The 144,179-nt window shown below is 38.9% G+C and overlaps 2 protein-coding genes across 5 annotated transcripts; both read left to right on the top strand.

Annotated features, from left to right (window-relative positions):
* Positions 1 to 24,634: 24,634 nt before the first annotated feature.
* Positions 24,635 to 63,737, top strand: CD84 (CD84 molecule). 2 transcript variants are annotated; one of them, XM_007171754.2, is made up of 8 exons: positions 24,635 to 24,718; positions 43,388 to 43,735; positions 55,800 to 56,051; positions 56,444 to 56,563; positions 57,227 to 57,259; positions 58,624 to 58,721; positions 59,649 to 59,711; positions 61,422 to 63,737. In XM_007171754.2, the coding sequence occupies exons 1-8, from the start codon at positions 24,673 to 24,675 to the stop codon at positions 61,485 to 61,487; spliced, it is 1,026 nt and encodes a 341-aa protein (XP_007171816.2). In that variant the 5' UTR covers positions 24,635 to 24,672; the 3' UTR covers positions 61,488 to 63,737. The 2 variants fall into 2 exon arrangements, with proteins under 2 accessions (XP_007171816.2, XP_007171817.2); XM_007171755.2 differs by lacking the exon at positions 56,444 to 56,563.
* A 23,723-nt stretch (positions 63,738 to 87,460) lies between these two features.
* On the top strand, positions 87,461 to 118,274 carry SLAMF6 (SLAM family member 6). 3 transcript variants are annotated; one of them, XR_009009954.1, is made up of 7 exons: positions 87,483 to 87,566; positions 107,308 to 107,631; positions 112,623 to 112,886; positions 113,819 to 113,857; positions 114,911 to 114,990; positions 116,757 to 116,949; positions 117,506 to 117,580. XR_009009954.1 is itself a non-coding variant. In XM_007171757.2 (7 exons), the coding sequence occupies exons 1-7, from the start codon at positions 87,518 to 87,520 to the stop codon at positions 117,981 to 117,983; spliced, it is 885 nt and encodes a 294-aa protein (XP_007171819.2). In that variant the 5' UTR covers positions 87,483 to 87,517; the 3' UTR covers positions 117,984 to 118,274. The 3 variants fall into 3 exon arrangements, 2 of the variants coding, with proteins under 2 accessions (XP_007171818.2, XP_007171819.2); XM_007171757.2 differs by lacking the exon at positions 116,757 to 116,949 and adding an exon at positions 117,930 to 118,274; XM_007171756.2 differs by lacking the exons at positions 114,911 to 114,990; positions 116,757 to 116,949; positions 117,506 to 117,580 and having other exon boundaries at positions 87,461 to 87,566; positions 113,357 to 113,851.
* The last annotated feature ends 25,905 nt before the right edge of the window (positions 118,275 to 144,179 follow it).

Below are 144,179 nucleotides of genomic sequence, written 5' to 3'. Positions count from 1 at the left end.
TGACATGATACTATACATAGAGAATCCTAATGATGCTACTAGAAAACTACTAGAGCTAATGAACGAATTTGGTAAAGGAGCAGGATACAAAATTAATGCACAGAAATCTCTTGCATTCCTATACACTAACGATGAAAATCTGAAAGAGAAATTAAGGAAAAACTCCCATTTACCATTGCAACAAAAAGAATAAAATACCTAGGAATAAACCTACCTAAGGAGACAAAAGACTCTTATGCAGAAAACTATAAGACACTGATGAAAGAAATTAAAGATGATACAAACAGATGGAGAGATATACCATGTTCTTGGATTGGAAGAAGCAACTTTGTGAAAATGACTATGCTACCCAAAGCAATCTACAGATTCAATGCAATCCCTATCAAACTACCAATGGCATTTTCACAGAACTCGAACAAAAAATTTCACATTTTTTATGGAAACACAAAAGACCCCGAATAGCCAAAGCAATCTTGAGAAAGAAAAAGGGAGCTGGAGGAATCAGGCCCTTGGATTTCAGACTTTACTACAAAGCTACAGTAGTCAAGACAGCATGGTACTGGCACAAAAATAGAAATATAGATCAATGGAACAGGATAGAAGGCCCAGAGGTAAACACACACACATATGGTTACCTTATTTTTGATAAAGGAGGCAAGAATATAGAATGAAGCAAGACAGCCTCTTCAATAAGTGGTGCTGGGAAAACTGGACAGCTACATGTAAAAGAATGAAGTTAGAACAGTCCCTAACACCATACAGAAAAATAAACTCAAAATGGATTAAAGACCTAAATGTAAGGCCAGACAGTATAAAGCCCTTAGAGGAAAATACAGGCAGAACACTCTATGACATAAATCGCAGTAAGATCCTTTTGACCCACCCCCTAGAAAAATGGAAATAAAACCAAAAATAAACAATTGGGACCTAATCAATCTTAAAAGCTTTTGCACAGCAAAGGAAACCATAAAGAAGACGAAAAGACAACCCTCAGAATGGGAGAAAATATTTGCAAATGAAGCAAATGACAAAGGATTAACCTCCAATATTTCCAATCAGCTCATGCAACTCAATATCAAAAAAACAAACAACCCAATCCAAAAATGGGCAGAAGACCTAAATAGACATTGATCCACAGAAGATATACAGATGGCCCACAACAACACATGAAAGAAGGCTCAACATCACTAATCATTAGAGAAATGCAAATCAAAACTACAATGAGGTATCACCTCACACCAGTCAGAACGGCCATCATCGAAAAATTTACAAACAGTAAATGCTGGAGAGGGTGTGGAGAAAAGGGAACCCTCTTGCACTGTTGGTGTGAATGTTAATTGATTCAGCCACTATGGAGAACAGTATGAAGGTTCCTTAAAAAACTAAAAATAGAATTACCATACGACCCAGCAATCCCACTACTGGGCATATACCCTGAGAAAACCATAATTCAAAAAGAGTCATGGACCACAATGTTCATTGCATCTCTATTTACAATAGCCAGGACATGGAAGCAACCTAAGTGTCCATCAACAGATTAATGGATAAAGAAGATGTGCATATATATACAATGGAATATTACTCAGCCATAAAAGGAAACGAAATTGAGTTATTTGTAGTGAGGTGGATGGACCTAGAGTCTGTCATACAGAGTGAAGTAAGTCAGAAAGAGAAAAACAAATATCGTATGCTAACACACATATATGGAATCTAAAAAAAAAAAAAATTGTTCTGAAGAACCTACAGGCGGGACAGGAATAAAGACGCAGACGTAGAGAATGGACTTGAGGACACAGGGGTGGGAAGGGTAAGCTGGGACCATGTGAGAGAGTGGCATGGACATATATACACTACCAAATGTAAAATAGATAGCTAGTGAGAAGCAGCCACATAGCACAGGGAGATCAGCTCAGTGCTTTGTGACCACCTAGAGGTTTGGGATAGGGAAGTTGGGAGAGAGACACAAGAAGGAGGACTTATGGGGATATATGTATATGTATAGCTGATTCACTTTGTTATAAAGCAGAAATTAACACACCATTGTAAAGCAATGACACCCCAATAAAGAAGTTAAAAAAAATTTTTTTAAATAAATAAAATACAACAGAAAATAATCCAAATGACTTTCAGCTTCACGTGATCTGGGAAATATTCAGTATTAAACTAATATGTGGTATTAAATTTTGATTAAGTTTATTAATTAATACAGACATGTCTTTAGAGTCATCAACATTAAGTATAATAGTTTTTTACTGTACCTAGGTATCCTGAAAGTCAATAAGTTCATATTATATTTATTACAAAATTTGTCAGCAAGAAAATTATCTTGATATGATGATATTGTCATAACTAATGAAAAAGAGATAAATGGTAAAGATGTCTTATGTGAAATCTTTAGAAATAATTATGTTTTAGTTTTTCTAGATTCTTAGTAACTTAAAACTTTAAGGTTTTGCTAAGTTAACTTAAAAGATAAAAATTCATTGAAAGTCTAGGTCATTTTAATTAAGATAAAATGCTAGAACATTGTTTGCCAGACAAGTCTTTTTATTAAGAGAAAAAAACTAAAGATATTTGGGTTTATTAGGTACATGTCTTGTACCACATTAAAAATTATGCTATAGAAATGTGTGTTTTTAGAGGTTATGGTATATGTTGTTAAGTTCTTTGCTATTCAGGAAATACTGGTATGACATACAGTTCACAATTGCTTGTTTCTTGATTTTCATTTGAGATTAAGGTTTTTAAGGGTTAAAAATGGTAATATATGTAATTCAAGCTACTAAAAATGACAAAGGAAGCATTTCAGTGTGCAAAGAATGTAGGATATAGGTTGTCAGTGATAGAAAATATGAAGACTAGAAATACATTTGTTGGAGAAAAAAGGAGAATAATTTTTTCTTAGAGTTGGTTATTTCTGGGTGGAAAAACGGGACAATATGGATTCAGAAAACTATGAAAAATTTGTAGAAAAGAACATTGAAAAAAGAGTTTTGTACATGGTCAGGATTGATTAAGATTTTAGTGAATTTAATTAGTTAAATGAATTTTGTTATTAACAGCAAACTAATTTAAGGCTGGAATCTGGTTCTCTCTCTCTGTTAAGAACAAAGTTTTCTTAGAATGCTGCTTTTGATAACAGGCTAAATCTCTTTCTCTAGCTAACTTTAGGATGCTTTACAGGGCCCCTGAAACATCTCAGAAAAATATTAAACTAACTAGGATTATTTGGTAGATTGGATTACAGGGGAAGCATTGTCAAATAAAAGGTAACGTTAAGCCTTCTTATGTTATGTCTATATAAGTATATATTATAGGTGTTCCAGAAGTTATATGAAGTTCCTGGAAATCACATATGTCCTAGCATAAAATGTAATCTGTCCTCAAAACTGAGGCTCACTCTAAAGGGACTGAACCCGAGTATTAAGGAAATGCCCTAGCTGACTTTCATGTAAAGGCAACAACAACAGAATCTGTAAAGATTATGGCCCATATAGATAAAGTCCATTCTACTTCTACAAAAAATTAACCCCTCATGTCAGACTTTTGCCATCCTGATATCCTTGTGTCATGGCAACAGTCTGCTCCTAAATCATCGAAATTAAGATAGGTAAACAATAGTTGTGAATTAAATAATCAGGGCTATGGGAAACCTAATACAGCCAATTGGCTCTTCCCGGCTCCCTGGAAAACCCCATTTTTCTATTTGGTGGGTTAAAGCCTTCCCTTGATGCAATGCTGATGCTCTCACAGTAAAAAAAAGAAATGGTTAAAAATGTATTTTCTACTTGGGGTATACTTTCTACAGTCTCCAGTGATCAAGGCACCCAATTCACTGGACAAAACATACAAGCCTTAAAAAAATCCCACAAACTTGTTGAAATTATCACTGTCACTATCATTCTCAATCATCAGGCAAGGTCAACAAAACTAATGGAAAAAGTGGACTCAGAACAAAAATTAATTACATGGGACTGAATGAACTGAAAAATATATTATAATTTTTATGATTTTTTGTCTGACATATTACTGGCTTTCAATCTTTGTTTTTCAGATGTAAGGGAACCTTTCGCCTTAAGCTGATTATGATTTATAACAATTTGGTAAATTATACCTTATAAATTGAAATATTTATCTTTTCTCTCTACCTGATCCCTCCAGAAATTAGAAACTCTCCGGTTCCCAGAAGACTTATCAGATGAATAAGGAAGGCCACCTCTTAACAAGTTCAAGAATCTCAAGGGAGTTCCCTGGTGACCTAGTGTTTAAGATTCAGTGTTGTCACTGCTGTGGCATATGTATGTGTGTGTGTGTGTGCATGTAAAATCTCAAGCTATTTTGGGGACCTTGAGAAGAGAAGAATTCACCCAAGTCTATAGATATCACAGGCAGAATCTGTGACAACCCTTGGTGTGGCTTTACTGGCCTTGAGATTCTTTTTAAAAGTTCAGTCTGAGTTTCCTTATGAAAAGTTTAAGCACAGCCAATTTTTTAAAAGTCTATGTGATCAATTAATCAGACTTATTTTACAAACAAATTAATCTTAATTTGGTTATATTTGGTAAAAATGACGGTAAATTTGGAGAGAAAAAGATTGTGTTTTGTTATATATTAAATTCCAGGTTTGTTCATTGACATAGTATTTACTGTCTAAAACTCATTTCCCAAATAGCTCTTTGTTGCTATGTTACATTATTGTAAAACTTAATTGAGTTATTAAGAAGATATTCTAAGCTTGTTTCTGATCACTGTAATCTATTTTTGGATGAAGATCAGATGCCCCATGATCTATAACCAGGGGATTATGCATACCGGAAAAAAGCATCATTTAAAGGACTATCTCCAACCTAGATGAAAGACTACTTATCAGGTATTCTTAAGTACATGATGAACAAAGAAACTGAAGTGGATTAACTCAAATTCATATTTCTTACTTAAGAAAGGCCTCTGCATTGGACTGGTCTATAGAAAGGACTGCTGACCCCAAACAATATTAATACCAGAATGAGAAAAAGACAGCAGCAGTGGTAGGCAGTTGAACCAGACTGGACCTGTAAGACCTATCATACAAATCTAATGGAACTATTTACCAAATGTTTGTCTCCCTATCAACATTGAAAGTTACTGTTTTACTTTTAACCACACTGCTGCCCTCAGTGTTTAGGATAGGAACACAATTCTCTAATGGAGCTTTCACAGAGTATAACTACTCATGATGTGTAAAACTGCTGGCTTAAACCTATTGCTGAAAGTACATGTACAATGCTTATGTGACAATTGATTTTTGTGACAATTATTGATAAAATGTATAGCCTATAAAATGTTTCCCCATTAACATACCTCTGAACCTGTTCACAATATCTGATTAGTTTTCCCCAACGTGGATACCTAGGCAAATATAAAGGAGGCTTAGCACCTAGGGACATGATCTAACCCTGGGGCAGGCAGCTGAACCACCCCAGCATCAAGAGACAGATATTCTGATTATCGATACTTTCTATTGAAAGATTTGCAATCAAAAGTTGAAAATAATGAAATAAATTTTTACATATTGAGGTACGTGGAGGTCATTCTGGCTTTAGGCTAACCAAAACAGCCTGTTTGTGGGCTATTAAACATGCATTGTATATCTGCTTTAGCCATTAAGGAAAAATACATTTAAAAAATCAGAATGGAATAACTGTGGTTCAGACATCCAAAATGGAGATAGGTGGCCATTGTGGACCTGGGTTCAGACACATTCCTATATTACTGAGAACTTGTTTTCTAAACTTTATTAGACTTAAGGACATCACCAGCTGTTCTCAAAACAATACCTGCTAACAGCTGCCAACTGCAACCTTATGGTTTCAAGGTCTTGTAACTATGAAACATTTTCCCACTTTAGAAATAGTATTGGCAAATTAGACAGCTCAAACTATAGCCTCCCAGCAAAAGGCACTTGTTTCTTTAGTCAGAATAATATTAGCTAATAAAATTGCTTTAAATTATATTTTGGCCAAAAAAAAGGGAGACATGTATAGTGGCCAATAGTTACTGTTATGTATAATTAGTACCCCTGGAAAAGTTAAAACCCAAATAAAGAACAATTCAAAAATCTACTTGATTACTGAATGTATGTAAAGAGTAAACACTCTAAAACTTATTTTCCTGGTTACCATCTAAAGTAGGAGGACTCTTTTGAAAAATACTATAAGGGTGTAGTTTGATCATTATCCTCATTGTAATATGTCTATTAATATTCAAATGTTTGTCCAGGTGCTATAACAAAACAATCAAAGATGGAAGTACTGTTTTCATAATACAAAATATTGATGCTGAGTTTGGAACTAGAGACTATTTCCAATTCTGTGTCCATTTCCCAAATTAGGCAGGACTATGCCCCATTTCAGCAGGAAGTAGCCAGTGTGGTCATCACCCCATTCCCTCAAAGAGTTGGGGAAAATTGAAACAGAAATGGAAACTAAAACTGAGTTCCTCTGCCAAGTTTATGATTAACCTCTCAATCCAAAACTTTATTCCCTTTCTTGTTCTGCATCTGTTCTCTCTCAAGACTGAGGAGTATCCAAGGAAATGGGGGAATTGTAACTGAGTAGGTCTCTATGGGGTCTTTCCTGAACATACCACCCACCATGTCCTCTGCCTGCCTTTTGTCTGTAGAAAAACTTTAGTCAAAGAATAAATTTAATCAGAGAAGTGAGAAAATGAAGAAAGAAAGGAAAACAGTTTGGTTTAGTAACCTAGGATAAAGAGAAAGTCCAAAATATTTCCAGACAGAGAAATTAAAGAACAAGAATAAAAATAGCATACTTTTGTATGCAAGTCTAAATGCTACTCACACATAAAAAAGAATAAAATTTTGCCATTTGCAACAACATGGACGAACCTGGAGGATACTGTGCTAAGTGAAATAAGACAGACAGAGAAAGATAAATACTGGATGTTATCATTTATATGTGGAATCTAAAAAATAAAACAAATGAATGAATATAACAAAACAAAAAAATTCACAGGCATAGAGAACAGACTGGTGTTTACCAGAGGGGAGAGGGAGGTGGGGAGAGGTGGGATGGGATGCAGATTGAGAAATACAAATGTGTAAAACAGATAGGCTACAGGGATGTATTGTACAGCACGGGGAAATATAGTCATCATTTTATGGTGACTTTCAATGGAGTATAATCTATAAAAATGTTGAGTTGCTATGATGTACGCCTGATATTAGTATGATGTTGTAAATCAACTATACTTCAACTTAAAAAATAGATTAAAATAAATATTTCCAAAAAGAGGGGCAAGTTATGGAACTCAAGATATACTGGTGAGCAAAGAAAACAGTAATAGTAAATTCTCAAACTGCTGAGAATAAAATTTCTAACATAAGTATTACTAGGAGAGGATTCATAAAACAGGAAATGATTTTTTAAAGTAATAAAGGAATACAATTTCAGCTTATTTCAATGAAATGAAGAGATTGAGAGAAATAAATGCTAATATTTCATCTTGCTGGGAGTTAGGGATATCAACACTAATTAATTCTCATTACTGATAGAAAAATATAGATTTGTATGTTTCTTAAAATGTTATGTGTAACCACTAACAGAACAGATTAGTTTCAAAAGTTAGCCCAGTCTGTTAAGGCATTATGACACATTGGTAAAAGAACTTGGCAGTAGAAAAACTGACTTCTGGCTAACCAGTTTGTGGATCTGAGGCTAGGTAGCTCCACCAGATAGAAATTAGAAGAAAACACTGCAGTGAGCAGGACAAGAGACACCGTCATGAGATTGTTAACTGGTCAAGTTAATTAGAATGAAAAGAAACATAACCATCCTTCTGACAAATTTTACTTGTATTCTAAGCAATTTTTTAATATAGGAATGTAAATGCTATGTTGTTAGGTGCCTAAAGTTTTATGATCACTATATCTTTTAAGTATATTGCATATACTTTTTATCATCATGCATTTTCTCATTCAAACAATATACTACAATGTGCTTATTGCACAAAGCTCATATTAAAAAGGAAATTTAGAAATTATGTTGGAGGCTTGGTGACACCCAGAGTCTTGACAATTTAATGTAAATTTGAGGACTTGGAACTAGATGATGCACAAGATGATGCACAATCTACCATTTTCCAAGGAGAGGTGAAACTAATTATTTAAAATGTCTAATAGTAATATTGAGAGTATGACATTTGGGGGTATTCAGTCAAATCTGCACACTTAAGACAAAAATTGAAAATAGTGTAAATTGAGTTTCAGGTACCCAAGTTGCTCTCTCCTCAAGGGAACAGATGTAGGAGACTCCAAAAGTTCTTTGCTTAAGTGTGTGAATACATTAAATGTGATCATTAATTTCTAAATAATTAATAAATGTGATCATTAATTTCTAAATAATTTCTCCAACATAATTTCTAAATTTCCTTTTTAATATGAGCTTTGTGCAATAAGCACATTGTAGTATGTTGTTTGAATGAGAAAATGCATGATGATAAAAAGTATATGCAATATACTTAAAAGATAGAGTGATCATTAAATGTATGAATACATTAAATGTGTGTATACATTTCATGTATACACAATGAAACATTACTACATTCAAGATAATGAACAGATCCATTACTGCCAAAAGTTTTTTTGTAACCACTAATCTGCTTTGTATCCCTATAGATAAGTTTCATTTTCTAAAAATTTTTTATAACTGGAATTTAGAGTATGTTTTATGTTTGACTTCTTTCACTTGGCATAATTATGCTGATTCATCTATGTAGTCATGTTTCATGTGTATTAATGGTTCATTCCTTTATACTGCGAGTAGTATTGTATTCAATGACTATAACACAATTTATTTATTCTTTCACTTGTTGAGAGACATTGGGGTTGTTTCCAGTTTTTGGCTATTACAAATAAAGTTGTACTGAACATTCATCTACGAGACTTTGTACAGTCATATGCTTTCATTTTCTTTAATAAATACCCAGAAGTGGAATAGCTGAATTTTATGGTAGGTGTAGCTTAACTTTTTAAGAAATTGTCACTGTTTTCTAAGTGGTTGTCCATTGTCTTAAGTCCATTCAGGCTGCTATAAAAAAATACGATAAACTAGGCAGCTTATAAACACCAAAAACTTACTTCTCACAGTCTTGGAGGCTGGGAAGTCCAAGATCAAAGAGCCAAGAGATTCGGTGTCTGGTGGGGGCAAAATTCCTGGTTCATAGATGGCTGTCTTTTTGCTGTGTTCTCACATAGTAGAAGGGTGGAGGAAGCTCTCTGGGACCTCTTTTTTTTTTTCTTTTAGATTTTATTTATTTTTTAATTGAGATATAATTGACATATGACATTATATTAGTTTTTTAAATAAATCTTTATTGGAGTATAATTGCTTCACAGTACTGTGTTAGTTTCTGTTGCACAACAAAGCGAATCAGCCATATGCATATGAATGTCCCCATATCTCCTCCCTCTTGAGCCTCCCTCCCATCCTCCCTATCCCACCCTCTCTAGGTCATGACAAAGCACCAAGCCGATTTCCCTGTGCTATGCTGCTGCTTCCCACCAGCCAACTATTTTACATTCCGTAGTATATATATGTCGATGCTACTCTCACTTTGCCCCAGCTTCACCTTCCCACCCCATGTCCTCAAGTCCATTTCCTATGTCTACCTCTTTATTCCTGCCCTGCAACTAGGTTCATCAGTACCTTTTTTTTTTTTTTTTAGATTCCATATATATGCATTAGTATACGGTATTTGTTTTTCTCTTTCTGACTTACTTCACTCTGTGAAGTACAAATAACTCACTACAAATAACTCAATTTCATTTCTTTTTATGGTTGAGTAATATTCCATTGTATATATGTGCCACATCTTCTTTATGCATTCATCTGTCGATGGACATTTTGGTTGTTTCCATGTCCTGGCTATTGTAAATAGTGCTGCAATGAACATTGTGGTACATGACTCTTTATGAATTATGGTTTTCTCAGGGTATATGCTCAGTAGTGGGATTGCTGGGTCATATGGTAGTTCTATTTTTAGTTTTTTTAAGGAACATTGATACTGTTTTCCATAGTGGTGGTATCAACTTACATTCCCACAAAGAGTACAAGAGGGTTCCCTTTTCACCACACCTTTTTCAGCATTTATTGTTTCTAGATTTTTTGATAGTGGTCATTATGACCAGTGTGAGGTGATACCTCATTATAATTTTGATTTGCATTTCTCTAATAATAGTGATGTTGAGCATCTTTTATGTGCCTCTTGGCCATCTGTATGTCTTCCTTGGACATCTATTTAGGTCTTCTGCTCATTTTTTAACTGGATTGTTTGTTTTTTTGATATTGACCTCCATGAGCTGTTTGTATATTTTGGAGATTAATCCTTTGTCTGTTGTTTGATTTGCAAATATTTTCTCGGATTCTGAGAGCTGTCTTTTTGTCTTGTTTATGGTTTCCTTTGCTGTGCAAAAGCTTTTAAGTTTAATTAAGTTCCATTTGTTTATTTTTATGTTTATTTCTGTTACTCTAGGAGGTGGGTCAAAAAAGATCTTGCTGTGGTTTATGTCAAAGACTGTTTTCCCTATGTTTTCCTCTAAGAGTTTTATAGTGTTTGGTCTTACATTTAAGTCTTTAATCCATTTGGAGTTTATTTTTGTGTATGGTGTTCGGTAGTGTTCTAATTTCATTCTTTTACATGTAGCTGTCCAGTTTTCCCAGCACCACTTATTGAACAAGCTGTCTTTTCTCCATTGTATGTTCTTGCCTCCTTTGTCATAAATTAGGTACCCATATGTGGATGTGTTTATCTCTGGGCATTCTATCTTGTACCATTGATCTATATTTCTGTTTTTGTACCAGTACCATACTGTCTTGATTACTGTACCTTTGTGGTATAGTTCGAAGTCAGGGAGCCTGATTCCTCCAACTCCGCTTCTCTTTCTCAAGATTGCTTTGACTGTTCAAGGGTCTTTTCTGTCTCCATACGAATTGCAAAAATTTTTGTTCTAATTCTGTGAAGAATGCCATTGGTAGCTTGATAGGGATTGCATTGAATCTGTAGATTGCTTTGGGTAGTATAGTCATTTTCACAATATTGATTCTTCCAATCCAAGAACATGGTTTATTTCTCCATCTGTTTATGTCATCTTTGATTTCTTTCATCAGTGTTTTATAGTTTTCTGAGTACAAGTGTTTTGTCTCCTTAGGCAGGTTCATTCCTAGGTATTTTACTCTTTTTGTTGCAATGGTGAATGGGACTGTTTCATTAATTTCTATTTCTGATTTTTTGTTGGTGGTGTATAGGAATGCCAGAGATTTCTGTGCATTAATTTTGTATCCTGCAACCTTACCAAATTCATTGATTAGTTCTAGAGGTTTTCTGGTGGCATCTTTAGGATTTTCTATGTATAGTATCATGTCATTGGCAAACAGTGGCAGTTTTACTTCTTCTTTTCTGATTTGTATTCTTTTTATTTCATTTTCTTCTCTGATTGCTGTGTCTAGGACTTCCAAAACTATGTTGAATAAGAGTGGTGAGAGTGGACATACTTGTCTTGTTCCTAATCTTAGCGGAAATGCTTTCAGTTTTTCACCTTTGAGTATGATGCTTCCTGTGGGTTTGTCATATATGGCCTATATTATGTTGAGGTAGGTTCCCTCTATGCCCATTTTCTGGAGAGTTTTTATCATAAATGGGTGTTGAATTTTTTCAAAAGCTTTTTCTGCATCTATTGTGATGATCATATGGTTTTTATTCCTTAACTTGTTAATGTGGTATATCACATTGATTGATTTGTGTTTATTGAAGAATCCTTGCATCCCTGGGATAAATCCCACCTGATCATGGTGTATGATCCTTTTAATGTGCTGTTGGATTCTGTTTGTTAGTATTTCGTTCATCAGTGCATCTATGTTCATCAGTGATATTGGTCTATAATTTTCTTTTTTGTGTGATATCTCTTTCTGGTTTTGGTATCAGGGTGATGGTGGCTTCATAGGATGAATTTGGGAGTGTTTGTCCCTCTGCAATTTTTTGGAAGACTTTGAGAAAGATCGGTGTTAGGACTTCTCTAAATGTTTGATAGAATTCAGCTGTAAAGTCATCTGGTCCTGGACTTTTGTTTGTTGGAAGATTTTTAATTACAGTTTCAATTTCATTACTTGTGATAGGTCTGTTCATATTTTCTAATTCTTCCTGGTTCAGTCTTGGAAAGTTTTACCTTTCCAAGAATTTGCCCATTTCTCCATGGTTGTCCATTTTATTGGCATAAAGTTGTTTTGTAGTAGTCTCTTATAATCCTTTATATTTCTGAAATGTCAGTTGTGATTTTCCCTTTTCATTTCTAATTTTATTGATTTGTGTCCTCTCCCTCTTTTTCTTGATGAGTCTGGCTAATGGTTTATCAATTTTGTTTATCTTCTCAAAGAACCAGCTTTTAGTTTTATTGATTTTTGCTATTGTTTTCTTTGTTTCTATTTCATTTATTTCTGCTCCAATCTTTATGATTTCTTTCCTTCTATTGACTATGGGTTTTCTTTGTTCTTCATTCTCTAGTTGTTTTAAGTGTAGGGTTAGATTGTTTATTTGAGATTTTTCTCATTTCTTGAGGTGAGATTGTATTGCTATAAACTTCTAGAACTGCTTTTGCTGTGTCCCATAGGTTTTGGATCGTCATGTTTTCATTGTCATTTGTTTCTATGCATTTTTTAATTTCTTCTTTGATTTCTTCAGTGATCTCTTGGTTATTTAGTAGTGCACTGTTTAGTCTCCATGTATTTGTGTTTTTTATGGCTTTTTTTCCCATAATTGATTTCCAATCTCATAGCATTGTGGTCAGAAAAGATCCTTGATACAATTTCAATTTTCTTAAATTTACTGAGCCTTGATTTGTGACCCAAGATCTGATCTATCCTGGAGAATGTTCCATGTGCACTTGAGAAGAAAGTGTATTCTGCCACTTTTGGGTGGAATGTTGTATAAATATCAATTAGATTTATCTGGTGTATTGTGTCATTTAAAGCTTGTGGCTCCTTATTTATTTTCTGTTTGGATGATCTGTCCATTGCTGTAAGTGGGGTGTTAAAGTCCCCTACTATTATTGTCTTATTGTCAATTTCTCCTTTCATGGTTGTTAGCATTTGCCTTATGTTTTGAGGTGCTCCTATGTTGGAAACATAAACATTTATTATTGTTATAACTTCTTCTTGGATTGATCCCTTGATTATTATGTAGCGTCCCTTCTTATCTCTTGTAAGAGTCTTTACTTTAAAGTCTATTTTGTCTGATATGAGTATTGCTACTCCAGCTTTCTTTTGATTTACATTTGCATGGCATATCTTTTTCCATCCCTTCACTTTTAGTCTGTATGTGTCCCTAGGTTTAAAGTGGATCTCTTGTAGAAAGCATATATATGGGCCTTGTTTTTGTATCTATTCAGCCAGGCTGTGTCTTTTGGTTGGGGCATTTAAACCACTTACATTCAAGGTTATTATTGATATGTATATTACTATTATCATTTTCTTAATTGTTTTGGGTTTGTTTTTGTGGGTCTTTTTCTTTTCTTGTGTTTCCCACTTAGAGAAGTTTCTTTAGCATTTGTTTTAAAGCTGGTTTGGTGGTGCTGAATTCTCTTAGCTTTTGTTTGTCTGAAAAGCTTTTGACTTCTCCATCGAATCTGAATGAGATCCTTGCTGGGTAGAGTCATCTTGGTTGTACGTTTTTTTCTCTTTCATCACTTTAAATATATCCTGCCACTCCCTTCTTGCTTGCAGAGTTTCTGCTGAAAAATCAGCTGATAACCTTATGAGGATACCTTTGCAGTTATTTTTTTGTTTTTCCTTTGCTGCTATTAATATTTTTTCTTTGAATTTAATTTTTGCTACTTGATTAATATGTGTCTTGGTGTGTTTTTCCTAGGGTTTATCCTGTATGGGACTCTCTGTGCTTCCTGGGCTTGATTAACTATTTCCTTTCCCAAGTTAGGGAAGTTTTCAACTATAATCTCTGCAAATATTTTCTTAGACCCTTTCTTTTTCTCTTCTTCTTCTGGGACCCCTACAATTAGAATGTTGGTGTGTTTAGTGTTGTCCCAGAGGTCTCTGAGATTGTCTTCAATTCTTTTCATTCTTTTTTCTTTATTCTGTCCCTTGGCAGTTATTTCCACCATTTTGTCTTTCAGCTCACTTATTCGTTTTTCTGCATCAGTTATTCTGTTATTGATTCCTTATAGTGTATTTTTCATTTCAGTTGTTGTGTTGTTCATCTCTGTTTGTTTGTTCTTTAGTTCTTCTAGATCTTTGTTAAACATTTCTTGTATTTTCTCAATCCATGCCTCCATTCTATTTCCGAGATTCTGGATCATCTTTACTATCATTACTCTGAATTCTTTTTCAGGTAGATTGCCTAGTTCCTCTTCATTTATTTGGTCTTGTAGGTTTTTACCTTGCTTCTTCATCTGTGATATATTTTTTGCTGTCTCTCTCTTTTTTTTTTAATGAGTGGGATTGTTTTCCTGTCTTACTGGTTGTTTGGCCTGAGGCTTCCAAAACTGGGGTTTGTAAGCTATTGGGTAGAGCTGGGTCTTGGTGCAGAGATGAGGAACTCCGTGAGACCTCACTCCGATGAATATTCCCTGGAGTCTGAGGTTCTCTGTTAGTCTAGTGGTTTGGACTCAGAACTCCCACCGCAGGAGCTTTGGCTGGACCCTGGGCTCATGAACCAAGATCCTGCAAGCTTCCTGAGGTGGCAAAAAAAAAAAAAGCAATAACAAAGTAAAAAATAAAATTAGACTAGGAAACTAACAGACATGTTAAGAAGAATATAAAAATAAAAATATAGATGAATCGACAACTGGATGGTACATCAGTACCACAATAGTTAAAAAGAGGAGGAGGGGGACTTCCATGGTGGCACAGTGGTTGAGAGTCTGCCTGCCAATGCAGGGGACACGGGTTTGGGCCCTGGTCTGGGAAGATCCCACATGCCGTGGAGCAACTAGGCCCGTGAGCCACAATTGCTGAGCCTGCGCGTCTGGAGCCTGTGCTCCGCAACAAGAGACCGCGATGGTGACAGGCCCGCGCACCGCGATGAAGAGTGGCCCCCGCTTGCCGCAGCTGGGGAGGGCCCTCGTGCAGACACGAAGACCCAACACAGCCATAAATAAAATAAATAAAAATTAAAAAAAAAAAACTTAATTAGCAACTTTCACGTTGTGCATTTAAAAAAAAAAAGAGGAGGAGGGAAAGAAAGAAAAAAAAAGGGGGGGAGGGACGGAAAGGCCTTGGCTGTGTGGGGCGGGGCCAATGCTCAGGACCCACAGGGCTGGAAAAGGCCCTGGGGACTGTGGGGGATGGGGCTTAGGCTCAAGGAACAGAAGAGACCCTGGTGTGTCCCCCACCCCTGGTCTCAGAGGGCAGGGGACCTCACCTGGGAGCTCAGCAGGTTTCCTGTGCTCTAGTGGGTGGGACAAATACCCTCCTCTCCTCTCCTGCTCCTCTAGTCTGGGAGGGCCCCTCCCACCTGCCTCTCCTGATCTCCCTGGCCTCCCTCCTATGCCCCCAAGGACCCACGCAGTCCGGAGGGTACTTTGGAGGGCAGGGGGCTGGCCTGGGGACTCAGCAGGCTCCCCAGCCCAAGTGGGCCAGGCAATCGCCCTCCACTCCTCTCCCACTCTTCTCGGAGAGTCCCTCCCACCTGCCTCTCCTGATCTCCCTGGCCTCAAGGACACCAATCCTGTCTGGCCTCCACTTCTCCTCCCCCCTCAGTCACCCTACATCCTACCAGTTCACTTTGGGGTTCCTTCCATCTCTTTGGGCATCAGAGTCTCCCACCAGTGGCTGGCAGGTGCCCTAGTTGTAGGGAGATGCTAACTCCACATCTTCCCACACCATCATCTTGACTCTGCCTCTCTGAGACCTCTTTTATAAGGGCACTAATTCCTTTTATGAGGGCTCCAGCCTCATGATCAAATCATTTTCCATGGCCCCCACCTCCTAATACTGTCACATTGGGGGTTAGGTTTCAATATATGAATTTTAGGGGGCACAAACATTCAGTTTATAGCAACCATTTAACATACATACACACCAGAAGTGTATAAAAGTTCTAGTTCCTCCATATCCTTGCCAACATTTGGTATGGTGAGTGTATTAGTCAAGGTTCTCCAGAGAAACAGAATCAATAGAATATATACATATATAACTAGAATGAGACTTATTATAATGAATTGATTCATATGATTATGGAAGCTGTAAAGTCCCACAGTCTGCTGTCTGCAAGCTGGAGAACCAGGAAAGCTGGTGGTGTAAATTCCGGTCTGAGCCTGAAGGCCTGAGAACCAAGAACACTGATGGTGTAAATCCCAGTCCGAGGGCAAAAGACCAATGTCTTAGCTCAAGCAGTCAAGCAGAGAGAGCCAGTTCAACCTTCCTCTACCTTTTTGTTCTATTCAGGCCCTCAACAGATTGGTTCATGCCCACTGACAATGGGGAGAGCAATCTACGTTACTCAGTCCACCAATTCAAATGTTAATATCTTCCAGAAACACCCTCACAATACACTCAGAAATAATGTGTAACCAGATATCTAGGCATCCCATGGTGCAGTCAAGTTGACACATAAAATTAAACATCACAGTGAGTCTTTTTAATTTTAAAGGATGTTTAAACGTATCTCATTGTAGTTTTAACTCAATTTCCCTAATTAATGAAGTTGAGCATCTTTTCATTTGCTTAGTTGCCAGCCTTATATCTTCTTCGATGAAGTGTCTATATAAACTTTTGTCCATTTATTTTATTGGGTTGTTTGTTTTCTTATTATTTAGTTTTGAGATCGCTATATTTTCTGGATATAAGTCCTTTGACAGATACATAGTTTGCAAAAAATTTCTTTCTGTTTGTGGCTTTTCTTTTCATTCTCTTAACAATGTCTTTTGAAAAGCAGAAGTTCTTAATTTTGGTGAGGTTGGATTTGTCAATTTATTCTTCTGTGGATCGTGATTTTGGTGGTGTGTCTAAGAAATCTTCATCTGCCACAAAATTACAAATATTTGACAAATATTTTCTCTTATGTTTTCTTCTAGAAGTTTTATAATTTTAAGTTTTACCTTTAGGTCATGGTCTATTTTGAATGAATTTTAAAAATATGGTACAATGTATGAATCAAAGTTATTTTTCTATTTTTTCCTTTCCTTTCTCTCTCTCTCTCTTTTTTTATTTTTATTTTTTGGCTGCATTGGGTCTTCATTGCTGCACGCAGGCTTTCTCTAATTGCTGCGAGTGGGAGCTACTTTTCATTGCAGTGCACAGGCTTCTCACTGCAGTAGCTTCTCTTGCATTAGAGCATGGGCTCTAGGTGCACGGGTTTCAGTAGTTGCAGCACATGGGCCCTAGAGCATGCGGGCTTCAGTAGTTGTGGTGCATGGGCTCAGAAGTTGTGGCACACGGGCTCAGTAGTTGTGGTTCGTGAGCTCTAGAGCGCAGGCTCGGTAGTTGTGGTGCACAGGCTTAGTTGATCCATAGCATGTGAAATCTCCCTGGACCAGGGATTGAACCCATTTCCCCTGCACTGGCTGGCAGATTCTTAACCACTGCACCACCAGGGAAGTCCATCTTTTCTTTTCTTTCTTTCTATTTCTTTTTCTTCCTTCCTTTCTTTATCTTCTTTTTCATATGGATATTCAATTATTCTAAAATCATTTGTGGGAAAGACTGTCCTATATGCACTTCATTTCTTCTGTGCTTTCATCAAAATCCATTTGTCCATATATGTGTGAGTCTGTTTCTGGACTCTCTATTCTATTCCATTAATCTGTTTGTCTATCTTTAAAACAATACTACACTATTCAACTCTAAATTCATAATTATTATTGGTAGCTCTCCAATTTTGATTTTCTTTTTCATAGTTGTTTTGCCTATTTAGGTTTTTTGCATTTCCATTTTAGAATCAGCTTGTAAATTTCTGTTAAAAATCCTGCTGGTTATGAATAATTATACAACTACAAATTAGACAACTTAGAAGAAAAGAATAAATTCCTAGAAACATACAACATACAATGTATATACATACATACACATTCTTTCTTCATCATGAAGAAATAGAAAGTCTGAACAGACAAATAGTGAATAAGGAGATTGAATTAGTAATCAACAATCTCCCAACACATAAAACCCCAGGACCAGATGACTTCACTGGTGAACTCTTCCAAGCATTAAAAGAAGAATTAATATCAATCCTCAATCTCTTCCAAAAAATAGAAGAAGAGAGAATACTTCCAAACTCATTTTACAAAGTCAGTATTACCCTGATACCAAAACCAGACAAGGACACTACAAGAAAAGAAAATTACAGACCAATATCCCTGATGAACATAGATGCAAATTTCCTCAACAAAATTTTAGAAAATGAATTCAGCAATACATTAAAAAGATCATACACCATGACCAGGTGGGATTTATCCCTGGAATTCAAGGATGGCTTAACATCTGCAAATCAGTCAGTGTGATACATCACATTAATAGAGTGAAAAGTAAAAATAATATGATCATTTCAATAGATGAAAAAAAATTTGGAAAAATTATCATTAATTCATGATAAAAATTCTCTAAAAAATGGGTATAGAGGGAATGTACCTTAACATTATAGAGGCCATATATGACAAGCCCACAGCTAGTGTCATACTCAACAGTAAAAACATAAGTTCCTCTAAAATCAGGAACAAGACAAGAATGTCCACTCTCGCCACTTTTATTCAACATAGTACTAGAAAACTTAATACTAGCCAGAGTATTTAGACAAGAAAAAGAAATAAAGGCATTCCAATTGAAAAGGAAAAAGTAAAGTTCTCTCTGTTTGCAGATGACATAATATATGTAGAAAACCCTAAAGGCTTCACCAAAAAACTCTTAGAAATAATAAGCAAATTCAGTAAAGATGCAGGGTACAAAACTAAGATACAAAAATCATTTGCACTTATATACACTAATAAACTATCAGAAAGAGAAATTAAGAAAACAATCTCATTTACAATTGAATCAAAAAGAATAAAATATCTAGGAATAAATTTAATGAAGGAGGTGAAATGCCTGTACACAAAAACTATAAGACATTGAAGAAAGAAAGTGAAGAAGACACAAATTAATGAAAATGTATTCCATGTCCATGAATTAGGAGAATGAATAGTTAAAATGCCCATACCATCCAAAGCAAACAATACAGTCAATGCAATCCCTATGAAAATTCCAATGGCATTTTCACAGAAATAGAAAAAGCAATATAAAATTTATAGGAAACCAAAAAACACCCAGAATAGCCAAAGCAATTCTGAGAAAGAAAAGCAAATCTGAGGCATTACAAGTCCTGTTTTCAAATTATATTGCAAAGCTATAGTAATCAAAACAGTCTGATATTGGCATAAAAACAGACACATAGATTAATAGAACAGAATAAAGAGCTTAGAAATAAACTTTATGGCCAATTACTTTGTAACAAAGGAGCCAAGAATGTGCAATGAAGGAAGGATAGTCTCTTCAATAAATTGTATTGGGAAAACTCGATATTCACATGCACAAAAATGAAACTGGACCCCTATTTTACACCATACACAAAAATCAACTCAAAATGGATTAAAATGTAAAACCTGAAACCATAAAACTCCTGGAAAGAAGCATAGGCAGTAAGCTCCTTGACAGCAGTCTTGGCAATGATTTCTTGGATTTGACACCAAAAGCAAAGGCAACAAAAGAAAAAAAATTTAAAAGTTGGACTCATCAAACTAAAAAGCTTCTGCACAGTGAAGGAAATCATCAACAAAATTCAAAGACAGCCTAAGGAATTCGAGAAAATATTTGCAAAACACATATATTGTAAGGGATTAGTATCCAAAACATGTAAAGAACTCATATGAGTCAATAGCAAAAAACCCCAAAAAATCCAATTTAAAATAGGCAGAGGTACTAACTAGACATTTATCCAAAAATGGCATACAAAAGGCAAACAGGTACATGAAAATGTGTTCAACCATATCTTGTATTTTCACAGTAAGAACCTTTGCTGCAAGCAGTTTCATCACAGCAGTTTCGTTGCCCAACTAGTTAGCCATAAGGCAATTTTGCCATAAAAGAAAATAACAAAAACAAATCAGGGCTTCCCTGGTGGTGCAGTGGTTGAGAATCTGTCTGCTAATGCAGGGGACATGGGTTCGAGCCCTGGTCTGGGAAGATCCCACATGCCACGGAGCAATTGGGCCCGTGAGCCACAACTACTGAGCCTGCGCTTCTGGAGCCTGTGCTCCGCAACAAGAGAGGCCACAATAGTGAGAGGCCTGTGCACCGCGATGAAGAGTGGCCCCTGCTTGCCGCAACTGGAGAAAGCCCTTGCACAGAAATGAAGACCCAACACAGCCAAAAATAAATAAATAAATAAATAAATTTAAAACAAACAAACAAACAAAAAACCGCAAATGAGTTAAAAAAATCAAATAAAAGATGGACATAAAAAAGGACATAATGAAACATGAAAAATTAATAACAAAACATTTAAAAGATTTTATTGTGAAACAAATGAATCTGTCTATGAAACAGAAACAGACTCACAGACATAGAGAACAGACTTGTGGTTGCCAAAGGGGAGGGGGAGTGGGAGAGGGCTGAACTGGGAGTTCAGGGTTAGCAAATGCAAACTATTATATGTAGAATGGATAAAAAAAAAAAAGGTCCTGCTGTATAGCACAGGGAGCTATATTCAATATCCTGAGATAAACCACATGGAAAAGAATAGAAAAATGAATTATATATATATATGTATATTAAATTATATATATATATAAAATTTTTCTGTACAACAGAAATTAACACAACATTGTAAATCAACTACACTTCAATTAAAAATATTTTATTGTGGAAAATAAAAATACAAAAATATTTGAAAACATTTTAAATATGTGTAGATTCATAATTGTAGCTGTATTCAGGTATATCTTAAAGAGAAGGATGATACTTCCTTTCTCAAGGTCAGTCATTAAGGATTCAGGATCTAATGTTGGATGTTTAAGTTGTTTATAATATAAGAAAGTCTGCTGTAAATCTCTTCAGATTTCCCTAGAAGTAAAATGAACAGATAAGGAATGCTGTTATCTCTTATCAATGCATATAACCTATACAACTGGTAGGACACATCTGGACTACATTTAAATGTTCCATCACATGCCCAGTCCTCATATTTCACCAAATCATCTAAGCCAGATTCTGTGCCAAATGCAAAATTCTACATCACATTCTCCACTATCAAGTAGAAAAAAATTCCACTATTTTCAAGAAACTTATACTCATTAGGAATCTTGTAATTTGGCAGGGGTAGGGAAAGTTTGATTCTTCTGTCATCTCCAACATCTAATATTGCTTGATACATTTGGTAAAGATGAGATTAGAGAACAAGTGGTTGTATCTAAATCAGGTAAAGAATTGATAATTAATGCTCTTGAAGACTGTTGTGAATTACTAACCATCTCTTTCATATTTGCTATAGCTTGGTAAACTTTTGGTTTTGATGGAGGGAGGGATGACTGTGCTCACCAAAGGATTTTTCAATTTTAGTTTTTTCCACAGGTTTTCTCAGGATAGTATAGTAATCATCACAGTGATTATGAAGAACTAGGCTATAGTAGGGTCTACATGTTTGTAATTATTACTTGTTTAATATAATTACAGCATTTTATTATATGTATTTAGAGAAATTTATATACTAAATAAAACAAGTGTCTTACAATGTTCAAAAGCAAAAAAACCTACTGGGATTTTGAGTGGGATTTTGTTGGATCTATAGATCAATCTGGGGAGAACTAACATCTTAACAATATTGAATCTTCCAACACATCAATAGGCATTCCTTCCCACTTATTGCTAGTTTCCAGTGTCTTTTGTCAGATTTATCCTTAAGCTTTCATCAAATTTATCTGTAAATATTTCATATTTTTGATCCCCTCTCTACTTCAGTTTGAATAGTTTTTATTGTCTTGATGTTCACTGACCCTTTCTTCTGCAGTGCTTATTCTGATATTAAGTCCATCTAATTAAATTTTGTTTCATATATCATATTTTTACACTTTAGAATTTCCAGTTGGTTCTTCGTTGGGATTTTGATTTCTCTCCGGAAACAGGCCATCCTTTCAAAGTTTCAACACATTTTCCTGTAATTTCTTCAAAACATTTACAGCAGTTGTTTTAAAGTCTTTACCTGCTATTTCTCAAACCTGCTCATCTGTGGTTTATTTCTATTGATTTAGCTTTCTCCTGATTATGAATCACATTTTCTTGCTTCTGAACAATTCTCATAATTTTTATTGTATTCAAATAGTTGTATAAAAGAATAATATATTGTTAAGTATAATGCTTTTTTTTTTTGGTTTTACTTTATTTATTTCCCTGGGAATGCAGTCCCTTCCCTCTGCCTGGCATTTTGAGTGAGAAGGTGATCATTAATATTCTCCTTAGAATTAAATTGAGCTGGGATAGTGTCATAGCTTTAATTAGACTGAGTTCACTTACAATTAGTCTAACCCCCAACCTCCTTCACCACCACTGCCTTTCAGATCTTATTAATATTTGAAGTGGGAAGGGGTTGGGCTGTAGTTTCATTATTTTTGGTTCACTTTTATATTAAAACTCCAACTACATGTGTCATACAATCTGCCTCTGTTTTCCAGATCCTTCTCAGTGCCACTTTCTCAGCAAAATTCTGGAGGGCATGGGAAATGTTGGACAAAAAGAATTTGTTTTTGCACTGGAGGCTTTTCCAGATTCCAGCTTGTCCTGCCAGCCCACAGAGTCACCTAAGTTTTATCTAATTTGTCTGTCTTCTCAAAGTTTCCGTCTGTGGCAGACTCTCTCTTCTATTGGTCTGTACCCCAGACCGGCCTCCTGCCCCAGATCTCAAGCTATTTGACTCTTTGCTCATCTACAAAGGGCACATCAAGAGAAGAAGTCTCAAAAGCTAGTATCTTCTTGATAAAAAAAAAAAAAAAACAACACTATTGTGTGGCAGGTTAAGGCTGAAAGACAGAGATAAGACACTGGTTCAAGCTTAAGAGAACATAAGTCCTTGAATAAGATACCAATATAGGAGTTCTTGTCTATGGCCATACCACCCTGAATGTGCCCTATCTCATCCAATAAAGGAGTTCTAAAGACATACACATGAGACCAAGCAAGAGTTTTAAATGCAAGAGAAGAAGAAACATTTTTTCAGAGAATGAAGGAGGGAAAAAGAGGATACTAAGTCAGGTTTCCAGCAGCTCTTGGCAACTTCATAGTCTTTCTTCCTTCTCTGTACAACTAATACAAGATAGATGTGTTTTTGCAAATGTATTAATTATATATTTCAGGAAGATATGCTTGCTAAAACTGTGACAGTAATATGGTTTTATCTTGTGGAAGGAAATAATAAAATTGGGAAATTTTATTTTTATTTTAATCCTTCTTTGGTCTCAGCTTCCCAGTTCACTATATCTACATAAAGGCACTCAACTATTCAATATTGAATAAGTATATATGGAGAATTATGAGCAGGATTGTTCTATGAATGACTACAGTTGCTCAGGACCCCTGAAAATGAGCTAACTGGCTGAGGGAAAGGCTGCATAAAATCTTACTTCCCCAGGTCTCAGGACCTATCTCCCCAGTTTTCCCAGCACTCCCCAAAACAGCTGGGTCCAAGTTCAAACTGCTTGGCATCTGGTCCCAAATATTTACTCACACTACCACTCTCCAACACACCCCACACAGAAAAGGCCCTTGTTATACTTCTAACAGGGATTGGATAGGAGCATAACTAGAGAAGTATCCTAGAAGTATACTAGAGAACAGTCCTGTGTTACATCTAGCTCAATCATAACATAATTATACAAATTATACATTGTATACATTATTTATGTATATACATATATACATTACAATGTATAATATAATTTATATATTTATATATAACTATATATTATCTGATAATATACATTATATTACTATTACATATAATATAATTATTATACAGTATAAATAATTTTACAGTTATATACAATTATACAATTATATAATAGAATTATACATAATTATTATTACATGCAACTATAATTATGTAATATTAACTGCTACCACTTATTAAGCTCCTATAGTGTTAACACATTCTTCCTATTCATAATCCCTACCACTTTTCTCCTAATAATGTTAACTTACTCTTCAGACCTGACTCAGCTTGGTTGTCGGTTCCTTCAGGAAGCCTTCCCTACACTGTCCTAGTCTGGGTTAGAAGTCCCCGCTGCCCTCTCAGTTCCCGTTATTTTCTCTTTGGCAACACTTATCACACTATATTGCCTGTTAATATTGATCTCCCCAGCAAGAATATGAGCTCCATGAAAGGAGGGTGATCAATTGCTTTGTTGCTCTTTATATTGCCAGTGCCCAGAAGAGTGTCTGGCACATAGTAGGCATTCAATAAATATTTGTTGAAGAAATAATTAATTATACAATAGACAAAAAAAAAAAAAAACTAGCATGTCCTTCATCAGCTAACTCACTTCCTTTCTTCAATGCGTTCTATAAAAAGGGGCATGAAAACAGAAGTGAGACTGATTCTCTGCAGGAAGAGAGCCATACTTTTGCACAGTAGTTTATACTCTGGAAGAAGATGGCTCTTCACCACCTATGGATCTTGCTCCTTTGCCTACAAACCTGTGAGTTCTGACCCTTGCTGATCCCCTCCTAATTTTCTGTTGTTTTAGAAATTTCCCTTAAGGAAGACATTGAAATGCCCTTTTGATCTGCTTTAACAGAAACACACTGGGTCTCAAAAAGGATCCAACTGACTGGGGAGAGACCTAAGATCCAAACCTAACTGTTTTTCAGCTTTAGAGTTTATATTTCTGAATTTTATTTGTATTCAGTCTCTAAAGATCTGAGACAAACCCTTCTACTCAGAAGAGTCAGCACATGGTATACCTGCCCAGAAAACCAACAGAGGAATAGATAATCCAAAACATTGAAAAACTTAAAAGCAATTTGTTTTTGGTGTTAGAATGTGTTATATAGATTTTAACAGAGATAGACCCTTCTCAATTATTTCATTGCTCCAGCAGATTAGAGAGATGCATGACTATAATTATCATTGTAAAAACTTCATCTCTATAAGCCCCCTTTATTTTCAAAGCAAATTCAGAGCTATTGCTCTGCTTCTGTCCTCCAAAAACCCTAAAATAAATGGAGATTATTATCCCTGTTTTACAAATAAGTTAGTTCTCAAAAAAGAAACAGAGACGTTGAACTGAAAATTCTGTTTTTCTTACTTATGGCTTAACAGTAAAGTATAAAGGTCAAATGAATATTGGTTGTTGTTAGTACAAAGAAAACTATGTAACATTAACGTAGTTCTGGGAGTGTTGTGTCATTGCATATATTATCTCATTAAATCCTAACAATTGCCTTATTTATGTAAAAACTGACTATATTTGGCATTTCTAAATCTACTTATAGTGTCTCTTACCAGCTTTGGAAATGCACTAGCAAATTCCTGGCATGGGTTAGAACACAGAGAATCTAGTGGGTTAGGATTTCTTGAAAAGGTAGAATCCATGCACCTTGGTCTCTCTGGTTCCTTAACCATTTAAAGCTGTGGCTCATTTAATGTGAGCTTCATAGAGATTGTATCCACTGGGCAGGCCAAGTTTTTAGAGCCTACGTTAGTCATCCTGACATACAAGTGAAAAATGCAAGTAGATGGGGAAAAAAGTTGGATAGAACCTAAGTGTAAATCTAGGGATGTCCCCAATCTTCCAAAGAAGGGCTGGACAGGGTGGTACTTGATACCACTTAACTTGGAAAGCATTTTACAATTTTTATGCCCACATTCTTATGTGATACATAGTAAAATCATTTAAATAAGTGGATAGATATTATTAATTCCATTATGCAAAAAAAGTGTAATCTAAGATTCAAGTCAAACAATTCACCTGAAGTTTCACAACCTGAAATTGGTAGAGCTGGAAATGGACATTTGTTCTGTTAACCCCAGGGCTATAGTTTTTTCTGCTCCACACTTTTCTGACCTCTTCACTCATTCAGTTTCCGCATCCTTGATACTCTTCAAAGGGCAATACATGCTACGATGAAAGGCAGCTCTAAGATACACTTGCCTCATCTACTGAAACTGAAATCGAAGTTGTCAAATCAGCTAGCAGTGAATCATTCATCCTTAGCTTTAGGACTTTGGGAAAGTTATATAAACTCCACCTGTTGTCGGGAAGGGGAATATTTCCCCTCTTCCCCCTCTTGAGTTCTTGTGGCTGGACTAATAATAAAATTGACACAAGACAGATTATAGGAGAAAAGAGACAAATTTTGATTTGTGCACACAGAAGTCTCATAGAAATTAGACCTAATAAGTGGCCAACACAAACAGCTTTTATACTTTTTAGACAGAGAAAAAATAAACTTGTGAAGAATCAACAGGACAAAGAAACTTAGGCTTTGGGTGCTCAGTCAGTGGAGAATGTAAACAGAGTTTGGGCTTGGAGTCCTAAATTAAAGTAACAAGGTTTGTTTATACAAGCTTCTTGCCCCAAATTCCCTGTCTCTGGTGATAAGGATGTCCTTGTACTTCCAGATATAGGGAGTGCACCTTTCACATGGGAGATTTATTTTCTGCTTTCAGGGGGACAGAGAAGAGTCAGAGTTTTCCTCTTGCATTGGCTGCTTCTTAAGGAACTTCAATTCAAAATAATCAACATAGGGAGTTCCCTGGTGGCCTAATGGTTAGAATTCCAGGCTTTCACTGCCATGGCCCGGGTTCAGTCCCTGGTAGGGGAACTGAGATCCTTGCAAGTGGCACAGCCAAAAAGTAATAATAATAATCAATATGCCATTGTGGCATATTTGGGAGCAGCCCATCCTGGGCCCCAAAAATGTTATTTAGACTTCAAAATGGGAGAACTATTAGTACAATAGGATTGTTTTGAGAACCAAAATGATAATCCATGTACAACACTTGGCACAGTATCTGAATGTAGTAGGTGCTTAACAAATATTAGCTAATGCTGTTGTTTTTCACACTTGCTTTTCACATGGTCTGAGGAGGAGCCAGGGCTTTCTTGCACTGAGATCCTGGGCGAGACTCCTCTGTTTAGGATGATCCAAGGAACATGAGCAGATGAAAAGATGGTGGGAATTTGAGCTTAGGTGTGGGCTTTTGGGGTTCCATAAGAGAAAACCAGGGATGAAATATTCATTTTGTCAGGGATCCATAAATGAGAGATGGGGACTTGTTTTTATAGCAGTAAAACTAAAAGTACTTTCAGGTACAATTTGCCTTTGCTGAATGGATCTCTTTACCTTTTAAAGTTTATTCTACCAACATTTCCTGAGTCAAAAATATACCCAAAATCCCTCCTGCTGCTATTCCTGACAAAGGTGGTCCCTTATATTTAGCACTGGGCTTAGACATCAACATTGACTTTACTTACTTCCCTGGAATTCAGAACAGTGGAAGCAGCTGAAATGTAGTGGGAAAAGGGGGTTGGAAATCCCATTTTCCCTTGAAATCACTGAAATAAGAGGAGTCTGAATGTGCAAAGCTCATGACCATTCCATGTTGGAAAAGTTTTCTCTAAGAACCAAGACTCACAGTCTTATGCTCTGTAATCTCAACTTCCTCATCGTGACCTGTGAACACTGTGACTCTGACTGTCCCTCCAAATATTCTACTAGCCACCTACCCTTTGGGGTAGAAAACAAGAATCCACCACTTTTGCTTCCTGCCCCTCTATGAGTTCTTTCTCATACTCCTTTAATTCTTCCTTTTCTCCACACCTTTCTCACTTCTCTTTCTTCAGCCCCTCCACTTGCTCCCTTCTCCTCTCTCCTGTCAATAATAGTAATAATTAACCATTTATGAAGCAATCACTACATGTCTGGCATTACTCTAAGTAGCATACGTTTGTTATTTTGTCTAATCCTCACAACACCTTATGAGATGGATACTATTAATATCCCAATTTACAGATGAAGACATTGACACAGAAAATCAGAAGTCATTTAACCAAAAAGTGGGGGATGTATGATTTGAACTCCAGTGTCTTTAGGCTTAACCACTGAGCAGTGCTGCCTTCACCCACTTTGATGCTGAAGTAGAATTGTCCCTGAGACTGATGGTTATCCCACTTTGGGATTTATAATGAATGGTGATTTATTCCCAACAAGAAAGGATTATTCAGCAGAGGCTGGGCCTATCTCTATACCTACCTACAGAGGAGGATGGGGATGAGAGATCAGGCCTTTGCCAATAACAGAAGTTTAGGCAGGCCAGCAAGGCAGAATATCCAAGGAAATGACCATATCCAGACATGGTTCAGGTATCATTCACATGAACATTGTTATGTGTTGACTTGAATTTGCTTTTTCACAACAAACAAGGGCCCAGTATCAACAAGGTCTTGATGCCTTATTGAACGTAGAGCACAGTCATGGTGTGTTCCAGCAGGTGATACTTAAAAGTACAAGAGAAGTGAATGGGCCCCTCTGGATATCTGTTCCTGGATAAGTAGGCCCCAAACATCATGCTGGGGGTTAGAGACAGGACTTCATGCCTGGAGAAGGGTCCTGGCAAGAGTCAACTTGCCACTAGTCCAAAGTCCTAATAAAGAGGGGCCTTCAAGATAAAGACAAAGTCTCTGTTCTAGAAAGCGATTTGAGCAGACTACTACCATAGACACTCAGAAAGGGCTTAAAAGCAAAAGCCCAAACTAACACACCATTGTAAAGCAATTATACTCCAATAAAGTTGTTTAAAAAAAAAAACTACTATGTATACAACAGACAAGCAAAAGGGTGTATTGTACAGCACAGGGAAATATAGCCATTATTTTCTAATAATTTTAAATGGAGTATAATCGATAAAAATATTGAAAAAATAAATAAAGCAAATCATTGTAAAGATTCAATGATACAGAGCTTAGCACAAATGTCTGGCACATAGTAAGTGCTCAATAAATATTGGCTATTGTTCAAAAAAAAAAAAAAAGCAAAAGCCCAGTTATAGACAAGAAAAAATATATTAAGTATGGGGAAAACTAGGTGTCAGGACATTAGCTTAACAATCCAGTCTCCAAGTAGAGGCTCGAAGCTGCATCCTTGTGACAACACTGGACTCCAGTAGAGGGAGTAGTGACCCACCACACCAACCCAATCCACAAAGCAGCCCTAGAGATCAATACGGTGACCCACAAAGCAGCCAGAGTGCCTTCACAATAGGAACCCAAAAGTCAGTGCTAGGCCACTTGGGCTACTCAAGTATTTCCTAAATCAAACCTTTCTTCTCTTGAACCTAAGAGAAGGATGAATCTGTAAGTTTGGGGGTATCTAAACTCATCTATGTGGAAGTTGGAAAAGAAGGAGTTGTGAACAATCAATTGGGGGGCTGATGTTAGTAGAGGTATGTACCCGCATTTCCTTTGTTATACTCGACTTTTGATTATATGCTTATAGTGCCAAGTAGTGATAAAACAATGGGTGGCCAAGACCCCATCTCTGTTTTGAGAATCTGTGTGTGTGTGTGTGTGTGTGTGTGTGTGTGTGTGTGTGTGTGTTTTGCAGAAGTGGATTCAAGTCAACCCAAATGTCAATAAAGATAATATAAAGTAAAAAAAAAAAAAAAAATCCAGCAGAAAATAACATACTATTGATGGGGGTGGTAGGTTCCTTTTTTTTAAAACCTCATAACCAAGGACTTTCCATCCTCATGCAGAATGACACAAAACTTCTGGCTGCTAACACTTTGTTTCCTCTTTGCTACTTCCCTTCACTCAGAATAACTGCTTACAACCACCTCTTTTCTGGGTGCCATTGGGTGGTGCTACGTCTGGTCACCCTTCCAGGCCTGCAATATTCAAGGAGGCAGTGAATGGGAGAAGAGGAGGGGAAGGTTAGCTGGAGTCAAAAAAAGGACAAGAAATACTGACTTGAAGAATCCTAAAGAAGTGAGGGGGTTTGGGTCACTATTAAGCAAAAATCTACCCTTTCTTATTTCCACTCCCATGAATAGCTTCATGTTGGCCTTCTCTAACATCTCCCCAATACTGCAGCTCTTCTTTTGGAACACATAAGAGTTGTCTGGGGGTATTATCTTAATCTCTGTAATAGTACTTTCGTTTTACATAACAAACGCACATGGTGCCTAGTATATGCCAGGTACTTTTCCAATAGGTTTACAAATATTAACTTTAACTCTCATAATGCTTCTATGAAGTAAGTGCTGCTATTAGTCTATTGGCTTCATTTAGAAGCTGATAAAACTGAGACAGAGAGGTGGTTAAATTTCCCAAGGTCTCATGGCTAGAACCTGGCAGAAGCAGGATTCAAGCTCAGGCAGTCTGGATCTTCATCACTAAGTCATGGTGCCTGACACGGGGGCAGAAAGAGGGTGCTCCTCATGGCAAGACTCCCTTTGGGGTCTCTAGATTCTTCTCTGTTGATATATACACCTGAGAGCACTCTAGTGTCATTTTTTTTTAATTGTATTTTATTTTTTTATACAGCAGGTTCTTATTAGTCAGCAATTTTATACACATCAGTGTATACATGTCAATCCCAATCGCCCAGTTCAGCACACCACCATCCCCACACCCCCGTGGCTTTCCCCCCTTGGTGTCCATACGTTTGTTCTCTACATCTGTGTCTCAACTTCTGCCCTGTGAACCGGTTCATCTGCACCATTTTTCTAGGTTCCATATATATGCGTTAATATACGATATTTGTTTTTCTCTTTCTGACTTACTTCACTCTGTATGACAGTCTCTAGATCCATCCATGTCTCAACAAATGACTCAATTGCGTTCCTTTTTATGGCTGAGTAATATTCCATTGTATATATGTACCACAACTTCTTTATCCATTCAGCTGTTGATGGGCATTTAGGTTGCTTCCATGACCTGGCTATTGTAAATAGTGCTGCAATGAACATTGGGGTGCATGTGTCTTTTTGAATTATGGTTTTCTCAGGGTACATGCTCAGTACTGGGATTGCTGGGTCATATGGTAATTCTATTTTTAGTTTTTTAAGGAAACTCCATACTCTTCTCTATAGTGGCTGTATCAATCTACATTCCCACCAACAGTGCAAGAGAGTTCCCTTTTCTCCACACCCTCTCCAGCATTTGTTGTTTGTACATTTTCTGATTATACCCATTCTAACCGGTGTGAGGTGATACCTCATTGTAGTTTTGATTTGCATTTCTCTAATAATTAGTGATGTTGAGCAGCTTTTCATGTGCTTCTTGGCCATCTGTATCTCTTCTTTGGAGAAATGACTATTTAGGTCTTCTGCCTATTTTTGTTTTTGTTTTGTTTTGTTTTGTTTGTCTGTTAATTTTTATTTATTTATTTATTTGTGGCTGTGTTGGGTCTTCGTTTCTGTGTGAGGGCTTTCTCTAGTTGTGGCAAGTGGGGGCCACTCTTCATTGTGGTGCGTGGGCCTCTCATTATCACGGCCTCTCTTGTTGCGGAGGACAGGCTCCAGACGCGCAGGCTCAGTAATTGTGGCTCACGGGCCTAGTTGCTCCGTGGCATGTGGGATCTTCCCAGACCAGGGCTCGAACCCGTGTCCCCTGCATTGGCAGGCAGATTCTCCACCACTGCATCACCAGGGAAGCCCCTTCTGCCCATTTTTGGATTGGGTTGTTTGCTTCTTTAATATTGAGCTGCATGAGCTGTTTATATATTATGGAGATTAATCCTTTGTCCATTGATTCGTTTGCAAATATTTTCTCCCATTCTGAGGGTTGTCTTTTCTTCTTGTTTATGGTTTCCTTTGCTGTGCAAAAGCTTTTAAGTTTCATTAGGTCCCATTTGTTTATATTTGTTTTTATTTCCATTACTCTAGGAGGTGGATCCAAAAAATCTTGCAGTGATTTATGTCAAAGAGTGTTCTTCCTATGTTTTTCTCTAAGAGTTTTATAGTGTCTGGTCTTACATTTAGGTCTCTAATCCATTTTGAGTTTATTTTTGTGTATGGTGTTAGGGAGTATTCTAATTTCATTCTTTTACATGTAGCTGTCCAGTTTTCCTGGCACCACTTATTGAAGTGACTGTCCTTTCTCCATTGTATATTCTTGCCTCCTTTGTCATAGATTAGTTGACCATGGGTGTGTGGGTTTATCTCTGGGCTTTCTATCTTGTTCCATTGATCTATGTTTCTGTTTCTGTGCCAGTACCATATTGTCTTGATTACTGTAGCTTTGTACTATAGTCTGAAGTCAGGGAATCTGATTCCCCCTGCTCTGTTTTTTTCCCTCAAGACTGCTTTGGCTATTTGGGGTCTTTTGTGTCTCCATACAAATTTTAAGATTTTTTGTTCTAGTTCTGTAAAAAATGCCATTGGTAACTTGATAGGGATTGCATTGAATCTGTAGGTTGTTTTGGGTAGTACAGTCATTTTCCCAATATTGATTCTTCCAATCCAAGAACATGGTATATCTCTCCATCTGTTGGTATCATCTTTAATTTCTTTCATCAGTGTCTTATAGTTTTCTGCACACAGGTCTTTTGTGTCCCTAGGTAGGTTTATTCCTAGGTATTTTATTCTTTTTGTTACAATGGTAAATGGGAGTGTTTCAGTAATTTCTCTTTCAGAATTTTCATCATTAGCATATAGGAATGCAAGAGTTCTAATTTCTCTTGTGGTCAGAAAAGATGCTAGATATGATTTCAATTTTCTTAAATTTACTGAGGCTTGATTTGTGACCCAAGATGTGATCTATCCTGGAGAATGTTCCATGTGCACTTGAGAAGAAAGTATAATCTGCTGTTTTTGGATGGAATGTCCTATAAATATCAGTTAAATCTCTCTGGTCTATTGTGTCATTTAAAACTTCTGTTTCCTTATTTATTTTCATTTTGGATGATCTGTCCATTGGTGCAAGTGAGGTGTTAAAATCCCCCACTATTATTGTGTTACTGTCGATTTCCTCTTTTATAGCTGTTAGCAGTTGCCTTATGTATTGAGGTGCTCCTATGTTGGGTGCATATATATTTATAATTGTTATATCTTCTTCTTGGATTGATCCCTTGATCATTATGTAGTGTCTTTCCTTGTCTCTTGTAACATTCTTTATTTTAAAGTCTATTTTATCTGATATGAGTATTGCTACTCCAGCTTTCTTTTGATTTCCATTTGCATGGAATATCTTTTTCCATCCCCTCACTTTCAGTCTGTATGTGTCCCTAGGTCTGAAGTGGGTCTCTTGTAGACAGCATATATATGGGTCTTGTTTTTGTATCCATTCAGCAAACCTGTGTCTTTTGGTTGGAGCATTTAATCCATTCACATTTAAGGTAATTATCGATATGTATGTTCCTATAACCATTTTCTTAATCTTTTACATTTGTTTTTCTAGGTCCTTTTCTTCTCTTGTGTTTCCCACTTAGAGAACTTCCTTTAGCATTTGTTGCAGATGTGGTTTGGTGGTGCTGAATTCTCGTAGCTTTTGCTTGTCTGTAAAGCTTTTGACTTCTCCATCGAATCTGAATGAGATCCTTGCTGGGTAGAGTAATCTTGGTTGTAGGTTCTTCCCTTTCATCACTTTAAGTATATCATGCTTATGGCTTGTAGAGTTTCTGCTGAGAAATCAGCTGTTAACCTTATGGGAGTTCCCTTGTATGTTATTTGCCGTTTTTCCCTTGCTGCTTTCAATAATTTTTCTTTGTCTTTAATTTTTGCCAATTTGATTACTATGTGTCTCAGCGTGTTTCTCCTTGAGTTTATCCTGTATGGGACTCACTACACTTCCTGGACTTGGGTGGCTATTTCCTTTCCCATGTTAGGGAAGTTTTCGAGTATAATCTCTTCAAATATTTTCTCTTGTCCTTTCTCTCTCTCTTCTCCTTCTGGGGCCCCTATAATGCAAATGTTGTTGCATTTAATGTTGTCCCAGAGGTCTCTTAGGCTGTCTTCATTTCTTTTCATTCTTTTTTCTTTATTCTGTTCTGCAGTAGTGAATTCCACCATTCTGTCTTCCAGGTCACTTATCCGTTCTTCTGCCTCAGTTATTCTGCTATTGATTCCTTCTAGTGTAGTTTTCATTTCAGTTATTGTATTGTTCATCTCTGTTTGTTTGTTCTTTAATTTTTCTAGGTCTTTGTTAAACATTTCTTGCATCTTCTCGATCTTTGCCTCCATTCTTTTTCCGAGGTCCTGGATTATCTTCACTATCATTATTCTGAATTCTTTTTCTGGAAGGTTGCCTATCTCTACTTCATTTAGTTATTTTTCTGGGGTTTTATCTTGTTCCTTCATCTGGTACATAGCCTTCTGCCTTTTCATCTTGTCTATCTTCCTGTGAATGTTGTTTTTGTTCCACAGGCTGCAGGATTGTAGTTCTTCTTGTTTCTGCTGCCCGCCCTCTGGTGGATGAGGCTATCTAAGAGGATTGTGTAAGCTTTCTGATGGGAGGGACTGGTGGTGGGTAGAGCTGCCTAGTGTCATTTAATCTTCATAATTCCTCAAAGTGGTAGAGGAATTTTATTTCATTTACCAACTAGAATCCTGAAGTTTAGCAGGTAAGTGACTTCGTCATGGTCATTTAGCTAGTTGGCAACAGAGCCTTGACTAGAACATGTTTCTTGATCCCTAGTTCAGAACACTTATACTAACCATGCTATGAAGCCTCAGTCTCTGGACCTATGCAATTTTCTTGTTGTTGTTAACAACATGAGAATATTGGAATGGAAAGAAGTTACAGTTAGCCAACTGCTCCTTCTTATTAATCAGTTTACACCATGGACCCTCCACACCAAGACCCAGAGACCAGTAGAGTTATCTCTTGCCCTCACTCTCTCTCTTGCTCTGAGTTTTCTACCTTGCTTTTTATTGCTAGAAAAAGAGTAACTGTGTCAGTAGCCCCAAAAGTATTTATTCTTTCAACAAATATTTAATAATCATCCACTAATTGTTAGGGAAATACTAGTGACCAAAACAAACAAGGACTGCATGGCAATTATATTCTCATGAGGGTGCAAAGTGGGGAAGACAATAAGTAAATACGCACATACAATGCTTTAGTAGTCATAACTGCTATGAGGAAAAATAAAGTAAGGCAAGGCAATAGGGAGTGATGGGAAGGAGACTGTTACTTAAACATGGTGATTAAGAAAGCTCTCTCTGATGAGATGACATTGGAGCAGAGTTTCACGGTAAGGGAGTGATGGAAAGAGTGTAGAAAAGGAGGACAGCAAGTACAAAGTCTCTAAGGCAACAGCAGTTGGTTTGAAGAATGAGGAAGTCAGTGTGGTTGGAGTGAGTAGAGGAGAGAAGGGTAGGAGAAGAGGCAGGAGGGAAGGGGCCAGACCAGACAGGATCTAGTAGACGGTGGCAAAGTATATGAAAGGAGACTAGGGAGCCCCTCAAAACCCCAAATGTATACTGTCTTTGTTTTTTCTTTTTATTTTTTTTAAACATCTTTATTGAAGTATAATTGCTTTACAATGGTGTGTTAGTTTCTGCTTTATAACAAAGTGAATCAGTTATACATATACATATGTTCCCATATCTCTTCCCTCTTGCATCTCCCTCCCTCCCATCCTCCCCATCCCACCCCTCTAGGTGGTCACAAAGCACCAAGCTGATCTCCCTGTGCTATGCGGCTGCTTCCCACTAGCTATCTATTTTACATTTGGTAGTGTATATATGTCCATGACACTCTCTCACCCTGTCACATCTCACCCCTCCCCCTCCCCATATCCTCAAGTCCATTCCCTAGTAGGTCTGTGTCTTTATTCCCGTCTTGCCACTAGGTTCTTCATGGCCTTTTTTTTTTCCTGTCTTTGTTTTTAATAGATTCTAAGGAGAACTATGAGGTTTAAGCCTAAACACACTCTTTGTTGTCATCAATATTTGATATTTCAAAATCTCTCTGGATTCCACCCAACACTTCTTAGTAAGTTTCCCTTGCTCAGCTATGAAGAATTTCCCTCTATTCTGTTAATGTTCTCCTGCTCCATCAATATTTCTAACCCAGGTGAAGTTTCTGATTCTTTATTTTTTCCAAACACATTTCTTATTCTCATATTCTCTATTGCCTTCTTCCAGTCAGTGAGTCAGTGATTTTTGGCAGCTACTTTATCATGAAATGTACATTTGTAAAGTCCACCCATTCACTTGGGTTCATCCAGGGGAACAGGAGTTATCACCTAATACACGAAAGATATATTAGGCTGGAAAATGTGCCCAGCTTCCCTTCCAGGAGGGGAAATCCAGCTCCAGTGAATAGCCTGTCCACAGTGCTCTCTGTCTAAGCTGGTGTCATCCTGCCCCTCCGGTCCCCTCTTCACCATAGCTACCTAGGGGTCACAGTGAACATATTTTCCCATCCAAGCCCACATCCCAGGGTTCCAGCCTTTTCTTGACTTTGCTTCTCCTCTAGAAGTAATGCCTTTCTCCTACCCACCCCTGCTGTGGTCTGGCTATGGGAGTCAGGAAATCACAAACAGTGGGAAATGTTATAAATGTGCATCATCTCTTCTTCGTTAGGCTTCCAAGTCTGCTCAGCAGTACCTTCATCCGCTTAATCAATCTCTTGTTAACTCCCTGAGGTGTTCCCTGGAGCAGCATTTCCTCAAAATTTTTACATTCATCAAAATAATAATAGCAACTACCATTTTTATGTGCCAGGCATTGTGCTAAGTGCTCTATCTTTATAACTGCATTGAATAATTATCCACATTTTAAAGGTGAGGAACCTGAGGATCAGAGAATTTCAATAATTTTCTCAAGATAACATATGTAGGTTCAAATATACCTAGTTTCAAAACGTGTGTCCCTAACCTTTATACTTCCTAACTAGTCCCACTCTTGCCTCTTCTTATCTCCTACATTACTGAAGAGATGAAGGCCATCAACCATGACTGTCTACTATTTTATCTTCTCTACTCCAAAATGTCCACTACATATTAAGCACCTTCTGTGTGCCCTCACAACAATTCCATGAGGCAGGCATTATTATATGCTATCTTGTAGTTATGTAATATAAGGGCCTCAGTAAATGTCAGGGATTGAACTTGAACACAGATCCATCTGGCTCAAACCTATATTGCCTCCACCTCACAAAGCAGCCTTTCTTCTATCACTACTCCCCACAAGACCTCAAAATACCCGTATGCTTTCACTCATCCTTTCCTTTTTTTCTTCCACTTCAGATGAAGGCATTACCCTCCTCTGATTGAAAACCTATACCTTTCTCTGCCCACCATTTCCATTCCATCTTTTGTTCCACACAAGCATTAGTGGCCTGTGTATCCTGCACTGTGCTAGGTGCTTGGGATTTGAAGGCAAGGTCCCTGGATTCAAGTGATTCACAGTGTCCAGAAACAGACACATGGATTCATGACTACCAGCCAGTGTGGCAAGTACTATCAGAGAGAAACACCGAACTCCATGAGTAGGAGCATGTAACCTAGAGCAGACATGATCAGGGAAATCTCTATCTTCTCTCCCTCCCTACCACACTTCCCCCACCAATACCTTCTATTTTAAAACAAAATCAAATAAATTAATTTTGCTTGACCCTCTAGCTATTATTCTATCTTATAACATTTCTTTCACTATCAAGCTTTTCCACTTCTTTACCGCATATTCTATCCTCAATCCTCTGTACTCTGGCCTCCATATGAATCATCTTAACTTGCACTACATTCTCAAGGGCCATCAATAACCTCCTAATGGACAAATCTAGGGATCATTTTCAGTCTTTATCTTACTTGAAGACTCTGAATCATTAGACATCAGTTACAGCCCCCTTCTTGAGATTTTTTGTCCTCCTGGATTTCATGATATTGTCCACTATTGGTGCCTCTCTTGCCACTCCTACCACTTGATCTATTCAGTTTCTTTTGATAGTTTCTCTTTTAGAACTGTGAGCACTGTTCACAAGGCTCAGCCTTGGACTTCAGCCAACTCTTCCTGAGTGACCCTCTTCTTCAATCATCTCCTCTCCATAGATGATTCCTAAACACTTGAATTTCAGTTTGATGGCAAATGACAGAGACTCAAAAAAAAAAAAAAGAATTCCTTAAGAAGAAAAAAGTTCATTTCTTGCTCATGTAAAATGTCTGGAGTTGGCAGTTCAGTTGGTAGAATAGTTCACAAGGTCATCAGGAATCCACACTTTTTCAGTCTTCCTGCTCCACAGTTCTCAGTATTTGGCTTCCTCTTCTTGATCCAAAATGTCCAAGATCCAGTTGTCATGGAATTGCAGCCTGCAAGAGTCAAGGAAGAGATGAAGAAAACAAAGCATCCTCTTCTTAAAGACATAAAAGTTGATACAATACTTTCACTTTCATCCTATGGACCTAAACTTAGTCACATGACCAAACTGAGCTAGCAGAAGGCTGGGCAATATAGTTTTTTTTTTTTTTTTAACATCTTTATTGGAGTATAATTGCTTTACATTGGTGTGTTAGTTTCTGCTTTATAACAAATTGAATCAGCTATACATATACATATATCACCATATCTCTTCCCTCTTGCATTTCCCTCCCTCCCACCCTCCCTAACCCACCCCTCTAGGTGGTCACAAAGCACCGAGCTGATCTCCTTGTGCTATGCGGCTGCTTCCCACTAGCTATCAGTTTTACATTTGTTAGTGTATATATGTCCATGCCACTCTCTCACTTTGTCCCAGCTTACCCTTCCCCCTCCCCGTGTCCTCAAGTCCATTCCCTAGTAGGTCTGCGTCTTTATTCCCGTCCTGCCCCTAGGTTCTTCATGACCTTTTTTTTTTTTTTTTAGATTCCATATATATGTGTTACTAAGAATGGAGATGAAAACAAATATTGGAAAACAACTAGCAGATTCTGTCACAACCCCCCAAAAAATACTTTGAATCCATTAACTTTTGTTATCTGCCATCCTTCCAACTCCTTATTTAGATGGTCCACCATCATCTCACATTCAATATTTCTGACACTATACTTGTCTTCTCCTTTTGACTTCTTTCAAGCATAAACTTAATCAATTTCCAGTAGCTATTAGTTTTCCACTGACATGAAGTAGACACTCAAAATATATTGTTGAATTCTGTGACATGCCTCCTTATTCCTTGCCTTTATTTGTGCTCTCTCTCAAATTCCGCCCTTCCTTTCCAGTCTCATTATCCCCCGATTCATGCCCAGATGGCTACAATAGCATATGAAATGGTTTCTTAAGCCTAGCTTCTCTTTCCTCTTATTCTTCCTATGTGTTATTACCATATTACTATGACGCTGAAACATCATTTAATCTTTATTCTCAAAAACTTTAATAGCTCTCCTCTGTCTGTGGTGTAGACTTCACACTCAGGGCTGTCCCAAGTCTAAACAATTTATATCTCCAGCCTTATTGCTCTCTACTCTGTTATGCAAATCTATACTTATTCAACCTATATCACACATTCTCCTGTTTCTAAACTTTTATTCAGAACCTGAAGACCCAAGACCCCCCTCCTTTCCCTTTCTATCCAATAAAATTCTATTCACTCTTCAAGGTCCTCCTCAAATTCTATTTCTTCCAAGAAGTTTTCTCTAACCACTGCAGATCAAAGTGATCTCTCCCTTCCTTGAAATCCTACTGCAATTATTGTCTCTACCATTTGCTTAAATTTACCATTTACCACTTCATATTGTAAAGGAGAGTTATGTGTGTCTGTGTGTGTGTCTTATTTCCCTAAGCATATATGAAATTTCTAAAAAAGACAGAGAACTTTTCTTGGTCATAGACTTGCATACTGCATTTCATAGTAAGTCCTTAAGACATTTTTGTGCCACAAATTCTCTCTGAAATTGAGTTTTCTTAAGGTCTCCTCCCACACTAATATAATGTTTGAGTCCCCTCAGCACCTAGAAAAATAAATATTAGGGTTGGTTGATATGGAGATTCTTTTTTTTAAAGACTGAAGTCTTTAAGAGAAGAATAAAGGCCACCAAGTGGAATGGTGCTGAAAACTCTATCCCTCTGTGCTTTACTTGAATTAGCCCTTAATAATGGCTCTTCATACATTCTTCAGTATGGCCCTGGTGTCATGAAGGCCATCATAGAGATGGACTAGGGAAGCCCTAAATGGCATATCCTAATTGTTAAGGTGAGGATGAGAATGAGAATCATTACTAACATTTATTTTGGCTTGATGGTTACCAGAGTTTCTACTCTTATGATTTTCTGATCACTAATTAGATAGGCAATTTTTATAGTTATTATTTCCATTCTGTGGATGAAAATACTGAGACTCAGAAAAGTCTTATGACTTTATTAAGTTTGCCCAGCTCATAAGTAGAAGTACTAGCACCTATGTCTTCAGCCTCCTTATCTTTCCGCTGCATGCTATGGTTTTGCAGCCGCCTCAGACCTCAGATGGAATGTCCAAAGGCGCATATTATGCTTGTGCAAGCCCTACACCTTTTCTCAGCAAGCCCAGGAACCTCACCCCCAGCACCACAGCACAAAATAACAGCAGGGCTTCCGCTAGCTTAGCGTATCTGCCACCCCCACTGCCTTATCCTTTGATGCCCCAGCATCGCTTCCTGAATGACTTGCTGCAGAAGACAAGACATACTTCAAAAACAACACCACACACCAATCATTTTGTGACCGCACAACTGTGCTCCTATTAAGAAGGCCTCAGCCTTAGCAAACTTCCCACCACTTCCTGGGGTTTGATAAGAGAATTATGAGTCTGTGGAACCCACACCCTTTCCATCTTCTCACACTGAACCTGAATCCAAAGAGCAGAATGGAAATTAGGCACGAGGACCTGACTAAAAAAAAAAGCCTTATGAGACGTGGGAGATCTGGCACCAGGACCAACCATATAATTTGTGGAACCCAGTAGAACATGAAAATATGGTGTCCCTTGTTCAAATAATATTAAGAAGTTCAAAATGACATGGCAGCATTAAATCAAGTTCAGGTCCTTCTGAGCTCAAGGCTCTGTACGACTGCACAGGTCACATGTCCATGTCTGGGACATCCAAGAATTCAGGTTGTGACACTCTAAGTGCCCCTCTACCCGACCTTGTCAGCCCAGCAGAAGAGTTTTTCTGGGGAGAATTAATGTTCAAGGAATGGATTTTAATAAACCCTGACTCCTGTCACCGAAGGCAAGCTTAGTCTCTCCTGTTGCCCCAGTGGTTTGTTCCTTTTGCTTTTACCATTTAGTACTCATCATATTGCATTATTGTTCACTTGAATACTCATGTGTCTTATTCTCTGGGCTGTGAGATCCTCAGGGCTGCCACCATGTTCTATTCATCCCTGAGTCCCTAACACAGCATCTGGCACTTAATTAGCACTTAATAAATGTTTGTAGATAGGGATCATTTGTGTCACTCTTTCTCTCAGGGCCCTGTTACGTCTCATTCTGTACTTAGCCCACCCCAACTAAGTCACCAGTCCTTGCCTGGGATATGCCTCCTAAGGGAAAATCTTGGATGTTCTGAAAGGAAAGAGGTTTATATTAGCAGCCCCTGGCTCATTAAGGAGTTACTGTGTTGAAGAGTGGGGGTGGCCATAGTGAGACAGCACCATCAGGTTAAGAAATATCTTTGCTTTTCTGACACTTCAAAATGACTTGTATTCTCAATGACCTTTATTCTTGCCCTCTTTTCTTTTTTTAATTAATTAATTTTATTTTTGGCTGTGTTGGGTCTTCATTGCTGTGCACGGGCTTTCTCTAGTTGTGGCGAGCAGGGGCTACACTTCATTGTGGTGCACAGGCTTCTTATTGTGGTGGCTTCTCTTTGTTGTGGAGCATGGGCTCTAGGAACGTGGGCTTCTGTAGTTGTGGTACATGGGCTCAGTAGTTGTGGCACACGGGCTTAGTTGCTCCATGGCATGTGGGATCTTCCCGGACCAGGGCTCGGACCTGTGTCCCCTGCATTGGCAGGCAGATTCCTAACCACTGTGCCACCAGGGAAGCCCTATTCTTGCCCTCTTTATGCCAAGCCTGGATAAACTTTAGGGTCCATCTGAACTCACTTACATGGGAAACTTTTGTTCTGCTCTTTGGGGTTTACATGCAGCCAGTACTCATCAGAATGGCCCTGTTACTCTTTATGGCTGAAGCCCTACTTGATTGGTCAGGGACTGTACTTATTGGTTATTAAACATTTTGAATATCACACATTCTGCCTTAACACACTATTTCACACTATATAGCTCAGTGAGAATAACAAAGTGATGAAAGAATAGAAGGAAGAGGAGAAAAAACACCTTATAATTATATTGCCTTTCATTTTACAAACTATGTATTAAATCAATTTATCTTCATAAGGTAATGGAGGAGAAGAGAAAAAAATAAACATTTCATTTTTTTCCATGTTAGATTTTAAAAGCATTCATCCTTCAGCTTTTACCCAAAAGTATTCCTGGATTCCCAGAACAAATCAAGTCCCCTTCTTATTCTCTCTCAAAGTACCATAACACTTAATACCATTTGCACTTAGCCAATCAAACCTGTTCTCTTCCTTTAACTGTTAAGTTCCAGAGAGCAGGAACTATGCCTATTTTTACTCACCATTGTACCCCCATCTCCTTACATCATGCTTTAAGGAGTAGATGCTCAACAAACTTTTGTATTATAATTAAATTAATAAATACCTGCCATAGTATCTGGAACAAAGCTGACCTTGAATAAATACATTCATTCATTCATAAAAGTATAAATGAATAAACAAACTTTGCTTACTTCAGAAGTTGTTCCAAAAGATCCTAGGCAACACATAAGTTAATTCCATTTATTAATTCATTCCACAAATATTTACTAAGCACCCACTATGTGTCAAGTACTCGTCTAAAGACTGGGGATATAGCAATGAACAAAAAAGACCCCCCAAAATCACCAGCTTGGGGAATATTTACTCCAGAGCCTCTAAAGCACTCTCTGCCTATATCTTCTAGGAATAGAGGCATACATGTAGCTCTTTATTTGCACAGACCACAGTAGCCATCGTAGGCTCTTGTCCCAGCTCTTCAACCACTTGGCAATATGATCTTGGGAAAGAAAGAACATTTAATATCTCAGACCTCATGGAAGTTTATGGCCTTCATCTCTCAAATTCCATCTAGCTCTCAGAGTCTATACGTCTAGATAAATAAATTTTAATGAAATGGATCCCTTAAAATTCACTGGGAAACTTAGTTTTTGAAAGAGAATCTTTTAGAATATTTAGCCATCATATTAAATATATTTAAAGCAGAATGTCCCCCCACCAAAAAGAAGATATCATCAAGAAACTGGATGAGCTGCTCCTTGGGGAGATTCAAGACTGGGGAAACAGGGAATTCTAAAAGGTGAAATAGTCAAATGGTTATGATTTTCTATTTATGTCCTCAGGTCTGGAAGCAGCTGGAAGTGACACAGACATCTTCATGGTGAATGGGATTCTGGGGGAGTCAGTTACTTTCCCCTTAAATATCCAGCAATCACAGAAAGTTATCAGCATTTCTTGGAATTCCAAAACATCTGTCGCTTTTGTAACACCAGGAAACTCAGGAGCAGCACCCACAATTTCCATAACCCACCAAAATTACCATGAACGAATAAATGTCTCAGGTCAGAACTATAACCTGGAGCTCAGAAATCTGAGGATGGAAGACTCAGGGATCTACAAAGCCGACATAAATGTAAAGACCTCTGAAATGATCACCACCACCACCAGGTGCTACAATCTTCAAGTCTATCGTAAGTTGTGGGAAGACACAGGGCTTGTTTTTTAATTTTTACTTTGCAATTTGCTGTCTAAAGAACACTTTTATTTCTGACAGCTGGGTTCTCTAAATCTTTTTATACTTGTAAATACTTACATAAATATATCAGTACATAAGAGGATGTGGCTTTGCTTGCTTTTAGCTATGTACTCTTCCTGTGGACCTTGTTTCTCTTTTCTATAAAATGTAAATAATCATACTATTTACTTCCCATAGTTATTGTGAAGATCAAGTAAGATAGTGTATGCAAAGTACTTTTTAAAAACCTTTTTATTTTGAAATAATTATAGATGCATAGAAAGGTGTAAAGAAATGTATAGGGAGGGCCTGTGTGCATTTCACCTCCACCTCTCCCAATGGTAACATCTTACATAACTAGAGTACAATATCAAAACCAGGAAATCGACATTGGTACAATCTGTAGAGCTTATTTATTGAATAGATTTCACCAGTTATATAGGCACTTATTTATGTGTATGTGTGTAGCTCTGTACAATTTATTCACATAAATAGCTTTATGTAAACACTACCATAATCAAGATACTTAACTGTACCAATGTCACAAGATTTCTTCATCCCTTTTTTTTTTTTTTTTTTTTATTTTATTTATTTATTTTATTTATTTTTGGCTGTGTTGGGTTTTCGTTTCTGTGCGAGGGCTTTCTCTAGTTGCGGCAAGTGGGGGCCACTCTTCATCGCGGTGCGCGGGCCTCTCACTGTCGCGGCCTCTCTTGTTGCGGAGCACAGGCTCCAGACGCGCAGGCTCAGCAGTTGTGGCTCACGGGCCCAGTTGCTCCGCAGCATGTGGGATCTTCCCAGACCAGGGCTTGAACCCGTGTCCCCTGCATTGGCAGGCAGATTCTCAACCACTGCGCCACCAGGGAAGCCCTCTTCATCCCTTTATAGTCACTCATTGCCACCCCCTTTCCCCTCCCAAACTCCTGGAAGACATTAATCCATTCTTCATATCTAAAATTATGTTACTTCACAAATGTTACATAGATAGAATCATGCAGTATGCAAGCTTTTGAGATTGGCTTTTTTCATTCAGCATAATTTCTTTGAGCCGTCCTAATTATTGCAAGTATCAATAGGTTATATATTTTTATTGTTGGATAGTATTTCATGGTACAGATGTACTACTTTGTTTAACCACTCACCTATTGAGGGATATATTAGTTGTTTCTAGTTTGGGTGTTATTACAAATAAAGCTGCTATGAATATTTGTGTACAAGTTTCTGCATGAAATAAGTTTTTGTTTCTTTAAGATAAATGTCCAAGAATGAAATCATATGGTAAATCCATTTTTCTTTCTTTAAATGGTTTATTGTGATAAAATATACATAACATTTAACATGTTATTCATTTTTAAGTGTAACATTCAGTGGCATTAAGTACGTTTACATTATTGTGCAATCATCACCACTCTTCAACTCCAGAAATTTTTTTCCTCTTTTAGATAGATTCTATTTTTTAGAGCAGTTCAAGGTTCATACAAAAGTTTAGTAAAAGTACGGGAGTTCCCATATGCACCCTGCCACCTATGACATACATAGCCTCCTACATTATCTACATCCCCCACCAGAGTGATACATTTATTACAATTAATAATGTACATTGATACATCATTAGCAACCAAAGTCCACAGTTTACATTAGGTTTCACTCTTGGTGTTATACATTCTATGGGTAATGACAAATATATAATGACATTTATCCACCATGACAGTATCATTCAGAATAGTTTCACTGCCCTAAAATCCCTCTGTGTTCTGCTTATTCATCCCTCCCCCCAAGCCCTGGCAACCACTGATCTTACTGTCTCCATGGTTTTGTCTTTTTCAGAATGTCATGTAGTTGGAATCACACAGTATGTAACCCTTTCAGGTTGGCTTCTTCCACTTAGTAATATGCATTTAAGTTATCTTCGTATCTTTTCATGGCTTGATAGCTCTCTCCAGAACTTTTAAGAGTCATTTTTAGTGTTAAAAGGATTGCCAAATTATTTTGCATTCCCACCAAAAATGTACGAATGATCAGTATCTCCACATCCTCATAGCATTTAGTGTTGTCACTGTATTTTATTTTGGTCATTCTGATGAGTGAGTAGTATAGTTCATTTTGGTTTTTAATTTTAATTTCTCCAGTAGCTAATGCAAAATGCTTTTAAAAGGTAAAATATTAGTACTGTTATTATCACTAAAATTGCTGCAATTCACTAGGAGACGTGTGTGGTGTGTTACACAATGTTACTCAAAGCGTGGTCTGTGTGCTGGCAGCGTCAGCATCACCTGGGAACTTATTGGAAATGCAAATTCTCAGGCCACAATCCTTACCATTGGTGGTGAAGCCCAGGAATCTGTGTTTTAACATTCTCTCTGGACTATTCCTGTGTGTGCTGAAGTTTGAGAAGTGCTAATCTAGAATTGCCCTGTCCAATATGGTAGTCAGTAGCTACATGTAGCTATTAAGTATATGAAATGGGGTGAGTACAAATTGAAATGTGCTCTAAGTGTAAAATACACACTAGATTTCAAAGTCTTAGCATCAATAAAGAAACCCATAAAATATCTCATTAATCAATTTATATTGGTTCCAGGTTAAGATAACATTTTGGATCTATTGAGTTAAATAAAGTACATTATTACATCACCTGTTTATTTTCACTATTTTTATTATTATTATTTTAATTTTTAAAATTTATTTATTTATTTATTTTTGGCTGTGTTGGGTCTTCATTTCTGCGCTAGGGCTTTCTCTAGTTGTGGCAAGCGGGGGCCACTCTTCATCGCGGTGCACGGGCCTCTCACTATCGCGGCCTCTCTTGTTGTGGAGCACAGGCTCCAGACGCGCAGGCTCAGTAATTGTGGCTCACGGGCCCAGTTGCTCCGTGGCATGTGGGATCTTCCCAGACCAGGGCTCGAACCCGTGTCCCCTGCATTGGCAGGCAGATTCTCAACCACTGCGCCACCAGAGAAGCCCCTATTTTCACTATTTTTAATGTGGCTATTAGAAAAATTTAAATTACATAAGTGATTAACATTTTATTTCAGCACTAATTTCTAGCTTAGAGAAATTTGAGCCATGTCTCAAGGAATTTACTGTCCATCTGCCCCACAGCAGGAAAACACAGAAATGCGACTAATAGATACAATTCAGGTATATAGTTAATCCACTAAAGTTCAAGCTCCATAAAGGCAGAGACTGGTATATGATACACTTCATGTCCCCAGCTCCTACCTTGCTGGGCACATAGTGGGTGTTGCAGAAGTATTTGTTGAATGGAAAAATGAATTAATCATAATAGTCCCAGGTCCTAATACAGTGCCTGGCAATTGTAAGTGCTCAATTAGTATAGCATAATTCAATCGGGTTGCATCTGGATAGGACGCATACTGTAAAGAACATTAATGTTAGAATTAGAACCCTTGCCAACTGTGTGACCTTGGGCAAGTTGTTTACCTTGTCTGGGCCTAAATTTCCTTATCTATAGAATGTAAATTGTAATAGATGGGATTAATTGAGATAGTGTTAGTTGAGCTCCTAATACAGTGCAAGCCTTAAAGTAGATGCTCAATAACTAGCTGTTGTTATTAATTTTTTAACCCTTGTCCCCTTTTTAGATTCTAGTTAGGAAGAACTTCCTAGATGAAGAAGGCTCTGAACTGGGCATGAGCGACAGAGTCAAAGAACCATACCCAAGTGTGGACACTTCAGAAAATATCTGACTCATTCAAGAACTAAGGCTGAGAAAATAAAGAGGGCATTCAATTTTATGATGTTTGTTTTCATCCCTTTATATGTTTAGTTTTACCCACTCAGTCTTTAGGGGGTGTTATACCATCTGCAATTAGGGCAGACTACTGTAAAATCTTAGAGAAAGCCCATACAACAAAATCTGCACTTTTTGAGTAGTTAACTGAGAAGATAAAGAGAAAGAAACTGACATTTAATGAACACTATCTATTTGTATGGCATTCTACCACCTAATTTTTAAAAATACATAAAGATTATACATATTTAGGCAATATATGCACAAACAGAGCAAAAGATAATACAGTGAAATGCAACTCTTCCTTTTCAGAGGTAGTCACTATTGCCAGTTCATTTTGCTTCTTCAGTAGAAAATTAAAGTACATATAAGCATAGATAGATTGATGTTGGATAGATAGATAGATAGATAGATAGATAGATAGATAGATAGGTAGATGATAGATGGATAGTAGAGTGGTCTTTATATATAATAGCTCATCTAATCCTCACAACCACCCTAGCTAGAGAAAATTGTTGTCCCCATGTTATAATTGAGGAAACCAAAGCTCAGTGCAGCTGGATACCTTCTCCACCATTCCATAGTTAGAGAACAGTGGAGCCTGGATTCTGAACTTGGTCTCCAATGGCTTCTCCACACTTTGACTTGGGAGGATGAAGGCCTGTCAGCCACAACCCTGACCTTCTCTGCCCATCAGCTTTATGTAGGTAACATCTGTGTTCCTGCAGAGAAAAATGAGATGGAATCCTGTTCTTCACCACTATCCCCCACCTTGACACCCACAACAAAAAAAGTCTTTCTAAAAATAAGTGAACAACAAGCAGAGACTTAAACACTGTTGTAAATCAAGTTTCTACAGAAACACACACACACCATTTGGTTCCTTTTTCACTATACATATCTGTATCTATCACTGTTATAGCTAATCAAGGTCTTTACTCCAAAGTTGTTTAGAAATTCTTCGGCAAGTTATCACTAATTCTGATCTGGAATGGTTCCCTCTAAGAGACTCTTAGGACCAGAGTATCTGATTAGGTTGGAATCAAAGACTTTACAGCTCTTAGTTCCCATGTTCTACTCCCTCACAGGTACAGACAAATGGTTCCTATATTTACAGTGCTGAATTTATTGCCTTTACAGACTCCACATTAATTAGAAAGTTAGATGCCAGTTCCTTCCTCTATTTCCTCCCTCACATGGCAATGGTGGGAGGAGCAAACCACATTGCAGTGGTTTTGACAAGAATGAACTAAACTTATCAGCTCTGAAAGTGGTCCTTTTCTTATCTCCTGGTAAAAGGTTTTTCCTTTCCTTCTGCCAGCTCCAGATCTAGCTATTGCCTCAACTTATATATAACTGGTTTTTTGGTAACCCTTTACTACCTACAACTTTTATCATTTACTTTTTCATTGCTTTAGTAAAAACATTTTTTAAAATGAACTTTTTCTTTTTTCTTTTTGAACATCGTTATTGGAGTATAATTGCTTCACAATGGTGTGTTAGTTTCTGCTTTATAACAAAGTGAATCAGCTATACATATACATACATCACCATATCTCTTCCCTCTTGCGGCTCTCTCCCACCTTCCCTAACCCACCCCTCTAGGTGGTCACAGAGCACCGAGCTGATCTCCCTGTGCTATGTGGCTGCTTCCCACTAGCTATCTATTTTACATTTGGTAGTGTATATATGTCCATGCCACTCTCACTTCGTCCCAAGCTTACCCTTCCCCCTCCCTGTATCCTCAAGTCCATTCTCTACATCTCAGCCTTTATTCCTGTCCTGCCCCTAGGTTCTTAAGAACCATTTATTTATTATTTATTTTTTAAATTCCATATATATGTGTTGGCATACGGTATTTGTTTTTCTCTTTCTGACTTACTGCACTCTGTATGACAGTCTGTAGGTCCATCCACCTCACTACAAATAACTCAGTTTCGTCCCTTTTATGGCTGAGTAATATTCCATTGTATATATATGTGCACATCTTCTTTATCCATTCATCTCTTGATGGACACTTAGGTTGCTTCCATGTCCTGGCTATTGTAAATAGTGCTGCAGTGAACATTTTGGTACATGACTCTTTTTGAATTATGGTTTTCTCAGGGTATATGCCCAGTAGTGGGATTGCTGGGTCATATGGTAATTCTGTTTTTAGTTTTTTGAGGAACCTCCATACTGTTCTCCATAGTGGCTGTATCAATTTACATTCCCACCAACAGTGCAAGAATGTTCCCTTTTCTCCACACCCTCTCCAGCATTTATTGTTTGAAGATTTTTTTGATGATGGCCATTCTGACTGGAGTGAGGTGATACCTCATTGTAGTTTTGATTTGCATTCCTCTAATGACTAGTGATGTTGAGTATTCTTTCATGGGTTTGTTGGCGATCTGTATATCTTCTTTGCAGAAATGTCTATTTAGGTCTTCTGCCCATTTTTGGATTGGGTTGTTTGTTATTTTGATATTCAGTTGCATGAGTTGCTTGTATGTTTTGGAGATTAATCCTTTGTCAGTTGCTTCATTTGCAAATATTTTCTCCCATTCTGAGGGTTGTCTTTTCGTCTTAAGTTTCCTTTGCTGTTCAAAATCTTTTAAGTTTCATTAGGTCCCAATAGTTTATTTTTGTTTTTATTTCCATTTCTCTAGGAGGTGGGTCAAAAGGACCTTGCTGTGATTTATGTCATAGAGTGTTCTGCTTATGTTTTCCTCGAAAATTTTATAATGTCTCTCCTTACATTTAGATCTTTAATCCATTTTGAGTTTATTTTTGTGTATGGTGTTAGGGAGTGTTCTAATTTCATTCTTTTACATGTAGCTGTCCAGTTTTCCCAGCACCACTTATTGAAGAGGCTGTCTTTTCTCTATTGTATATTCTTGCCTCCTTTGTCAAAGAAAAGGTGACCATATGTGCGTGGGTTTATCTCTGGGCTTGCTATCCTGTTCCATTCATCTATATTTCTGTTTCTGTGCGAGCACCATACTGTCTTAATTACTGTAGCTTTGTAGTATAGTCTGAAGTCTGAGAGTCTGATTCCTCCAGCTCCGTTTTTCTTTTCTGAAGATTGCTTTGGCTATTTGGGTCTTTTGTGTTGCAGTACAAATTGTGAAATTTTTTTTCTAGTTCTGTGAAAAATGCCATTGGTAATTTGATAGGGATTGCATTGAATCTGTAGATTGCTTTGGGTAGTAGAGTCATTTTCACAATGTTGTTTCTTCCAATCCAAGAACACGGTATATCTCTCCATCTGTTTGTATCATCTTTAATTTCTTTCATCAGTGTCTTATAGTTTTCTGCATACAGGTCTTTTGTCTCCTTAGGTAGGTTTATTCCTAGGTATTTTATTCTTCTTGTTGCAATGGTAAATGGGAGTGTTTCCTTAATTTCTCTTTCAGATTTTTCATCATTAGTGTATAGGGATGCAAGAGATTTCTGTGCATTAATTTTGTATCCTGCCACTTTACCAAATTCATTGATTAGCTCTAGCAGTTTTCCAGTGACATCTTTAGGATTCTCTATGTATAGTATCATGTCATCTGCAAACAGTGACAGCTTTACTCTTCTTTTCCGATTTGGATTTCTTTTATTTCTTTTTCTTCTCTGATTGCTGTGGCTAAAACTTCCAAAACTATGTTAAATAATAGTGGTGAGAGTGGACAACCTTGTCTTCTTCCCACTCTTAGAGGAAATGGTTTCAGTTTTTCACCATTGAGAACTATGTTGGCTGTGGGTTTGTCATATATGGCCTTTATTATGTTGAGGTAAGTTCCCTCCATGCCTACTTTCTGGAGGGTTTTTATCATAAATGGGTGTTGAATTTTGTCAAAAGCTTTTTCTACATCTATTGAAATGATCATATGGTTTTTCTCCTTCTATTTGTTAATATGGTTTATCACATTGATTGATTTGCATATACTGAAGAATTCTTGCATTCCTGGAATAAACCCCACTTGATCATGGTGTATGATCCTTTCAATGTGCTGTTGGATTATGTTTGCTAGTATTTTGTTGAGGATTTTTGCGTCTGTGTTCATCAGTGATATTGGCCTGTAGTTTTCTTTCTTTGTGACATCATTGTCTGGTTTTGGTATCAGGGTGATGGTGGCCTTGTAGAAGGAGTTCAGCAGTGCTCCTCCTTCTGCTATATTTTGGAAGAGTTTGAGAAGGATAGGTGTTATCTCTTCTCTAAATGTTTGATAGAATTGGCCTGTGAAGCCATCTGGTCCTGGGCTTCTGTTTGTTGCAAGATTTTTAATCACAGTCTCAATTTCAGTGCTTGTGATTCGTTTGTTTATATTTTCTACTTCTTCCTGGATCAGTCTCAGAAGGTTGTGCTTTTCTAAGAATTTGTCCCTTTCTTCCAGGTTGTCCATTTTATTGGCGTATAGTTGCTTGTAGTAATCTCTAATTACTTTGTATTTCTGCAGTGTCAGTTATTACTTCTTTTTCATTTCTAATTCTATGGATTTGAGTCTTCCCCCTTTTTTTCTTGGTGAGTCTGGCTAATGGTTTATCAATTTTGTTTATCTTCTCAAAGGACCAGCTTTTAGTTTTATTGATCTTTGTTATTGTTTCCTTCATTTCTTTTTCATTTATTTCTGATCTGATATTTATGATTTCTTTCCTTCTGCTAACTTTGGGGGTTTTTTGTTCTTCTTTCTCTAATTGCTGTAGGTGCAAGGTTAGGTTGTTTATTTGAGATGTTTCTTGTTTCTTGAGGTAGGATTGTATTGCTATAAACTTCCCTCTTAAAACTGCTTTTGCTGCATCCCATAAGTTTTGGGTTATTGTGTTTTCATTGTCATTTGTTTCTAAGTATTTTTTAATTTCCTTTTTGATTTCTTCAGTGATCTCTTGGTTATTAAGTAGTGTATTGTTTAGCCTCCATGTGTTTGTATTTTTTATAGATTGTTTCTTGTAATTGATATCTAGTCTCATAGTGTTGTGGTCAGAAAAAACACTTGATATGATTTCAATTTTCTTAAATTTACCAAGGCTTGATTTGTGACCCAAGATATGGTCTATCCTGAAGGATGTTCCCTGAGCACTTGAGAAGAACGTGTACTCTGCTGTTTTGGGATTGCATGTCCTATAAATATCAATTAAGTCCATCTTGTTTAATGTATCATTTAAAGCTTGTGTTTCCTTTTTATTTTCATTTTGGATGATTGGTCCATTGGTGAAAGTGGGGTGTTAAAGTCCCCTACTATGACTGTGTTACTGTCGATTTCCCCTTTTATGGCTGTTAGCAGTTGCCTTATATATTGAGGTGCACCTATGTTGGGTGCATAAATATTTACAATTGTTATATCTTCTTCTTGGATTGATCCCTTGATCATTATGTAGTGTCCTTCTTTGTTTCTTGTAATAGTTTTTGTTTTAAAGTCTATTTTGTCTGATATGAGAATTGTTACTTCAGCTTTCTTTTGATATCCATTTGCATGGAATATCTTTCCATCCCCTCACTTTCAATGTGTATGTGTCCCTATGTCTGATGTGGGTCTCTTGTAGACAGCATATATAAGGGTCTTGTTTTTGTATCCATTCAGCCAGTCTATGTCCTTTGGTTGGAGCATTGAATTCATTTACATTTAAGGTAATTATTCATATGTATGTTCTTGTTACCAGTTTCTTAATTGTTTTGGGTTTGTTATGGTAGGTGTTTTCCTTCTCTTGTGTTTCCTGCCTAAAGAAGTTCCTTTAGCATTTGTTGTAAAGCTGGTTCAGTGGTGCTGAATTCTCTTAGCTTTTGCCTGTCTTTAAAGCTTTAAATTTCTCTGTTGAATCTGAATGAGATCCTTGCTGGTTAGAGTAATCTTTGTTGTAGGTCTTTCCCTTTCATTACTTTAAATATGTCCTGCCACTCCCTTCTGGCTTGCAGAGTTTCTGCTGAAAGATCAGCTGTTAACCTTGTGGAGATTCCCTTGTATGTTATTTGTTGTTTTTCCCTTGTTGCTTGTAATATTTTTTTCTTTGTATTTAATTTTTGATAGTTTAATTAATATGTGTCTTGGCATGTTTCTCCTTGGATTTAACCTGTATGGGACTCTCTGTGCTTCCTGGACTTGATTGACTATTTCCTTTCCTGTATTAGGGAACTTTTCAACTATAATCTCTTCAAATATTTTCTCAGTCCCTTTCTTTTTCTCTTCTTCTTCTGGGACCCCTATAATTCGCATGTTGGTGCATTTAATGTTGTCCCAGAGGTCTCTGAGACTGTCCTCAAGTCTCTTCTTTCTTTTTTCTTTATTCTTCTCTACTGTAGTTATTTCCACTATTTTACCTTCCAGGTCACTTATCCATTCTTCTGCCTCAGTTATTCTGCTATTGATTCCTTCTAGAGAATTTTAAATTTCATTTATTGTGTTGTTCAACATTGTTTGTTTGCTCTTTCGTTCTTCTAGGTCCTTGTTAAACGTTTCTTGTATTTTCTCCATTCTTTTTCCAAGATTTTGGATCATCTTTACTATCATAATTCTGAATTCTTTTTCAGGTAGAGTTCCTATTTCCTCTTCATTTGTTTGGTCTGGTGGATTTTTACCTTGCTCTTTCATCTGCTGTGTGTTTCTCTGTCTTCTCATTTTGCTTCACTTACTGTGTTTGAGGTCTCCTTTTCATAGGCTGCAGGTTCGTAGTTCCCATTGTTTATGGTGTCTGTCCCCAGTGGTTAAGGTTGGTTCAGTGGGTTGTGTAGGCTTCCTGGTGGAGGGGACTAGTGCCTGTGTTCTGGTTGATGAGGCTGGATCTTGTCTTTCTGGTGAGCACGACCGCATCTGGAGGTGTGTCTTTGGGTGCCTGTGACCTTATGATTTTAGACAGCCTCTCTTCTAATGGGTGGGGTTATGTTCCTGTCTTGGTAGTTGGTTGGCATAGGGTGTCCAGCACTGTAGCTTGCTCGTTGTTGAGTGGAGCTGGGTCTTAGTGTTGAGATGGAGATCTCTGGGAGAGCCTTTGCTGTTTGATACTATGTGGAGCCGGGAGGTCTCTGGTGGACCAATGTCCTGAACTCAGCTCTCCCACCTCAGAGGCACAGACCTGACACCCAGCTGGAGCACCAAGACACTGTCAGACACACGGCTCAGAAGAAAAGGAAGAAAAAAAGGAAGAATGAAATAAAATAAAATAAGATAAAGTTATTAAAATAAAAAATAATTATTAACAATGGAAAAAACTTAAAAAGTAATAAAAAAAGGAAAAAAAAGAAAGAAAGAAGAGAGCAACCAAACCAAAAAACAAATCCACCAATGATAACAAGCACTATAATCTATACTAAAAAAAAAAAAAGAAAGAAACCGGACAGACAGAACCCTAGGACAAAGCTATACAGACAAAATCACACCAAGAAACATACACATACACACTCACAAAAAGAGGAAAAGGAAAAAAATACATATATCTTTTGGGAAGTCTGAGGTCTTCTGCCAAAGTTCAGTAGGTAGGTGTTCTGTAGGAGGTTTTCCACTTATAGATGTATTTCTGATGTATTTGTGGGGAGGAAGGTGACCTCCACATCTTACTCCTCCTCCATCTTGAAGGTCTCCCCACTTTCAGTGGTTTTTGTTGAGCATTTATATCCTTAGTCAACATATGGTTGCAACTGATGAAGGAGCCAACATGAGGAGTGGATAAATGCAACCAACATATATATTGGTTGATATTTTCATTTAAGTTCAGTAATAAGGAAAAAGTGATTCAACAAAGACATATATATTGGAACTTCACTTGTTCATCAATGATGTGAGCAACTTCTTTGCTGAACTGGATAGTGGTTTTCAAATACTGGAAGAACATTTCCAATTTTTTGTGTGCTATTCACAATATAATGGCTACAGACAGGATGCATTGTTACTTTAAGCTGCTTCAGTACCCTCTCCTCCATTGTTTTCTTAAGTCTAGTGTGACAATCAAGAAAGCAATAAATCAAGCCCTAGTTTGCAGCATATGCCAATTGCTTTGGTGTAAATACTCCCACTTTGGTTGATTTTAAGATCTGCAGAGTTGGGAAGACTTTGTATTGATACATCATTACAAGGGATAGATACAATAGATGTAAATAACCTCTAGAGCATAGATTATAGTAAATTGTCCAAAAAAATTAGAAAGTAATGAGTTTTGAATATTATTAGCTTTGTTTTTAATATAATTTATTTCATTGTAAGTTTTTAACATCCATCATGAAAATTTCTGAAAATTTAACAGTTGGCTCCCACAAGCTGGTATAGGCCAGCTCCAGCTTACCACTGGCTCATGTGTTTTCTCTTCATAGGTCGGCTTGGGAAGCCAAAAATTACTCAGAGTTTAATGACATCTGTGAATAACACCTGCAATGTCACACTGACATGCTTTGTGGAGAAAGAAGAAAAGAATGTGACATACAGTTGGAGTCCACTGGGGGAAGAAGGCAATGTCCTTCGAGTCTTCCAGACCCCTGACAACCAAGAGCTGACTTACACGTGTACAGCATGGAACCCTGTCAGCAACAATTCTGACTCCATCTCTGCCCAGCAGCTCTGTGCAGGTAACCATTTCTGTCCATCTCTCCTGGAGTCTCAGAAATGACTCTAGCCTGCTGCAAGGCCTGAATCGGCCCTAGTTCTCCAGGGGAAGGTGCCTCCCTTATGCCAGGGCTGGACCCAGGGGAATTCTCTTCCCAAGAAGCCCTGGAAAAGAATCCAAAGCCTTCTGGGTGATGCCGGGCATTTCAGGGTGTTCTGAGGCAGCCCCCGCTCAGCTCCCCAATTCAGTTTCTGATCTTGACCTTTAATAGCAGGAAGTACAGTTTCCCTCAGCGCTTTGGCACTCCCCTGGAGGACACTCAATATGGATAGTGCCCCTGAATGTGGACAAGCTTGCCCAGCCTCTATGGCTTATTTCCTGAGAGTCAAGTCTCACCGCATCTTCTATTTCCAGACATCGCAATGGGCCTCCATACTCGCCACACTGGGCTGCTGAGTGGGCTGGCTGTGCTCTTTCTGCTTCTAATCATTCTACCTTCAGTGATTTTGTTACTTTTGTACAAAAGAGGACAAGGTAGGATTTTCTCAGAAGTTAAAGTGTGGAAATGCACCTTCCTTCTTCCTTCTTCCTGGGACTGAAGTCATTTACCCAAGATGGGGTGGAAATGTCCTTTGTTCCAAGGAATTAGCCTTCCTAAAATCCCCAGCTCCCCACTTTACCATCTCCCAGAAAGATGGTCCCGAGGACTATATAACCTTACCCTGAATGGTCTTCAAAATATGTTACTGGGATCACCAAGATGTGGTGGGCCCAGAACTTGGGTTCGAGTTTAGCACTGCCATTAACAAGCTGTGCTTCATAGGATACATGTCTTTACCTCTCTGACTCAGTGTTCTCACATGTGAAATGTGGTTTGGACTAGGTCTCCAAGGTCACTTCCAATTCCATCAAAACTGTGACCTTTGAAATGTCATTGAGGGACATGTACTAATTTTATATTCCATGGTTGTCACTAGATCCCTTTGGGTCCCTCTGGATCATTCTGTAATTGTAACGATTCTCAATTCAGAAAACCTGATCTTGGGCCCTAGGGGATCATTATACCCTCCTATTGCTCCTAACTCCGTGTCCACCCAAAATCTTGCTTTCCCACCGATCATAATAACAAACCTGTATATAGCGAGGCTCTACATCTGATTCCATGTTCCCAACTCTCCTTTGTGTCTGATTCCTCAGGTTTCTACTTGAAGACCTTCAGTAAGAACCCTGGTAAGTTCTCAGCCACGAGTTTCCCTGGATGACGGAAGAGATGCATTCACAGCAGAGTGGTTAAGCCTAAGTTTGTACTTTGCAGGCAGTCTGGGGTGAAGGTGCCAGCTTGACCATTTATCAACTACCAGTTATTTTATCACTGTCTCAGTTTTCTCAGTTGTAAAATATGCATAAAAATAGGATGTGCTGCAGATACTTATTAAACGGATTTAATGAATTACACATATAAAATACTTGGCCCAGTGCCTGGTACCTCATAAGTACTCAGTTAGTGTTAGATACTATACTTACAATCGACCGACCTGGGCTTGGCACAGAAGGAGGCATTCTGGGGGAAAAGGGTTTGTGACACGAACTGTAACTCAAATGGTCTCATGACGGGGAGAAATCACACAACCTGCTCAGGCCATAGGTGATGTTCAGGGCTCCTCAAAGAGGCATCTGCCTCCAATCCCTCACAGCCTCATGGGAAGGAATAAGGGCTATTTTTTCATCTGCAAGTGAGATAAGAGAGAGCACTGGGTCTGGCTCACTCACCAGGTCTGAGGCAGGGGCTGGGACAGGACTAAACTCTGAAACACTGGATCCTTGTAATATCACTCAGCTCAGACTTGTTGTCTGCGGTTATGTTGGTGCCCTGGAATATGAAGGCCCCAAATTCTGGCCATCTCTTTTTAACTTGACCTTCAAATGTTCCATGTTAGGAGCAAAGAAAAGCAGTACACTTGGAGGAATGCCCAAGAATTCTTAAAAGTAGGGACTTATCTCTCTTGTCTGCTGCTCCGTGACCTCATACATAGCTTGGCATGTGGAGAGAGCTTAACAAATCTTTGACTCTGTGAATCAGTCAAGTAACAAATATTTGCGGAGCATCTACTACAGGTCTAACGTTGAGGTGGTAAAAGAAAGGTATGCACCAGAAGAGGCCAACACAGTGTATAACTAGAGAGAATCATTCTAGTCGAAAAATTAAGACCCTCACGTGAAAAGAAAACTAGCCATGCAAGACAGTGGATGCTAAGTGCCAGCGACACGAAGTAAGACCTTGGGTGGAAAAGCTACTTTCAGTGCCCACACAGGGATTGGGGAGAATCTCTTTATCTTAATGTGGACTTTGGAACAGAAAAGAATTCCCACTGAGCTCTGGGTGAAACCTGAGCCAGGTGTCTCCCATACCACATGCCATCCCTAGAAAAGGGAAAGACAGTCAAGGGTCCAAGCATCCATCTCAAGAGGATGGGAGTCATTTAACCTATTGGGGTTTTATTTCTTCATCTGAAAAAGAGAACATTAAAATAGATCACCTTGAAAAATTCATCCACATCTCACATACTGTGGTTCTATGTTCGTTTGTGACACAGATGCTGCCTCAAAAAAAACAATATACACATACATCACAGTTCCAAGAGACACCCAGACAGCAGAGCCCAGGATCTATGATGAAATCCCCCAGTCCAAGGTGAGGTGATGCTACTCGTGGGTCTCCAACACACGCCCCCCCCCCAGGACAGGGAGTCATGGGCAGCAGCCACAGCCAAGAGCCAGGCAGGGTCCAACCAGGAAATACCAGGTCAGGGAAATGATGCCATGAGTCTTTCTATGAGGACAAGAATGTGACCAAGTGTCACCCCATGACAGCCTCCTGGGGTTGAAGCCTCATGCTTCCACATGAGGGCCTGGCTCCAGGTTAGATGAGAGTCATGACTAAGAGCAAAGCACCTTCTATAGGGGACCCACAACAGGGGAGTTCCTGATGTGAGGTGAGAGCTGTTATGTGGCCACTGACAGGTGAACAAGTTGCTAAGGGGGTTTCAAGGGCACAGAACTGAGAGAGGTCCCCTTGAACTTGACTTCTTGGTCTGGCTGCAGCAACAGCTTGCTTTCCTCAGGCTGATTCACTCTGTCCCACAGGCTCCCCTCTCGCCTGCCTTTTACCTGCCTGTCCCTCCCTCACCTCCACCCTGAACCAGGCTTCTACATGGTATTGCCTTTCTCTGTGCCCCCACCAGCCTGCTCTCCTAAAGTCTCCAAGGAGTGAAAGGGAAACTGAGGTCTGCCTGGTCAATCCAGCCTTGTGCTTGGACTGATAGGTCAGCTGGGTCCATAGAGCCCATGGAAAGCTAAAATTCTGACTAAGCAAGACTCAGTCTGACCCCTCCTCTTGGCTCCTGAAGATTTTGCCCAATGGCTGCCAACTGTCCCATGCTCACCCCCTCCTGAACCTGATCCTCTCCAAAGCCGGATGGAACCAGAGCTGAAGCTGGAGAGGAGGCCACCTAGTGAAAGTGCAACCAGGGAGGGCTGATGGGCAGAAGCAGAAGTAAGAAGGGGGACTCATAAGATTTTGCCTGGGCTCCCTCACTGAGGGAAGATGGCTGTTTTACAGGTGCTCCCCACCAAGAAGGAGCCAGTGAACATGATTTATTCCATAGTGCAGTACTCTGATAAGGTAAAGACTTTCTGATTTTTATCCCTGTTGTTCTGTCTATTCCAACCTTTCTGCTGTATCTTGTCCATCCAACCAGGAGTCAGCTGGTTCCCTTGGGACTCTATGCTTCTCAGGATTAATTTCTGAGGCCCTTGGTCTCATTCCACACATGCACACAGCCCTACTCCCCAGGTCCATGACCATCCACAAGCTGGCCTCCATGATGCTGATCCCACACTTTATATGCAGAGGCCCCTAGGCCTCTGAACTACAGTGTGGAAACTCCAGCCTCTATAACATCCAAGGCCATTGCTAGCTCACAGTGTGGAAATTAGAAAGCAGGTGTCCCCCACTTTCCCCCTACCCTGGGCAGACACAGGTCCACACCAAGTGCACAGTAGAACACAGGTGCAAGTAGAACACAGGCTGAACCCCAGTTCCCATTTGCTCCCTTAGCAGACCCTCACAGTGTGCAACATGCCCAACCATTTGTAGAGCTCTAGTGACACTCACATTCCCTGTGCCTCAATGTCCTTCTCTCAATTATGCAAAGAGAGAAGGTAAGTCCTGATCTTTCACAGGTCTTTCAGTTTGGGGAATCTGGTGAGGGGTTGATACTGTCTGAGGGTCCTCATTTCTGCTACAGTAAGGACAGCTCTGGGGTATCTGGGTGAATCAAATATTTTGGAAGTGTTTCTGTTTAATAGCTGAGCTAATAGGTAGGAAGCTTATCGTGAAAGATAAATTTGAACCCGAAAGTCTCGGGGGAAAGGGATAATAATGATAACAAATGAAGAGTGGGAAGAAATATCAGGATACCAAAATGGAATGCAAGTGAATCCATGAATAAGAATTAAGAGCTGATTCTATGAGGCATCTATGAGTTGGCCAAGTAGGAAGGTCGTAAGGGAACTCAATGCACAGGTCAGTTTGAATGTAAAGATCAGCCAAGTGTCCTGGAGAACAAGATAAAAGGACCTTGACTTCCTCAGTGATCAGGAGATGAAAGGAGGGAGAAGGAAAAGAAGGAGGTGAGTGAGGAAAGAGGAGGAGGAGGGAAAAGGAAGGAGAAGCAGGAAGTGGGAAGCAAGGTGTCCGCATGTTTGAACCAGGATTGGAAGGAGAGAGGGAGGAAACAGAGAAGAAAATACAACTGGAAAGACTAGATTTGAGGAATTAATCAGGGACTCTTGGATTGAGACATCTCAAAGTAAACCCTCTAGACAAGTTGGATGACAATTATTAATTTGGTTAATATGTAATTTAAAACCTAGGACTCTACGAGCCAATGGGAGGGTTGTCTGCAGTATTCTAAGTAACTAAAACATATGACACCAGTGGAGGTGACTCACCAGTACATATAGACCAAGGTGCAGTTACTGGGGTACAGAAGGAATGAAGGCTGAACTAGGAACATGGAATGTGGGTAACTTGAGCCTGGATATCGCCTCAAGCCTATAATCAAAATCAATGCAAATATCCACATTCTCTACTGCTGCTTTTTTCTAAGCTAAGAAGTTGATTACCCAAGGGCTTCCAAATTGGGTGGCTGGAACAGAGGTGAGGGACTCAGCAAAGGGCAAGACCCTGCTTCCCCAGTTTACCCCAGAACCAGGGAAATCTAAGGCATCTGTCTGTGCCATTTGCTTGACTCTCGAGGGCTCCTTGTGGGACTGGAATTCCCTACCAGCACCTTTCAGTCAACATGTCCTCCTTCTCCCTTTTGTGCAGATGGGGAAAACCAACACTCAGGACAGCAAACCTCCTGGGACTTCAAGCTATGAAATCGTGATCTAGGCTCCCAGATGGAATTCTCCCCATGGAAACTGAGCTACAACCATACCTACTGGCAGATGCTCCAGACCTAGACTTGCTCTTCCCAGATCTTACCTGGAGATTGCAAATCACCAGATCCCAACACGTAAGCAAAGAAGCAAACACTCTGTTGCTGGGCATAGCTCTTGCCTAGATAAGCAAATGGATGCATGCCCTTCCTGAAATCGCTCCCTTCCTGATGGATGACAAGGCAGGTCCTTTGGCACAGTGCTTCCCACCCTTCTTCACATCTCAGCACATGGAGAAAATATTTTTATGGTCTAATGGGATAAACAGTCAAGATTGCTCATGGCTGGAGGCTGTGTATGACCAGAGGTGATGACTCTTCCCAGCAACCCCATATGTGAAGGATCCACATTTTGCACACCTGTAATCTGCCATGACACACCACTTAGGAGCCTCTGCTCACACTCAATATATGGGAGGAGCCCTGGTGCATGGCTTCCCCAAGTCCACACAGCACCTTGGGCAGATTAGCCCCTCACCTGAGTACATGGCTTGGCATGTAGAGTGTGGACTGCATGTCAGCCTCTGTTTGTCCCTTTGCCTGGGAAACTTTGTTCAGGGTACACCTGGCTGGACCAGCCCAACCCTATATGACTGTGTGGCATGGGAAGCCATCAGAGTTGTGGCTGTCAGCTGTGCAGACACAGTCTCCCAATAGAGTGTTGGAAAATGCTCTTTCTGTAGGAACTAGACCGCTGGGGTATTTTTCTTCAGACTCCACTTCAGAAACCTCATAATATATTTTTTTCTGGCCACGTTTTCCTTCTATATCACTCTGTGATTGTTAATTTTATGTGTCAACTTGATTGGACCATGGGGTGCCCAGATATCTGGTTAAACATTATTCAGGCTGTGAGTGTGAGGGATGAGATAAACATTTGAATTGGTAGACTGAGTAAAGCAGATTAATTTTCCCCTCCAGTGTGGGTGGGCATCACCAAATCCATTGAAAACCTGAATAGAACCAAAAGGCAGAGTAAGGGAAAATCCATTCTCTCTCTCTGCCTGTCTTTGAAATGGGACATCAGTCTTCTCCTGCCTTAGGACTTGCACATGGACTGGAACGTCCACGATCAGCTGTCCTGGTTCTCAGGCCTTCGGACTCAGACCAGAACTAAACCATCCCCTCTCCAGTTTGCTGATTACAGATCTTGAAATTTTTCAATCTCCATAACCACATGAGTCAATTCCTTTATAGCTATTTCCTGTTGGTTCTGTTTCTCTGCAGAACCAGGCTAATACACACTCCAAACAGCCTCATCAAGAAGAAGAAGCCATATCCAGTAACCCCATTCTCTAAAAGGAATTGCTCAGCTATGTTTCTGGCACTTTAGGGGAACCCAACCATCAAAACAATAGATCTTGAAGGAAGCAGTCATTCTCTAGGGGGAACTTGGTAGATGACAGTATAGATGATGAAATTGGGTTCACCTCAGTTCCTAAGGCTCAGCCCAGAAAGCCGTGGAGTTCAAGCTGATGTTAATGGCCCTCCCCCTTCCCCTGCCAGCACTGAGGAGGAATCACCTATGGCTGAGCAGAACATTGAAGTAAGCATTTGAAAAATTGTTTCCCTTTTGTGTTAGCAAACATAACCAGCTAAATTCTAATCCCCCATGAACAATCGCAGGCTGGATAGCAGAAATAAACTGCATTTAGGCAGAATGAAGTTGTTAGTCCCCATTAATGGGTCCATAGAACCACCTAGTCCTGACTCTCATTAGCACTGTGTTGGGGGTTGCAAGGTCTCCAAAGTGTAAGATGAGCATGATGTCTGCCCTGGTCTAACTACAGCACAAACACTACAGTTAAATTCTGAACTACACGCTACAGGGAGTGGCATGAGCTAGCACAGTCAGAAAAGATCTTATGGAGGAAGTGCAGCTGAAGCTGGACCTCAAAGGATGGATGGTATTTGGCAGAGAATGAAGAAGACAGAAGACATCCAAGTGAGGAAGGCATGAAAGAAAGAAAAGGACTGGATCTGTGTCATGTATTTGGGGTACCTCCCCAGATATACCACGCATGTTCACAGTCCCTTGCCTGTGTGTGGCACAGTGCTCAGATGGAATGTATGCCCCCATCCCCTGTCCATTTACACATCCTTCAATACCCAGCTCAAATGTCACCTCGTCTATGAAGCTTTCCCTGATATCACTAGTCAAATTAACTATGGTTCTTTTTGCACTCCTTCCCCCACCCCTTTGGTCTTTCTGTCATTAAAACTCATTTCATTCTACCTTACAGTATAGATTATTATTTGTTTCCCTCTATATTGTCCATTACTTAAAGGCAAGGTCCGTGACTTCATGATCATGAAGAGGTGATCATGAGAGGTAATAGCTTTATTCATCTCTGCATCTACCGCCAACCAGCATGGTGCCTTGTACCTTGTTTGTGAGCTATAAATGCTGTTGAATAGAATTGAAAGTGACCAGCCAGCTTGCAAAGAAGATACATATTGGAAATACTGATGGATAGGAGCCAATAAGCACAGTGGAATCAAATCGTGGCAAGCATTACATATCAAGAGGCAGATATCAGAGGCTATTCCTAGTATAAGGACACTTTGGAGGGAGAAGATTTTCAGAGTTAGACAGACCAGCTAAGACATGAAGTGATGCAATGAACCAGGTGTGAAGAGGTGAAAGGCAGTCACCCTAGGGAAGGGTATGAAGGAAGAAATAAAAAGATGTGGCCCTAAAGGATGAAGAAGTTCCAAAGTCACACTGAACAGGCTGTTTCTTCTAAAATAAAAGTACTCCTTTATGTGAATTGAGGGATTGCTCCTGAATATCTTCATTCTGTAACTGCTGCCCCTGCCTCTCTCTGGTGTGCTTACTCAGTCACATTCTTAGTATCCTAACACCCCAGTGGAAAGGTGGGGTGGGAGAGAAAGAAAAAGAAAGAAAGAAAGAGAGAGAGAGAGAAAGGAAGAAAGAAAGAAAGGAAGGAAGGAAGGGGGAAGGAAGGGGAAAGGAAGGGGGAGAAAGGAAAGAAGAAAGGAAAGAACCAGAGATAAGTGTTCCTTAAGTCTTCCAGGAGAACGAACCTGGGATGGAACCAGTGCACAGGAATTCTTCAAGTGGGCTTTGGGACTCAGAACCACCATGTTTGATTCTTTCCTATGAATCTTCCGATTTATGAAGACGTAAGCTACTCACCCCATTCCCAAGGGCTCAGTTCTCAGATAATCCTTCTGTAAAATGAATGTGATCTTATTTTCCCCTTCACATATTTCCATACAAACTAGATTATGAACAACAGGTCTATAAAATCAAAGTATTCTTTCAATGGAAGAGGATCTTGTATCAGACAAAGATGTGCTAGTTTAAAAGTGTGCATTGAGGGCTTCCCTGGTGGCGCAGTGGTTGAGAATCTGCCTGCCAATGCAGGGAACACGGGTTCGAGCCCTGGTCTGGGAAAATCCCACATGCCGCAGAGCAACTAGGCCTGTGAGCCACAACTACTGAGCCTGCGCGTCTGGAGCTTGTGCTCCGCAACAAGAGAGGCCGCGACAGTGAGAGGCCCGCGCACCGCGATGAAGAGTGGTCCCCGCTTGCCGCAACTAGAGAAAGCCCTCACACAGAAACGAAGACCCAACACAGCCAAAAATAAATATAAATAAATAAATAAATAATTTTTTAAAAAATGTGCATTGAAATTGAAATTGAGGAAGATTAACCAAGATGGCGGAGTAGAAGGACGTGCTCTCACTCCCTCTTGCGAGAGCACCAGAATCACAACTGGCTGCTGGACAATCATTGACAGGAAGACCCTGGACTTCACCAAGGAGGACACCCCACGTCCAAGGACAGAGGAGAAGCCACAGTGAGACGGTAGGAGGGGCGCAATCAGAGTAAAATCAAATCCCATAACTGCTGGGTGGGTGACTCACAGACTGGCGAACACTTATACCACAGAAGTCCACCCACTGGAGTGAAGGTTCTGAGCCCCACCTCAGGCTTCCCAACCTGGGGGTCCGGCAAAGGGAGGAGGAATTCCTAGAGAATCAGACTTTGAAGTCTAGTGGGAATTGATTGCAGGACTGTGACAGGACTGGGGGAAACAGAGACCCCACTCTTGGAGGGCACACACAAAGTAATGTGTGCATCGGGACCCAGGGGAAGGAGCAGTGACCCTGGGGGAGACTGAACCAGACGTACCTGCTGGTGTTGGGGGGTCTCCTGCAGAGGCGAGTGGTGGCTCTGTTTCACCGTGGGGATAAGGACACTGGCAGCAGAGGTCCTGGGAAGTTCTCCTTGGCGTGAGCCCTCCCAGAGTCTGCCATTAACCCCACCAAAGAGCACGGGTAGGCTCCAGTGTTGGGTTGCCTCAGGCAAAACAACCAACAGGGAGGGAACCCAGCCCCACCCATCAACAGTCAAGTGGATTAAGGTTTTACTGGGCTCTGATCGCCACAGCAACAGGGAGGGAACCCAGCCCCACCCATCAACAGTCAAGTGGATTAAGGTTTTACTGAGCTCTGACCGCCACAGCAACAGTCAGCTCTACCCACCACCAGAGCCTCCCATCAAGCCTCTTAGATAGCCTCAACCACCAGAGGGCAGACAACAGAAGCAAGAAAAACTACAATCCTGCAGCCTGTGGACCAAAAACCACAGTTACAGAAAGACAGAGAAGATGAAAAGGCAGAGGGCTATGTACCAGATGAAGGAACAAGAAAAAACCCCAGAAAAACAACTAAATGAAGTGGAGATAGGCAACCTTCCAGAAAAAGAATTCAGAATAATGATAGTGAAGATGATCCAGGACCTCGGAATAAGAATGGAGGCAAAGATTGAGAAGATGCAAGAAATGATTAACAAAGACCTAGAAGAATTAAAGAACAAACAAACAGAGATGACCAATACAATAACTGAAATGAAAACTACACTAGAAGGAATCAATAGCAGAATAACTGAGGCAGAAGAACGGATAAGTGACCTGGAAGACAGAATGGTGGAATTCACTGCTGCGGAACAGACTAAAGAAAAAAGAATAAAAAGAAATGAAGACAGCCTAAGAGACCTCTGGGACAACATTAAACGCAACAACATTCGCATTATAGGGGTCCCAGAAGGAGAAGAGAGAGAGAAAGGACCAGAGAAAATATTTGAAGAGATTATAATCGAAAACTTCCCTAACATGGGAAAGGAAATAGCCACCCAAGTCCAGGAAGCGCAGAGAGTCCCATACAGAATAAACCCAAGGAGAAACACGCCGAGACACATAGTAATCAAAGTGGCAAAAATTAAAGACAAAGAAAAATTATTGAAAGCAGCAAGGGAAAAACGACAAATAACATACAAGGGAACCCCCATAAGGTTAACAGCTGATTTCTCAGCAGAAACTCTGCAAGCCAGAAGGGAGTGGCATGAAATACTTAAAGTGATGAAAGGGAAGAACCTACAACCAAGATTACTCTACCCAGCAAGGATCTCATTTAGATTTGATGGAGAAATCAAAAGCTTTACAGACAAGCAAAAGCTAAGAGAATTCAGCACCACCAAACCAGCTCTACAACAAATGCTAAAGGAACTTCTCTAAGTGGGAAACACAAGAGAAGAAAAGGACCTACAAAAACAAACCCAAAAGAATTAAGAAAATGGTCATAGGAACATACATATCGATAATTACCTTAAACGTGAATGGATTAAATGCCCCAACCAAAAGACATAGACTGGCTGAATGGATACAAAAACAAGACCCATATATATGCTGTCTACAAGAGACCCACTTCAGACCTAGGGACACATACAGACTGAAAGTGAGGGGATGGAAAAAGATATTCCATGCAAATGGAAATCAAAAGAAAACTGGAGTAGCTATACTCATATCAGATAAAATAGACTTTAAAATAAAGAATGTTACAAGAGACAAGGAAGGACACTACATAATGATCCAGGGATCAATCCAAGAAGAAGATATAACAATTATAAATATATATGCACCCAACATAGGAGCACCTCAATACATAAGGCAACTGCTAACAGCTATAAAACAGGAAATCAACAGTAACACAATAATAGTGGGGGACTTTAACACCTCACTTACACCAATGGACAGATCATCCAAAATGAAAATAAATAAGGAAACAGAAGCTTTAAATGACACAATAGACCAGATAGATTTAATTGATATATATAGGACATTCCATCCAAAAACAGCAGATTACACGTTCTTCTCAAGTGCACACGGAACATTCTCCAGGATAGATCACATCTTGGGTCACAAATCAAGCCTCAGTAAATTTAAGAAAATTGAAATCATATCAAGCATCTTTTCTGACCACAACGCTATGAGATTAGAAATGAATTACAGGGAAAAAAACGTAAAAAAGACAAACACATGGAGGCTAAACAATACGTTACTAAATAACCAAGAGATCACTGAAGAAATCAAACAGGAAATAAAAAAATACCTAGAGACAAATGACAATGAAAACACGACGACCCAAAACCTATGGGATGCAGCAAAAGCGGTTCTAAGAGGGAAGTTTATAGCTATACAAGCCTACCTAAAGAAACAAGAAAAATCTCAAGTAAACAATCTAACTTTACACCTAAAGAAACTAGAGAAAGAAGAACAAACAAAACCCAAAGTTAGCAGAAGGAAAGAAATCATAAAGATCAGAGCAGAAATAAATGAAATAGAAACAAAGAAAACAATAGCAAAGATCAATAAAACTAAAAGTTGGTTCTTTGAGAAGATAAACAAAATTGATAAGCCATTAGCCAGACTCATCAAGAAAAAGAGGGAGAGGACTCAAATCAATAAAATCAGAAATGAAAAAGGAGAAGTTACAACAGACACCGCAGAAATACAAAACATCCTAAGAGACTACTACAAGCAACTTTATGCCAATAAAATGGACAACCTGGAAGAAATGGACAAATTCTTAGAAAGGTATAACCTTCCAAGACTGAACCAGGAAGAAACAGAAAATATCAACAGACCAATCACAAGTAATGAAATTGAAACTGTGATTAAAAATCTTCCAACAAACAAAAGTCCAGGACCAGATGGCTTCACAGGTGAATTCTATCAAACATTTAGAGAAGAGCTAACACCCATCCTTCTCAAACTCTTCCAAAAAATTGCAGAGGAAGGAACTCTCCCAAACTCATTCTATGAGGCCACCATCACCCTGATACCAAAACCAGACAAAGACACTACAAAAAAAGAAAATTACAGACCAATATCACTGATGAATATAGATGCAAAAATCCTCAACAAAATACTAGCAAACAGAATCCAACAACACATTAAAAGGATCATACACCACGGTCAAGTGGGATTTATCCCAGGGATGCAAGGATTCTTCAATATACGCAAATCAATCAATGTGATACACCATATTAACAAATTGAAGAATAAAAACCATATGATCATCTCAATAGATGCAGAAAAAGCTTTTGACAAAATTCAACACCCATTTATGATAAAAACTCTCCAGAAAGTGGGCATAGAGGGAACCTACCTCAACATAATAAAGGCCATATATGACAAACCCACAGCAAACATCATTCTCAATGGTGAAAAACTGAAAGCATTTCCTCTAAGATCAGGAACGAGACAAGGATGTCCACTCTCACCACTATTATTCAACATAGTTCTGGAAGTCCTAGCCACGGCAATCAGAGAAGAAAAAGAAATAAAAGGAATACAAATTGGAAAAGAAGAAGTAAAACTGTCACTGTTTGCGGATGACATGATACTATACATAGAGAATCCTAAAACTGCCACCAGAAAACTGCTAGAGCTAATTAATGAATATGGTAAAGTTGCAGGTTACAAAATTAATGCACAGAAATCTCTTGCATTCCTATACACTAATGATGAAAAATCTGAAAGAGAAATTATGGAAGCACTCCCATTTACCATTGCAACAAAAAGAATAAAATACCTAGGAATAAACCTACCTAAGGAGAGAAAAGACCTGTATGCAGAAAACTATAAGACACTGATGAAAGAAATTAAAGATGATACCAACAGATGGAGAGATATACCATGTTCTTGGATTGGAAGAATCAACATTGTGAAAATGAGTATACTACCCAAAGCAATCTACAGATTCAATGCAATCCCTATCAAATTACCAATGGCATTTTTTACGGAGCTAGAACAAATCATCTTAAAATTTGTATGGAGACACAAAAGACCCCGAATAGCCAAAGCAGTCTTGAGGCAAAAAAATGGAGCAGGAGGAATCAGACTCCCTGACTTCAGACTATACTACAAAGCTACAGTAATCAAGACAATATGGTACTGGCACAAAAACAGAAACATAGATCAATGGAACAAGATAGAAAGCCCAGAGATTAACCCACGCACCTATGGTCAACTAATCTATGACAAAGGAGGCAAAGATATACAATGGAGAAAAGACAGTCTCTTCAATAAGTGGTGCTGGGAAAACTGGACAGCCACATGTAAAAGAATGAAATTAGAATACTCCCTAACACCATACACAAAAATAAACTCAAAATGGATTAGAGACCTAAATATAAGACTGGACACTATAAAACTCTTAGAGGAAAACATAGGAAGAACACTCTTTGACATCAATCACAGCAAGATCTTTTTCGATCCACCTCCTAGAGTAATGGAAATAAAAACAAAAATAAACAAGTGGGACCTAATGAAACTTCAAAGCTTTTGCACAGCAAAGGAAACCATAAACAAGACGAAAAGACAACCCTCAGAATGGGAGAAAATATTTGCAAATGAATCAACGGACAAAGGATTAATCTCCAAAATATATAAACAGCTCATTCAGCTCAATATCAAAGAAACAAACACCCCAATCCAAAAATGGGCAGAAGACCTAAATAGACATTTCTCCAAAGAAGACATACAGACGGCCACGAAGCACATGAAAAGATGCTCAACATCACTAATTATTAGAGAAATGCAAATCAAAACTACAATGAGGTATCACCTCACTCCTGTTAGAATGGGCATCATCAGAAAATCTACAAACAACAAATGCTGGAGAGGGTGTGGAGAAAAGGGAACCCTCTTGCACTGTTGGTGGGAATGTAAATTGATACAGCCACTATGGAGAACAATATGGAGGTTCCTTAAAAAACTAAAAATAGAATTACCATATGACCCAGCAATCCCACTACTGGGCATATACCCAGAGAAAACCGTAATTCAAAAAGACACGTGCACCCGAATGTTCATTGCAGCACTATTTACAATAGCCAGGTCATGGAAGCAACCTAAATGCCCATCAACAGACGAATGGATAAAGAAGTTGTGGTACATATATACGATGGAATATTATTCAGCCATAAAAAGGAACGAAATTGAGTCATTTGTTGAGAAGTGGATGGATCTAGAGACTGTCATACAGAGTGAAGTAAGTCAGAAAGAGAAAAACAAATATCGTATGTTAATGCATGTATGTGGAACGTAGAAAAATGGTACAGATGAGCCAGTTTGCAGGGCAGAAGTTGAGACACAGATGTAGAGAATGGACATATGGACACCAAGGGGGGAAAACTGCGATGAGGTGGGGATGGTGATGTGCTGAATTGGGCGATTGGGATTGACATGTATACACGGATGTGTATAAAACTGATGCCTAATAAGAACCTGCAGTATAAAAAAACAAACAAAACAACTAATACTAAACTTTCATTGGGTTATTTGTATGGAAATATGTTAATATAAATGTTTCAGACATTACATGAAATTTCTAAAAATCTTATATTTGTATTTGTATGGAAATATGTATGGAAATATGTTAATATAAATGTTTCAGACAGTACATGAAATTTCTAAAAATCTTATATTTGTATTTGTATGGAAATATGTATGGAAATATGTTAATATAAATGTTTCAGACATTACATGAAATTTCTAAAAATCTTATATTTGTATTTGTATGGAAATATGTATGGAAATATGTTAATATAAATGTTTCAGACATTACATGAAATTTCTAAAAATCTTATATTTGTATTTGTATGGAAATATGTATGGAAATATGTTAATATAAATGTTTCAGACATTACATGAAATTTCTAAAAATCTTATATTTGTATTTGTATGGAAATATGTATGGAAATATGTTAATATAAATGTTTCAGACATTACAGGAAACGTCTAAAAATCTTATATGTTCTGGTATAATGTTATAAGTAATAATCCTAGTTATTACTTTAAAATGTATATCTCAGAAATAACTAATTTTCTTGTCAACTGCATTATTATGAACTTTCATCAAATCTTTAACCATGGTCATTTTTAAGTCTTTTGTCATTTACAGACAGTTCTGGGTGTACTCTGATGATTTTGCAAATATGTTCCTATAAAAGAGTTTCATCTTCAAGAAATTCATGGAAAAGACTCTGACAAGTACAGGTTTCTGGTAACTGACTGTACTGCTGAACTGAATGAATAAGCATTTTCAGAACTCTAATGAAAAACTGATGAACTCATAAAAGTGCTAACAAAAGATCAAGATGAAAAAAAAGAAATTAATTACATGGGACTGAGTGAACTGATGAGGATGAGTATAATTTTTGTGACTTTCTGTCTGAATTAAAAAAAAAAAAAATCCCACAAGGACTCAGAGGAAAAGAATATACAAATCAATTTTCACTGCAAAGTAAAGGAGCTGTTACAGTGGAGGATTACTGGACTGAATGTCAATGTTATGACATAGTATAAGTGTGTTTCATGTTTGGTAATTGCAATCATTGTTGCTTTTGTTGTGGTCATCCATGTACAATGCTTGGTGTCAGTCTATCTATCTCTTGTAAAAATAAAATACAGTGTGTGTGTGTGGAAAAAAAAAAAAAAAAAAAAAGAAATTGAAATTGAAATCTGAGGGGCAGGGCCCTCTAGTGGAAAGCACCGGTAAGACAGGACACTCCCTCGCAAGTCAGCGTGAGCTTTAACAGGGAACTGAGAGAATAAGAAGTTGCAGTTAATGCCTCTCAGAAAAAGAAAGGGAAGCTGATTTAAAATTAGATTTTTTTAAAGGTATAGAACATTATGAACTGCACAGCCCACAAGAGAAGAGCTGGACTGGGCCACCTATGGAAAGTGGGCATAGGAAGGAGCCTGGCTGGTCCAGGCTATGTAAACAGAGAGCACTTCTCATGGTTACTCCTGGAGAAAAGAAATGACCGGGCTATATTCTCTTCAAGATCCATTACTTTCCTTCTATTTGAATTTTCCATGAATTTCCCTTGATTTGTAAAATTTTCTCGCCTGTAATTAGTGACAGTCCCTATTGGCTGTAAAATGAAGCTTAAGGACACAATAGGAAAAAGTGTAATGAGTGGTCACAAATGTGGACTCTGATGCTAGAGTACCTGGGTCTAAATCCTGGTTTCTTAGATATGTGACCTTGGGCAAGTTATTTTAACCTCTCTGTGCCTCAGTTTTCCCATCTGTAAAATAGGGATAATACTGGCTCCTACCTTGTAGGGTTGATGTGGGATTAAATGAGGTGTTCCATGCCTGCACACAGTAAAGCCCTGGATCATTATATTAGCTGTTCTTATAGGCCTGAAACCGTCATAAGATGCTAAACCAAAATTATGAAATAAGGTTCTTGCAACAGAAATGTATCTGATATTGTGCTAAACTAACATGGTATATCAAACTTTTAACTCTCAATCCTCAACTCAATATCTGCTCCTATTATTTCACTTATTACACTACATCCTAGTTACCTGATAACATACCTGTCTCAACTAGTGAGAGCACAGGGGCTATGTCTGAATAATAGTGATGAAATAAAGAGCTATTTGAGGGCAGGGAGCCTGTAATAGTTAATTGAGGGCTTGCTTTGTACACCAACTGCTACACTAGATGCTGTAAAATAGAAATTAACTCTTCTAGTTTACATTAAGGCTGAGGGAGTAAATACCTTAGCAAAGCCAGTAAGCTTGGGAAGACAGGATTTGAACTCAGGACTTCTTGTCATCAAGGGCTAAGTACTTGCACTCTACCATGCTGCCTCCCTTTACCTGCTCTGGATTCCCAACACATGGCACTTTGTTTCAAGTATAGCACACACCTGGCACCTTGCTTGACACATAATAGGTGGCCCACAAATATTTATTGAATGAATATGTACATATAATAATATTTTAAAGACAATAACTGCAGCTCCAAGTCAACATGTTCCTATATTAATTCCATTGTTCTCTGGATAACCACCCAACTTTCCTTTTGGAAACAGCCATTAAAGAAACTTGGATAGAAGCCCTCTCTGCATTTTGGACAGAGCTAGTTTCCTAGCAAACAAGGAATCCAGGTCTTAAGCATTTCTGATGAGTTGTTACAAAATGAGAAAAACACAGTGTAAATTTCCACTATTGATACCACAAGAAAAACAGGAACAGAAGAGGTAAGAACTGGGGAGTTGTGCTATACTATTACATGGTTAAGAAACAGCTACGCCCCTTGAGATTTTAATGATCCTCCATCCAAGTGTGAGGAGCCCTTGATGGTTTTTCATATTAAAGTGTTAATACATTTTGACAAAGGCCCATTAGTAAAAGTCCTGAAGTTCTGATTTGAGGAAGCAAAGTAATGACTAGTACATTCTCTACAGGCTTGTAGACTTTGAGAAATTTATTTAGAGAATGCATAAGAGAACTATCTTCTCTTTGGATGATAATTATTATCATCGCTCTTGCTGGCTGATTGCCCAGGCAGTTTTGAATAGCCCTACACAAGCCTCTGGGTTTAGCTGCATCAACTCTGGGACCTGAAAGTGGCCATATCTTTGCAAGTGGGAAATAGAGATTTTTTTCTTATGAGGTCTTATCATAGGCAAATAATTACATAAATTATCTGTCAGGGAATTTTTTAAAATACACATAACCTCAATCACTAATTTATAATCTATATTTCCAACTGCTTATGGGTCATTTCTGCATGGATATCAGAAGTCACCTTAAATTCAGTGTGCCCAAAATTGAACTTACAGGTCTTTCCTTGACCTCCCCAACTTGCTTTCTGTCTGTTTCCACTGTGCTAGTTAATGGCCCACCAAATCATAATAGCTGACACTTACTGAGTGCTTACTATGTACCATTCCCGCCCTGATGTTTTATATGTATTCACCCATTTAAAGCCCATAAAAAACATTAAAACTTATCTACCCCCAAAGTAGATGCAATCATCCTCCATTTTACAAGTTAAGAAACTGAGTCACAGAAAGGCTAAGTAACTCAGACAAACAAATATTTAAACCAGGAATCAATTCCTAGTCTTCCAACTCCAGGGGCTGTGTCCTGAACTGCTATTCTTCACTGTTTCACCAATCAGCAGCTACCCAAAGCAGAGAAATCTTTTATCCTCGAGTCTTCTTTCTTTCTTCCCATCACCTCACCTCCCCCCTATATCTAATCAGCTATTTGGTCCTGTCAATTCCAACTCCTCTATATGGCTCCTCTCAACCATGTCTCCTCAATCTGTCTAATTCTCAAACACACCCTCCCTCTCTATCCCAGTCTCTCAGTTCATTCCTTTATCATTTATTACCTGGGCTGCTATCACATAAAGAGCAATCTTTCTAAAACATGGAAGTTATCACTTCATTGTCCTGTGGGACCAGACTCCTTAGCAATCTGACCCATCAGATTTTCCAGGCCCCTCCCCTGCCTCTTCTCTAGGCTCCAGCCACATAGAAATATCGTGAGTCCACGAACACACCAAATCCTTTTCCACTCCCATGCTTTTGCCCATGCTGCATTCCCCACCTGAAATGCCTTTCTCTCCATTCCATCTATGGCTCTTTCATATTTCAAGGATCAGACCAAGTATCCCCTCTTTGTGTAGCCTTCCAAAACTTCCCACTCAAAGCTAAATATATAGCTCCCTATTTACACTCCTACAGCATTTAGTACATAAGTGCATAATAGTAGCATTTATCATATTCTTTTATAATTATATAGCTGTGGCATTTTCTTAACTGTCTCCCCAACTGGTCAATAAGTTGTTTTGGCTCAGAAGACTTTCTCCTCTTCTTTGTGTCCACAGTACCTAATAAACCTTGGATCCTCAAAAACTTGGATTAATTAATACAAGCATGAAGATTATGCTCACTAGTAGCAAATGCTGCTAAACCTATTTCAGAACTAGGTGCCATGTTTGTAACAGGGTATTTTATCCTTTCTACATGTTATCTTTTATTTCATGCATTTGTAAATTTCCATTAATAAAGTATTGTCCACACCTTGTAAGTAGCTAAGAAATGAGACTACAAGCTCCATTTCAGCAAGTAAACCCAAAAATATTTGATGATGCATCTATTCTGTTTGTGTCTTACTTTGCTTTTTCAAGAAAAGAAGAGATAAAATAAGTAGCTGAAACATCAAAGACTATCAACAATATGATAAAGGCTCTGAGCAGCTGAGAACTCAGACACTGAATAGACACAAAGTTACGATGGATTGAGTAGTCAGACAGAGAATGGGGAAAAGGAAGTCTGTTGTGAGAGAGATGACCAGGATCCTGAGAGAAGATGGAAAACCTAGAGATAGGGAGGACCAGGACCAGAAACAAGAAACCAGAGCACAGCAGAGGCATATGGCTAGAGGTAGAGCAGGGAGTTCTGCCTTGATCATCCTAGAAACAGAGAAATTGGACACTTAAATCATATGTTTTGGGGTCCATTTCCCTCCAGTACAAGAGCTTTGTCTTATTCATCTCTTCAGTAAGAGCGCTCATCACAGAAGCCAATGCCTAGGAGAGCTTAATAAATATTTGCTGATTCACTTTGTTATAAAGCAGAAGCTAGCACACCATTGTAGAGCAATTATACTCCAATAAAGATGTTAATTAATATATAAATAAATAAATATTTGTTGAACTGAACTCGGATTGGGACCCAGACATCAAGAGTAGAATAGAAGTCCTGGAAACCACTTTGAGTCTGTTTCTAGGGAATTTGAGAGTAAGATTGCATGGATCACCCACAGTGCCACTTGGAGAAAAGGGATAAAAGGACTAGGTTTTTCAGTGACGAGACTTGGGTGTGATTTCCTCAGAACTATGGGTGCAGGGCCTCAGGATGTTTTGTAAAACTTTGAAGAAATGACTTGCTAAGAGGTGGTATGTGAGATAGCAAACAGTACCTTCTAGATCTGAAACCACTTCCTTTACTCTCTACTTATCAAAGAAACTTCAGATCCTCTGCTCTGAGCAACTCTTTGCAAATACGCTTGGGCTCCCAGCTCCCACAGTTACATCTCTTCATCCGTTTCTTGTTGGGCTGAAATGGAACCACTACCCAGAAGAAGTTCAGAGCCACCTGTGTAGCAACTTTATAAACAGATACAGATAATCTTGAGAAGATTCTTTAAAATTTTTGGTGGTGTTTTTCTAGTGCCCTCTGAGGTTCTGGCACATTTCATTTCATTTAATCTACACATTAGCCTTAGGACTCTCCCTCTGTCTGAAACGTTTTACCACCCACTCCGTACCTTCACTACCTCTAATACACACTTCACTTAGTTAATGCCCAATCATCCCTCAGGGCTCAGCTCAAATGTCCCTTCCTGAGGGAAGTCTTCCTGTTCTTCAAACCGTGTCTGATGCCCATTTTTACTCTCATTATACTAGATCTCTTTCCACCACAGCAGTTTTCAAATTTTATCTTTAAATATTTCTCCTTTTGATTATCTGATCAATGTCTCTCTTTCCCCACTAGACTGTGAGCTCCATCAGGGCACAGATCACATCTGATTTTGCTCATCATTTGTATCCACAATGTCTGATCCTGTGCAAGTTGCAGAGGAAGTCCTCAATGTATAATATTTTGATTAACTAGTGAAGATGCAACAGTTTGTACAGCCTTTAACTGTCTTACCTTACCTGGAATGAGTAATTCTTTGGCACGTGTCTCAATGACAAAGCTATTTATTCCAAAGTATATTCCCTTAATAAGTTTCCAACCTTCAGATGGAAATGCAATAGACAAATACTGGCTTTACTTCCTGTGTAGAAAACATAGTTAAGAATTAGAAAACACAGAAAAGAGTTAACATTAACAATGTGGGCCTAAGACTGCTATCCTTTGAAAGGTGTGCTTACAAGGTTGGCCCTTGGCTGGTGTCTGGGAACTAGGATTTGGGGAGAGTTCTACCACTCCCTGATAAGAGGGAGTCACTGAACTTAAACTGTTTATACAAACAATTTGCTTTGTGCTGAACACCTTCTTTCCTTCTGGGATTCTGAAATTTTGTACATGCTAGGTAGACAGCGCCTGCATGACTACTGATAAAAACCCTGGAATCCTAGGCTCAGACAAACTTCTCTAGTAGAAAATATTTCACACTTGTTGTCATCACATGTCACTAGAGGAATTAAGCATATCCTGTGTGACTCCACTGGGAGAAGCCTCTTGGAAGCTTGTACCTTGATTTCTCCTGGACACCACTCTATATACCATCTCCTTTTACTGATTTTGCTTTGTATTTATTCACTGTAATAACTCACAGCCATGCGTATAACTATATGCTGAATCCTATAAGTCCTCGTAGTGAACCATTGAACGTGGAAGTGGTCTTGAAAATCCCTGACATACCTCCTTGAATGTTTTTATAATCCATCCAACTTTTCTTCTTTCATCCAGCAGTAGCTACAGCAGTCAAGCCACTATCATCTCTTACCTGGACAACAGCACTTTACCTCCTGAAGTCACACTTGCCCTGGTCCAGTCCATTCTCTACACCACAGCCAGAGTGATCTTTCCAAAACACAAACATAACGCCATCTTGTGGCAGGGAGAACAAATGGATTGCTCTGGTATATAGATTTACATCCATAATAGTTCATAAGTTGAAAGGTTATAACTAGAAGAACTTCTTTAACCAGAGATAAAATGGAAAATATACTCAGTTATCTAATTCCCCAAGTGGCACCAAGCCTAGATCGTCTTATGAGCTAGCTCCACCACCTTCAATGAAAGGATAATTTCTATGTAATTTTAACTGTTCCAAAGTGTAAAAAATACTGGAAAATTTCAAAATTCATTGAGCACTATTAATATAGCACTGATTCCAAACTAGATGAGGATGATTCCCAAAATAGAAAAATATAGGCCAGGTATCAGCACACTACATCCTGTGGACAAATCCAGTCTTCCAAGTGTTTTTATATAGGTCCTAGGTTAAGAATAGTTTTTACCATTTTTAAAAGTTGGAAAAACTCAAAATAAGAATAATATTTGGTGACATGCAAAAATTATATGAAATTCAAATTTCAGTGTTAATAAATAAAATTTTGCTGGAACACTCCCAATACTCATTTATTTACATATTGACTGGGGCTGCTTTCATGCTACAACAGCAAAGTTGAATAGTTGCAGTGGAGACTGTACAGCCCCCAAAGTGTAAAAATATTCACTATCTTGACCTTTACGGAAAAAAATTTGTCAATTCCTGATATTGATCAGTCTCACTTATTAATATAAATGTTAAAAATCTTAATTCAAATTTTAGTAAATTGAACCAAGCAAGGAATTAAAAGGAAAAAATTGCAATCAAGTAGGGGTTCTCTCCAGAATGCAGAAATGATTTATCTTTAAGAAATCTTTTTTTTAATTAATTAATTTATTTATTTATTTATTTATTTATGGCTGTGTTGGGTCTTCGTTTCTGTGCGAGGGCTTTCTCTAGTTGCGGCGAGCGGGGGCCACTCCTCATCACGGTGCGTGGGCCTCTCACTATCGCGGCCTCTCTTGTTGCGGAGTACAGGCTCCAGACGCGCAGGCTCAGCAGCTGTGGCTCACGGGCCCAGCTGCTCCGCGGCATGTGGGATCCCCCCAGACCAGGGCTCGAACCCGTGTCCCCTGCACTGGCAGGCAGGCTCTCAACCACTGCGCCACCAGGGAAGCCCAAGAAATCTTTTTTAAAAAAATTTTTATTGAAGTATAGTTGATTTACAATGTTGTGCCAATCTCTGCTATACAGCAAAGTGACTCAGTTATACTCATATAGACATTCTTTTTTTATATTCTTTTCCATTATGGTTTATCATAGGATATTGAATATAGTTCCCTGTGCTATATATTAGGACCTTGTTGTTTATCCATCTTAAATGTAACGGTTTTCATCTACCAACCCCAAACTCCCAGTCCATCTCTCTCCCTCCTCACTCCCTCTTGGCAACCACAAGTCTGTTCTCTATGGCTATGAGTCTGTTTCTGTTTTGTAGATAGGTTCATTTGTGACATATTTTAGATTCCACATATAAGTGATATCATATGGTGTTTGTCTTTCTCTTTCTGACTTACTTCACTTAGTATAATAAGATCTAGATGCATCCATGTTGCTGTAAGTGGCATTATTTTGTTCTTTTTTAGGGCTGAGTAGAATTCCATTGTATATATGTACCACATCTTCTTTATCCATTCATCTGTCAATGGACATTTAAGTTATCTCCATGTTTTGGCTATTGTGAATAGTGCTGCTATGAACATAGGGGTGCATGTATCTTTTTGAATTATAGTTTTGTCCAGGTATATGCCCAGGAGTGGGATTGCTGGATCATATGATAATTCTATTTTTAGTTTTCTGAGGAACCTCCATAATGTTTTCCATAGTGACTGTACCAACTTACATTCCCACCAACAGTGTAGGTGGGTTCCCTTTTCTCCACACCTTCTCTAGCATTTGTTATTTGTAGACTTTTTAATGACAGCCATTCTGACTGGTGTGAGGTGGTACCTCACTGTAGTTTTGATTTGCATTTCTTTAATAATTAGTGATGTTGAGCATCTTTTCATGTGCCTACTGGCCATCTGTGTGTCTTCTTTGGAGAAATGTCTATTAAGGTCTTCTGTCCATTTTTCGATTGGGTTGTTTGTTTTTTTGTTGTTGAGTTGTATGAGCTGTTTGTATATTTTGGAGATTATGCTCTTGTCCATGGTATCATTTGCAAATATTTTCTCCCATCTATTCCGTAGGTTGTCTTTTGTTTTTTGTTTGGTTTTTTGTTTGTTTTTATGGTCTGCTGTGCAAAAGCTTGTAAGTTTGGTTGGGTCCTATTTGTTTATTTTTACTTTTATTTCTACTGCCTTGGGAGACTGGCCTAAGAAAACATTGGTACAGGTTGTGTCAGAGAATGTTTTGCCTATGCTTTTTTCTAGGAGTTTTATGGTGTTATGTCTTATGTTTAAGTCTTTAAGCCATTTGAGTTTATTTTTGTGCATGGTGTGAGGGTGTGTTCTAACTTCATTGATTTACATGAAGCTGTCCAACTTTCCCAGCACCACTTGCTGAAGAAACTGTCTTTTCCCCGTTTTATATTCTTGCCTCCTTTGTTGAAGATTAATTGATTGTAGGTGTGTGTGTTTATTGCTGGGCTCTCTGCTCTGTTCCATTGATCCATATGCCTGTTTTTGTACCAATATCACACTGTTTTGATTACTGTAGCTTTGCAGTATTGTCTGAAGTCTGGGAGAGTTATGCCTCCTGCTTTGTTTTTCTTTTCCTCAGGATTGCTCTGTTAATTCTCGGTATTTTATGGTTCCATATAAATTTTTGGATTATTTGTTCTAGTTCTATGAAAAAATGTCATGGGTAATTTGATAGGGATCACATTAAATCTGTAGATTGCTTTGGGTAGTATTGCCATTTTAACAATATTAATTCTTCCAATCCAAGAGCATGGGATATCTTTCCATTTCTTTGAGTCCTCTTTTATTTCCTTTATTAATGTTTTAGAGTACTCAGCATATAAATATTTCACCTCCTTGGTCAGGTTTACTCCAGGTATTTATCTTTCTTTGGTGCAATTTTAAAAAGTATCTTTTTTTGCATTCCCTTTCTAATATTTCATTGTTAGTGTAAAGGAATGCAACTGATTTCTGAATGTTAATCTTCTACCCTCCTACTTTGCTGAATTCATTTATTAGATCTAGTAGTTTTTGCGTGGAGTCCCTAGGTTTTCTATATATAATATCATGTCATTTGCATATAGTGACAATTTTACCTCTTCCCTTCCAATTTGGATAACTTTTCTTTTTCCTGTCTGATTGCTGTGACTGGGATTTCCAATACTATGTTGAAGAGAAGTGGTGAGAGTGGGCATCCTTGTCTTGTTCCAGATTTTAGCAGGAAGGCTTTCAACTTCTCACCATTGAGTATTATATTGGCTGTGGGTTTGTTATATATGGCTTTTATTATCTTGAGATATGTTCCCTATATTCCCACTTTGGTAAGAGTTTTTTTTCATGAATTGATGTTGAATTTTGTCAAATGCTTTTTCTGCATCTATTGAGATGATCATGTGGCTTTGGACTTTTCTCTTGTTAATGTGGTGTATTACATTGATTGATTGATTTGCATATGTTGAACCATCCTTGTGAACCTGGGATGAATCCCACTTGGTCATGGTATATGACCATTTTTATGTGTTGCTGGATTCAGTTTGCTAACATTTTGTTGAGAATTTTTACATCTATATTCATCAAAGATACTGACCTGTAATTTTCTTTTGCTGTGGTGTCTTTGTCTGGCTTTGGTATCAGGGTGATGGTGGCTTCATAGGATGTCTTTGGGAGTGTTCCCTCCTCTTCAGTCTTTTGGAAGAATTTGAGAAGAATCAGTATAAGTTCTTTGTATGTTTGGTAGAATTCACTTGTGAAGCCATCTGATCCTGGACTTTTGTTTTATGAAGCTTTTTTATTACAGATTCTATTTCACTTCTAGTGATAGGTCTGTTCAAATTATCTATTTCTTCTTGATTCAGTTTTGCTGGGCTGTATGTTTCTAGGAAGTTGTCCATTTCTTCTAGGTTGTCAAATTTGTTGGCATATAATTGGTCATAGTATTCTCTATTTTTTTAAATTCCTGTGGTATCAGTTGAGCTTTCTCCTTTTTCATTTCTTATTTTGTTTATTTGCGTTCTCTCTCTTTTCTTATTGGTGAGCCTGGCCAGGGATTTGTTAATTTTGCTTTTGCTTTCAAAGAACCAGCTCTTGGTTTTGTTGCTTTTTTCTATTGTTTTTTTTAAAATCTCTATTTATTTATTTTCTCCCTGATCTTTATTATTTCCTTCCTTCTGCTGATTTTAGGTTTTGTTCTTCTTTTTCTAATTCTTTTAGGTGGTGAGTTAGGTTGTTTATTTGAGATTTTTCTTCCTTTTGATGAAAGTCTGTATCGCTATGAACATCCCTCTAAGAAACGTTTTTGCTGCATCCCATAGATTTTGTAGGTTATGTTTTCATTGTCATTTGTCTCAAGGTATTTTTTAATTTCGTTTGTGACTTCCTCATTGACCCATTGGTTTTTTAGTATCATGTTATTTAGTCTCCATATAATCATTTTTTTTCTCATTTCTTTTCCTGTGGTTGATTTCTAGTTTCATGCCATTGTGGTCAGAGAAGATGCTTGAAATAATTTCTATACTCTTAAATTTCTTAAAGTTAGTTTTGTGCCCTAGGATGTGGTCAATTCTAGAGAATGTTCCATGTGCACTTGAAAAGAATGTATATTCTGTGGTTTTTTTGGATGTAGTGCCCTGAAAATATCAATTAAGTCTAACTGTTCTATTGTATCATTTAGGACCTCTGTTGCCTCATTCGTTCTCTGTCTGGAAGATCTGTCCATTGATGTGAGTGGGGTGTTAACGTCTCTTAGTATTTTTGTATTCTTATCGATTTCTCCATTTATGTCTGTTAGTATTTGTTTTATGTATTTGGGTCTTCCTATATTAGGTGCATATATGTTGATGAGTGTAAAAGTCTCTTCTTGTATTGATTCTTTTATCATTATATAGTGTACTTCTTTATCTTTCTTTATAGCCTTTGCTTTAAAGACTATTTTGTCTGATATGAGTATTGCAACTCCCACTTCCTTGTCATGTCCATTTGCATGAAATAACTTTTTTTTTTGGCTGCATTAGGTCTTCATTGCTGCATGTGGGCTTTCTCTAGTTGTGGCAAATGGGGGTTACTCTTTGTTGTGGTGTGCAGGCTTCTTATTGTGGTGGCTTCTCTTGTTGTGAAGCATGGGCTCTAGGCATGCAGGCTTCAGTAGTTGCAGCATGTGGGCTCAGTAGCTGTGGCACATGGGCCCTAGAGCACAGGCTCAGTAGTTGTGGTGCACAGGCTTAGTTGATCCGTGGCATGTGGGATCTTCCCAGAGCAGGGATCAAACCCTTGTCCCCTTCATTGGTAGGCAGATTCTTAACTACTGCACCACCAGGGAAGTTCCTGCATGAAATATCTTTTTCCATCCCCTCACTTTCAATCTATGTGTGCCCTTTTCCCTAAAGTGGGTCTCTTGTAGGCAGCATAGTGTAAGCTCTTGTCTTTTAAATCCAGCCTGCCACTCTATCTCTTTTGATTGGACTATTCAGTCCATTGACATTTAAAGTAATTATTGATTATATATGTATTTATTGCCATTTCAAACCTTGTTTTCCAGTTGATTCTTTATTTCTTCTTTGTTCCTTTCTCTTTTCTTTTTGTGGTTTGATGATTTCCTTTTATTTTATGCTTGTGTTCTCTTCTTTTAGGTTTTTGTGACTCTTGTAAGTTTTTTATTTGTGGTTACCCTGTTTTTCCAATATGTTAACCCCTTCCTATATCTGCTTGCTTTAAACTGATAGTGATATAGACTCAAACACATTCTAAAAAAAAGGAAAAAGAGGGCTTCCCTGGTGGCGCAGTGGTTAAGAATCTGCCTGCCAATGCAGGGGACATGGGTTCGAGCCCTGGTCCGGGAAGATCCCACATGCCACAGAGCAACTACATCCGTGTGCCACAACTACTGAACCTGTGCTCTAGAGCCCGCAAGCCACAACTACTGAGCCTGCATGCCTAGAGTCCATGCTCCGCAACAAGAGAAGCCACCACAATGAGGAGCCTGCGCACTGCAATGAAGAGTAGTCCCTGCTCGCTGCAACTAGAGAAAGCCTGCATGCAGCAACAAAGACCCAACACAGCCAAAAAAAGTAAAAATAAATAAAATAAATAAAATTTAAAAAATAAATTAAAAAAAAGAATCTGGATTTTCTTACTCTCCTTCCCCACACTTTATGATTTTGATGTCTCTTTTTACATCTTCATGTTTATCCTTTGGCTGTTCCTTGTGTTTACCATTGCTTTCACAAATAAGTTTTTTTTTTCTTTTTTATCTGTATACTGGGTAATTTAAGTGATTTACTTTCCAGTTGGATTTACTCCTTCTTATTTCTTCTTGCTTCTTTTCTATTTAGAGATGACCTTTCAATATTTCTTTTAGGATAGGTTTAGTATTGCTGTATTCTTTTAGTTTTTGTTCTTCTGAGAAATTCTTTATTTCTCCACCTATTTTAAATGATAGTCTTGCTGGGTAGAGTATTCTAGGTGGCAGATTTTTCTCTTTCGAGACTTTGAATATATTTTGCAAAAGAAATCTTTTATTGCAAGGTTTTCTTTAAACACATTAAAGGGGAGGAAAAAAATAATCATCTGGAGAGATTCCAAAAAATGTATTTGATTAAATTCAACCCTGAATGACCAAAACAATCCTGAAAAGGAATAAAGTTAGAGGGCTCACACTTTCTGATTTCAAAACTTACTACAAAGCTACAGTAATCAAAACAGTGTGGCAGGGGTTTCCCTGGTGGCGCAGTGGTTGAGAATCTGCCTGCCGATGCGGGGGACATGGGTTCGAGCCCTGGTCTGGGAAGATCCCACATGCCGTGGAGCAACTAGGCCCATGAGCCACAACTACTGAGCCTGCGCATCTGGAGCCTGTGCTCCTCAACAAGAGAGGCCGCGATAGTGAGAGGCCCACGCACCGTGATGAAGAGTGGCCTCCACTTGCCACAACTAGAGAAAGCCCTTGCACAGTAATGAAGACCCAACACAGCCATAAATTAAAAAAAAAAAATTTAATTAAAAAAAAAAAAACAGTGTGGCAGGGGCATAAGACAGACACAGAGTGCTGTGGAATAAAACAGAGGAGACCAGATATAAACCCTCAAATATATGGCCAAATGATTCTTGACAAGGATGCCAAGAACATTCAATAGGGAAAGGACAGCCTTTTCAACAAATGGTACTGTGAAAATTAGATATCCTCATGCAAAAGAATGAAGGTGAACCTTGCCTTAAATGATATAGAAAAATCAACTCAAATGTATCAAAGAGATAAATACAAAAACTAAGACTATAAAACTCTTAGAGGAAACACAGGGGAAAATCTTCATTACATTGGATTTAGCAACGATTTCTTGAATATGACACCAAAAGTATAGGCAACAAAAGAAAAAACAGTTAAACCAGCTTTCATTAAAACGAAAAACTTTTGTGCATCAAACCATACTATCAGGAACTTCCCTGGTGGCACAGTGGTTAAGAATCTGCCTGCCACATATGGTCACCTTATCTTTGATAAAGGAGGCAAGAATATACAATGGAGAAAAGACAACCTCTTCAATAAGTGGTGCTGGGAAAACCAGACAGTTACATGTAAAAGAATGAAATTAGAACACTCCCTAACACCATACACAAAAATAAACTCAAAATGGATTAAAGACCTAAATGTAAGGCCAGACACTATCAAACTCTTAGAGGAAAACGTAAGCAGAACAGTCTATTACATAAACCACAGCAAGATCCTTTTTGACCCACCTCCTAGAGAAATGGAAATAAAAACACAAATAAACAAATGGGACCTAATGAAACTTAAACGCTTTCGCACAGCAAAGGAAACCATAAATAAGACCAAAAGACAACCCTCAGAATGGGAGAAAATATATGCAAATGAAGCAACTGACAAAGAATTAATCTCCAAAATATACAAGCAGCTCATGCAGCTCAATATCAAAAAAACAAACAACCCAATCCAAAAATGGGCAGAAGATCTAAGTAGACATTTCTCCAAAGAAAGCATACAGATTGCCAACAAACACATGAAAGGATGCTCAACATCACTAATCATTAGAGAAATGCAAATCAAAACTACAATGTGGTATCACCTCACACCGGTCAGGATAGCTATCATCAAAAAATCTAGAAACAATAAATGCTGGAGAGGGTGTGGAGAAAAGGGAACCCTCTTGTGCTCTTGGTGGGAATGTAAATTGAAACAGCAACTATGGAGAACAGTATGGAGGTTCCTCAAAAAACTAAAAATAGAACTACCATATGACCCAGCAATCCTACTACTGGGCATATACCCTGAGAAAACCATAATTCAAAAAGACACATGCACCCCAATGTTCATTGCAGCTCTATTTACAATAGCCAGGTCATGGAAGCAACCTAAATGTCCATCGACGGATGAATGGATAATGAAGATGTGATACATATATACAATGGACTGTTACTCAGCCATAAAAAGTAACAAAATTTGGTCATTTGTAGAGATGTGGATGGATCTAGAGACTGTCATACAGAGTGAAGTAAGTCAAAAAGAGAAGAATAAATATCGTATATTAACGCATATATGTGGAACCTAGAAAAATGGTACAGATGAACCGGTTTGCAGGGCAGAAATAGAGGCACAGATGTAGAGAACAAACATATGGACACCCAGGGGAGAAAGTGACAGGGGGGTGGGGGTGGCGGTGTGATTAATTGGGAGATTGGGATTGACATATATACACTAATATGTGTAAAATGAATAACTAATAAGAACCTGCTGTATAAAAAAAATAAATTAAATAAAATTCAAAAATTCAGAAAAAAAGAACCCAGTAAATTTTAGGTTGCATAACCACAACACGTAATTTATGTTGTTTTACTACCATAAAAAATAAAAAGAGAAAAGGATATAGATAGTGAAATTTCCAATTCACAACACACACAAGATTTTTGCACTTCGCTCAGAAAAGAAGTAAATAGAGTAATAAAATAAAACTGGGACTCTTTGTATGTGGGAAGGAGGCCTTGCCACGCCTCTGAGAGGAAGAGAGCAATTTCGGTAGAAGCACTTTCAGTTTATGAGAGAATGCCAAGAACATTGACTGCCTTGAGGTCTCCAGCACCATTCTCCACTGCTAAGAGCATGATCTGGCTGTTCCAGTTTCTCACGCTTGTCTTCTGCCTTGGCCCAGGTAAATGCTGAAGTGGACCCATGTAGTCTTGAGTCACTCCTGGTTTTGTGCAGCTTGCTCAATCTAAATCACCTATTTATAGGTGTCTGTCTCTCTGCCAGGGGATCCGGTGGGGCTCACAGTGGTGCCTGACGAACTGCCATTGCCTCTCAACCTAAAAGCTTATGGCCTGAGATGGTTCAGAGTTAACAGCTTCAACTGTGTTTTCATTTAAGTGAATTATCTGCTGGGGCATGGGAAATGTGCTTTTATGAGACAAGACTGTTTGGGGTTTATGACCAGCATGTTGTGGAATAAAGAGACCTAAAGTTAAGAAAAGAAGCCTTCTTACCAAATTAGCTACTATCTTACTGTGGTATCACAGGTAGGTTACATGTTCTTCCTGAGCCTCATGATCTTCATTGGAAATATTGAAACTCTATGGTTCAGCTTAGCCGAAATTTCTGAACCCAACTAAAACACGAGAAATAGTCCTCTCAGTTTTTGCTTACTGTGATAAAAAGCGTTCTCCAGCTTTCCTTTCCTTTGATGCAAGTCAGGGGCTATCTAGTCCAGCAGTACCTAATTTGGCAGACAGAAAGGAATTCTCTGATCCTGCCTGCTTCTCATTCCCTGCTGTCCATTCCGTGGAAAGCATGAAGGTTCATGTCAGGTTTGGAGAACCACAAGTGGTCAACTGGGGCCAAAGTATAGGATGGGGCAGAAGACGAAACAGGAAAGCTAGCCCAGAACTAGCCCAGGGTAGCAGATAAAAATAGTTAATATTCACTGAGGGTTCATACTGTCCCAGGAACTGGGTCAAATGCTGTACATACATCATATACAAAAGCCTTATGACAGTTCTATGAGTCTATACTATTATTATACCCTTTTTAAATAACTTGCCCAAATCTCATTAGCCAGTAGGTGGCAAGCTCTTGCAATATTTTTGAGGAACAGTGACAGCTGAATAAACACGGTAGCAGCACAAGAGAAAGAAGGACAGAAGCAAAAATCACCATAGATGTAGAATTAACTAGATTAACTGGCAATGGGAATTAGGGGGGAAGAGACTTCACTGTCATCCAATAAATATTCATTGAGCACCTACTGGATGCCTGGCACTGCTCTAGTTCCTGGGGATACACCATAAACAAAGGAGGCAAAAATTCCTGCTCTCGTGGAGTTAACTTTTTAACAGGGGAGACAAACTATAAACAAGATAAATAAGTGAAATAGTATATTTGATAGTGATAAATGATAAGAATGAAATAAATCAAGCAGGGAAAGGTGATATGAAATATTGGGGGGGGGGGAGGTGAAATTTCAGAGTAGCCAAAGAAGGTTACAAAGTTGCGGGCATGAGGGAGCAGGCATGAAGAGAAGATGATTTCAATTTTGGAGTTACTAATTTTAAGATGTTAGTGTGATATCCATGAGAAGATTTCCTGAAAGCAGCTGGAAATTTAGGACTGGAGGTAGAGCTGAGGCTGGAAGCTTAGAAGTCACAGCATAGAAGTAATAAATGAAGTTAAGGAGAAAAGTGTAAGGAGGACAGAAACTTGGGAAATATGTATAAGATGCAGAAAGAGGGAGAATTCACTTACACATTCAAGAGCCACTCCCCAGAGTAGGAGCAGAGACCCGTGTCTTTGCCTCTTTGCAAAATTGAGCCCATCTCTAGAATTAAATATTCTGAATGTCCTCAGGTTAAAATTTCCCTGCTTCTCCTCATTCCCATCAATACTTCTCATAAGGGCCCTATGAAATATACACTATCCTCACTTTAAGGAAGAGGAAAGAAGGCATACAACACTTAACTAACTTGCTTAATGTCACACTGTTATGGGGGAAGTGGGGATGGTGCAGAAAAGAAACATACTTGAATGTGTTTTGCAGGTATTCTGAGGCCCAGGAGGAAAGCAGTGATTGCCAGGGTTAGAAATCAGGGAGCCTGGCTCCAGAGTCTGTGTTCATAACCCCTTTACTCTGCTAGTTAGTTTATACACAGTTATATATTCACATAAATGTATATATAATTATAAACTGTGATGCTAGGAAGAAAATAAGCAGGGTACTGATCCCGAAAACTTGGCTTCTGTACACTGGTGCTGAATTGAATCTCAGAGACAGAGTTTTGGGTGAAATTGAAAAGTATAGCTTTATTGCTTTGCCAGACAAGGGAGACACAGCGGGCTCCTGTCCTCAAAAACTGTGTGTCCCAACCTGGGAGGATTTGGTGAGGAGTTTTATAGCAACGGTTCAAGGTTGGGGTTGCTGATAAGATTAGGGTGTGTGCAGGACCTGCACTCCTTTAATTTGGTCTCAGGTAATCTGATGAGTTTCTATGGTTCCTTTAATCTGGCCTCAGATGGTCTTCTTGAAGAGCTTCTCTGGTTCCTTTAATCTGGAATGAAGAATGCTGATATTTTCCATTTGTTGGGTTTTAGTTCTGTAGAGCAGCTCAAAGATATTGTTGTGTATCCCTTGAGGCAGAAGCAGGACCCTGCCCCAAGGCTGCACTATTGTTTCTTGGCTGCTCCTCTCTCGTATCTGCATCCCCTCTCTTCCCTGATTAGCAACTGTTCTAGTCTGCCCTTCGGAACTCAGGGAAGGTCATGGAGGCTGGAGTCTATTCCCTACAAACAAGAAATGGGGGACATAAAGCCTTCCATGCCCAGGAGTCCCCACAGTGTCCTTCTTGGTTTCAGTACCGTTGGAGAGAAAAACAAGAGGATCTGCTTTGGATGAGGTGATGTGGAATGGATTTTCTGGAAAAGTAGCATCTCCTCTGATATTTAAAGAGTATGAGGAGTCAAATGGGGAGGAGTCTAATGAAGAAACATTCAAAGCAGTGGGAATTACATGTGCAAAGGCCCTGGTGCAGGGAAGGGTTTGGAGTGATTAAGGAAGGGGAAAAAACCACTGTGACAAGAGTATGGCACAAATAAAATCAATCTTGAAAACAAGCATGAAGGAAGATGACTCATGCCAGCCTACATTCTTTCAAGGGGCTGGACACCATGACTTTCTCCTTTTAAGAAATGTATCTGAAAGGATAAACCATGTTAAGAAATAATCCCAATTGGTATAACTGAAATCAGACATTATCATGCCCCGGAGAAAATGAATCTCATTTGCTTCTCCGTTTTATTCTTTATAGGTGGGAACTTACTTATCAAATGTTAATATGAATACAAAGTATTAAGGAATCTTATTATAATGCTGATTCTGGAATGGAGACTAAGATTCTGCATTTATAACAAGCTCCCAGGCAACCCCAATGCTGCTTCATGAACCATACTCATGAGACTTTAGTCACAGTGGAGTTGGAGGGATGGAGAAATAAGAACAAATTCTTCAAGTGTGTTTGCAAGAAGCAGATACAGATATTCTGATGCTGAAGAGAGAACAGTAGTAGGAAATATATGTACAGCCAATACACATGGGCCAACCAAATGATTCTGACGTTTTGAGTCAAAAACTTACAGGCTCTTCTGCTAAAAGATTGTAATCCGATGACTCCCCTTCCCCTGAGCAGCATTATCTACTTCTTACTAACCATCCACACCTTCAAATGTTTATTGTTGCTCACCATAGGCAGAGAGTTGTTTATATTTTGTCACTATCCTGAAGGACAACTGTGTCTTTCCACCTCTCAGAATCTGTGGTCTGTGCCCACTGGACTGCCAGCCTTTCACACCTCCCAGTTTTCAGCCTCCCACTACAGATCTAGCCTCAGTTGTGTCTCCATGTGCACACAAAATTTTTGTCTTTCTTTTTTTTCATTAAGGTGAAATTCACAAAACAAAATAATAATATTAAAATGTACAATTCAGTGACATTTAGTAAATTTACAATGTTGGGCAACCACCACTTCTATTGCTCCAAAACACTTAGTCACCCCAAAAGAAAACCTTGTACCCATTAAGCAATCACTTCTCATTTCTCCTTCCCCCTATGCCTCTTCAAACACCAATCTGCTTTCTGGCTCAATGGGTTTACCTATTCTGAATATTTCATATAAATGAAATCATGCAACATGTGACTTTTTATGTCTGACTTCTTTCACTTAGTACGTTTTCAATGTTTATTCATATTGTATCATGTATCAGTACTATATTCCTTTTTATTGCTGAATAAGATTCCATTGTATGTGTGTACCATATTTATTTATCCACTCATCTACTGATGGACATTTGTGTTGTTTCCACCTTTTGGCTTTTGCAAATAGTTCTATTATGAAGACTTTTGTACAAGTATTGTTTTCAATTTTTCTGGGTATATACCCAGGAATGAAATTTCTGGATCATATGGTAATGTTGTACTTAATTTTTTGAGGGATCACTAAATAGTTTTTTCCACAGTGGCTGTACCAGTTTACAATCCCACCAGCAATGTATAAGGGTTCTAATTTCTCCACATCCTTACCAAAACTTATTTTCCAATTATTTACTATTATTATTGTTGTTATTATTATTAATCACCATCTTAGTACATGTAAAGTCTCTTGTGGTTTTGATTTGCATTTCCCTAACAACAAATGATATTGAGCATCTTTTCATGTGCTTATTGGCTGTTTGTATATTTTCTTTGGAGAAATGTCTATTCAAGTCCTTTGTCCCTTTTTGATTAGATTATTTGTCTTTTTTTTTGAGCTATAAGAGCTCTTTAACTACTTTGAATACTAGACCCTTATCAGATATATGATTTATAAATATTTTCTCCTATTCTGTAAGTTTTCTTTTCATTACCTGATAATGTCCTTTGATGCACAAAAGTTTTTAATTTTGATGAAGTCTAATTTATCTATTTTTTCTTCTCCTGCTCACACTTTTGTTGTCATATCTAAGAATTCATTGCCAAATCCAAGATCATGTAAATTTACCCCTATGTTTTCTTCTAAGAGTTTCATAATTTTTTGCTTTCATATTTAGGTCATTGAAACATTTTGAGTTGATTTTTGTATAGGTGTGAGGTAGGTGTTCAACTTCATTCTTTTGTTTATAGACATCTGGTTGTCCCAGTACTATTTGTTGAAGCAACCATTCTTTCCCCATTGAACGATCTTGGCATTCTTGTCAAAAATTAATTGTCCATAAATGTATAGGTTTATTTATGGACTCTCAATTCAATTCCATATAGACATCTATATGTCTATCCTGATACCAGCAATACACTGGCATGTGATTAACGTAGCTGTGGAAATTTTTAAATTGGGAAGTGCGAGTTCTCCAATTTGTTTTTATTTTTCAATATAGTTTTGGCTAGTTGGGGTCCCTTACAATTCCATATGAATTTGAAGAATGGCTTTTCTATTTATGAAAAAAAAGTCACAAAAGTCATTGGAATTTTGATAGAGATTGAATTGAATCTGTAACTTGCTTTGGGTAGTATTGCCAAATACATAATCTTAAATCCTACAATCCATGTACATAGGATGTCTTTCCATTTATTTAGGTATTCTTTAATTTCTTTCAAAATGTTTCATAGTTTTCAGTGTATAAGTATTGAATCTCCTTGGCTAAATTATTCATAGATATTTAATTATTTTGGATGCTATTATATATGGAATTGTTCTCCTAATTTCCTTTTCAGATTGTTCATTGCTAGTGTTTAAAAATACAATGTGTATTTGTAAAATACAAATTAAAAATATACAATTGTAAATTTACAATTGTAAAAATACGTGTTGTAATTGTAAATTTTTGTAAATTGATCTTCTATGCTACAACTTTGCTTAATTCATTTATTAGTTCTGATAGTTTTTTTGTGGATTCTTTTTTTTTTTTTTTACTTTTTATTTTATATTGGAGTATAGCCAATTAACAGTGTTGTGATAGGTTCAGGTGCACAGCAAAGGGACTCAGTCAGCCATACATATACATGTAACCATTCTCATCTAAACTCCCCTCCCATCCAGGCTGCCACATAACATTGAGCAGAGTTCCCTGTGTAATACAGTAGGTCCTTGTTGGTTATCCATTTTAAATATAGCAGTGTGAACATGTCAATCCCAAACTCCCTGACTATCCTTTCCCCCGATCCTTCCCCCCTGTAACCATAAGTTCATTCTCTAAGTCTGTGAGTCTGTTTCTGTTTTGTAAATAAGTTCATTTGTATCATTTCTTTTTAGATTCTGCATATAAGGGATATCATACAATATTTTTCTTCCTCTGTCTGACTTATTTCACTCCATATGACAATCTCTAGGTCCATCCATTTTGCTGCAAATGGCATTATTTCATTCTTTTTAATGGCTGAGTAATATTCCATCATATATATATATACCACATCTTCTTTATCCATTGCTCTGTTGATGGACATTTAGGTTGCTTCCATGTCTTAGCTATTGTAAACAGTGCTGCAATGAACATTGGGGTGCATGTATCCTTTCAGACCATGTTTTTCTCTGGATATATGCCCAGGAGTGGGATTGCAGAGTCATATGGTAGCTGTAATTTTAGTTTTTTAAGGAACTTCCATACTGTTCTCCACAGTGGCTGTACCAGTTTACATTCCCACCAACAGTGTAAGAGGGTCCCCTTCTCTACACACCCTCTCCAGCATTTATTGTTTGTGGATTTTTTGATGATAGCCATTTTGACTGGTGTGAGGTGATATCTCATTGTAGTTTTGATTTGCACTTCTCTAATAATTAGCAATGTTGAGCATCTTTTCATGTGCCTGTTGGCCATCTGTATATCTTCTTTGGAGAAATGTCTATTTAAGTCTTCTGCCCATTTTTTTAATTGCGTTGTTTGTTTTGATGATATTAAGCCTCATGAGCTGTTTGTAAATTTTGGAGACTAATCCCTTGTTGGTCACATCATTTGTAAATATTTTCTCCCAATCTGTGGGTTGTCTTTTCGTTTTGTTTATGGTTCCCTTTGCTGTGCAAAATCTTTTCATTTTAATTAGGTCCCATTCATTTATTTTTGTTTTTATTTCTATTATTCTGAGAGACAGATCAAAAAAGACATTGCTGCAATTTATGTCAGAGAGCGTTCTGCCTATGTTTTCCTCTAGGAATTTTATAGGTTAGGTCTTTAATCCATTTTGAGTTTATTTTTGTGTATGGTGTTAAAGAATGATCTGATTTCATTTTTGCACATGTAGCTGTCCAGTTTTCCCAGCACCATTTGTTGAAGAGACCGTCTTTCCACCATTGTGTAGTCTTGCCTCCTTTGTCATAGATTAATTGACCATAGGTGTGTGGGTTTATTTCTGGGCTTTCCATCCTGTTCCATTGATATATATTTCTATTTTCGTGCCAGTACCATACTCTTTTGACGACTGTAGCTTTGTAGTATAGTCTGAAGTCAGGGAGCCTGATGCTTCCAGCTCCGTTTTTCTTTCTCAAGATTGTTTTGGATATTTGAGGTCTTTTGTGTTTCCATACAAATTAAGATTTTCTTTGTTCCAGTTCTGTGAAACGTGCCATTGGTAATTTGATAAGAATTGCATTGAATCTGTAGATTGCCTTGGGTAGTATTGTCATTTTAACAGTACTGATTCTTCCAATCCAAGAACATGGTATATCTTTCCACCTGTTTGTGTCATCTTCTATTTCTTTCATCAGTATCTTACAGTTTTCAAATTACAGGTCTTTTCTCTCCTTAGGTAGGTATATTCCTAGGTATTTTATTCTTTTTCATGTGGTGGTAAATGGGATTGTTTCTTAAATTTCTCTCTCTGAATTTCATTGTTAGTATATAGAAATGCAACAGGTTTCTGTGTATTAATTTTACATTGTGCAACTTTACGGAATTCATTGATTATCTCTAGTAGTTTTCTGGTAACATATTTACGATTCTCTATGTATAGTATCATGTCATCTGCAAACAGGGACAGTTTTACTTCTTCTTTGCCAATTTGGATTCGTTTTATTTCTTTTTCTTCTCTGATTGCCATGGCTAGGACTTCCAAAACTATGCTGAATGAAAGTGCTGAGAGTGGACATCCTTGTCTTTTTCCTGATCTTAGAGGAAATGCTTTCAGCTTTTCACCATTGAGTATGATGTTAGCTATAGTTTTGTCATATATGGCCTTTATTATGTTGCGGTATGTTCCCTCTTTGCCTACTTTCTGGGGAGTTTTTATCATAAATGGGTGTTGAATTTTGTCAAAAGATTTTTCTGCATCTATTGAGATGATCACATGGTTTTTTTCTTCAATTTGTTGATGTGGTGTATCACGCTGGTTGATTTGTGGATATTGAAAAATCCTTGCATTCCTGGGATAAATCCCACTTGATCATGGTGTATGATCCTTTTAATGTACTGTTGGATTCAGATTGCTAGTATTTTATTGAGGATTTTTGAGTCTATGCTCATCAGTGATATTGGCCTGTAATTTTCCTTTTTTGTGGTATCTTTGTCTCGTGTCAGGGTGATGGTGGCCTCATAGAATAAGTTTGGGAATTTTCCTTCCTCTGCAATTTTTTGGAACAGTTTCAAAAGGATAAGTGTGAGCTCCTCCCTCAATGTTTGATAGAATTCGCCTGTGAAGCCATCAGGTCCTGGACTTTTGTTTTTTGGGAGTTTTTTAATCACAGTTTCCATTTCAGTACTTGTGATTGGTCTGTTCATATTTTCTATTTCTTCCTGGTTCATTCTTGGGTGACTCTACCTTTCTAAGAATTTGTCCGTTTCTTCCAGGTTGTCCATTTTATTGGCATACAGTTGCTTGTAGTAGTCTCTCATGATCCTTTGTATTTCTGTGGTGTCATTTGTAACTCCTCCTTTTTCATTTCCAATATTATTGATTTGAATCCTCTCCCTTTTCTTCTTGATGAGCCTGGCTAAACGTTTATCAATTTTGTTTATCTTTTCAAAGAACCAGCTTTTAGTTTCATTGATCTTTGCTACTGTTTTCCTTGTCTCTATTTGATTTATTTATGCTCTGATCTTTATGATTTCTTTCCTCCTAGTAACTTTGGGGTTTTTTTTGTTGTTATTCTTCTTCTTTCTCTAGTAACTTTAAGTGTAAGGTTAGGTTGTTCATTTGAGATTTTTATTGTTTCCTGAGGTAAGATTGTATTGCTATAAACTTCCCTCTTAGAACTGCTTTTGAGGCATCCCATAGGTTTTGAATCATTGTGCTTTCATTTTCATTTGTCTTTAGGTATTTTTTAATTTCCTTTTTATTTCTTTAATGATCCATTGGTTCTTTAGTAGCATATTTTTTAGCCTCCACATGTTTGTGTTTTTTATAGTTTTTCTTCCTGTGGTTTATTTTTAATCTCATAACGCTGTGATCAGAAAAGATGCTTGATATGATTTCAATTTTCTTAAATTTACTGAGGCTTGCCTTGTGGCCCAGCATGTGGTCAATCCTGGAGAATGTTCCATGTACACTTGAGAAGAAGATGTATTCTGCTGCTTTTGGATGGAATGCTCTATAAATATAAATTAAGTCCATTTGGTCTAATGTGTCATTTAAGGCCTGTATTTCCTTATTGATTTTCTGTCCAAATGATCTGTCCATTAATGAAAGTGGGGTGTTAAAGTCCCCCATTATTATCGTGTTACTGCTGATTTCTCCCTTTATGGATGTTAGTACTTGCCTTATATATTGAGGTGCTCCTATGTTGGGTGCATATATATTTACAATTGTTATATCTTCTTCTTGGACTGATACCTTGATCATTATGTAGTGTCCTTCTTTATCTCTTATAACAGTCTTTATTTTAAAGTCTATTTTTTCTGATATGAGTATTGCTACTCCAGCTTTATTTTGGTTTCCATTTGCATGGAATACCTTCTTCCATCCCCTCACTTTCAGTCTGTATGTGTCCCTAGGTCTGAGGTGGGTCCCTTGTAGACAGCATATATACAAGTCTTGTTTTTTTATCCACTCAACCAGTCTATGTCTTGTGGTTGGCACATTTAATCCATTTACATTTAAGATAATTATCAATATATGCATTCATATTGCCATTTTCTTAGTTGTTTTGGGTTGTTTTTGTTGGTCTTTTTTCTTCCCTTCCTCTTTTGTTCTTTTCTCTTGTGATTTGATGACTGTCTTTAGTGTTGTGTTTGGGTTGCTTTTTCTTTTGTGTGTGAGTATCTGTTGCAGTTTTTGGGTTTGCTGTTCCCATGAGGTTTTGATATATCAGTCTATATATGTGCAAGGTTTTTTTGTGGTTGTTGTTTTTGTTTTTTTTGTTTTTTTGTTGTTGTTTTTTTTAAGTTGCTAGTCTTTTTCCTGCCTAGAGGAGTTTCTTTAACATTTGTTGCAAGGCTGGTCTGGTGGTGCTGAATTCTCTTAGCTTTTGCTTGTCTGTAAAGGTTTTGACTTCTCCTTCAAATCTGAATGAGAGTCTTGCTGGATAGAGTATTCTTGGTTGTAGGTTCTTCCCTTCCATCATTTTAAATATATCATGCCTGAGAGACCTTCAAGATGGTGGAGGAGTAAGACGTGGAGATTACCTTCCTCCCCACAAATACATCAGAAATACATCTACATGTGGAACAACTCCTACAGAACACCTACTGAATGCTGGCAGAAGACCTAAGACTTCCCAAAAGGCAAGAAACTCCCCACGTACCTGGGTAGGGCAAAAGAAAAAAGAAAAAAACAGAGATAAAAGAATAGGGAAGGGACCTGCACCTCTGGGAGGGAGCTGTGAAGGAGGAAAAGTTTCCACACACTAGGAAGCTCCTTCACTGGTGGAGATGGGGGATGGGCAGGGGGGGGAAGCTTCAGAGCCATGGAGGAAAGTGCAGCAACAGGGGTGCAGAGGGCAAAGTGGAGAGAGTCCCACACAGAGAATCGGTGCCGACCAGCACTCACCAGCCTGAGAGGCTTGTCTGCTCGCCAGCCGGGGTAGGTGGGGGCTGGGATCTGAGGCTTGGGCTTTGGAGGTCAGGTCCCAGGGAGAGGACTGGAGTTGGCTGCATGAACACAGTCTGAAGGGGGCTAGTGCTCCACAGCTAGTGGGGAAGGAGTCCGGGAAAAAGTCTGGACCTGACTAAGAGGCAAGAGACCATTGTTTAGGGGTGCATAAGGAGAGGGGATTCACAGCACCGCCTAAATGAGCTCCAGAGACAGGTGTGAGCTATCAACACAGACACCAGAGACGGGCATGAGATGCTAAGGCTGCTGCTGCAGCCACCAAGAAGCCTGTGTGCAAGCAGGTCACTATCCGCACCTCCCCTCCTGGGCGTCTGTGCAGCCTGCCACGACCAGGGTCCCGTGATCCAGGGACAACTTCCCCAGGAGAACACATGGCATGCCTCAGGCTGTTGCAATGTCACCCCAGCCTCTGCCACCACAGGCTCACCTGGCATTCCGTACCCCTCCCTCCCCCCAGCCTGGGTGAGCCAGAGCCCCCTAATCAGCTGCTACTGTAACCCCATCCTGTCTGAGCAAAGAACAGACGCCCTCAGGTGACCTACACGCAGAGGCGGGGCAAAATCCAAAGCTGAACCCCAGGAGCTGTGCAAACAAAGAAGAGAAAAGGAAATTTCTCCCAGCAGCCTCAGGAGCAGTGGATTATATCTCCACAGTCAACTTGATGTACCCTGCATCTGTAGAATACCTGAATAGACAACAAATCATCCCAAAATTGAGGCAGTGGATTTTGGGAGCAACTGTAGACTTGGGGTTTGCTTTCTGCATCTAATTTGTTCCTGGCTTTGTGTTTATCTTAGTTTAGTATTTAGAGTTTATTAGCATTGGAAGATTTGTTTATTGATTTGGTTGCTCTCTTCCTCCTTTTATATATAGATAGATAGATAGATGATAGATAGATAGATAGATTTTTTTCCTTTTTCTCTTTTTGTGAATGTGTATGTGTATGCTTCTTTGTGTGACTTCGTCTGTATAGTTTTGCTTTTACCATTTGTCCCAGGGTTCTGTCTGTCCGTTTTTTTGTTGTTGTTTTTTTTTTAGTATAATTTTTAGCACTTGTTATCATTGGTGGATTTGTTTTTTGGTTTGGTTGCTCTCTTCTTTGTTTCTTTTTTTTTTCTTTTTTATTTTTTAATTTTAATAATTATTTTTAATAACTTGTATTTTATTATTTTTTTCTTTCTTTCTTGTTTTTTGCCCTTTTCTTCTGAGCTGTGTGGCTGGCAGGGTCTTGGTGCTCCGGCTGTGTGTCAGGCCTGTGCCTCTGAGGTGGGAGAGCTGAGTTCAGGACATTGGTCCACCGGATACCTCCCAGCTCCACGTAATATCAAACAGCAAAAGCTCTCCCAGAGATCTCCATCTCAACACTAAGACCCAGCTCCACTCAATGACGAGCAAGATACAGTGCTGGACACCCTATGCCAAACAACTACCAAGACAGGAACACAACCCCACCCATTAGCAGAGAGGCTGCCTAAAATCATAAGGTCACAAGCACCCCAAAACACAGCACCAGACACGGTCCTGCTCAACAGAAAGACAAGATCCAGCCTCATCCACCAGAACACAGGCACTAGTCCCCTCCACCAGGAAGCCTACACAACCCACTGAACCAACCTTAGCCACTGGACCACTGGGGGCAGACACCAAAAACAACGGGAACTACGAACTTGCAGCCTGTGAAAAGGAGACCCCAAACACAGTAAGTGAAGCAAAATGAGAAGACAGAGAAATACACAGCAGATGAAGGAGCAAGGTAAAAACCACCAAACCAAACAAATGAAGAGGAAATAGGAAGTCTACCTGAAAAAGAATTCAGAATAATGATAGTTCTTCTGCCTCAGTTATTCTGCTATTGATTCCTTCCAGTATAGTTTACACTTCAGTTGTTGTATTGTTCATCTCTGTTTGTTCTTTAGTTCTTCTTGGTGTTTGTTAAACATTTCTTACATCTTCTCAGTCTTTGCCTCCATTCTTTTTCCAAGATCCTTGATCATCTTCACTATCATTATTCTGAATTCTTTTTCTGGGAGGTTGCCTAGCTCCACTTCATTTTGTTGTTTTTCTGGGGTTTTATCTTGTTCCTTCATCTGGGACATAGTCCTCTGCCTTTTCATTTGGTCTATCTTTCTGTGACTATGGTTTTTGTTCTGCAGGCTGTAGGATTGTAGTCCTTCTTGCTTCTGCTGTTTGCCTTCTGATGGATAAGACTATCCAAGAGGCTTGTGCAAGCTTCCTGATAGGAGGGACTGGAGGTGGGTAGAACTGGGTCTTGCTCTGGTGAGCAGAGCCTGTGCTCAGTAAAACCTTAAACCACTTGTCTGCTGATGGGTGGGGCTGTGTTCCCTCCCTGTTAGTTGTTTGGCCTGAGGTGACCCAGCACTGGAGCCTACAGGCTATATGGTGGGGCTAGTGGCAGCCTGTGGGAGGGCTCACACCAGTGAGTACTTCCCAGAACTGCTGCTGCCAGTGACCTTGTCCCTGTGGTGAGCCACAGCTGCCCCCTGTCTCTGCAGGAGACCCTCCAACACTAGCAGGTAGGTTTGGTTCAGTATCCTATGGGGTCACTGCTCCTTTAGCCAGATCCTCATGCACACAAAACTTTGTGTGGGACCTCCAAGAGTGGAGTCTCTGTTTCCCCCAGTGCTTTGGAGGTCCTTCAATCAAATCCCACTGACCTTCAAAGTCAGATTCCCTGGGGATTCCTAGTCCCATTGCCAGACCCCCCGGCTGGGAAGCCTGATGTTGGGCTCAGAACCTTCTCTCCAGTGGGAGAACTCCTGTGGTATAATTGTTCTCCAGTTTGTGGATCGCCCACCTGGCAGGTATGGATTTGATTTTATCATGATTGTGCCCCTCCCACTGTCTCAGTGCAACTTCTCCTTTGTCTTTGGATGTGGGGTATTTTATTTTTGGTGGGTTCCAGCATCTTCCTGTCAATGTTGTTCAGCAGTTAGTTGTGATTTCGGTGCTCTCGCAAAAGGAGATGAGCGCATGTCCTTCTACTCTGCCATTTTGAACCAATTTATTTTTGTGGACTCTAGGATTTTCTATCTATAAGATCATGTCCTCTGTGAATAGGAATAGTTTCACTTCTTCCTTTCCAATTAAGATACCTTTTATTATTTTTCTTGTCTAATTGCTGTAACTAGAACTTCCAGTACAATGTTAAATAGAAGTGATGAAAGTAGGCATTGTTATCTTGTTCCTGGTCTTAGGTGAAAGGCTTTCAGTCTTTCATTCTTTATTTATTTATTTATTTATTTATTTATTTTTGGCTGCATTGGGTCTTTGTTGCTGTGGGTGGGCTTTCTCTAGCTGCAGTGAGCTGGGGTTACTCTTCATTGCAGTAGGCAGGCTTCTCATTGCAGTGGCTTCTCTTGTTGTGGAACACGGGTTCTAGGCATGCAGGCTTCAGTCGTTGTGGCACATAGGCTCAGTAGTTGTGGTTCGCGGGCTCTAGAGCACAGGCTCAGTAGTTGTGGCTCACGGGCTTTGTTGTTCCACGGCATGTGGGATCTTCTGGGATCAGGGATCAAACCCATGTCCCCTGCATTGGCCGGTGGATTCTTAACCACTGCACCACCAGGGAAGTCCCTTTCCTTTTTGAATAGAATGTTAGATGTGGGTTTCTCAAATGCCTTTTATCAAGGTGAGGAATTTCCCTTCTATTCTTAGATTCTTATGTGTGAAACAGTGTTGGATTTTGTTAAATGTTTTTTCTGTATTAATTGAGATGATAATGTGTCTTTTTTCCTTAATTCTATTAATGTAGTATATTGCATTGATTGATTTTCATATGTTGAATCACTCTTGCATTCCTGAAATAAATTCCAATTAGTCTTGGTGTATAATCTTTTTAATATGCAGCTGGATTCAGTTTGTTAATATTTTGTTGAGGGTTTTTACATCAATACTTATAAGGGATAGTGGTCCATAGTTTGTGCGTGCGTTCGTGTGTGTGTGTGTGTGTGTATGATATCTTTGGCTTTGGTAAAGGTAATGCCAGCCTCATAGGATGAATTAGAAAGTGTTTTCTCCTCTTCTTTTTGGGGGAAGTGTTTGAGAAGTATTGATGTTAATTATTCTTTAAATATTTGGTAGAATTCACCAGTGAAGCCATCTGGTCCTGGATTTTTCTTTGCCAGAAGGTTTTTGATTACTGATTCAATCTCTTTACTTGTTAAAGGTCCTCTTAGATCTTCTATTTCTTCTTAAGTCAGTCTTGGTAATCTGTTTGTGTATATAAATTTGTGTATTTCATTTAGGCTATCTAATTTGTTGCCATACAGTTATTCATAATATTCTCTTATAATCGTTTTTATTTCTATAAGGTCTGCAGTAACATCCACCCTTTCATTTCTAATTTTAGTAATTTGAGCTTTCTCTATTTTTCTCTTAATTAATCTAGCTAAAAGTATGTCAATCTTCCTGATCTTTTCAAAGAACAAATTTTCCCTCTGAGCACTGTGATCGCTGCACCCTGTAAGTTTTGGTATGTTGTATTTTCATTTTCACTTGTCTTACTCAAGATCCTGCCTGATATATCTCTTCCCTTCTCTATTAAAGCTCTTGAGAAATCAGCCCCTACCCTCCTTCTGAACTTGTTTCATACTGAGCTGAAACAACCCACTGTATCTCTTTTTCCTATAGATAGGACTAAGCCAGTCCTAGGCCTAAGCCATTCCCCTAGGTTAGATATCCCAAAGTTTCTCTGACTTTTCTCTTTTTCAGAATCAGTTCAGCCTTACCTGCTTTTTTTTTTTTTTTTTTTTTAATTTTTGGCTGTGTTGGGTCTTCGCCACTGCATGCGGGCTTCCTCTAGTTGCGGCGAGCGGGGGCTACTCTTTGTTGCAGTGCACGGGCTTCTCACTGCAGTGGCCTCTCTTGTTGCAGAGCATGGGATCTAAGCATGCAGGCTTCAGTAGTTGTGGCACATGGGTTTCAGTAGTTGTGGCTCACGGGCTCCAGAGCGCAGGCTCAGTAGTTGTGGTGCACGGGTCTAATTGCTCCAAGGCATGTGGGATCCTCCCGGACCAGGGATCGAACCCATGTCCCCTGCATTGGCAGGCAGACTCCTATCCACTGTGCCACCAGGGAAGACCCCTGCTTTCTTTATTCCTTTTCATTTCTCAAAAATACTCCATGTTTCTTAACACATTCAAAAAAAATCATTCAGATAATCATTCAAGACACTTTACATTCTAATCTCAACCTACTTAGTATTCCAAGTTCCCTGGGCCAGATTCTGGGGGCATAAAGAGCTGACTGATACATTACTCATGTTTCCAGAGTGAGTGAAACATGTAAACAAACATACCCCAAATTTCTGCTGACTGAACATCCACACCAGAGGATGGACCTCAGCACCACCCCCATGCTCTAAGTGGCTCCCAGTGACTTATAAGGGATGCTTCCCATAGGCCCCCAAAGCAGCCTTCTGTTAAGGTCATGAGGCATCCTCCCAATTCTTAGTCTCTTCTGGTTCTAGTCCCCCAAATCTGCTGCCCGCTGAACCACTTACAGAAGACCTCAATGCTCTGCAGAGGACATGGATATTCATGCCAAGGATGCTGACCCAGGACATTCCCAAAGCATCAGTGCTGATTCCAGGCAGAGTAGAGAAAAAGGCCTTCTTGTGCCTTCTGGGCCACACCACATCATCTGGGTCCCAAAGCAGCTCTCCTTCAGTCCAAAGTCTTTCAGAGGAGCCTTTGAACTTTTTCAGTAACTTCTTACCTTCACCTTCCTTAAGCACTGTGGCTCTTCTTTTTTTTCTTAGACTTACAGGGAATTCTTCTACCAACCCCTTCTCCTCCTTCTATAACTTCTCCTCTTCTCCCACCACAAACTCCTTTCTCTTCCCCTGTACCAATGCAAACCCCACAAATATAAGCAAAGGCAAACAGATATTTGAACTTATCCTTGCAGGATAAATAGGAGCTCACCAGATGGGAAAATGTGAGCAAGGTATTTCAGGCAAAGGGAACAACAGAGCAAAGAAAGAGCTGGGCATTCTTGAAATAATCAAGCAACGGAGAACTTCTTGTTTTTATTCAAAACCATACTACAATGTTATCTTCTCTGCGAAGTGTTCCCTGACAACCCCCAACCCTTTCTGCCCCATCATTTTCACTATTTGTGCTCCTATAGAGCATTTATCTCTATCAATTCAACATTTATTGAGCTCAAAATTGTGCTAATGCTAGGAATACAGAGATAATAAGCATAATCCCTACCCTCAAGATTACGAAAAATAGAGGAAAAGAACATTTTAATTATATCTAAGAGAAAGAAACACTTGATATTGAGTGTGCAGGATGCAATTAGTGGTATGAGGGCAATGCAGAAGCAAACCCTATCCTAGGTCAACGCCTAACTCACCGCACCATAGCTACATGTTTACCTGTCAGACTCCTCTACCACACGGTGAGTCCAGAGGACGGATAATGTCTTATTCATTTCTATATTCAGTCTTCAGTCCAGAAACTGGTACATAAAAGGAATCTAATAAATATGGTCTGAATGCCATGATTTCTAAGGATTTTACTCACTGAATTGGCATAGAGCTGAGCAAATAGTACAATGAATGGCCTGTTAAATAAATGAATGATTTCAATCTATAAAAACAAAGGAAACTTAAAGGTCTGTGCTAGAGAAGGAAGAACATTTCCTGGAGAGTCCTTGGGCCACAGGGTATGCCGACACCCCTTACAAAGAGAAACTGGTCCTAAACATCCTGGGCAGAGAACCTCCAAAACAAGTGATGGAGCTGTGCTCATTCACTCAGCAATATTCATTGGGTGCCTACTATGTGCCAAGCACTGTTCAAGAATGTCCATCACTGTGAACAAGACAGAAAAAATCCTTGCTTTCATGGAGCTTACATTCTTATAGAAGGGAAAAAGAACAAAAAAACAAATATGCAAATTGCAAAGTATGGTAGAAAGTAAGTATTACAGAGAAAAACAAATTCAAAGGCAGTGAGTACACAGGAGTGAGGGCTTGTGGTGAGGAAAGTGTGGTCACAGAAGGCCTCCTTGAGAGGGAATGTTTGCATTAAAGACCTTATGGAGACGAAAGAGTGAGCCATGTGGACACCTGGGGGAAGAGCATTCTAGGCAGAGGGAATTACAAGTGTACAACTCTGGCCTGTTCAAGGAATAACCAGGCCAGCATAGTGTGAGCAAAGGGAACAAGGGGGAGAGTTATAGGAAATTAGGCTAAAAAGAGAAAAATGACCAGATCATTCTGGCCCTCATAGGCCATTGTAATTGCTTTGTTTTGTTTTTTCTTGTTGTTTTAACCTCTTTTACTGAAATATAGCATACAAAGAGAAAATTACAAATCCTAAGTGTCAGCTCAATGAATGATCATAAAATGAATAAATCTGTGTATCCAGACACAGGTTAAGAAATGGCACATTACCAGCAGCCCAGAAAACCCCCTCTATGCTCCCTCCTACATGTTATCCTTCCCTCCTCCTCAAAGGTAACCCTATCTTGACTTCTAAAAGAATAGATTTGTTTTGCCTGTTTTTTAACTTTAAATAAATGTAAGCATGCCACTGTATTCTATTTGTATTTATATTTTCTTTTTTCACTCAAGATTTTGCTTGTGATATTCACCCATGTGATTCCAAGAGGGAAGAAGGGTCAAATGACAAACATCAGCATGTTAAAGTGCTGATGGGAAAGATGTAGTAAAGAGGGGGAATTGATGGCAGTGTTCATGTGACAGGCATGCATATGACAATTTGAGAAAAAGAGAGGAAATATGAGGTCACCCAGGAGCTGAGTGCAAAGATCCCAAGAGACATTTCCTCCCCTACTCAGATCCTCTCCTGAGAATTAAGAAGTCTTGAAAAGGTTGAGGTTGTGGTAATGGTTATTCATTGATTCACTCAAATATTTCCAGATCCTACTTTGTATCAGGCACAGTGCTGAGATATAAAGATAATAAAGGCATGGTCAGCTGGACAAACATGTAAACAGAGAGCTAAAAATGGTATGATAAATGCTAGGAATTTGGCAAAGGATGGTAAAGAAACATCTTCTTTAAGAATGACTGTGACTATTTCACCTTTTTTGCTTGAATATTAATGGCTCTGAGATAGGCTCATGAGAGTATAGTCATTATATGTTACTTTGAAGCTATATGTATTACTTTTATGCTTATCAGTTTTTATCTCCTCAACTACTAGACAGTAATCTTTTGGGAGAAGAAAAGATATCTTCTGGTATCATGGAAAGAGCACAAAGTAGTTAGAGTCAAAGGAGTTGGGTCTGAATCTTGATTCTGTTATTCCTTAGCTAGGTAACTCGGAAAATTAGGTAACCTCTCTGTGCCTCAGATCCTTGTCTATAAATGGAGATGGTAATATTCATCCTCACAGAATTGTTGTCAGCGTCCAATGAAATAATGTGTAAGAACTGTAAATTCCTATTATTAGTCCTCTAAATCTCACAAACCTACTATACTGAACACAGTAGGTATTTAATAAATGTTGAGCTTTGATTATATTTCATCAGCAAAGACTTGTGGGTTTTGAAGTCTGTGCCAGAGAGTTGATATAGTTGTCCCTCTCTATCTCATGCCCAGATAACTCAGAGGCTGGGGTCAGATAGTGTGGCCATGACCCAGGAGTGACCAGCTAGTGTGGGAGGTTAGACTGGCCAGGATCATCTGGACCAACTACTCATTAAACAAAAGTGCCAGACATTTTGCTGGGGTGGAGCCTCTGTGATTGCCCATTTCAACACTCCTCTTAACCCTTTCCTTTTTCATCATATTTCTGGGCTTCAGTGTCAGAGAGCTCTAACTGACTGGAAGAGTATGGAGAAAGGGTGTGGGGAGCAGGGGGAGGGCAGGGAGAATTATAGCAGTTTCCTTTCTGTGTTCACAGGGAACACAGTTTCACAAACCAGCTCAACCCCATTGATTGTGAACGGGGTCGTGGGGGAGTCTGTAACACTTACCCTGAAGTCTCCTATGGAAGAGAAGATCATGTCCATCACCTGGCTTCATGATGGAAAATCTATCATCTTCATAGAGCCAAATGAAGCACTAAACAGGGTGACTGACCCAAAGCGGAAAAATCGATTGAAGGTCACCAAGTCCTACTCCTTGCAGCTCAGCAACCTGACGATGGCAGACACAGGACCTTACAGCGCCCAGATAACCACACTGACCTCTTCACTGTTCACCAGTTATGATCTGAGGATCTTCAGTGAGTCAAATCATGGGGTTTAATTGTGTATGGACTGAAAAATAGTACATATTTCAATTCTATGTGACTGCAAGTGTGCACTATAGCTTAGTGGTAAAAAGCATGGCATTTGGAGCTAGACTGAGGTCCAGCAACAAAACAATTCAATGGCATTGCACAGCAGTTAGTGACAGAGCTAAGATTAGAACCTAAATCTTGTGACTCCTAGACCCTGTACTAGGCTCCATTACACTTGTTGAGACAAGTTTCTTCTGTCACTATTTAGAAGACCAAGCACAACTTCTTCTGCAACAACCACACTCCTGAGGCTGAATGCCAATGCCAATGCCTTCTCAGGGCCTTTTGGAGTACCTCTCCTTCAAAGGCACATACACAGAGAGATGTGTAAGCTACACCAACATGTTTTACAATTGTGTAAAGGAATTTTAAGATATAAATTATGTAGGTTTTTTTTTAAAAAAAAAACACTGGTCAATTGTTCTGTATGTACTAGGCTAGGGATGGCAAAGATTTGATCTTATGGGCCAATATCACTTAATTGGGAGTAACTGCCTAGGATTCAGTGTTAAGAAAGATATCAGAGTCATGTTGTTTATTCACTGAGTCAACAATATTTGTTAACCAGGGATAATATACAAGACACTGTTTTAGACCCTTGAAATACATCAGTGAACAAAACAAAGATCCCTGCCCTCATGGAACTGACATTCTGGGTAGGGAATATGGGAGCAATAATAAACAGTACACATAATATATAAACAAATGACACAGTAAGCTGCGAGTGCTATGGAGAAAGAGAGATTAGAACAGAATAAGGAGCATCAGAAATGCCAGAGAGTAGTGGTCAATTTTAAATGGAGTGGTCATAATAGGCCTCTTTGAGAAGATGACATTAGAGCCAAGACATATTGGAGGTAAAAGAGTGAGCCATGCAGATATCTGGATGAAGAGCCATCCCGCACAAGCACTCCCTGTGTCTGGCAGCTCAAGGAACATAAAGAAGGTCAAACATCAAGGAGCAGAGTAAGAGAGAACAATCGGAAATGAGGTCAGTAAGGAAGTAGGGGGCCATATCTTCTAAGGCTATGAGAGTCATCCCAAGGACTTTGGCTTCTATTTTGGGGGAATAGACAACTATTGGAGGATTTTGCAGAGAAGTAATATAATTTAACTTACTTATTTAAAGGATCTCTTTGGACAAGGGTGGAAGCCACTGAACCAATTAGGAAGCCATTGCAACTATCTAAGCAAGAGGTAATACTGGCTTGGACCAGAGTGGGAGCAGTGGAGGTAGTGAGAAGTGGTTGGATTCTGGATATATTTTAGAGGTAAAGCCACCAGGATTTTGTGATGTGGGAGTATGAGAGGAAAAGATGAGTCAGGGATGACTCCAGGGCTTTTGGCTTGGATGGCTGGAAGGATGCAGTTGTTGTCAACTAAGATGGGGAAAGTTGCAGATTGAGAAGGCTTTGGAGAGAAAAACAGGAGTCTTTTTGAACATGTTGAGTTGGAGATACACATTATAACCAGGTGGAAATGTCAAGTCAGTAGTTATACATTCATCAAGTGAAGAAAGATATCAAGATAGGTTTTTGAGGTCAGCAACAGACATTGGCTGAAGGAGATGTAATATTCATGCCAAATATTTGCCATTTCTGTGCTACATGCTACCTCATTTAATCCTCATAATTACCCAAGAAGTAAGTATTATTGCCCAGTTTTTTTTTAAACATCTTTATTGAAGTAAAATTGCTTTACAATGGTGTGTTAGTTTCTGCTTTATAACAAAGTGAATCAGTTATACATATACATATGTTCCCATATCTCTTCCCTCTTGCATCTCCCTCCCACCCTCCCTATCCCACCCCTCTAGGTGGTCACAAAGCACCGAGCTGATCTCCCTGTGCTATGCAGCTGCTTCCCACTAGCTATCTATTTTACATTTGGTAGTGTATATATGTCCATGACACTCTCTCACCCTGTCACATCTCACCCCTCCCCCTCCCCATATCCTCAAGTCCATTCTCTAGTAGGTCTGTGTCTTTATTCCCATCTTGCCACTAGGTTCTTCATGACTTTTTTTTTCCTTAGATTCCATATATATGTGTTAGCATACTTTATTTGTTTGTCTCTTTCTGACTTACTTCACTCTGTGTGACAGACTCTAACTCCATCCACCTCATTACAAATAGCTCCATTTCATTTCTTTTTATGGCTGAGTAATATTCCATTGTATATATATGTGCACATCTTCTTTATCCATTCATCTCTTGATGGACACTTAGGTTGCTTCCATGTCCTGGCTATTGTAAATAGAGCTGCAATGAACATTTTGGTACATGACTCTTTTTGAATTATGCTTTTCTCAGGGTATATGCCCAGTAGTGGGATTGCTGGGTCGTATGGTAGCTGGAATTTTAGTTTTTTAAGGAACCTCCATACTGTTCTCCATAGTGGCTCTATCAATTTACATTCCCACCGACAGTGCAAGAGTGTTCCCTTTTCTCCACACCCTCTCCAGCATTTATTGTTTCTAGATTTTTTGATGATGGCCATTCTGACCAGTGTGAGATGATAACTCATTGTAGTTTTGATTTGCATTTCTCTAATGATTAATGATGTTGAGCATTCTTTCATGTGTCTGTTGGCAATCTGTATATCTTCTTTGGAGAAATGTCTATTTAGGTCTTCTGCCCATTTTTGGATTGGGTTGTTTGTTTTTTTGTTATTGAGCTGCATGAGCTGCTTGTAAATTTTGGAGATTAATCCTTTGTCAGTTGCTTCATTTGCAAATATTTTCTCCCATTCTGAGGGTTGTCTTTTGGTCTTGTTTATGGTTTCCTTTGCTGTGCAAAAGCTTTTAAGTTTCATTAGGTCCCATTTGTTTATTTGTGTTTTTATTTCCATTTCTCTAGGAGCTGGGTCAAAAAGGATCTTGTTGTGATTTATGTCATAGAGTGTTCTGCCTATGTTTTCCTCTAAGAGTTTGATAGTGTCTGGCCTTACACTTAGGTCTTTAATCCATTTTGAGTTTATTTTTCTGTATGGTGTCAGGGAGTGTTCTAATTTCATACTTTTACATGTACCTGTCCAATTTTCCCAGCACCACTTATTGAAGAGGCTGTCTTTTCTCCACTGTATATTCTTGCCTCTTTTATCAAAGATAAGGTGACCATATGTTCGTGGGTTTATCTCTGGGCTTTCTATCCTGTTCCATTGATCTATATTTCTGTTTTTGTGCCAGTACCAAACTGTCTTGATTACTGTAGCTTTGTAATATAGTCTGAAGTCAGGGAGCCTGATTCCTCCAGCTCCATTTTTCGTTCTCAAGATTGCTTTGGCTATTCGGGGTCTTTTGTGTTTCCATACAAATTGTGAAATTTTTTGTTCTAGTTCTGTGAAAAATGCCAGTGGTAGTTTGATAGGGATTGCACTGAATCTGTAGACTGCTTTGGGTAGTAGAGTCATTTTCACAATGTTGATTCTTCCAATCCAAGAACATGGTATATCGCTCCATCTATTTGTATCATCTTTAATTTCTTTCATCAGTGTCCTATAATTTTCTGCATACAGGTCTTTTGTCTCCTTAGGTAGGTTTATTCCTAGATATTTTATTCTTTTTGTTGCAATGGTAAACAGGAGTGTTTTCTTAATTTCACTTTCAGATTTTTCATCATTAGTATATAGGAATGCAAGAGATTTCTGTGCATATAATTTTGTATCCTGCTACTTTACCAAATTCATTGATCAGCTCTAGTAGTTTTCTGGTAGCATCTTTAGGATTCTCTATGTATAGTATCATGTCATCTGCAAACAGTGACAACTTTACTTCTTCGTTTCCGATTTGGATTCCTTTGATTTCTTTTTCTTTTCTGATCGCTGTGGCTAACACTTCCAAAACTATGTTGAATAATAGTGGTGAGAGTGGTATTGCCCAGTTTTATAGATGAGGAAACATAGGCATGAAGAGACTAAAATTTGTCCATGTAGCCAGTAAATGACAAAGCCATGATTCTAACCTAGGTCTTCCTAACTCCAAATCCAACACTCTTGCCATGACATGAAAATTCTGTTATAGCAAGGTATTGTTCCACCACTCCTACTCAGCTAGGCTTAAAGCATTACTTAATCTCTTCTAATCAGACAGTTGGAGTCATTCTGTTTCTATTGGGTCACCTTTATTTCAACCCTTGGGCAGAGTCTAGGTCAGACGGCTTTTCTGTACTGCTTTCATGTTCCCATTGACTCACAGCCACTGACACCTTACTAGGTAATATTTTCTGGTCTCTGCTCTCAGATATTTCTGCAACATATGTAGTCTCAAATATATTGCACTTCTTTCTTCCCCAGAATTTCATGCTTGCTCTCTGTTTCTTCACTTCTTCCTTTCCTAATTCTTTAGTTCTCAACATTTCCCTTTCTGACTTGGTGACACTCTACATCAAGGTCTCTTTGTCATCATTTGAGCCAGCATCAGCTCCAGTGAGAACCAATATTCCCACAGATTTGTGGGAAATACCGTTCTCCAAGAGTGTTAAGCTTTTATCTTCCATCCCATCTAGGGAATTCTGACAATGGAGAAGTGTGCCTGGTCTTCTGGTTTCTGACCTGGTTAAGGTAGGGCTGGCCCTTAGCTTAGTCTCCAAATTATCTTTACATGAGGGGCAGTGAACAAGGGCTAGAAGGACCCCCAGGAATAAACTGGAGCTCCAAAAGTTAAAGTGATCAGCTCAAAATCACCCGACTAGTTGGCGACAACCCCAGTCTTTCCCTTCCCTCTCTCCCACTGCCTATTCTGTCTCATACTGATGTCCCTTATAATTTGGTCACCCCAGACCTTGATGTCATCAACTAGGCAGTACATGCAGAGTTATTTACAGAGTACACAGCAGTGCCAGATGGAATACAGAAACATCGAGGTGAGAGATATTTTTCACAGAGGGCTGAGCCAAGCCATTTGTCCTTAATACAGGCCTCTTCTCTGCACACAGGACGACTGAGGAACTTACAAGTTGTCCCTCACACCAAATGGTCTAAAAATAGGACCTGTGAGATCCACCTGACCTGCTCTGTGGAGAATCCAAATGATAACATCTTATTCAGGTGGCAGGTCTCAGGAAACACACTTCAAAGTGAAGCAAACCTCACTATCTCCTGGGACCCCAAGAGTTTCGATGAAGAGACCTACACCTGCGTAGCTGAGAATCCTGTCAGCAATTCATCCTTCTCTGTCTCTGTCCAGAGTCTTTGCAAAAGTAAGTCTGTCTCAGGTCTCTCTGAGAGCTTTGAGTGGCTGTGGGGTGTGGGGTGTCTCTCGTGCTCTTTATGATTCCTAAAACAGCGGCCCAGTAGGAGACAGCCAAGTGACACTGGGAAGGGACAGACATCCCCAGGGGCTCCATGCCTCTCACTCCCCCAGAGGTCTCTCCTTCCTCCCTCCCCCTCCACCAACCCTTTCTCCAGCCCACTCAGAGCCCAAGAGCAAAGTCCTTGGGAAGTCAGGATTGCTTCCTCCCACTGGCTCTACCAGGCTCCACCATGCCCTGTCTGCCTAAATGGACTCCCACTCCAAGAAAGCCTGCTCAGACCCCCAGAGCCTCTGGGTATAGATGAACCCACCCAACCCCCAAAGATGGTCTAGAAGAGATGCAGTAGAGGCTCTAAAAAACCACTCTGGGCCTCACTCGATGTGTCTCAAGTGCAACTTCTTTTTTTTTCTTTTTAGGTGTTACTAATGAAAAAAATGAACACCTGGATACCATGTGGATTGTAGTGGCAGTTCCTTCAATATGTATAGTCGTAGTCATCATCGTGTCGTTATTTGTTTGCAGGAAAAAAATAGGTTTCCTTTCTTCCTACTTACTGTCTCTTCTCCAAGGTTCCAGAGACTTAGCGTTTGGGACCTCCACAAGACTCTGTCTTGTAGAAGATAGATAAAGGGAGGGAGGATGAAAACCCTGGCTCAGCTGGTCCACTGGGACAACACCTGGGTTGTGAATACACATGTGCTAATCTCCTAGAAAAGTGTCTTACTGGAAAATGCAGGACCCAGTCTCAGGGCCTGCCTGCCCTTCCCTTTCGGGTCCCCTTCCACCACACTCTCTAGAGAGACACCTCTAGGGGTAGGGGGTGGAAGGCTTCTCTCACTATAGTCACAGATTTCAATTTCCCTGATTTTATTTTTCAGGTTTCTTTCAATTCTCTACTCAGCAAACCCAGTGTCCTGGTAAGCGTCCAGACTCTTAACTCCCAATCATAAAACAGATGGGAAGAACCAAGTGGAAAAGGAAAGGGGGGCGGTCAGAGGGCTGGATAATGAGAGAGGAGGGAGTCAGAATGTCATTACTCAGATGGACCAGATGGTGCAAGGGGATAAGACTTGGAACTGTGTAAGTTTGTACCCTGTGCGACTTACAGGGTCCCTTACAAGAATGCAAACCGGTCACTCATGCAATTTCTTGGGGTAGGATTAGGGTCATTCCCCACTCTGCCAATGGAGAGATTAAGCGCCAGTGAAAGGACTCATGACTTGTCCATTATCAACAGGAGGTGCAGGGTAAAGACAGAATTACAGCATCAAATGCCCAAAGACAAACTGCCTGACCCCATCACTCTCTTCAGCCGGGTTTGGGCATTGAGTGGACACAGTCAAAAAAGAAAGTATGATATAGACACAGAAACACAGGCTCTAGACTCAGATTGGCACTGAGTCTCATTTCATGGGTGAGAGATACATGACTTCATGCGTGGAGGACCCGGCATGAGGTTTGGAGTCAGAAGGCATGCATTCAAATTCTTGTCTGATCACTTCCTGTGTGAGTTTGCACCAAGTCTGTAAAACTTTCTGAGCCTCCAGTTCCTCATCTCTAGTATAATCAAAACCACTCTAAGGAGCTCTGAAAAGTTTAATAGTATTATATATGTGAAATAATCTGGCTCCATTATGCTCACCAGTGAGGTTCTCTAGCTCCTGTGTAGGCAGTGCTATTTGGTCCCAGAAGCTTCCCTTCCTGTGAAGCCAGAGGGAGACTCTGAGGCTTTAGGATAGCTCAAGACCATGTGCCCCTGAGGAGATGAGGTCAGAAATAGATCACATGGCTGAGAATGTTCTGGTTCAACCCAGAACTCCAAAGACTGTCAAAAATGAATGAACCCTAAGGAAGGGCCATGCTTTGAACAACTGCCTCTCTGGGGTCAGAGAATGGCCTGGGGTAGACAAGGTCCTGGGAGAGCAAACCAGAATCCTTCAGCTACTGACTGTGCCTTCCTGTGTTAACAGCAGAGACTGTGAGGAACTTAGAGTATGCTTCCTTCTCTCCAGGGAACACTGTGTATGCTCAGGTCACCCATTCAAACAGGGTGAGTACTTTCAGGTTTATACTCCTTCATGGTCATTACTTTTACCATCAATATACATGACCTTGTCACCAAACTTTTCTAAATTCAAATGACATACACCATTAAGGAGAGGCAAAGGCAGCGACAAGAACTGCAGAGTTATGTGCAGGACCTTTCTAGACCTCACTGCTCATACCTCAGTAGAATGTTGACTCATACCCTGCTTTACATTGCTTAATCTAACTGCTTAATGCATCAGTAAGTCTTGTCCCTTCAGCTTAATTACAAGCTGCCTGGAAGTGAAAATTATGTCTTCCTCTCTCTTCTCCTACGTCTTAGCATGATGCTCAGTAAATACTTGCTGGATGGATCAGAGTTCATTTAAGTTTGAGAGCCCCCAGAAGACACGGTTCTGTATCAGGGGGCTTCTCATCCTGGATGTAGGGGAAATAGGGGAGCTCAGAAGAGTCTCTAAAGAGGGAAAAAGGGGCAAGAATTTGCAATCCCTCAACAGTAGAGGACACTAAAGGCATGAGCAGTCCTCAATCGTCCCCTGCCCTCTAGCAACATAACAGGATGGCCTTGGTCAGGCATCAGGAACTCCTCGCCATGCATCAGTAATTCCCCCATCAACCCCAAAATAAAGCACCTGCAGGTGGTACATTTCTAAATAACACTAAACATCCTGGGAGGCCATTTTCCATGTCTTCTGAAAAATAAGCCAAGAGAGCCAGCATTCTTCAGTTGATGGAAACAATGGTCTGGCTAGAAATCTTGGATTCCACAAGCAAGTCTCCCTTCACAAAGCCCCTCACAGATGTTTGCAAAGTAGACTCTGAAGCTAGCAAACAATAAGAAGTGCTCTCATTTCAGATATTTCAATTGCCTTTCCAATTTCCTCTTGAAGACAAGATGAATTACTCTCAACAAAACAAGAAACTCTCCGGCAAGTTTGTTAACTTTTTCTTAGCAAAACATGGTACTTTGAATAGTTTCAGAGGTTTTGATAACACCCCAAATATACCTTAATTAATTTAAAATGCCAAAAACTATGAGCATGGGGGACTTCTGTTATTGCCGGACTTTTTATTCCAAGCAGAGACATTCTTAAAACAAGATATTCCTGCTCTACCAGTTCCCCATGCTTGAGGAGAACCCCAATGACATGATGACCAGGCAAATAGAATCACAGGGGCAAAATGAAGCAGGCAATAACTCCAGTTATAGGTAGTAAAGATCTGAGACAAAAGATGTAATACAATAACCATCTGGTGTGTAGGTTAGTTCCTAAAAATGGAGGAAGGAGAGTAGAGTTGGATGCAGGACAAGAATGCTTTCTTTCCTTCACACCACCTGCCAACAAGGTCGCCCTTCTGTCTCTCTCTGGTTATTGAGCCCACCGGTTTGCTGGAGTGTTGTGCTTCTGTTTGGGGCTCAGGAAAGGTGACTAATCCTTCACAGGTTTAAGAGCTAGTGGTGCTTTGTTTCCAGCTTCTCTTGCTAAACACTCCCTAGCCTTCCTCCTGAAGAACTTTGACATCATCCCTCTTTTGTCACACTGCCTTTCCCAAGAATATACAGTAAGTCCCTTACATACGAATGAGTTCCGTTCCGAGAGCGTGCTCGTAAGTCCAATTTGTTCTTAAGTCCAACAAAGGTAGCCTAGATACCCAACTAACACAATCAGCTATATAGTACTGTACTGTAATAAGTTTATAATACTTTTCACACAAATAATACATAAAAAACAAACACAAAAAATAAAGAAAACATTTTTAATCTTACAGTACAGTACCTTGAAAAGTACAGAAATATGGTACAAGAGCTGGCATACAGGGGCTGGCATCGAGTGAACAGGCAAGAAGAGTTACTGACTGGCAGAGGAAGAGGACATGGGAGATGGCAGAGCTGAAGGATCTCCTGCAATAGGAGGTGGAGGGCAAGCTGCAATTTCACCCATGCCTGACGTTGATGGCACAGGTTCTGGTTCCTTGCTGCATTCAATTTCATCTATTCTCTTGAAAAAATGATCCTGTGATGTCTGGGTAGTAGCTTTTTTTTTTCTCACCATAGATGACACAGTAGCACTGGATCGCATTCTGAACGGCTGCTGCAACCTTCATGTACTGTTCTATATTTGGGTCCTGTGCCTCAAAAACTAACAGTGCCTCCTCAAATAAAGAAAATCCCCTTGCCATTTCCTGTATCATGAATCTCTTCAGTTCTTCAATTACTTCTTCTTCCTCTTGTCTCTCTTCTTTCTTTGAGCCTCCAATTCTATCAGGTCTTCATTAGTAAGCTACACAAAGTAAGTACACAAAAGCTTGTGTACTTACTTTGTTGTCAAGTACACAACCACTTGACATGACAATGTACACCAGACACATGAACTAACTTACGTGATTGGACATGCAAACACATGTTCACGTCTTTGAAATATCACAACTTGAAGTCTCATAGGTAGGGGACTTACTGTATCTGTGCATGAGTACATTTCTCTTTATGTGAGCCAAATTTGTATGATTGTGTTTTACAGGAAATGGAAATCCCAAAACCTGTGAAAAACAATGACTCCACCACAATTTACTCCGAAGTTCAACAGTCCCAAGAGGTAAGCCTATGATTGACATCTCTTTTTACATTCTTACCTCTCTTCTCAGACCTATGACTTTGCAAATATAGTAAAAGTAAAGGGGCCATTTTACAGATGCACAAATACCAGCAGGATACAGAAAGTCTCAGGACAGCTCCAAAACATATCCAAGAAGCTATCTTGTATTAGGATCACCACACATAACTGAGTTTTTAACCTACTTGTTTTTTAAATTTAATCCTGCTTATGCTGTCAATATCCTTTTCTGCCTGTTAGTGCTTTCCAAACCACCTCTATATCCATGAGGAGTGGCCTGATGCTCTAGTCCCTATTGACCTACTTTATTTTTCTCTTTTTTCCATTACAGAAAGCCCATCTATTCCAGGACAACTGCCCTTCACAATGTCATGTAAGTTGCTGAAAGTCTTCAAAGGAATTCAGAAACGACACATCTTCTCCTAATCCTATGAGAGAGAACAGAGCTTGGTTTCTGGCTGACAACAGAATTTGAATATCTAGGATGATCAGACTTGAATCTGCTTACCTAGGTCAAACATTTAAGGAATAACATCATCTCCAGCATATGACCCAAATAACAATTTCTAATCAGCTCCAAGTGAAAACATACATCAGATACCATGCTTGAAAAAATCCTCAACAAAATACTAGCAATCTGAATCCAACAATACATTAAAAGGATCATACACCATGATCAATATTAGTTGATCAATTTCAATATCTGCAAATCAATCGGTGTGATACACCACATCAACAAACTGAAGAATAAAAACCATATGATAAGGGGGTGGAGTCAAGATGGCGTACTAGGAGGATGCGGAATTCGCGTCTTCTCACAGCTAGGGCACCTACCGGGCACTGGTAGGGGACCACGAACATCTAAGGGGACAGGAGGAACCCCCAGCAACCAGGTAGGGTGTGGGGGGAGTGAAGGGGTAGAAGAAGTGGAGGTCAGAGGGGACTGGCGCCCCTGAGGTGTGGCTGGAGGAGGGGAAGGGATCCCACGCTTGAAGGGGGAAATTGGGGAACCACTGGGAGGGCAGAAGATCAACAGGGAGCGTGGCCAGGTTTCTCCTTCCCACTTGGGCCCCGAGAAACCTGCTGAGATCCTGGGCCTGATCCTCTGCCCACCTAGGGACCCTCCAGCCACACGGGTCTGAGGGAGAGGGAAGGAGGGAAGGGGGAGCAAAAGTAAAGACCAGACCTCCAGGACCGGCACCCCTGAGGGTTGGCTGGTGGAAGGGAGGAGTTCCTACACCTAGCGGGACCCACCCATGGTTAGGGGTCCAGTGGCTACAGGGGAGACCCTGGAGGTGACAGTGGGGGAGGGGTGCAAAAGAATGGAAGAGAATGTGGCCAGTGCTTTCCCTGTCCACTTAGGCACTGGAGAGCCTGTTGGGTTCCCTGGCCTAATCCTCTGCCCTTGGAGTCTCCCTCCTGCCCCACAGAGCCCAAGCCCTGTTCCTACACCCCCACCCAGGGCTCTACCTCTACACTCAGAGACCCCTCTGAGACCCCCTCCAATGCGCTGGGCCTAAACACCATCCACACACACTCACTCAGGGCCTTATCTCCAAACTCTGGAGCTCCACACTCCAGAGGCCCTCCTTTCTACGTACTGCCTCTTCCCTTCCACGCAGGTCCTAAGCAGAGGCCCCGTCCCACGCTTGAACATTGCCCAGCCTAGGCCCCGCCCCCAGGACCTTTGCCAGCTATGTGGGTCTTGAGTCTAGGCCCCGGCCCACATGCAAACGTCATGCCCATACCTGCCTAGGTCCCACCCCACCCTAAACCCCACCCCTGCCTAAGTTCCACCACCACCTAAACTCCACCCCCATAGCCAAGGCTGTTTTTTTTTCTTTTTTCCTCTTTTAGATTGGTGTTTTGTTTTACCTTGTTGATTCATTGTTGTTGATTTTTATATTTTCATTTTTCCTAATAAATCTTTTATTTTTCTAATTTTATTTTATTCTTTATACTTTGTTATTGTTCTCTCCTTTTGGCTTGTTGCCCTCCACCAGGCTTTTTTTTTTTTTTCTTTTTTTCTTTTTTCTGTTGTGGTTTTATTTTACCTTGTTGCAATTGTTTCAATTAAACTTTTATTTTTCCTAATATATTTTTTATCTTTCTAATTTTATTTTGGTTTTTAATCTTTGATATTGTACTGCTCCTTTTTATCTTTCTTTCTTTCTTTGTTTCTTTTTTTTTTTTTTTACCGTGTCATGAAGCTTACGGGATCTTGGTTCCAAGGCCAGAGGTCAGGCCTGAGCTCCTGTGGTGGGAGTTCCAAGACCAAATCGCTGGACTAACAGAGAATGTCAAATCCCAGGGAATATCAATAGGAGTGAGAATTTCTGGAGGTTCTTATCTCAGCACCAAGACCCGGCTCTATCCAACTGCTTGTAAAATCCAGTGCTGGACATCTCAGGCCATACAACCAGTAAGACAGGAACACAACACCACCCTCCAAAAACAAAAGAAACGACAAAAAATTATGTTACAGATGAAGGAGCAAGGTAAAAAGCTATAAGACCACATAAATGAAGATGAAATAGACAACCTACCTGAAAAAGAACTCAGAGTAATGATAGTAAACATAATCCAAAATCTCGGACACAGAATGGAGAAAATACAAGAAATATTTAACAAGGATCTAGAAGCAAACAAACAGTGATGAACAACACAATTACTAACATTAAAAATACTCTAGAAGGATTGAATAGCAGAATAACTGAGGCATAAGAACGGATGAGTGACCTGGAAGATAAAATGGTGGAATTAACTGCCAGGAAGCAAAATAAAGAAAAAAGAATGAAAAGAATTGAGGACAGTCTCAGAGAGCTCTGGAACAACATTAAATGCACCAACATTCGAATTATAGGGGTCCCAGAAAAAGAAGACAAAAAGAAAGAGTCTGAGAAAATATTTGAAGAGATTATAGTCAAAAACTTCCCCAATATGGGAAAGGAAATAATCAAATCCATACAGCAGAGAGCACCATACAGGATAAACCCAAAGGGAAACACGCCAAGACACATATTAAGCAAACTATCAAAAATTAAATACAAAGAAAAAATATTAAAAACAGGAAGAGAAAAGCAAAAAATAACATATACGGGAATTACTGTAAGGTTAACAGCTGATTTTTCAGCAGAAATTCTTCAAGCCATAAGGGAGGGGTAGGACATATTTAAAGTGATGAAAGGGAAAAACCTACAACCAAGATTACTCTACCCAGCAAGGATCTCATTCACATTCAATGGAGAAAATAAAACCTTTACAGATAAGCAAAAGTTAAGAGAATTCAGCACCACCAAACCAGCTTTACAACAAATGCTAAAGGAACTTCTCTAGGCAGGAAACACAAGAGAAGGAAGAGACCTACAAAAACAAACCCAAAACTATTAAGAAAATGGTAATAGGAACATACATATCGATAATTACTTTAAATGTAAATGGATTAAATGCTCCAACAGACATAGACTGGATGAAGGGATACAAAAACAAGACCCATACATATGTTGTCTACAAGAGACCCACTTCAGACCTAGGGACACATACAGACTGAAAGTAAGGGGACGAAAAAGACATTGCAAGCAAATGGAAATCAAAAGAAAGCTGGAGTAGCAATTCTCATTGCAGACAAAATAGAATATTACAAGAGACAAAGAAGGACACTATGTAATGATCAAGGGATCAATCCAAGAAGAAGATAAAACAATTGTAAATATTTTTGCACTCAACATAGGAGCACCTCAATACATAAGGCAAATGCTAACAGCCATAAAAGGGGAAATCAACAGTACAACAATCATAGTAGGGGACTTTAACACCCCACTTTCACCAATGGACAAATCAAACAAAATGAAAATAAATAAGGAAACAAAAGCTTTAAATGACACATTAAACAAGATGGACTTAACTGATATTTATAGGACATTCCATCCAAAAACAACACAATATATTTTCTTCTCAAGTGCTCCGTTGGAACATTCTCCAGGATAGACCATATCTTGGGTCACATATCAAGCCTTGGTAAATTTAAGAAAATTGATATCGTATCATGTATCTTTTTCAACCACAGTGCTATGAGAAGATATCAATTACAGGGAAAAAACTGTAAAAAATACAAACACATGTAAGCTAAACAAAACACTACTAAATAACCAAGAGATTATTGGAGAAATCAAAACGGAAATCGAAAAATACCTAGAAACAAATGACAATGAATACACGACCACCCAAAACCTATGGGATGTAGCAAAAGCAGTTCTACCAGGGAAGTTTATAGCAATACAAGCCTACCTCAAGAAACAAGAAACATCTCAAATAAACAACCTAACCTTACACCAAAAGCAATTAGAGAAAGAAGAATAAGAACAAACAAACAAGCAAAAAAACCCAAAGTTAGCAGAAGGAAAGAAATCATAAAGATCAGATCAGAAATAAATGAAAAAGAAATGAAGGAAACAGTAGCAAAGATCAATAAAACTAAAAGCTGGTTCTTTGAGAAGATAAACAAAATTGATAAACCATTAGCCAGACTCATCAGAAGAAAAAGGAGAAGACTCAAATCAACAGAATTAGAAATGAAAAGGAGAAGTAACAACAAACACTGCAGAAACACAAAGCATCATGAGAGATTACTACAAGCAACTATATGCCAATAAAATGGACAACCTGGAAGAAATGGACAAATTCTTAGACATGCACAACCTTCCGAGGCTGAACCAGGAAGAAATAGAAAATATGAACAGACCAATCATAAGCACTGAAATTGAAACTGTGATTAAAAATCTTCCAACAGGGGCTTCCCTGGTGGCGCAGTGGTTGAGAATCTGCCTGCCAATGCAGGGGACACGGGTTCGAGCCCTGGTCTGGGAAGATCCCACATGCCGCGGAGCAACTGGGCCCGTGAGCCACAACTACTGAGCCTGAGCGTCTGGAGCCTCTGCTCCGCAACAAGAGAGGCCGCGATGAAGAGTGGCCCCCACTCGCCGCAACTGGAGAAAGCCCTCACACAAAAACGAAGACCCAACACAGCCAAAAATAAACATAATAAATAAATAATAAATAAAAATTAAAAAAAAAAAAAATCTTCCAACAAACAAAAGCCCAGGACCAGATGGCTTCACAGACGAATTCTATCAAACATTTAGAGAAGAGCTAACACCTATCCTTCTCAAACTCTTCCAAAATATAGCAGAAGAAGGAACACTGCCGAACTCATTCTACAAGGCCACCATCACCCTGATACCAAAACCAAACAAATATGTCACAAAAAAAGAAAACTACTGGCCAATATCTCTGATAAACATAGCTGCAAAAATTCTCAACGAAATACTAGCAAACAGAATCCAACAGCACATTAAAATGATCATACACCATGATCAAGTGGGGTTTACCCCAGGGATGCAAGGATTCTTCAGTATATGCGAATCAATTAATGTGATACACCATATTAACAAATTGAAGGATAAAAACCATATGATAATCTCAGTAGATGCAGAGAAAGCTTTTGACAAAATTCAACACCCATTTATGATAAAAGCCCTGCAGAAAGTAGCCATAGAGGGAACGTTCCTCAACATAATAAAGGCTATATATGACAAACCCACAGCCAACATCATCCTCAATGGTGAAAAACTGAAACCATTTCCACTAAGATCAGGAACAAGACAAGGTTGCCCACTCTCACCACTATTACTCAACATAGTTTTGGAAGTTTTATCCACAGCAATCAGAAAAGAAAAAGAAATCAAAGGAATCCAAATCGGAAATGAAGAAGTAAAGCTGTCACTGTTTGCAGATGACATGATACTATACATAAAGAATCCTAAATATGTTACCAGAAAATTACTAGAGCTAATCAATTAATTTGGAAGAGCAGCAGGGTAAGAATTAATGCACAGAAATCTCTTGCATTCCTATACACTAATGATGAAAAATCTGAAAGAGAAATAAAGGAAACACTCCCATTTACCATTGCAGCAAAAAGAATAAAATACCTAGGAATAAAGCTACCTAAGGAGACAAAAGACTTGTATGCAGAAAACTATAAGACACTGATGAAAGAAATTAAAGATGATACAAACAGATGGAGAGATATACCATGTTCTTGGATTGGAAGAATCAACATTGTGAAAATGTCTCTACTACCCAAAGCAATCTACAGATTCAATGCAATCCCTATCAAACTACCACTGGCATTTTTCACAGAACTACTACAAAAAATTGCACTCTTTGTATGGAAACACGAGAGATCCCGAATAGCAAAAGCAATCTTGAGAAAGAAAAACGGAGCTGGAGGAATCAGGCCCCCGGATTTCAGACTACAAAGCTACAGTAATCAAGACAATATGGTACTGGCACAAAAACAGAAATATAGATCAATGGAACAGGAAAGAAAGCCCAGAGATAAACCCACGCACATATGGTCACCTTATTTTTGATAAAGGAGGCAAGAATGTACAATGGAGAAAAGACAGCCTCTTTAATAAGTGGTGCTAGGAAAACTGGACAGCTACATGAAAAAGAATGAAATCAGAACACTCCCTAACACCATACACAAAAATAAACTCAAAATGGATTAAAGACCTAAATGTAAGGCCAGACACTATAAAACTCTTAGGGGAAAACATAGGCAGAACACTCTATGAAATAAATCACAGCAAGATCCTTTTGACCCTCCTCCTATAGAAATGGAAATAAAAACAAAAATAAACAAATGGGACCTAATGAAACTTAAAAGCTTTTGCACAGCAAAGGAAACCACAAAAATGATGAAATGACAACCTTCACAATGGGAGAATATATTTGCAAATGAAGCAAGTGACAAAGGATTAATCTCCAAAATATACAAGCAGCTCATGCAGCTCAATATTGAAAAAAACAAACAACCCAATCTAAAAATGGGCAGAAGACCTAAATAGACATTCCTCCAAAGAAGATATACAGATTGCCAAAAAACACATCAAAGGATGCTCAACATCATTAATCATTAGAGAAATGCAAATCAAATCTACAATGAGGTATAACCTCACAGCAGTCAGAATGGCCATCATCAAAAAATCTACAAACAATAAATGCTGGAGAGGGTGTGGAGAAAAGGGAACCCTCTTGCACTGTTGGTAGAAATGTAAACTGATATAGCCACTATGGAGACCAGTATGGAGGTTCCTTAAAAAACTAAAAATAGAACTACCATATGACCCAGCAATCCCACTACTGGGCATATACCCTGAGAAAATCATAATTCAAAAAGAGCCATGTATATGGAAAGCTGATTAACTTTGTTATAAAGCAGAAATTAACACACCATTGTAAGGCAATTATACTCCAATAAAGATGTTTTAAAAAAATAAAATAAAATAAACAAAAAGAGTCACGTACCACAATGTTCACTGCGGCACTATTTACAATAGCCAGGACATGGAAGTAACCTAAGTGTGCATCGACAGATGAATGGTTAAAGAAGATGTGGCACATATACACAATGGAATATTACTCGGCCATAAAAAGAAATGAAATTGAGTTATTTATAGTGAGGTGGATGGACCTAGAGTCTGTCATACAGAGTGAAATAAGTCAGAAAGAGAAAAACAAATACCATATGCTAACACATATATAGGGAATCTAAAAAAAAAAAATCATGAAAAAAGAACCTAGGGGCAGGACAGGAATAAAGATGCAGACATAGAGTATGGACTTGAGGACACGTGGAGTGGGAAGGGTAAGCTGGGACGAAGTGAGAGAGTGGTATGCACTTATATATACTACCAAATGTAAAATAGATAGCTAGTAGGAAGCATCCTCATAGCACAGGGAGGTCAGCTCCATGCTTTGTGACCACCTAGAGGGGTGGGATATGGAGGGTGGGAGGGAGACGCAAGAGGGAGGAGATATGGGGATGTATGTATATGTATAGCTGATTCATTTTGTTATACAGCAGAAACTAACACTCCATTTTAAAGCAATTATACTCCAATAAAGATGTTAAAAAAGAGAAAACATTCCACATATAAGTAAAAAAAAATGAAATTAGATTATTCTTTAACACCATACACAAAAATAAACTCCAAATGGATTAAAGACCTAAATATAAGACCAGATACTATAAAACTCATAGCGGAAAACATAAGTAGAACCCTCTTTGACATAAATTGCAGCAATATCTTTTTCGATCTGTCTCCCAGGGTAATGGAAATAAAAACAAAAATAAACAAATGGAACCTAATTAAACTCAAAAGCTTTTGCACATCAAAGGGAACCATAAGCAAAACGAAGACAACCCACACAATGGGAGAAAATATTTTCAAACAATGTGACAGATGAGATTAGTCTCCAAAATTTACAAACAGCTCATGCAGCTCAATATCAAAAAAACACAACCCAATCCAAAAATGGGCAGAAGACCTAAATAGACATTTCTCCAAAGAAGACATACAGATGGCCAACAGGCACATGAAAAGATGCTCAACATCGCTAATTATTAGAGAAATGCAAATCAAAAATACAGTGAGATGTCCCCTCACACCAGTCAGAATGGCCATCCTCAAAAGATCCACAAATGGGCTTCCCTGGTGGCACAGTCATTAAGAATCCGCCTGCCAATGCAGGAGGTAAGGGTTCCAACCCTGGTCCAGGAAGATCCCACATGCCACGGAGCAACTAAGCCCGTGAGCCACAACTACTGAAGCCCATGCACCTAGAGCCCATGCTCCTCAACAAGAGAAGCCACAGCAATAAGCCACGCACCACAATGAAGAGTAGCCCCCACTTGCCGCAACTAGAGAAAAGCCCGCATGCAGCAACGAAGACCCAATGCAGACAAAAATAAATAAAATTAAATAAATAAATAAATAATTTTAAAAATATAAAAATAAAAAATAAAGTCTTTAAAAAAATATCCACAAACAATAAATACTGGAGAGGGTGTGGAGAAAAGGGAACCCTCCTACACTGTTTGTGGGAATGTAAATTGATACAGCCACTATGGAGAACAGTAAGGAGGTTCCTTTAAAAACTAAAAATAGGGACTGCCCTGGTGGCACAGTGGTAAACAATCTGCCTGCCGATACAGGGGACACGGGTTCGAGCCCTGGTCTTTGAAGATCCCACATGTCACGGAGCAACTACTGAGCCTGTGCACCACAACTACTCAGCCTGTGCTCTAGAGCACACAAGTCACAACTACTGAGCCTGCCTGCCACAACCATGCTCCCAGAGCCTGTGCTCCACAATGAAGAGTAACCCCTGCTCTCTGCAACTAGAGAAAGCCTGTGCACAGCAATGAAGACACAACGCAGCCAAAAATAATCAATCAATCAATCAATCAATGTAAATAAATTTAAAAGATAAAAATACAACAACAACTAAAAATAGAGCTACCCTGTGATCCAACAATCCCACTCCTGGGCATATATCTGTAGAAAAACATGGTCTGAAACGATACATGCACCGCAATGTTCATTGCAGCACTGTTTTCAATAACCAAGACATGGAAGCAATGTAAATGTCCATCAGCAGATGAATGGATAAAGATGTGGTACATATATACAATGGAATATTACTCAGCCATTAAAAAGAATGAGATATGCCATTTGCAGCAACATGGATGGACCTGGAAATTATCATACTAAGTGAAGAAAGTCAGAAAGAGAAAGACAAATATCATATGAACTTGTTTATATGCGGAATCTAAAAAAATGATACAAAGGAACTTATTTACAAAGCAGAAACAGACTCACAGTCTTAGAGAATGAACTTATGGTTACCAGTGGGGAAGGGTAAAAAAAAAATGTCTGGATATTGACTTTCTCTTTGGCAAATGGAGTTATGGTTGGCAGAGAGATTATAATTCAGAAGACAACCACTTCTCTCCTTTTAGAGAGCAGCGGGATTGTGACTCACTGGGAGGCAGTAGAGTTATATTGGTTATATGTGTTGTCTCTGGAGTTGAACAGGCCCATGCTCAAATCGTCATACATTATTTACTAGATATACCTCCTGGGACATGTTACCTAACCTCTTGGAGCTTTGGTGTCCTAGACTGAAAAAGGAGGCTAGCAGTACCTCAGCCCTGTTATTCAAAACAGGAACCTGAGTTATCGCTGGCTTCAGCTTCTCTATCACCAGGCCCTTTGGACTCTACCTCCAGCTAGTGGACCTATCTACTTTTCTCAAAATCTTCAACCACCATCCTATATACAACCATCATCCTATCAACCTGGAATACTGCAATAAACTCTGAGCAACTCTCCCCAACATTTGCCCTTGGCTCCCTCCAATCCATTCTCCACGACACAACAAAAGTATTACAGTTAATATAAATCAGAGCCTTCACTTGTCTGCTTAAAATCCTGCAAGACTTCCCAATAACATAGTTTTGGATAGTCTGGCCCATCCCAGTCTCAGCTAGCATCACTCTCCCTCCACTGTCTCTATTTAGCCTCCTTGATCTTCTATCAGCTCCCCTATTAGAGGAAAGAGTACTCTATGTTAGAGTTATTTACATATGCCTCAAGGCCCTTCCTCTGCCTGCCTGGATCCTCGTTATTTTTAGGTGTCAGCTTACATATGTCACCTTCTAAGAGAGACCTTCCCAGGTCCCTCTATCTGAAGTAGATCTCCCTATTATTCAGTCACACCTTTCATGTCATTTATCATGTTTCATTAAATATTTATTTTTATTTGTTTAACGTCTGTTTTTCCTTCTATACCATAAGCTCTTCAGGAATAGGGACCATGACAATTTTGTTTATCCCTGTATCCCTAGCACCTAGCAGAGTATCTAGCACAATGTTCAATAAATATTTTTAATAAATAAATAAATAAAATATGTAATGGAGTTTTATGAGAATTAAGTAAAACAATGCACCCGAAACCCTTAGCATAATGGTTAGCACATAAAAGAACTCAATAAATGTCAGGCAGTCATCATTATTGTTGTGTTGCTGTTGTTGTTATTATTATTATTAAATTACATTCTCCTGCACTGACAGAATCTTCTTACATGCCTTCAGCACAATAAGAAAGGAAAAAGGATACATTGTCTGTGTATGCCACTTCCACATTATTTCCTACCTTTCCTCTGCTCAAATTTTCTAATTCCATTCTTTCACCTCATATGAGAAATAACCCTCCTTTTCCTCTGGGGTGAATTCTCTTTTAAAAAATAACAAAACTTTATTGAGGAATGATCGACATACAAAAAGCTGTACATACTTAATGCAAACAACTTACTGAGTTTGAAGATAAGTATACATTCATGAAACCATCATCACAATCAATACTGTAAACATATTCATCATATCCAAAAGTTTCCTCCACCTTCTGTATTTTTTTAATTTTTAATTTTTTGTGTGTGATAAGAACACATAACATAAGATCTACCCTCTTAAATTTTTAAGTGTACAGTACAATATTGTTAACTATAGACACTATGCTATGCAGTAGATCTCTGGGACTTATTCCTTTTGCATAACTGAAACTTTATATCCTTGACAAACACCGAACATTGTAGCTTAGCTTAGCCTACCTTAAATGTGCACAGGACACTTATGTTAGCCTACAGGTGGGAAAAATGATCTAACACAAAGCTTATTTTATAATAAAGTGTTGACTACCTCCTGTAAGTTATTGAATACTGTACTGAAAGTGAAAAACAGAATGGCTATATGGGTACAGAATGGTTGTAAGTGTATCAGTTATTAACTTCATGATCATGTGGCTGACAGGGAACTGTGGCTCACTGCCCTTCCCAGCATCACAAGAGAGTATCATACCACATATGGCTAACTGGGAAAAGATCAAAATTCAAAGTATGGCTTCTACTGAATGTATATCACTTTCACGCCATTGTAAAGTCAAAAAATTGTAAGTTAAACCATCATGAGAGACAAACAGTAGGCAGCTTTCAAGTGAAAGACCTCACAGACTAATGGAGAGAGACACATGAAATGACAATTATAATGGAATGAGCCGTGTGGATGAAAGGCTCTTGGTGCTCCAGCCAGGCATCACAGTTATGCCTCTGAGGTGGGAGAGCCAACTTCAGGACACTGGTCCACAAGAGACCTCCCAGCTGCACGTAATACCAAATGGCGAAAATCTCCCAGAGATCTCCATCTCAACACCAAGACCCAGCTTCACTCAATGACCAGCAAGCTACAGTGCTGGACACCCTATGCCAAACAACTAGCAAGACACAAACACAGCCCCATCCATTAGCAGAGAGGCTGCCTAAAATCATAATAAGGCCACAGACACCCCAAAACACACCACCAGACGTGGACCTGTCCACCAGAAAGACAAGATCCAGCCTCATCCACCAGAACACAGGCACCAGTCCCCTCCACCAGGAAGCCTATACAACCCAGTGAACCAACCTTAGCCACGGGGGACAGATATCAAAAACAACAGGAACTACAAACCTGCAGCCTGTGAAAAGGAGACCCCAAACACAGTGAGATAAGCAAAATGAGAAGACAGAAAAACACACAGCAGATGAAGCAGCAAGGTAAAAACACACCAGACCTAACATATGAAGAGGAAATAGGCAGTCTACCTGAAAAAGAATTCAGAATAATGATAGTAAAGATGATCCAATATCTTGGAAATAGAATAGACAAAATGCAAGAAACATTTAACAAGGACATAGAAGAACTAAAGAGGAATCAAGCAAAGATGAACAACACAATAAATGAAATTAAAAATACTCTAGAAGGGATCAATAGCAGAATAACTGAGGCAGAAGAATGGATAAGTGACGTGGAAGATAAAATAGTGGAAATACTACTGCAGAGCAGAATAAAGAAAAAAGAATGAAAAGAACTGAGGACAGTCTCAGAGACCTCTGGGACAACATTAAATGCACCAACATTCGAATTATAGGGGTCCCAGAAGAAGAAGAGAAAAAGAAAGGGACTGAGAAAATATTTGAAGAGATTATAGTTGAAAACTTCCCTAATATGGGAAAAGAAATAGTTAATTAAGTCCTGGGAGCATAGAGAGTCCCATACAGGATAAATCCAAGGAGAAACATGCCAAGACACATATTAATCAAACTATCAAAAATTAAATACAAAGAAAACATATTAAAAGCAACAAGGGAAAAACAACAAATAACACACAAGGGAATCCCCATAAGGTTAACAGCTGATCTTTCAGCAGAAACTCTGCAAGCCAGAAGGGAGTGGCAGGACATATTTAAAGTGATGAAGGAGAAAAACCTACAACCAAGATTACTCTACCCAGCAAGGATCTCATTCAGATTTGGTGGAGAAATTAAAACCTTTACAGACAAGCAAAAGCTGAGAGAGTTCAGCACCACCAAACCAGCTTTACAACAAATGCTAAAGGAACTTCTCTAGGCAAGAAACACAAGAGAAGGAAAACACCTACAATAACAAACCCAAAACATTTAAGAAAATGGGAATGAGAACATACATATCGATAATTACCTTAAATATAAATGGATTAAATGCTCCCACCAAAAGACACAGACTGACTGAATGGATACAAAAACAAGATCCATATATATGGTGTCTACAAGAGACACACTTCAGACCTAGGGACACATACAGACTGAAAGTGAGGGGATGGAAAAAGATATTCCATGCAAATGGAAATCAAAAGAAAGCTGGAGTAGCAATTCTCATATCAGACAAAATAGACTTTAAAATAAAGACTATTACAAGAGACAAAGAAGGACACTATATAATGATCAAGGGATGGATCCAAGAAGAAGATATAACAATTGTAAATATTTATGTACCCAGCATAGGAGCACCTCAATACATAAGGCAAATACTAACAGCCATAAAAGGGGAAATTGACAGCAACACAATCATAGTAGGGGACTTTAACACCCCACTTTCACCAATGGACAGATCATACAAAATGAAAATAAATAAGGAAACACAAGCTTTAAATGATACATTAAACAAGATGGACTTAATTGATATTTATAGGACATTCCACCCAAAAACAACAGAATACACATTTTTCTCAGGTGCTCATGGAACATTCTCCAGGATAGATCATATCTTGGGTCACAAATCAAGCCTTGGTAAATTTAAGAAAATTGAAAACGTATCAAGTATCTTTTCCGACCACAACGCTATGAGACTAGATATCAATTACAGGAAAAGATCTGTAAAAAATACAAACACATGGAGGCTAAACATTACACTACTTAATAACGAAGTGATCACTGAGGAAATCAAAGGGGAAATCAAAAAATACCTAGAAACAAATGGCAATGAAGACACGACGACTTAAAACCTATGGGATGCAGCAAAATCAGTTCTAAGAGAGAAGTTTATAGCAATACAAGCCTACCTCAAAAAACAGGAAACATCTCAAATAAACAACCTAACCTTGCACCTATAGCAATTAGAGAAAGAAGAACAAAAAAACCCTAAATTTAGCAGAGGAAAGAAATCATAAAGATCAGATCAGAAATAAATGAAAAAGAAATGAAGGAAACAATAGCAAAGATCAATAAAACTAAAAGCTTGTTCTTTGAGAAGATAAACAAAATTGATAAACATTAGCCAGACTTATCCAGAAAAAAGGAAGAAGACTCAAATCAACAGAATTAGAAATGAAAAAGGAGAAGTAACAACTGACACTGCAGAAATACAAAGGATCATGAGAGATTACTACAAGCAACATTATGCCAATAAAATGGACAACCTGGAAGAAATGGACAAATTCTTAGACATGCACAACCTTCCGAGACTGAACCAGGAAGAAATAGAAAATATGAACAGACCAATCACAAGCCCTGAAATTGAAACTGTGATTAAAAATCTTCCAACAAACAAAAGCCCAGGACCAGACGGCTTCACAGGCGAATTCTATCAAACATTTAGAGAAGAGCTAACACCTATCCTTCTCAAATTCTTTCAAAATATTGCAGAGGGAGGAACACTCCCAAACTCATTCTACGAGGCCACCATCACCCTGATACCAAAACCAGACAAAGATGTCACAAAGAAAGAAAACTACAGGCCAATATCACTGATGAACATAGATGCAAAAATCCTCAACAAATACTAGCAAACAGAATCCAACAGCACATTAAAAGGATCATACACCATGATCAAGTGGGGTTTATTCCAGGAATGCAAGGATTCTTCAATATACGCAAATCAGTCAACGTGATACACCATATTAACAAATTGAAGGATAAAAACCATATGATCATATCAATAGATGCAGAGAAAGCTTTTGACAAAATTCAACACCCATTTATGATAAAAGCCCTGCAGAAAGTAGCCATAGAGGGAACGTTCCTCAACATAATAAAGGCCATATATGACAAACCCACAGCCAACATCGTCCTCAATGGTGAAAAACTGAAACCATTTCCACTAAGATCAGGAACAAGACAAGGTTGCCCACTCTCACCACTATTATTCAACATAGTTTTGGAAGTTTTATCCACAGCAATCAGAAAAGAAAAAGAAATCAAAGGAATCCAAATCTGAAATGAAGAAGTAAAGCTGTCACTGTTTGCAGATGACATGATACTATACAAAGAGAATCCTAAAGATGCTACCAGAAAACTACTACAGCTAATCAATGAATTTGGTAAAGTAGCAGGATACAAAATTAATACACAGAAATCTCTTGCATTCCTATATACTAATGATGAAAAATCTGAAAGTGAAATTAAGAAAACACTCCTATTTACTACTGTAACAAAAAGAATAAAATATCTAGGAATAAACCTACCTAAGGAGACAAAAGACCTGTATGCCGAAAATTATAAGACACTGATGAAAGAAATTTAAGATGGTACAAACAGATGGAGAGATATACCATGTTCTTGGGTTGGAAGAATCAACATTGTTAAAATGACTCTACTACCGAAAGCAATCTACAGATTCAATGCAATCCCTATCAAACTACCACTGGCATTTTTCACAGAAATAGAACAAAAAATTTCACAATTTGTATGGAAACACAAAAGACCCCGAATAGCCAAAGCAATCTTGAGAACGAAAAATGGAGCTGGAGGAATCAGGCTCCCTGACTTCAGACTATACTACAAAGCTACAGTAATCAAGAGAGTATGGTACTGGCACAAAAACAGAAATATAGATCAATGGAACAGGTTAGAAAGCCCAGAGATAAACCCACGCACATATGGTCATGTTATCTTTGATAAAGGAAGCAAGCATATACAGTGGAGAACAGACAGCCTCTTCAATATGTGGTGCTGGGAAAACTGGGGAGGTACGTATAAAAGTATGAAATTAGGACACTCCCTGACACCATACAGAAAAATAAACTCAAAATGGATTAAAGACCTAAGTGTAAGGCCAGACACTATCAAACTCTTAGAGGAAAACATAGGCAGAACACTCTATGACATAAATCACAACAAGATCCTTTTTGACCCAGCTCCTAGAGAAATGGAAATAAAAACACAAATAAACAAATGGGACCTAATGAAACTTAAAAGCTTTTGCACAGCAAAGGAAACCATAAACAAGACCAAAAGACAACCCTCAGAATGGGAGAAAATATTTGCAAATGAAGCAACTGACAAAGGATTAATCTCCAAAATTTACAAGCAGCTCATGCAGCTCAATAACAAAAAAACAAACAACCCAATCCAAAAATGGGCAGAAGACCTAAATAGACATTTCTCCAAAGAAGATATACAGATTGCCAACAGACACATGAAAGAATGCTCAACATCATTAATCATTAGAGAAATGCAAATCAAAACTACAATGAGATATCATCTCACAGCAGTCAGAATGGCCATCATCAAAAAATCTAGAAACAATAAATGCTGGAGAGGGTGTGGAGAAAAGGGAACACTCTTGCACTGTTGGTGGGAATGTAAATTGATAGAGCCACTATGGAGAACAGTATGGAGGTTCCTTAAAAAACTAAAATTCCAGCTACCATACGACCCAGCAATCCCACTACTGGGCATATACCCTGAGAAAAGCATAATTCAAAAAGAGTCATGTACCAAAATGTTCATTGCAGCTCTATTTACAATAGTCAGGACATGGAAGCAACCTAAGTGTGCATCATCGGATGAATGGGTAAAGAAGATGTGGCACATATATACAATGGAATATTACTCAGCCATAAAAAGAAAAGAAATTGAGTTATTTGTAGTGAGGTGGATGGAGTTAGAGTCTGTCATACAGAGTGAAGTAAGTCAGAAAGAGAAAAAAAAATACAGTATGCTAGCACATATATATGGACTCTAAGGGAAAAAAAAAAGTCATGAAGAACCTAGTGGCAAGACGGGAATAAAGACACAGACCTACTAGAGAAGGGACTTGAGGATATGGGGAGGGGGAAGGGTAAGATGTGACAAAGTGAGAGAGTGGCATGGACATATATACACTACCAAACGTAAAATAGATAGCCAGTGGGAAGCAACCGCATAGCACAGGGAGATCAGGTGAGTAACCAAAGAGCTTATAATAAAAATTAAGCTTACATTTCCCTATAGACCAGGTAATAAATTATAGACTTCTTGATTCTTATGTTTCCTTGAACCTTTTAAACTTCCTTCATATTTATTATCAATGACACACTCTCTTCCTTTGGCGTCTATGACACCAGATTCCCCTAGCTTTCCCCCTTCCCTAGTTGCTTCTCAGTCTTCTTCTGAATCTCTTTCTCCTCTGTAGGACCAGTAAGGACTGGAGATAAGGCTCAGACATGAGCCCCTTTTACTTCTCCATCTACGTGTTCTTATTATATGATGTCAACAATTCCCATTGTCTTAATACAATTTATATGCTAATGGTTCCCAAATTTATATCTTTAGCCCTGGCCTCCTGGCTTACCTCACAAACTGCCTACTTGGAATCTCCACTATATGTCTAATTCACATATCAAACTTAAGATGTCAAAGAGAAGAAAAAAAAGAAAACTCTGGATTTCCTCTCCAAGTCTTTTCTTCTACTACTCTTTCTCATAAGAGTAAATGGCACCACTGCTGTAGGACACTCTCAGTCAGAGCTCCTTTATAGGCCTGAAGACCACCCAACTCTCACCATGTAATTAATTACCTTTTCCTTTCTCGTGGGAAACAAAAGGAATTAACCAACTGTAACTAATCTATTGCTCTGTAGGTAAACACATGAAGACCTGGATGCCCCATTCCCAAAAGATAAATTATGCATTTTGCCATCAGGGAAGAAAATATGCAATGTTTACAAAATTTCTACCCAGAAAAAACATTTCTTTGTCCAGAAAGTAAGCTTGTTCTTTAATAGAATGGAGGAAACTACATCACCGTTAAACTGCTTTGATTGAGGTAAGATGATTGTGATTCGCTGTCCTGGGAAGGTAATAAAAGAGAAGAGAAGTCCTTTTCCCTTTTAAGCAGGCCCCAGTCACACCAACTGGCAGTCCCAAACCTTTGGCATGACCTCCAAGACCCCTACTACATCGTCACTCCTTCTTTCACAGTATCCCAGCCACACTGGCCTTCATTCAGCTCCTAGAATTATCCAAACTCTCTTGCTTCTGTGCCTTTACATATTCAGTTTCCTCTGCAATGCCTTCTAGACACACACACACACACACACACACACACACAACACACACACACACACACACACACACACCTATAGAGGCAGGCTGGCTAATTCTTATTTAGTCTTCAGGACATAGCTTCTACATCATTTCTCCAGAGAAGTCTTCTTTGACATATTTATCCTTACCCCTAGTTAAGTCAGCTACTCCTGTTATATTGTCTCATAACTCCCTGTATTTCTTTATAAAAATTGTAATTTTATAAGCATTTATGTAATTTTATGTTTTATATATCTGTATATCTAGACATATATCTCCACTGGCCTCGAAATTCCAAGAGGATAGAAAATTCCCCAGAACCTCACAAGGTACCTAGTTCATCAAAGTAGACACTCAGTAAATACTTGTTGAATGAATGGATGAACAATAGATAGAAAGTCAATGAGGGGGTTCCTTCAAACGGAGGGACAGCTCTTCAATGGAGTCACACCAGGATGATAAAACCCAAACTTTCTCAACACAATGGCCTGATCTGCCTCTGAAATCTCAAATTTGCAATTACCCTTATTCCTCTTCCTTACACTTCGCCTATGCTCACTGGTGTTTCCTCTCTCCTTCATGCATTTTAAGTCATCCATGTCCTTAGTCCTTATCTAAATATCTTTCATTCCCTTTCCACAGATCAATAAAGTCAACATTAATACTCTGTGTGCCCTCTTCCTTAGTTTTCCACTTTGCTGGGTCAGTATCCAGTCCAAAGGATTCTCTATCCTCCATTTCGATTTCCCAGTGACTACACTTAACCTGCAAAGTCTGTAGGAGAAAATCAGTGAAGCATGCAACACACCACAGATCCATTCAATTTCTCTTTGGGTCTTTGCTCCATTCAATGATACTTTTACTCTCCTAGCCATTCCAAACTCTCACCCTTCACATATTCTCAATAATATCCTCCATATCACCTATTAAGGCTGCTTTTTAGAACCACTTGAGGAGTTTTTAAAACTACAGTGCCCAGAAATACTGATTTAATTGGTCTAAGCTGGGACTCAGGCATCAGTACAGTTTTTTAACTTTTGGGTGATTCTAATCTACTTAATAGGAGAAACATTCACTTTTGCATGTAGATTTCATGGGGTGGTCTTCAAGAAAAAATTAACCTTCTCAGTGAGGTTATGAGTTTATCTTCAGGTACTATAGGAGAAAACTGATAGCATCCTTGTGGATGTGAGAAACCAAACTGGAATTGAAAAAGCTACAATCTTTTCCCCATTCCTACCTATAGGGTATTGCCCATCCTTCTACTTCCCTCAGAGCCAACAGATAAAGATGGATGAGAAAATAATCCAAATTCAGTGAGTGCCTGAGGAAAGGGGGCCCAGGACTCCATGATGGAAGTGTTTTAGGGGTGGGGAGTGACCAGTAAGAATTAAGGAAAGAGCAAAGTATTCCCTTGTCATACTTCCTTAAGTTCTAAACTAGAAATCACAAACTGGGAATTCCCTGACAGTCCAGTGGTTAGGATTCTGCACTCTCACTGCCAAGGGCCTGTGTTCAATCCCTGGTCGGGGAACTAAGATTCCGCAAGCCACGGGGCCACCAAAAAAAAAAAAAAAAAAAAAATCACAAACTGGCAGTTGGAGATCAGGATCCTATCTACAGATGTTCACCCCCACTGTGCTTTTTTATAAATGAGAAATTGGGACAATTCACTTAAAGATCCTGATTTTTTAAAATGTTTTCCAGATATCTGACCACAGTGGAACCACATTTCTACAGGGCAACAACTATCTGGTGCTGAGTAGCATTCATCCTATTCTAAATGGAGCTTGCACTCTACACTTCATCCCTGGCCTGCCTTGCCTACTTCATTCATTTATTATACCTGCCTGATACCTATAAATGTTTAAGTTTCCAACTGCTAGCCTAAGCCGTGAAGCTTTGCCCCACCTCATTCTGGTCAAAGGAGCAAATTATCCAGACCTAAAATAACAATGCCTGATCCCCCTTGCCCACTACCCAATCCACCCTCAAAACAACACTTGGACCCTGTGTGGCTTTAGAACATTCACCTGAAGCTTTCAGTAAAGAACCACTTAACCTCTCCCTCAGGGTCCAGTGTATATGTTGCTATAGGAAGATTGCTGCTGATGGATGCAGAACCGAGAGATGGGAACCCTGTTCCAGAATCACTAGGGAGACATTTCATCCTGAATTTCAAAGTGATGAGAAGAATAGGCTGAGAAGTGACTTCTCAACTAGAGAGGAAGGGAGTATGACCTCCTGACTTTCCTCTTCCCAGAGGTGAGCTGAAGACACTTCCTGTGTGAAGGAAGGACGGGGGCATTATAACTGACCTTTTACTACTAGACCTCTAGAATGAATGGCTCATGTCCAAAGCTTTCACTTCCTCACATCTAGCCACACCACTCTTCTGAAACTGCAGTCTTAAAAGGTACAAATGTCCAGACACAGGGGTCTTTACTCTGTATTCTGGTTCTTGTTGCAGCATTTGACATTACAGAATCCTCCCTACCCTTAAGTTTCCCCCTTTTCAGCTCTCATTAAGTTGTACCATCCTAGTCTTCTTCTCATCTTTCTGGCTCTTCCTTACCTCTTCTTAACTTGGCTTCTCTTACAATTCCTGTTCCATAAACAGACTTGTCTCCCTAGACTCTTCTGACTGGACACCTCCTGCATGTCCCATAATCACCTTAAATTCTACTTTTCTCTCTCCCTTCATTCATTTCTATAGACTGAATATGATTAATGCTTCTAGTGACCCAAGGAAAGGAGAATATCTCTATCAAAGTCCCCCTCAGGGTCTGATGAAAATCCAAATCATAGAGTGAATTCATGACAATTGAAGGTAAAGGGAAAAGAAACTTTAATATCAAACTTCTTAGAACACATGTTTTCAAAGGAGGAAGGGTACAGGAAAAGAGCCTACTTATGATAGTAGATAGAATATATGTTTGAAAGAGCATAGTCAAAATCGTAATTTTATATTTAGAAAACAAAAAAGTACCTCTTCAACAGCTAATACTACAAATAAATTTTTTTATTAAATAGTTGTTATTTATTTACTCATTCAGTAAACATTAAACTACTCACTGTGTGCCAGGTGCTAAGTATGAAACTTTAACAAGATAAACACAGCCTTGGTCCTCAGGAACCATGGGAATAAAAGACAATAAGCAAACATATAATAGATCCAACTAGGTAAACACAAATAAACATATGATTACAGCCTGTGATAAGTGCTTTGAAGGAGGCCTTCAGAGATATTGACAGCATCTTTGAACATGCCAAGCACGTATACCTCAGGGTCTTTACAATTGCTGCTCTCTGTGGAGATCTCTTCCCCGAGGTCCTTGTGTGGCTAGCTTCTTTTCATCATTCATATCTACACTAAAACCTCATCTTCTCAAAGAGGCTTTCCCTGATTTTCCTACCTAAAATTGCTCCCAGCCTCCCCACCACCATTTATTCTGTTCTGTTATCTATTATTTTCTCATAGGACGGATCACTATTGGAAAATACATTATTTATTTCCATACAGGTTTCTTGATTGGCTCCCCCACTAGACTCTAAGTTCAATGAAGGTATGGATTTTGTCTCTTTTCTTCGCTATATTCCTATCACTCTGAATAGTGCCTGATACAAAATGGGTACTCTAAATATTCGGTAAATCAATGAAGGAACAATAAGAAAATAATAGGGAAAATCCTACATAGGTAAGGTGATCAAGGAAGGTTTCTCTGAGGTAGTGACTTTTTCATTTTTGTTTTTGTTTTTTAATTTGCAAATATCAAAATGCAACAAAAACTTCTTATCTGGTGTGGATACACATACACACACACACAAAATAGAAGAATTCTCAACCTAGACTATGCCTGCTTTGGGGAGGCCCCATGCTTCATAACTGACACGTCAGTGTAATGAGTTGACTTTCAACATCCATTCCATCTTCCTTCTATGCACCTCCCTGTGCTATAGAAACAGAGCATCTGATAAACTATATTTTCTAGACTTCCATGAGACTAGGGCAATGCCTTTTGTAGGGTTTTTTTTCACCAAATTTTTGTTATACAGATATAGGTTTGAAGGAGTCAAAGAGCTGACAATTCAGAAATAGAATTCATAGTAGAGAAATGGAATTCACGACTTGACTACATTTGGGAGATGAGGAAGAGGAATTGGACTATGATGAGTCAAATATATCTTAGTGATTAAAATTCAAAAATGAAGAGATGGAAGTTTGGAGAAGAAGATAATTAATTCAGTCTAGAATGAATTTAAGCTGTCTGAAGCACATCCAAATGCTATTCAGTGGGCAATGAGAAATACAGGACTAGAACAAGGGAGCATAGTTGTGGCTGGAGCTAGAGATTTGAGAGCCACATGCATTTGGGCGGCAGCTAAAGCCATGAGATTGGTGAGATCACCCAGGGAGTATGCATATAGTGAGGAGAGAAAAGGACATATAGGGAGCTGTGGGTAACGCCACTGAAAAGGAGAACCTAAGAGATGATAACAAATGGCATTGACAGAGAGGTAGGAGAACCAACATATCTCAAGGTCAAACAATTTCAAGAAAAGAGAATTTCAAGAAAGTGGAAGTGATGACAAATTCTGCAGAAAACTTAAGATAAAATTTTTGGTAAGTAGGAGGTCATGCATGACCATAAGATGAGCAATTTTGCTTTGAATCTCGTTTTTTTAGAGTATAACATCACTACTCCTGTTACAGTCATCTGCCCCCCATTCCCTGAAGAGTTTAGCTTCTGGCTAACTTATATTCCTCAACGCTACTAATTTCATAATTCTATCCAAGTAGATGGTCCTTGCATCAGCCTAGTTTTTCAGATTCTTGACTTCTTCTCCTCCAATGAACTTGTCCTCCACTCCTTTCATTCCTTTAACCTTTCAGGTGCACCATCCTAGTATACTCCTCTGTCTTCCCAGCCCCTCTTTACCTCTCCTTGTCTTGCTTTCTCTTATGACTCCTGTCCCATAAAGAGACTTGTCTCCCTAGATTCTGCTGACTGGATACCTCCTATAGTCATGCACTATTACCAACAGCTACAATTCTTCTATAATTTAATTCCAAGCACCCCACTCTCTCTAATCACCACCTTCTATTTTTCCATTTCATTCCCTCTTTTACCCCAACCCTGACAATCCTTTAACCTCCATCCCCTGATCTACAGTCCATTGATCCAACCACTTTTCACTATCCTTCATGTCCCTCATGTCATCACTTTGCTCCCTACCCAGTTTAAATTCCATGTTCAGTTATCATCATCACTCCCTCCCTTACACTCTCAACTCCCTTGTTCTGTTTTGGGTTGTATGTGCCTAGCCAAAGGAAAAAAAATCAATACTGATTAAACCCAATTATTGGGCTCTTTCATAATTGAATTTGCACAACTAAAGGTAGCTGGAGTAAGGCATACAACCATACTATGATTAGTCTTACTTAAGTTTATGATCCCTGACTTCAATGCTGCCAGGCAATTGTATCTTATTTCCCTAGTCCATTCTTTCACTCTCCTAAACAACTAGAATATGAGGGCAGGGATTAGGGGCCACCAATCCTCCAATTCTTCTTCACTCATGCTCTCACTTTCATTTTCCTTATTGAGAAAAATAGAAAACAGAAGATTATTTCCATTTGCTACCACTATAACATCTATCTACTTACCTACATCTGTATCATATTCTATCTTCTCTCCTGTTACTAAGATGAATTTAACTGTGTCAGGCAAGGAACAGTTCTTCTCCTTATGCACTAGAACCCATCTCTTCTCATCTACTCAAGGACATTGCTCCAGCAATTCTCCCCTTTCTCTTTCTGCTTTAACAAATTCCCTTTCTACTGGATCTTTCCCATCAGATTACAAACATGTTATTATACAATCTAATAAACAAAACAAAACTCTCTTTATCCTCCTTCTCTCTCTAGCTACTACTCCTTTTTACAGTGAAATTTCTATTTTTCTTGACCCATTGAAACACTCAGTTCTCAACTTACTTGACCTATCAGCCACACTTGGTGGTCAATCCCTCCTTTCTTCTTGAGACATTTCTTCAATCATCTTCCAGGATATCACACTCTCTTGATTTTCCTCCCACCTACTGGCTACTCCTTAGTCTCCTTTGCTGGTTTTCTTATCTTCCCTGCCTTTTAACACTAGATTACTCCAAAACTCAGTTCTTAGAACATTTACCTTTTCTATTTATTCTCATTCCAGTGATGATCTCATCTACTGTCATAAGTTTAAATGCCATCTACAGAAAGATAACTCCCAAATTAATATCTCTAATCCACTTAAGCACTAAACTCCATCCTTTATCCAGATGCTTCAAGAGTTCTACACTTGAATGTCTAATAGATATCTCATATTTAATTGGTTCAAACCTGATCTCCTAATCTTCCCCCAACCTGCTTTCCCACAGTGTTCCCCATCTCAGTAAACTGTGAATCCATCCTTCCAGTTACTCAGGACAAATGTCTTTGAATCCTTCTTATATCTCAGACTCCACATCCAATCTGTCATCATATGTTATTAGTTCTCCCTTTAAAATAGATCCATAATCAGCTACTTCACCACTACTACCCTGGTCCAGATCACCAACAACTGTCATCTAAATTACAGCAATACCTTCCTTATCAGTTAGCCCAGGTTCCTATTTTGCTCTTTTCAATCTATTCTCTATACAGAATGGTCCTTTTAAATCATCAGTCAGGACACATCACTCCTGTGCTCAAACCCCTCCCTTGACTTTTCATCTCGCTCCCAGCAGAAAGAAGTTAAGGTCATTAAAATGGCCTATAAGGGCTTATATGACTTGACCTTCCCCCATCCATTACTTCTCTGATCTTATTTTCTCTTAATTTTCCCCTCACTCTCTCAGTCATTCTTTGAACAGGCCAAGCACACTCCCACCTCAGGGCCTTTACACCTGCTATTTCCACTCTCTGGAATGATATTCTTCCAGATATTTACATGGTTCACTCCCTCATCTCCTTCTGGTCTTTGATCAATTGTCACTTTCTTAGGTTTGAACAAAAGAGCATGGTTGAAGCTGGAGATATAGATTTAGGAACCATTTGCGTCTGGGTGACAACTGAAGTTATAGTATTGGTAAGGTCACCCAAGGAGTGTGTATATAGTGAAAAGAGAAGATGATTACCTACCAAGCCCTAAGTAACACGGTTGAGGAGGAGACTCCCATTTGAAGAAGAAAAAGGAATCGAAAGAGAGTTTAGAAAAACCAGAAAATCCTAGTGTCACAAAAATTCAAGGAAAGGGGTATTTGCAAGAAATAGGATATGTGTAAATAAATTCTGCAGTAAACTTACATAATATATGAGTCTGATAAGTAGGAAGTCATCAGGGACCTTAGCAAAGACAGCTCACTGACATGGTAGTGTTGAAGCTGGTAAACAATGAGTTGAGAAGTGGCTGGAAGGTATGAAAGTAGAGACTGAAATTGGATATTACTATTTTTTTGATATTTGTTTATTTATTTAGCTGCACTGGGTCTTAGTTGTGGAATGGAGGATCTTCGTTCCCATGTGTAGGATCTTCGTTGCGGCGTGCAGGAATTTTAGCTGCGGCATGTGGGATCTAGTTCCCTAACCAGGGATGGAACACAGGCCCCCTGCATTGGGACTGCAGAGTCTTAACCACTAGACCACCAGGGAAGTCCTGGTTATTACTACTTTGAGAAGCTTAGTTCACTAGAGGAAGAGAAGATTTAGATGTTAGCTAGGGCGTGGATGCAGGTAAATGAGAAGGAAGGTTTTTGTTCTCATCTCTCAGCTCTACTTGTCTCTGCTTGACTTCATTCTATCCCAAATCTCTCAAAGTATATATGGCAGGACAACCTCCGGCAGCTCGACTTTTATATATTCTTTAGAGCTGATGACCCCATAGGGTGACCCTGACCATTTCTCTCATTATATACATATCAATCCTTAACAAAGATTGCTTGGACAGCCTGAGTCAAGTGCCCACACCTATGGTGAGGTGGTTAGAACACATGATCAACAGCCCTACCA

This window comes from Balaenoptera acutorostrata, chromosome 1 (assembly GCF_949987535.1).
Source record: "Balaenoptera acutorostrata chromosome 1, mBalAcu1.1, whole genome shotgun sequence".
Taxonomy (NCBI): domain Eukaryota; kingdom Metazoa; phylum Chordata; class Mammalia; order Artiodactyla; family Balaenopteridae; genus Balaenoptera; species Balaenoptera acutorostrata.
This window is presented reverse-complemented; position numbering and strand designations above follow the sequence as displayed.

Bases quoted from the DNA above. Each gene is read 5' to 3' on its own strand.
- CD84 (XM_007171754.2), top strand. From the start codon at position 24,673: ATGGCTCTTCACCACCTATGGATCTTGCTCCTTTGCCTACAAACCT. The intron at 24,719-43,387 runs GTGAGTTCTGAC...TTATGTCCTCAG, and splicing joins GCTCCTTTGCCTACAAACCT to GTCTGGAAGCAGCTGGAAGT. The intron at 56,052-56,443 runs GTAACCATTTCT...TTCTATTTCCAG, and splicing joins TGCCCAGCAGCTCTGTGCAG to ACATCGCAATGGGCCTCCAT.
- SLAMF6 (XM_007171756.2), top strand. From the start codon at position 87,461: ATGCCAAGAACATTGACTGCCTTGAGGTCTCCAGCACCATTCTCCACT. The intron at 87,567-107,307 runs GTAAATGCTGAA...CTGTGTTCACAG, and splicing joins TGTCTTCTGCCTTGGCCCAG to GGAACACAGTTTCACAAACC. The intron at 112,887-113,356 runs GTAAGTCTGTCT...TTTTCTTTTTAG, and splicing joins TGTCCAGAGTCTTTGCAAAA to GTGTTACTAATGAAAAAAAT.